Source organism: Haematobia irritans, chromosome 3 (genome assembly GCF_050003625.1).
Source record: "Haematobia irritans isolate KBUSLIRL chromosome 3, ASM5000362v1, whole genome shotgun sequence".
NCBI classification, from domain to species: Eukaryota; Metazoa; Arthropoda; class Insecta; order Diptera; family Muscidae; genus Haematobia; species Haematobia irritans.
Window position 1 is genome coordinate 46,049,929 of NC_134399.1, and position 144,179 is coordinate 46,194,107.

The following is a 144,179-nucleotide window of genomic DNA, read 5'->3' on the forward strand; positions in this document are numbered from 1 at the left end:
CAAAATTCAGCTCTGTTATTACGAATTAAAAGCGCAAAATCCTCACTGCAATCTGGGCGATATATGATTCACAATGATCTTCCTACCTTTATACAATCCACCACAATTATATGGATCCTCTTCACCGTATACTGGGATCTTATGGTTTTGTTGCTCCTCTTCTAAGCAGGATAGGATAGGATTTTCCAACCGCAGTACCAGGACGTTACCTTTTCGTATTAGTAACCAATGGTTTGAGGATTTCCTCACTCGCCGGAATCTGTGTTGTACCAGTTTTTGAACCAATAAAATTTAACGCCTCCTGATCACTCAGGAGGCTGTTTAATACCTATTAATTCACCTAATTAATCCATGCATTAACTGAAACATTTCTGGATTACTTACTTTGTTCTATATTTTGAATTTGAGTCAATCAAAATTGTTACAAAAAAACAGATTTAAATCAGTTTTCTTTTTCCTCCTTGGCTTCACAAAAAAAAATCTAATCGAAACAAAAAATATTTACTTTTATATAACAATTTTAAATCACTTCGATCCGATTAATATCTGCTTACTTTATTATAACTTCACTTCCTCTATCCGTCCGTTTAAAGTGTACCTTTTACTCTTTATCTCACAAATGGCAACTTTTGCGGGGTTTTAGTTCTATTTATGTCCTCCTATTGATCAAACATAAGCTAAAAATCCGCCATTAGAAAACTCTATTCATCCTTTTCTATTTAAATTAAGTCCAAAGTCCATTTTTTTTTAAATCGTTTTTACTAATTCCTTTGTCGACCGTTTCTTTTTTTTTCATCGTCTCCATTCCCCATGCTTCTCGGGACTTAATGAATGAACGAATCCCTATTTAAACAGCCCTGTATTAGAAATACTACGCCAGTGTAACAACGCCCGCCCAATACTCGTCAACATGACATCTACGAACCAGCTGACATACCGCCATCAACCACCAACCACGCCACAAGCCAGAAGAAAATAATTCAATAAAAATCAATTCGGAGCCATATTTAGGTGCAAATAATTTAGCCGAACTCGACTAAAACAATTGCCTAAACTATCCATTAAACAAAAATATAAAAAAAAAACTGGCCGCCACCTCATAGGCCTTGAATTCATGAATCTAAAAACTGGCCGCCACCTCATAGGCCTTGAATTCATGAATATAACAAAAGAGTAAATTCTACGCCACATAACCTGACTGCATACATAGCCAAGCCCATGCCGGCCACGATCTCAGGCCCAAAACTCGAATCATAATCATACTTGGATGCTTGAGTCTCCACTGCCCAAATAAAAACGCATCCACGCGCCTGACAACACATACCGTCTTGGGATATGTGCCTTTGGGCTTCCATGCCAGTGGTGGCCATACCCTGGAAGTACATCGGCACACACATGTTCATGCGAGGCTTTACGATACCACTTTGTGGACTTAAATAACAGCCACTCAATATAAATTGCAGCAAATATACATCGGTTCTCCTTCCTACTTTTACGACTGTATGTATGTCCGTAAAAAAAATTAAATAGGGTTGTCAATGTTGACAAAAAAAATTGCAAAATAGCACTTATTTCACGGGCTAACTTTGTGGAGGACGGACATAGATATCTAAAATTTTTGTGATTCAATCACGAAATTAATCGACCCAACTAACCTTTTAATTGAATGTCTTCAATCACGAAAACGATAGTATCAATCACAGTTTTAATTGGACATAGAAAAACTTCTTGATTAGAAAAAAATTAATTGATTTCATTAGCAAATTTCAATTAATTTTTTAATTGATTCAATTAAAACTTTAAATGATGTTGATTGAAAAACGCAATTAATTTTTTTAATAAAAAAAGGTAACTATTTTCAATTACTTTCTGAATTGGATTAGAGTTTTTATTTGGATTAACAATTGATTGTTTGAAATATATTTTTAATTCAAAATTTTAAACTTTTCAATCATTGACTCAACTTAATGTTAATATCTTGATTAAAAAGTTAATTGCATCAATTAATTTATTGATTGAAAGCATTTTTAACTTCAATTAACTTTTTAATTGGAAATATTTTAGTGATATTTTTTTATGTGTATATATTAGGGTGGCTCGAAACCAAAAATGAAATTCACTTTTCTCCTTTCTCTCATCCAACAGGACCTCCGCAACAATCTTTGAAAAAATACGGTCCAATGATTCCACCAGCGTACAAACCACACCAAACAGTGCATTTTTCGGGATGCATGGGCAGTTCTTGAACGGCTTCTGGTTGCTCTTCACTCCAAATGCGGCAATTTTGCTTATTTACGTAGCCATTCAACCAGAAATGAGCCTCATCGCTGAACAAAATTTGTCGATAAAAAAGCGGATTTTCTGCCAACTTTTCTAGGGCCCATTCACTGAAAATTCGACGTTGTGGCTCGTTAGTAAGTCTATTCATGAAATGTCAAAGCATACTGAGCATCTTTCTCTTTGACACCATGTCTGAAATCCCACGTGATCTGTCAAATACTAATGCATGAAAATCCTAACCTCAAAAGAATCACCCTTTATATATGTTTTCAGAACTTTATTTTCGTTTTTATTTAAATAAAATATAACAAGCTGGTTGCGCTTGGCGTTTCACAAAAATTAAAATGGCTCTTCTAACAGTAGTGATGGCAAAATACTTTCATGTACATTTTGTACTTTTTGATATGCTTCCCCCATCACAGTTCGCGATGGTTGTGGTGACATTTACGAGTCTGTGGTAGCGATGAGGATGAAATGGAACTTTGAAATGCTGGCAGGGTTCTTACCGCATAGATATTTCTACCACACAACTACGTGTGGATGTGTTATTGCATTAGTATTTGAGTACATATAAACGGAGTAGATGAAATTTTTCGTCTACTTGATTACTTTTTTCGTCAATTTGACGACTTTAATTGTTCTCATAGATCTTGGAAGCCAATTTAAAAACAACCATGTGAACAAATATTTACTCAAATTCTCGTTTGAGTTAAGTTAAATGTGGTGAGAGCATGAAATACCCAACAAAAATAACATTGCTCTCATAAGTAAGAGCGTACCGTTATTTGAAAACAAGAAACGTAGCAAGTGCATTTGTATGTGTGTCTTTGTTTTAGGTAGATAAATGAATACATGTCTACAGAACGAATGAATGCTACCATCGAATTGAACACTGTTTCGTCATATTGACGATCGATTCGACTTTTAGGTATTTCACTTTACTACTAATGAACAAATGTAACTTACAATCGTATATATTCTATATATACCGCATATCGTTATATGTTTTATTTAGTATTGAGATTTTTTCGACACATATTTCAGATAAAAATGTATTTCATGAATTTGCAGATTCTTTCATCGCATTTACGAAAACCATCCCGTGATACATCATAAAACACATAAAACTTTTTTCCACCTTTAAGGCCGGTACTCTGTTCGGTTTTCGCGTTGAAACTCCATACAAAACCAAAAAATGCGAACAATTTGCGAAATTTTTTCCATTTGTGATACTTTGTTTTTTCGTGTTGAAAAACTGACGTTTATAGCACGGCGCCATTTGCAATGTGAATTAAGAAATAATTTATTTATTAAAAACTATTTGTGCGGGTTTATAAATCAAACACGGACCATATTTTTGTTCCGAAACTATACAAAGGATCAAAGAAATAGCAGATCAATTGCCCAAGGAAAAATAAAATGTTATTTTGTAAAAACAAGCAACAACCACCAACTTAATCCAATATCGCTCCCTGTAAAATAGAGCTCCAAGCTGCCTAAAAAAACGCCGCTTCCTATGTGCGAAATAATGGTTTCCATAAAAATTTTTCGCAAGAATGAACATAGTACCGGCCTTTATATTAAAATGTGGAATTCATATAAAGGGACTTCATATAGACAAAATTAATTTAATTCCAACGTTAGTTTTGGGAAACTTTTCCTGAATCAAGAAGAAAATAAATTCGTCTCGTAGACGAAACGGGATCGTCAATGTGACGAAGCATAAAAAGAAGAAATATTGACTTTAATGATTGATTTCGTCACGTGGACTGCCACAGCGTTGCCAATTTAGCTTTTTTACACCGTGGTGCAATGGTTAGCATGCCCGCCTTGCATACACAAAATGTCGTGGGTTCGATTCCTCTCTTTGGTGTTCGGTCGTAACACCAAAGAGTTTTTCAGCGATGGATTATCCCACCTCAGTAATGCTGGTGACATTTCTGAGGGTTTCAAAGCTTCTCTAAGTGGTTTCACTGGAATGTGGAACGCCGTTCGGACTCGGCTATAAAAAGGAGGTCCCTTGTCACTGAGCTTAACATGGAATCGGGCAGCACTCAGTGATAAGAGAGAAGTTCACCACTGTGGTATCACAATGGACTGAATAGTCTAAGTGAGCCTGATACATCGGGCTGCCACATAACCTAACCTAACCTAACCTAGCTTTTTCCCGCTAGATTTGGCTTTTTTTGAAGACGTTTAGCGGAAAAAATGCATTTAGCTTTTAGCTTTTTTTTCTGGCTTTTTTTCATGACCCTTTTATCTATTTTTGGTTTTTTTTATTTTCGACATGTTCCTATTGAAATCTGGATAAAACTTTGTTTTTATCTAAGTCTTGCTGCCAGAACAAGGTTTTCCGCACATTTCTAAGCTCAATTGAAGCCTTAATTATTCCAGCCATTATGCGGGTATTTTTGCAGCAAATACACCTTGTTGTAAAGTTTTTCCTCGTATTCATAAAAGTTGTCGTAAACTTTAAATCTACTATTACCATACAAATTCCTTATACAAACTGTCAGTAAATTATTAGGAATAATAGCATTTGACTCGTTTATCCTTTTTATTTTATTATAATACGTATTCTAAAGTTATTATGATATTACTAAATTAAAATAGTAGATGTGAATTGCTTTGTACACTGAAAAAATATTGTCATGAGGCCAAAGATTTCATGTCTATAAAATACGAACGCGAATTTTGGTTATAATAGCATTTGTGAATTTCTCTTATATGTTATAAACTGTTTTCCTTGTCCAAAAGCCGATAAAATCGTTTTGTCCTTATAGTTAAGTGATTAAACTTAAAAATGGCTATCTTTTCATGAAAGAAGGCTAGGGTCAATTTTAAAAAATACTTAAAATTAATTAAATAGTCATTAAATTTGTGGAGTTTTTGTATCTTGGCCACAAACCAAACTAGCGTTCAGAAATAGAAGAGGTTTTTCAACATTTTATTTTAAAAACGTATACACAGAATAATTTCTACTTAAAGTCGAGTCTGAATTTGGAAATTTAAGTTGTCGTTAGCACGTTTTTAAAGCACTGTGATAGCTCATGAAGAAAAAGCTGAAAAAACGAATAAATTCAAATTTGACTCTGAATCAATACCAAAATCATTAGTGTACAAAATCTTTGGAACCGAACATAGAAATAATTAAGGGAATTAAGGAAATAATTAAGGAATAAGGTATAAGGTATTATTTTTTTAACATCAAAAAAATGGAATAAAAAAATCGTAGTGATAGGATCAAAACAAATCTGCTATTTATTGATGGAATGGATTTACATTTACGAAAATTGGGCAACAATAGGTTTGTATGGGAAATTTTCGAATAAAAGTTATTTATATATAGTTATAAACTTGTAAGATAGTTAGAATGGGTTTTATTCTCTTGGGTAATATTAGGAGAAGTGTACACGTTCACGAATTTATCATTAATTCAGTTAAAACGAAATATATTGATATTTTCTAATGCAGTTCTATGTGACATTGGACTTGTTGATGATTAACCAGCTGATAATTGCAAGTTTACCGGGAAAAAAGTTTTTACTGGGAAATATAAATGAAGGACTTCCAGTAAAAATTTGTGATAGTAATCAAAATGTATCGAGTACGCAAACAGAGCTAATATGATATAGATTTTCTTACAGTCTCACAGAAATGGAAATAAAATGAATACAATTGAAATAATATGCATTTTAAGTGAAATAAAGCCTTTAAGTTTGTTAAATTTCAATCAAAAATGTGACTTTAGATACAAAAAAATTTAGCGTTGTTTTTTAGCTATTTTTTAACATTTTTTAGCTTTTTTTGGCTAGTTTTTTGGACAAATCTAGCGGTTTTTGGTGAAACAATTCTGGCAACGCCGGACTACCGAAATGCTCACATGGACGAAACTTTTCATCGCACAGACGAAAACACATTGATGAAACTGCATCGTCAATGTGACGAACGCTTGAGAGATTTGCGGCAGTTTATGGCCGTTTTTGAGTTAAGGAACACAGAGTCCAAGGACCAACAACCATTTGCTCTCAGTTGATTCTCTCGCTGTGCTCCATATTTATTATGTTCTCCATACTCACTCTTTCCCTCTCAGTCTTTGAATAACATATCGCAAAATACATATGTTTACTCAAAATTTCTAAATTAATATATGTTTACATCCATGCATATTATATTTATAAAACATTGATGTCCCAAACATAATAGATTCTGACATATTAACATATGTGACGCAAGTATTATATTATTTATAAAATCGAACACGAAACACATATTTTTTACTTTTTTATCCCTGTATTTGCAAATATGTTTTTTTTTTATTTATTTTATTCTTCTGTAAATTATAATGCTTTTGTTATTTATTAAAATATTTTAAGTTTTGTTTTGAAAAACTATAACGGCTTAACTAGCTGTCAATTAACCCTTTCGACCCTAAAGTTGCCTGTGGGCAACTTTTTGTGTTTTGAAACTCACTGTCACCGTTGTTTTTGTTCATAAAACTGTGATGGTATCGAAAGCTACAAGTGTTTTCTTTAAGTAATAAAAAAATAGCTAATTTGGTTGTCAATTAGCAATTTTTTTTCATTAGTACGCACGTGTCTCAATAAAAAAAATATTTGCGAATTTAGAAAAAGGGTTTTTATACATGTGACTTTTTACAAATATTACAACAAAAATGTTGAAAGTTTTTATTAAATCGGTTGTAGTACATATCAAGTAAAATATTTGTGGAAGTCAAATCTTAGAATTGCAAAAAAATAAAAAAATAAAAAAACATGTGTAGAAGTTTCTACGCAATCCATAGTGGAGGGTACATAAGATTCGGCCTGGCCGAACTTACGGCCGTATATACTTGTTAATACTCATAATTGTTATAAAAATTTTAAAAATAACACAAATGAGTTTTTAATTTCACTATTTTCAATCTACAATAGATATGTATTCGGTATTTAAATAACAATATGTATATTCATTTATGGGTATGGTTCAGCACACAAACATGAGTAACTACAAGTACTATATAATTTCTTAAAAATCAATTAACATCACAGGCCTCAAAAGCTTAATCACAATCGGTTAGGACCCATCAGTATTGTTGCAAACGCCATTAACAGTATCCATATTGCTCCTACCCTCACAGAAGTGGCAGAATCTTTCAATGGAATCGTATTGCAGTTGTCGGTATGGCAGATCTCGCATTGGTCGCTATCTCCACATACCACTTGTGAGGAACATCCACGGGTGACAACACCATCCGCTCCGAAGGATGTTACACAGCTATCATTTGCATCATAAACTAGACATATAAGTGGATTATACGGACTTGTAGCACAGTACTCGTCGGCAACTGAATTGCAAATATGACAGGATAGGCGGTTGATGGGGAATACCTACAAAAAAAAAAAAAAAAAAAAAAACAAAATTGATGTGTAATTGAAAAATTATGGTATAGTTTCATTTTGTATACTTCTTTATTGCACTTGGATCCAGCACAGGCGGCACAAGTTCCAGCTCCAATACACGACTGTTCAGATTCATTCAGTTTGGAAAGACATCCCCTGATGGTATGTCCTTCCAAATTAATATAAGTTACACACTGGTCATTGGGTGAGTTGCATGTTTCTGCAGTAGTAACTCCTAATGGATTTTGACTACATTGTGGTGTTTTATTTGAATCACAGGCCAAACATTCAGTTGTTGGAGGTAGACGTGAGAGTTCATTGCAATCGTTACCTTTACATTTGTGCAGTTTGTTTTGCTCTGTCCACTCAACAATATCGCTAGCATTCTGTGAAGAAACACAGCCTAGCAGATCTGGGCGTCCATTTTCGTACTTAGCAAAGCAATAGTCGTTGTTATCGTAGATATAACAATATTGCCCAAAGCTGTTATTGCAAGATTCTCCGTCACAGACGTGACATTTGAGGCGGTCTTTGGGAAATACAAACGTATTACAATATTCTCCGGTACACATGGCACATTCGCTTCCGCCATTACAATCTTGCTGAACTCGCAATTCTTTGTCATCTAAACAGGAACGAATGACTTGCTGGTCTCTCATAGCAACCATACATTGCTTGTAACATTTCCGAGAACCAAAGCCGGAGTCAGTGGGTTCTATGGCACACGATATATTTTTAGAAGAGTCACAGAAAGCACAATCGACATATTCCGAAACACTCCAGGCGCTATTGCATTCATTTGACTTGCAGCGGAAACACAACTCTGGATTTTGGCGACAATACAGGTCTTTGTAATCTTCCACATCATCGGAACATCCACGACGGTCCACTTCTCCCAATGAGTTGAATACGGTCATACAATCCTGATTGATGTTGCGGCTAGAACATGTGATTGCTGGGCCCAACGAATACAAACACTGTTCACCAACACAGGTGTGACATTGAAGAGGGAGCACCTGCCACATTCCATGATATCCATCATCCCACTTATTATATAAATCAATAGAGTTACATTCGGTTCCGAAGCATGATCGACAAGTGGAAACATCGCTGGCGTCGCAGAAAATATCACTCTTACAACCTCGAATGGTGACATTTCCGCTTAAAGCTGTCATACAAGATTCAGTATCGCTGACAATAGGACATGCCATTTTTGAAGTAGGGAATGACTCACAATCAGGTTCCTCTTCCGACGTACATGTGAAACATTGTTGACGGTCAACAGGGAATATCTGGGAAAATATATATTAGCAGTTAATTGGAGAACGATATGTCATATGTACAGAAAGATCCTAGATGAAAGATGAGCCTTGGCGAGAGCTTTTTCTTCTTACTGAAAATTGTACGAATGAGTAGATGATGTAAGACCCCAAATAGTTTCTATAATAAATATATCAAAACTCTACTTTTTTTCAAATCTTCGGCAGAAAAGTGTGATTTTTTTTCGCAATACTTTGCATAAAATGTTACTACCAGTATTACATGACTCGTTTTTAGTACCATTAGATGGATTTAAACATAGTAGAGGAATTTAAAAAAAATAACTTATGGCAGTTTTGTTTAGTTTAGTACTTATACAGAAGTCTCCCTGTAGGAATGGTTTCTTTGTCCGACTTACATAGTTGTGGACTCTTACCAAGATTCTAACGAGGTCCGATTTTGACTTATGACCGTGATTTGTATAAACCATAATTTCGATGGACTAGTAGACTTTGTAAGCCCTTATAAATAGTTCTCCATTTTTTGCTGGGTTGTGTTTCACTGTTTATTAGAAGTTTATAAATATAATAACTAATTTTCATACTGCAATAAAAGTTAAGTGAGAAAGTTCAAAGACAAATATCAAACACATTATATCACTTATCGCTAAACGGTTTGAGAAACAAACAGAAACTCTATTAAGGGAAATTGATAAGACATCGGAAGTCTTTATGAGAGGTATCAAATTCGAAAAGATTTTAACTCTTTTAGGGAAATTGATAAGACATCGGAAGTCTTTATGAGAGGTATCAAATTCGAAAAGGTTTTAACTCTTTTAAAGAGTAGGGTCAGGGGAAGTCTGGCACAAAAACTGATGTACGTATTATTCACTCCTTGATTTCCACACATGTGTCCCGTATATTTCAAAACAATCGGACTACTTGCTTTTTCGTGTTTATACAGAAATAGGTTATGCATATGTAAAACGGCCAACCATTTTTTGTTTGTTTTTTAATTGCTCTGTATTCAAATCGTTCTCTGTATTCAATCTTTTACATTTCCTGTGAATTTCAAGCGTGGTTTGTCAAGGGGAATAAATCGGAAAAAGTAAAAGTACTTAAAAATTTACCATATGAACATTTGTTAAAGTTAAAGGAAAATGAAGCACCCTCTACGTTCCTTGTCAAATTAATGTAAATTTAAGTTTTTTACTTAAAAAGTCTGGCGAAGCCTGTGGAAAAATCATAAAATTATATACCGAGTTCCCATTTATCGACAATCCTCTAATTTCTATTTTCAAAAAACCGGGCAAAAGGGAACTCCCCTCCTTCGCTCCTCCCCACCCAGATATCGTAAATTCACGTACCCTATATTCATATCACAAACTACCCAACTTCAGTATACCCCTTCCCTAACCAGACATTGAAAAATCTTGCACCCTGTATAAATTTAATCATCTTCTCCCAATTTCACGTAAATCGGATTAATGGTTAGATTTTGCTCTATTATTTGTAAAGGGACGTCACTTTCTCTGCAAATTCCAAGAAAATCTGTAAACTTTCCTTCAAGTTTCATAGTGTGGGGGGAGGAGAAGGTTTCCGTCCAAATACCCAAAACTCAAGTACACCATATTGATTTCAAGAACATTTTCATTACTTTTTTGGCGACGCTTTTTTTGCTGGGGACTAACTTGCAAATTAGAAGACGGTGTTAATCTTCTGCATCACCCTTTAAGTCTGCAAAATTTCATCGAAATCGGTTCAGATTTAGATATAGCTCCCATATATATGTATCGCTCGATGTTGCCAAATTAGGTCATAAAACCCTTATTTATCACTCGATTTTATTTAAAGTTTGCTAAATGTAATCTCCTATAGCACTAACTATATGTGAAAAAAATCATCGACATCGGTTCAGATTTAGCTATAGCTCCCATATATATGTACCGCCCGATTTTTCTAAATTTGGCCATAAGACCCTTATTTATCAACCGATCTTACTCAAAGTTGGCTAAATGTAATCTTCTATAGCACTAACTATATGTGCAAAAAATCATCGAAATCGGTTCAGATGAGATATAGCTCCCATATATATATGTATAGCCATATTTCCCCAAATTTGGCCATAGAACCCTTATTTATTTTCCGATCTTACTCAAAGTTGGCAGATCCAGTCCTCTATAGTACTAACGGTATGTGCAAAATTTCATCGAAATCGGTTCAGTTGTAGATATAGCTCCTATATATGTATCGCCCGATTTTGAAAAATTTGCCCCTAATAACTTTATGTTTGACCATAGAGGCCTCATTTCTTAACTGATCTTACTCAAATTTTGCACAAGGTAAACTTTTCTGGTATTAATCAACCCCGCAAAATATTATGCAAAGTGGTTCAGATTTACATATAGTTTCCATATATATGCATCGCTTGATTTTCCCAAATTTGCCCATAATACTCTTATTTATTAACCAATGTTACTCAAATTTCAAATTTTGATATACTAACCAATCGTATTTATACGTACTTGTAGCTCTTACATAAGAATATTGCACGATTTTTACAAATTTGGATTTATTACCCACACTAATTGAGCGATTTTCTCTTTTTTTAATAATGGGTTCAATATTAGTGGAATACTAACCCCGTAGCTGCAATATCAACTACAGCCAGTGTTACTAGAAGTAGGAGAAATTTCCTACACGGATGAAAAAGACTGTTTTTCATATGTTTGGCTATAAACATTATATGTTTGGAACACACATTTTTAAACACAATATTTTTAAGTGCAAGCATATAATGTTCATAAACTAGCATAACATGTTTGGGACATATATGTTAATATGTTAGAACATATTATGTTTGGGACATAAAATGTTTGTAAATATAATATGCTTGGATGCAAACATATATTAATTTAGAAATACCCTATAAACATATATGTGTTTAGTAGCTTGGAACGCTATTTAACAGGGAGCTATATTGAATTAAGTTGGTGGTTGTTGCTTGTTATTACAAAATTAACATTTTATTTTCCCTTGGGCAATTGATCAGCTACTTCTTTGATCCTTACAAACTGTGTGGTCCGCTGTTCGAATCCCCGTCCGGCAAAAGGTAAAATTAAAATAAAATAAAAATCATAAAATTGAATAATTTCTTCTACAATGTTTGTATTACAGAAAAAGGTGCTAAGAACTAAAAAATCTCGTGGAAGTGAGAAAGATGTGGGGGAATATACAATTAGGCAGAAACAAAATTTTGAGCATTCAGGTCGAAAATCTATGTTGTTAGCACCTATATTACCTGTTTATTTTCATAATTCATTATGATTGTAAATATATAAATAAATAAATAAAATTTTGAGCACAATATTGTTAATTTTTTTAAGCATATAATATTTTTGTGTGCAAAATGCTTCCAAACATATTATATGTTCACATAATAACATATTGTTATTTAGAAGACAACATTATTGAATTTGGATGCAAAAATACAAAATGTTTGGAACTTAGACTACCCAAACATATATTGTTTAGACCAATATGCTTTCAAACATATTATATATTGGAAGAGATCAAACATATAAATGTTTGGGCAATAAAATGTATATGCTTGAAGCAAAATATGTTTGGGAGTATATGTTACAGAAGCGATTTTTTGTGAGGGTGTAAATATGAGCAATGTAAGGAAAGCATTATGGTAGCCATCGCCTCTGCAACTCAACAGGAGCCTAGCGTCGATCAGCCGCCCCCGCCTCAAGTAAATGTGTCTACTTTGAAATTGCCACCCTGTCACACACCACCCTTCGAGGGAGGATACTCTAAATGGCCGGCATTTAGAGACATTTTCTCCGCGGTTTTCGGGAATCATCCGCATTTATCCCCAGCTCAAAAGTTGTATCCCCTTCGCGGTAAAACTCGAGGGGAGGCAAACGATATAGTGAAAAAGTTCGAACTAACCGATGCTAACTTTAGTTTAGCATGGGAGGCATTGAGAAATCGCTACGAGAATAAGCGAATTTCGGTGAATCAGCAAATGAAGAAGCTTTTTTGGATTCAAACAGTTTCGAGCGAGTCGCCAAAATCAATTCGATTGATTCAAAGTGCCATAAACGACAGTCTGGCAATTTTTAAATCTTACGACATATCCGTCGAGAACTGGGATCCAGTCCTGATCCACATTGTCTCCTCAAAAATTCCCGACGATACTTTACGGGCCTGGGAAGATTCCTTGGCAATTCACAAGGAATTGCCTTCGTGGCAGCAAATGGATTCGTTCCTTTCAAATCGAATCGAAAAATTAGAGACAGTTTTAGACTTTCGAAAACCCAATACAAAAGATAATCATCACCCGAAGTCTCAATCATTCCATGTATCCGAGACACAACAAAACCGTGATCCTAATTGCAAAAAGTGCAAGCAGAATCACTGGTTAATGTCCTGCAAACATTTCAAAGCATTATCCCCGCAAGAACGTACCAAATATGCCTTGGAGAACAAATATTGTCTAAACTGTTTGTCCCCCAATCATTTTAAATCTAATTGCACTAGCAAGAAATTATTCGCAAAATGTAAAGGGAAACACCACACAATGTTGCACTCAGAAACGAAGTATACTTATACACAAAATTATCATCAAGGCTATGGTCCCCGCGATCCAACATTGGATGGGCCGTCAACTTCAAGCGGAAGTCAAGAAAACACGTTCCTAAATACCACAGAAAGGGTCGAAGAAATTAACACACTTTTTTCGCAAAATGAGAGTACTACGATTTTACCCACAGCACGAATTTTTTTGGAACATTGTGAGCTTTTCGCAATCAGGGCGCTTTTAGACGCAGGTTCAGAACGAAGTTTCGTGTCCAAACGCATTCAACAAAAGCTGTCCATCCCGATTGAAGCCCACAACGCTCAAATTTCGGGATTAGGGGGTACAGTCGTAAGCAGTTGCAAGGGGAAATGTGTCCTTACGTTAAAGGCCCCGAAATCCGATTTCACCATTGTAGTCAAGGCGTTGGTCGTATCAAGTTTAGCCCATTTCTTGCCTTCGCGGCCAATTAGGACGACACTTCTCAAGCAAGTGAAGAATTTGGACCTCGCGGACCCATTTTTCCATAAACCAGCTCCAATCGATATGATCATTGGTAGTGATTATCTTCCCTTTATCAATAGAACGGGAACAATACTTCAGATTGGTGGTGGTTTAGAGGCACGGGAGTCTCAGTTCGGTTGGTACCTGTCGGGTCCAGCAGATTCCGAAAATATCAACACATTTTCAACGATGGTGTCCGTATCCGACGCTTCAGCTCTACACGAGCAGCTAAAGAAATTCTGGGAGCTCGAGGAGGTAGAGAAACCTTGATTTTTACAAATCAACGACTTATCGACAAACTGACGGTCGATATGTAGTCCGACTGCCATTCAAACCGGAATACCCAAACGACATATCCCTAGGGTCCTCGCGGCACATGGCGTTCGCTCAATACGTGCGAATGGAAAAGAATTTAAGCAAGACACCAGACCTAAAACAAGAATACGATAAAGTTTTCCGCGAATACGACGAGTTAGGCCACATGGAACTCGTCCAGTCGAATGAAGAAAACTGCGATCACGAACCAAACTATTTTCTTCCACATCACGCCGTCGTTCGCCCAGAGAGTAAGTCCACGAAAGTACGCGTAGTATTCAACGCGTCGAAAAAGACGACTAGTGGACACTCTTTAAACGACGTGCTCCACTCCGGACCGATTTTGCAGCAAGACCTGGTTAAGGTTCTACGAAACTGGCGGTATTATCAATTTGTGTTCAATGGGGACATCCAGAAGATGTACCGCCAGATATGGGTCCATGAAGGCGACCAGAAATTTCAGCAAATTTTATTTCGTCCCGCACCGAACAAGCCAGTACAAACTTTTCGATTAAATGCAGTAACCTTTGGCGTCAACGTCGCCCCATTCCTCGCGATTAGAACTTTGATGGAACTAAGTAAAGATTGTCAAACATTGTACCCTAAAGCTTCGTGCATCTTACGACAGGAGGTGTATGTCGACGACGTCTTATCAGGCGCCCACTCTGTCGCGGAAGCACAAGACAAGCAGTACCAGCTTGTAAAAGCGCTTTCATCCGCAGGATTTCCCCTCAAAAAATTAAAGTCCAATAGTACAACTCTCCTACAATGCTGGCCCCGGGAAGATCTTCTTGACGAAGAATTTTTAAAAATCGAAGATCACAGCGCTATGAAAACACTCGGCATACGATGGAATGCCATGACAGATTCTTTTTATTATAACGACGATTCCATAGAAGTTACGCCACAAACAACGAAAAGGAAAATACTGTCTGTCATTGCAAGGCTTTTCGATCCGCTCGGTTGGCTGGGGCCCACCATAGTAATCGCGAAGATTTTGATGCAAGACTTATGGAGTGAAAAGTTAGGGTGGGATGATGATGTGCCTCCACCGATTCTAAAAAGATGGTGTTCGTTTGCCGAAAATCTACAAAAGGTATCAGAGGTCAAAATTCAACGATGGATTCGATATTCGCCTCGCGCGTCTGTGCAAATTCATGGCTTCAGCGATGCCTCAGAGAGGGCTTACTGCGCTGCAGTGTACCTACGGGTTCTTGACAATGATGAAAAAACTCATGTCAATCTGCTTGTTGCGAAAACAAAGGTAGCCCCTTAAAAAAGACTACGATTCCCAAATTAGAGATGTGTGGCGCCGAATTGCTCGCACGGCTTATTCAGCAAGTTGTAAAAGATGTCGACTTCCAATACGAGCTATTCCTTTGGACGGATTCGTCGATTGTCCTCGGATGGCTACAAAAATCGCCTCAGACGCTCAAGACCTTTGTGGCCAATCGCGTCAGCGACATCCTCAATATTGTTAATGTAAGTCAGTGGAGCTATGTGAAGACAGACGAAAATCCAGCCGATCTTGGCTCACGAGGATGCGCTCCTCAAGAGTTATCTTCTAGTCAACTCTGGTGGCATGGGCCTTCATGGCTATCCCAACCACGCGTAAACTGGCCAAAACCACGCAATTTTGAGCCAACAGATTTGGAAGTAAAACGAGTGGCCACTTATCACATCACAATCGACGGGGAAGAAATGATTTCAAGATTTTCGTCGCTCAATCGCTGCCTACGAGTAATAAGCTACATATTTAGATTTTACAACGCCTGCAAAAGAAAACTAATCTGCGACAACACAGTCTTACGTCATGAGGAAATAGAATTCGCGAAGCATCGTGTCATACTCCTATCGCAACAAACTGCATTTCCAAAGGAAATGGAGAATCTACGAGATAAGCGACCAGTACATGAAAAAAGCAGACTTCTGACCGTTAATCCGTTCATCGACGACAAAGGCTTATTATGAGTGGGAGGCAGAATTACAAACTCCGGGTTACGATACGAAGAAATACACCCAATCATACTGTCAGAGAAATCAAAATTTGCGGACCTTCTCATCGATTTCACGCACCAAATTTTATTACATTCGGAGCATCATATCATGGTTAGGTTAAAGTGGCAGCCCGATTAAGATTCAGGCTCACTTAGACTATTCAGTCCATTGTGATACCACATTAACTAAAAGTACCTATTACATATGGGCACTTCTAGTTTTAACCGCTGAACCTTCTTGATTATTTTTCTTTGTTGAACCAACCAGATTGTTCCAAAAACATTAGCAGACTGCTTAAGTTAACGTTTTCCAGATCCGCCAGTAATCTGAAGCTATATGCTCCTAAAAGTTGCTTGCGCTTTACACAAAATGCAGGACACTCACACAAGAGGTGTTTAATTGATTCTTTTTCCTCCGCATCATGACAGCTCATACAATAGTCATTATACTTCGCGCCAATAGTTTTTGCAAAATCGCCTATCAGGCAGCGACCCGTTATAGCAGATATCAGGAGTGATATCTGACGTCTCGAGAACATTAGCATATCTAGTGTGCGGTTTAAGTTGAAATGGGGCCATATTTGCTTGGTGTCGTTACAACCCTTGCAATTCTCCCATCGAACATTTGCCATCCTAACAGCCTTCTCACGCAGCATGAGCTTGAAGGTAGCTAGGGGCATACCAACAAATTCCAGTTCCCCTGGAATATGTAAGGTAGTCCCTAGCCTTGCCAACTCATCCGCTTCGCAGTTCCCCGGTATGTTCCTATGGCCAGGCACCCATATTAGGTGAATATTGTACTGCTCAGCCATCTCATTGAGAGATTTGCGGCAGTCGATGGCCGTTTTCGAGTTGAGGAACACAGAGTCCAAGGATTTTATTGCAGGTTGACTGTATGAGTATATATTAATGCCAATATTTGTTGGAACATTACTTCTCAGCCAATTCGCCACCTCTCTTATTGCTAATATTTCAGCCTGAAAAACACTACAGTGATTAGGTAATCTTTTCGCTATTCGAATTTCCAGATCTTTAGAATATATTCCGAACCCCACTTGTCCATTCAATTTGGAGCCATCAGTATAGAAATCTATATATCTTTTATTCCCCGGGGTCTGTGTACACACCCCTCACTGTTGGGAATTAGAGTTTCAAACTTTTTGTCGAAAAGTGGTTTTGCCAGGTTATAATCCACTACGTTAGGCACATCTGGCATTATTTTGAGGACCGAACTATGACCGTACATTTTTTCCGACCACAGCGATAGCTCGCGCAACCGCACAGCCGTTGTTGCAGCTGACTGTTTGGCCAAAATGTCTAAAGGCAATAGATGTAGCATGACATTAAGGGAGTCTGTTCCTGTCTTACTAAATGCGCCTGAGATACATAAGCTCGCCATACGCTGAACTTTATCTAAACAAGTCGGTTTCTGAAGTGCCGGCCACCAGACTACAACACCATATAGCATTATAGGTCTAACCACTGCCGTGTATAGCCAATGCACAATTTTTGGTTTTAGTCCCCACTTTTTCCCTATTGCCTTTTTGCACGAGTACAAAGCTACCGTGGCTTTTCTCGCCCTCTCTTCAATATTAAGCCTAAAATTCAGCTTCCTGTCCAAAATAACGCCAAGGTATTTTGCACACTCACCAAAGGGAATTTCAGTACCCCCTAAGGAAATGGGCCTAACCGTGGGAGTTTTACGATCTTTGCAGTACATGACTAGTTCTGTCTTTGCTGGATTTACACCAAGACCATTATCTTTCGCCCATTTCTCAGTCATCCGGAGAGCTCTCTGTATAATATCTCTGATTGTGGATGGGAATTTTCCCCTGACTGCTAGCGCCACATCATCTGCGTATGCCACCACTTTTATCCTTTCTTTTTCTAGGGAAACCAGAAGGTTGTTTATAGCAACATTCCAAAGAAGAGGTGATAGAACTCCTCCTTGTTGAGTGCCTCTGTTCACATACCTTTGTATGTTTGCTTGCCCTAGTGTGGCTGAAATACGTCTCTTTATTAGAAGTTCGTCTAACAGCCTAAGTATACATGGATCAACATTCAGAGTTGTCAGTCCATTTAATATCGAGCTCGGATGGACATTATTGAACGCCCCTTCGATGTCTAGAAACGCCACGATTGTGTATTCTTTGACAGATAGTGAGCTTTCAATAAAGCTGACTAGTTCATGTAGTGCGGTCTCAGTAGACCTGCCCTTCGAGTATGCATGCTGTCGTTTCGAGAACAAACTTGAATCGATGCTAGTTCTAAGATAAATATCTATCATCCTCTCCAGAGTCTTAAGTAGGAATGAGGATAAGCTGATTGGTCGGAAATCCTTCGCCCTCGAGTGAGAGGCTTTTCCCGCTTTAGGTATGAAAACGACTTTTGTTTCCCTCCACTTTCCTGGGATATATGATAAGTTGATACATCCTTTATATATCACCGACAACCAGGGGATAATTTTGACAGTTACAGCTTGTAACTCCGCCGGAGTAATTCCATCAGGTCCAGGGGATTTGAATGGTCCAAAGCTATTTAGCGCCCATCTTATTCTAGTTTCCGATACAATTTCTTCGACAGGAAACGACCGCTGAGCAACTGTGGCACCGCCAGTACATGGTTCAACCGTCTGATTTCCAGGAAAATGTGTGTCCAATAGTACCTCCAGCGTCTGCTCACTGGACATTGTCCAATTGCCCTCCGATGTTTTAATGAAACCTGGAGCGGAGTTGGTGGATGCTAGAACCTTCCGTAGTCTGGAAGCCTCGGACGTATTCTCAATACTGCTGCAGTAAGCATTCCAAGAGTTATGCTGAGCCTTTCTCAGTTCTCGCTTGTATCCTCTCAGATTCTTCTTGTAAGCGTCCCAGTCCTCAGGGGCTCTGGTGGACTTTGCCTTGTTAAAGAGCTTCCTGCAGGATTTCCTCATATTACTTAATTCCGTAGACCACCATGGTGGTCGATGTTTCCCCCTTGGCTTTCCTCTAGGGCATGCAGCTTTCAGTGAGATGTTGAAGGCCTTAGTAATCCGCTCCACTGCGTGTTCGATATCTTGCACATTTCTCATATTTGTCTCTGTTATTTCCGGTACCATCATATTGAACGATTCCCTATACCTATTCCAGTCAGCCCATTTTATTCTAGATTCCGACACAATTTCCTCGATAGGAAATGATCGCTGAGCCTCTGTTACACCGCCGGAACATGGTTCAACCGTCTGATTTCCAGGGAAGTGTGTGTCCAAAAGTACCTCCAACGTCTCCTCACTGGACGTTGTCCAATTTCCCTCCGATGTTTTAATGAAACCTGGAGCGGTGTTAGTGGATGCTAGTACCTTCCGTAGTCTGGAAGCCTCTGACGTATTCTCAATACTGCTACAGTAATCATCCCAAGAGTTTTTTTGAGACCTTCTCAGTTCTCGTTTATATTCTCTCAGATTCATCTTGTAAGTGTCCCAATCCTCCGGGGCTCTTGTGGACTTTGCTTTGTTAAAGAGCTTCCTGCAGGATTTCCTCATATTACTTAACTCCGTAGTCCACCATGGCGGTCGATTTTTTCCCCTTGGCTTTCCTCTAGGGCAAGCAGCTTTCAGTGAAATGTTGAAGGCCTTAGTAATCCGCTCCACTGCGTGTTCGATATCTTGCACAGTGCTCATATTTGTCTCCGGCATTTCCGGTATCATCGAATTGACCGATTCCCTATACCTATTCCAATCAGCTTTCCTAACATTTGGCGGAAATATGGTCTTTGAAGTACGAACAGCCAATCTGAAACTGATGTAGCGATGATCTGAGAAGCTATGTTCCCTCAAAACTTGCCACTCAGATATCTTATCATTCAGTTCCGGAGAGGTCAACGTTACGTCCAAAACCTCTTGTCTGTTCCTGGTGACGAAGGTTGGTGCATCTCCCTTATTGCAAACTACCAGGTTAGTACGCAAAATAAACTCTATTAGCGACTCTCCCCTTGCATTAGTATCACTACTTCCCCAAATACTATGATGTGCATTTGCATCGCATCCCATAATGAGTTTTGTCTTTGTTTTTAGTGACTCCTCAACTAAGGTCTTAACGGCACAGGGTGGCATCTCCCTATCATGTCCCATGTAGACCGAAGATACCCAATATTTGCATGTGGATATCTCTAGACTGGCTACGACAGTGTCTGCATTGCTCAATGAAGGAAGCAGAAACAAGTTTAGTTCGTTTTTAGCAATTATACATGCTCGATTTATATCGGTACCGGTATTATGCAAAAGTTTGAAACCCGGAGTGCTTAATTCACAGATCTTGTTCATATATATGTATGGTTCTTGAATAAGAACTATATCTATGTCTCCTTTCATCAGGAGAACTTTTAAGGCAGCACAAGCGGCCTTACAATGGTGAAGATTTATCTGGAGGAACCGTAGAACCATCCAAATTTTCAACCACCGTCACATCAGCCGCTTCAATTGAGTCATCAAGGGCTTCCTCTTCACAGATCTCGGTGACTCTCGCAACAATCCGCGGTTCAGTTTTGGTGAGGCTTGAGCCTGTAGAAACTTCCCGCATATGATTTTCGCCATAGTCTGCAGGTTTTATGTCTCCTTCGGCTTCGCTAGGAGATTTTTCCACTGCTGACTCTACCGGAGGCTTGTCCGTTTCGGAATCCTTTGGCTGATCGCTTTTGTATACCTTCATATGGATATCATGAAAGCCATAACTTACGCGTCCTTGGGTCTGGGCTAGATGTGGCAGCGACTCTATGTTTAATATAAATACCGCATGCCGTCTTGGTCCATCCACCTCATCCAAACGACCAACCTTCCAATCGGCGGTTGGAAGATCTGGGTTACATTCTTTTAGTCTCTCTAGTATTGACTCAGGATCAGGAGGGTTTGCCGGTATCCATGCATGTGCTCTAGGTTTAGCCGGTATGTCTTTTTTATCGACTAACTCCAAAGCGGCTCCTTCCCAAACTTCACCAATTAGCATCAATGCAGCTTTAAAGCAATCCATAGACCTCTGGTCTGCAAAAGCTATTAACTTATATCGTCCTTGATACCATCCAGCATCTTGCCGTCGAGGACTTGGTCCGGGAAACTTTTTTCGCACCTCTGAGTAGACACCAGACATCGCGTTCTCAATTTCCCCCCATTTTTGCCTTGGAATCATACCGTCCAATGCTCCTTTATTAATAATAGCCATCACAAGGCTGTCTTTTGCAACTGAGGCAAACGATCTTTGATCCCGTTTAGAGGATGGTAGCTCATCCGGTGATCGTTCCCTTTTTCCAGCTTCAAGAATTCCTTGAGCCCATTTTAATGAATCGCTTTGCTTAGCCGACAACGTGCTTGGGTCGACTGATCCTAATTTTTTTAGGATAAACAAAGCATTTCATGCTTCGCGCAATCCGACATACCCCGCGTAAAGAACTTGATTCGAAAATGTATTCGAAATTGCAAATCGTGCACAATCTTCAAGCACCAGTTCCAAAACCAACTGATGGCGTCTCTTCCAGCAGAGCGGGTCCAATTTTCCCTACCTTTCACTTACACAGGAGTGGACTTCGCTGGGCCATTCAATCTGCGGACCTCATCCATACGAAATTCGAAGACAATAAAAGGCTACGCCCCCGTCTTTGTATGCTTCTCCACGAAAGCCGTCCATTTGGAAGCTTGCTCGCAGCTGTCGACCGATTCATTTCTAGCAACATTTGAGCGATTTACCGGCAGGCGAGGTCTCCCGAAGACAATTTTTTCTGACAACGGTCGAAACTTTGTTGGCGCTAGTCATAAACTTCTGAAAGAACATCAAGATTTTATAAAAGCAGCTGGAAGGACTATCGTGGAGAAATACGCAGCTCATGGGTTCAACTGGTCGTTCATCCCACCTTATGCTCCCCACATGGGAGGATTGTGGGAAGCCGCGGTTAAATCTATGAAGACTATTCTTAACAAAGTAGCGGCCAATCACAACTTCACCTTCGAGGAATTTGCCACAATACTAGTTAAGATTGAAGCAATATTAAACTCCAGGCCTCTCTCGCCCATCTCCGAAAATCCCAACGAATTAAGTCCTCTAACTCCAGGCCACTTTCTACGCGGAGCCCCAATCATCGCCACACCTGAAACCAGGATATCCCTGTTGAATCGCTGGGAACGAGTAAAGGCTCTCCACCGAATCTTCGCGCAACGATGGAAATCGGAATACATCACTGAGCTTCAGCGCAGAGCCAAATGGAAATCCAGTAAAAATAATGTACAACCGAACGATTTTGTTATCATCAAGGACGATTTGTTACCACCCACCGAATGGCGACTCGGCAGAGTTGTCAAAGTTCACTATGGCAACGACCAAAATGTTCGGGTTGCAGAAATTCTAACAAAAGGCGGCACTATAACTCGACCAATCGTTAAATTGTGCATATTACCTTCGAAGTCCACGCAAAATACATACAGTCCACAAAACCTTACCGACAAACAGTAATTGCCTCTACCTCGCGTTAGAATAGCCCCACCTTGTACTATGATCACCCACCATCTACCTCTTAATCATTTGTACGCACTCCTTTCTATTTTGTACTTTCAGATCACCATGCCCAGATGTCACTTGTGTAACACCTCCCACCAGCTCAAATACTGCTCATTTTTTCTCTCACTGCACGTTGCACTACGCCATCGCACTCTGGTGAAAGCGAATATGTGCTTAAATTGCTTGGCACATACACACACAGTTGATGAGTGTGACAGCCCCATCCGGTGCCGTTATTGCGGCTCAAAACACTACTCTTTACTTCACGTCCACCCATCAGGCCAGGCAGAAGAACAGGCTCAAGCCCTTGAGGCCAAAAACGAACGATGCCCCAAAGCCAAGAACCAATATCGCTTGTTGACGCCACAACCAGCAATTAAGGTCACACCGCTCATCCGCACTGAAGTTACTTGGGGTGAATTCGAGGCAACTTTGACCATAATGATCAGACCGGAGTCTAAGCATTCAATGGTGTTACGCAGTGCCACTTCAAAATTCCCAGGATTTACGCCAACATATAGACCAGATGGAACCCCTTATGGCCGGTTCACCGCTCAAAGCATGCGTTCCCCATTTGAAATGATTCTACCACTGGTAGAAACCCCAGACTTCGAGTTGCCAGAGCCCATTGGCGACACACGGCTTCGCGCCCACTTCAATTTTTTGGTACCCCTTGCCCATGATAATTTTCATGACGAAAGCGACATCCACATCATCATTGGAGGGAAATCATGGGAGCACATCAAGAAGACGGCCGTAATAAAGCAAGATATATCTCTACCTGTCGCCCAAGCGACCGATTTCGGATGGGTGATACTAGGAACCTGGATAGGCTGTGCTTGCTCCCGTCATGAAGGACAAAACCCCATTCCTCTCCCACGCTGAGGCGGGAGTATGTTGAAGTCAGTTCAACAATTACTATAACAAGACCGAGTGATCTGAACTAGCTCCAAACAAAACTTATTTTCATTATTTACATATCTCTCAATTTCTCTTAATTCTAGAAAATGAAATGTTCTCTTTAGTTTGATTTATTCACTTCCTTTTTTGTTTTCTATTATCATTTTGTTTCTTTTTGTGCCTTATTCTTCGTTAAAGTTGAATGTACTGTTTGTTCTAACGGCCCAGGTGGCATACATATTTTAGATTTAAATTTAGTATCGTTTTGAAACTCATCAGAAAGGTCACGGAGACCAAATAAATGAATTATTAAAAACTGAACTCTAACTCTTTAATTACGAAAGGGGTGAGGCCGCGCGCACAAAAACGACGCACGCGAGAATAGAATCAAATCGACTTCTGGTTCATCCACGAGTGGACAGAAGTATTTGAAATACGATTAAAGGAATCCAAGCCCTTTCAATTCATAGCCCTTGGATTGAGAGGCATTTATACACACCGCTCAGAATCATCAACACGTTGTTGTTTTTGGTCAAATGTGAGCTCGCGCGGCACCCATTTTGCACAGAGCTTCCGCATATCCAAATATTGATGAATGATATGACCAACACGTTCCTTTGATGTCTTTAAGGCCTCTGCTATCTCGATCAACTTCATTTTACGGTCATTCAAAATCATTTTGTGGATTTTTTTGATGTTTTCGTCGGTAACCACCTCTTTCGGGCGTCCACTGCGTTCACCGTCCTCCGTGCTCATTTCACCACGCTTGAACTTTGCATACCAATCAATTATTGTTGATTTCCCTGGGACAGAGTCCGGAAACTCATTATCAAGCCAAGTTTTTGCTTCCACCGTATTTTTTCCCTTCAGAAAACAGTATTTTATCAAAACACGAAATTCCTTTCTTTCCATTTTTTTCACAATAACAAAAGTTGCTTCACAAAAGACGCTATCTCATAAACTAACTGACTTACAGACGTCAAATTTTGACACGAATCATTTGAAGGTTGGTACTATATAAAAATAATATGAATTTAATACTAGCGACGCCATCTATGTGTCAGACCGGGGACTTATCAGCCTACCTGTTAAGCCCAATTTTTAAACAGCAGAGCAAGGGGAATCCCCTCTTCCCTTCCGAATATAACAAAATCAGATATCCATTATAATAATGTAACCTACCCCACACACAGAAAACAGATTGGTTGGAAAACGTTTGCAGTAATAAATATTCGACACTCAGAACATATGTTGTCTCAAAAAGTTTTCCAGTATTGTTGAATATTATTTGTCCCCTACAACCATTTGGTGAAAATTGCAATAAGTTTTCTTGTGTGTTGAAAGATAAATAGTTGTGACAACCAAATGTCACTTCTATGAAAAATATTTCCTGACATCGGTACATAGGTTAGGTTAGGTTAGGTTAAAGTGGCAGCCCGATTAAGATTCAGGCTCACTTAGACTATTCAGTCCATTGTGATACCACATTAACTAAAAGTACCTATTACATATGGGCACTTCTAGTTTTAACCGCTGAACCTTCTTGATTATTTTTCTTTGTTGAACCAACCAGATTGTTCCAAAAATATTAGCAGACTGCTTAAGTTAACGTTTTCCAGATCCGCCAGTAATCTGAAGCTATATGCTCCTAAAAGTTGCTTGCGCTTTACACAAAATGCAGGACACTCACACAAGAGGTGTTTAATTGATTCTTTTTCCTCCGCATCATGACAGCTCATACAATAGTCATTATACTTCGCGCCAATAGTTTTTGCAAAATCTCCTATGAGGCAGCGACCCGTTATAGCAGATATCAGGAGTGATACCTGACGTCTCGAGAACATTAGCATATCTAGTGTGCGGTTTAAGTTGAAATGGGGCCATATTTGCTTGGTGTCGTTACAACCCTTGCAATTCTCCCATCGAACATTTGCCATCATAACAGCCTTCTCACGCAGCATGAGCTTGCAGGTAGCTAGGGGCATACCAACAAATTCTAGTTCCCCTGGAATATGTAAGGTAGTCCCTAGCCTTGCCAACTCATCCGCTTCGCAGTTCCCCGGAATGTTCCTATGGCCAGGCACCCATATTAGGTGAATATTGTACTGCTCAGCCATCTCATTGAGAGATTTGCGGCAATCGATGGCCGTTTTCGAGTTGAGGAACACGGAGTCCAAGGATTTTATTGCAGGTTGACTGTCTGAGTATATATTAATGCCCACATTTTATGCAACATTACTTCTCAGCCAATTCGCCACCTCTCTTATTGCTAATATTTCAGCCTGAAAAACACTACAGTGATTAGGTAATCTTTTCGCTATTTGAAGTTCCAGATCATTAGAATATACTCCGAAACCCACTTGTCCATCCAATTTGGAGCCATCAGTGTAGAAATCTATATATTCTTTATTCCCCGGGGTATGTGTGCACCACGCCTCACTGTTGGGGATTAGAGTCTCAAACTTTTTGTCGAAAAGTGGACTCGCCAAAGTGTAATCCACTACGTTAGGCACATCTGACATTATTTTGAAGACAGAACTGTGACCGTAACCATTTTCCGACCACAGCGATAGTTCGCGCAACCGCACAGCCGTTGTTGCAGCTGACTGTTTGGCCAAAATGTCTAAAGGCAATAGATGCATCATGACATTAAGGGAATTTGTTCCTGTCTTGCTGAATGCGCCTGCAATACACAAACACGCCATACGCTGAACTTTATCTAAACCAGTCGGTTTCTGAAGTGCCGGCCACCAGACTACAACACCATATAGCATTATAGGTCTAACCACTGCCGTGTATAGCCAATGCACAATTTTTGGTTTTAGTCCCCACTTTTTTCCTATTGCCTTTTTGCACGAGTACAAAGCTACAGTTGCCTTCCTCGCCCTTTCTTCAATATTAAGCTTAAAGTTCAGCTTCCTGTCCAAAATAACGCCAAGGTATTTTGCACAATCACCAAAGGGAATTTCAATACCCCCTAAGGAAATAGGCCTAACCGTGGGAGTTTTGCGATCTTTGCAGTACATGACTAATTCTGTCTTTGCAGGATTTACCCCAAGACCATTGTCTTTCGCCCATTGTTCAGTCATCCGGAGGGCCCTCTGAATAATATCTCTGATTGTGGATGGGAATTTTCCCCTGACTGCCAGAGCTACATCATCTGCGTATGCCACCACTTTTATCCTTTCTTTTTCTAGAGTAACCAGAAGGCTATTTATAGCAACATTCCAAAGAAGAGGTGATAGAACTCCTCCTTGGGGAGTGCCTCTGTTCACATACTTTTGTATGTTTGCTTGTCCTAGTGTGGCTGAAATACGTCTCTTCATTAGCAGTTCGTCTAACAGCCTGAGTATACATGGATCAACATTCAGAGTTGTCAGTCCATTTAATATCGAGCTCGGATGGACATTATTGAACGCCCCTTCGATGTCTAGAAACGCCACGATTGTGTATCCTTTACAGATAGTGAGCTTTCAATAAAGCTGACTAGTTCATGTAGTGCGGTCTCAGTAGACCTGCCCTTCGAGTATGCATGCTGTCGTTTCGAGAACAAACTTGAATCGATGCTAGTTCTAAGATAAATATCTATCATCCTCTCCAGAGTCTTAAGTAGGAATGAGGATAAGCTGATTGGTCGGAAATCCTTCGCCCTCGAGTGAGAGGCTTTTCCCGCTTTAGGTATGAAAACGACTTTTGTTTCCCTCCACTTTCCTGGGATATATGATAAGTTGATACATCCTTTATATATCACCGACAACCAGGGGATAATTTTGTCAGTTACAGCTTGTAACTCCGCCGGAGTAATTCCATCAGGTCCAGGGGATTTGAATGGTCCAAAGCTATTTAGCGCCCATCTTATTCTAGTTTCCGATACAATGTCCTCGACAGGAAACGACCGCTGAGCAACTGTGGCACCGCCAGTACATGGTTCAACCGTCTGATTTCCAGGAAAATGTGTGTCCAATAGTACCTCCAGCGTCTCCTCACTGGACGTTGTCCAATTGCCCTCCGATGTTTTAATGAAACCTGGAGCGTAGTTGGTGGATGCTAGAACCTTCCGTAGTCTGGAAGCCTCGGACGTATTCTCAATACTGCTGCAGTAAGCATTCCAAGAGTTATGATGAGCCTTTCTCAGTTCTCGCTTGTATCCTCTCAGATTCTTCTTGTAAGCGTCCCAGTCCTCAGGGGCTCTGGTGGACTTTGCCTTGTTAAAGAGCTTCCTGCAGGATTTCCTCATATTACTTATTTCCGTAGACCACCATGGTGGTCGATGTTTCCCCCTTGGCTTTCCTCTAGGGCATGCAGCTTTCAGTGAGATGTTGAAGGCCTTAGTAATCCGCTCCACTGCGTGTTCGATATCTTGCACATTTCTCATATTTGTCTCTGTTATTTCTGGTATCATCATATTGAACGATTCCCTATACCTATTCCAGTCAGCTTTCCTAACATTTGGCGGAAATATGATCTTGGTGATATGAACATCAAATTTAAAACTGATGTAGCGATGATCTGAGAAGCTGTGTTCACTTAAAACCTGCCACTCAGATATCATTTCATTCAGTTCTTGCGAGGCCAAGGTGATGTCCAAAACCTCTTGCCTGTTTTTAGTGACAAATGTTGGGACATCTCCCTTGTTGCAAACTACCAGATTAGTACGCAAAATAAACTCTATTAGCGACTCTCCCCTTGCATTAGTATCACTACTTCCCCATATACTATGATGTGCATTCGCATCGCATCCCATAATGAGTTTCGTCTTTGTTTTCAGTGACTCCTCCACTAAGGTCTTAACGGCATATGGAGGCATCTCCCTGTCATGTCCCATGTAGACCGAAGATACCCAATATTTGCATTTGGCTATTTCTAAACTTGCAACGACAGTGTCTGTATTGTACATTGAAGGAAGCAGAAACAAGTTGAGCTCGTTTGTAGCCATTATACAGGCTCGATTTACATCATTACCAGTATACTGCAATAGTTTGAACCCCGGAGTACTTAATTCACATATTTTGTTTTTATAAACATATGGTTCTTGAATAAGAACTATATCTATGTCCCCTTTCATCAGGAGAACTTTTAAGGCAGCACATGCAGACTTACAATGATGAAGATTTATCTGGAGGATCCGTAGGACCATCGAGATTTTCAACAACGTCACATCAGCCGCTTCAATCGAGTCATCAAGAATGTCCTCTTCAGATATATCGGTGACTCTCGCAATAACCATAGGTTCAACTTTGGTGAGTTCTGAGGCAGTAGAAGCCTCCTCACGCATACGGTATCTATCCATGTCTTCAAATGTCTTGGCATCCCCCTCGACTTCGCAAGAGGATCCGCTTATTTCTGATTCAGACAGAGGCTTGTCCATTTCTGAATCCTTTAGCTGATCGTTTTTATACACCTTCATTTGGATATAATGAAAGCCATAACATACACGGCCCTGGGACTTTGCTAGATGTGGCAAAGACTGAGTGTTCAATATAAACACTGCATGCCGTCTTGGCCCATCCACTTCATCCAAACGGCCAACCTTCCAATCAGCTGTTGGAAGATCTGGATTGCATTGTTTCAGTCTATTTAAAATAGATTCAGGGTCAGGAGGGTTTGCAGGTATCCACGCATGTGCTCTTGGTCTAGCCGGTATGTCTTTCTTCTCGACTAACTCTAGAGCAGCTCCTTCCCAAACTTCACCAATTAGTATCAGAGCAGCTTTAAAACATTCTATAGACCTCTGGTCCTCAAATGCGACTAGCTTAAATCGTCCTTGATACCAACCAGCCTCTTGGTGTCGAGGATCTGGGCCGGGAAACTTTTCCAGCACCTGTGAGTAGACGCCAGACAAAGCATTATCAATTTCCCCCCATTTTTGCTTTGGAACCATACCGTCCAATGCTCCTTTATTTATGATAGCCATCACAAGGCTGTCTTTAGCAACTGAGGCAAACGATCGTTGATCCCTTTTGGAGGATGGCAGCTCATCCGGTGATCGTTCCCTTTTTCCAGCCTCAAGAATTCCTTGAGCCCATTTTAAGGAATCGCTTTGTTTAGCCGACAACGTGCTTGGGTCGACTGATCCTAATTTCTTTAGGATAAACAAAGCATTTCTGCGTTCTTTGAATCTCTTTCGTGAGGGATTACCTCCTTTTGATGCCGTTACCTTGGAAAAGGTCCGACTTGTCAAATTGTCGCCACCTGTCGACCCGTCTACAGGTCGACTAATTGGGCCTAACTCTTGGTCATTGCCCAAATTTATAACTCCAGTCGATACCCGTCCACTGGGCCCTGAAGTTAGCAACCCAGTGGATGTCTTTGAATTTCTCTGCATGGTGGCCTAATATCCCACCACACTTGAAATTCGTAGTAGGTACTTATTATGATTTTATCCGCTATTAAAAAAACACGTCCGTTCCGTTCGACGGTTGAAATAATATCGGTACATACGACCTATTATCTTCAAAAGCTTGCAATGGACTGAAACCGAATAAAAAACAATGGTTTGTAGCTGAACTGTTTATGCTTAAGGACACAAAATAAAATTTCGAATTTCAGGGATCAATAAAATCATCAAATGCGGCCTGGGGAAATCAAGTTTAGTTTTTGGACCGTAAAGCATTCTACGGTGGGTTATGGGCGCTAACGTTGTCTGTTGATTCGAATTTTATTTTGAAGGCTTTTGAAGGAGGTGTTTGTGTCATGGGTAATGATGAAAAGTCAAAGATTTTCGTTCGCAAATGTCAATCTCTTGTGGCATATATACTTCCCTTGGGCCGGGTATGCAGTCTATAATCATTTTTTGTGCTTCTGTATTTTGCTCTAAATAATATTTAAATAACAATAAACCTATAATTTGTAATTTAATAAAATATATGTATCTACTTTTCAATTCGATTGGGGATATTAATATGGTTGGGTGGTACAATCGAATAACGAAGTCACCCATAACCTATTTCATCGGCTGACGCAACCAATACCAGAAGTGGTATTAGTTGCATCTCCCATCATTCGATTGTGTCGACCGAATTAGTTAGGTGACACAACTGCCGACAGTTGCAGCAACTCCCAAAATGAGGTTGGCAATAAATTCGATTATCACAACCAATCTGTATTCTCTGTGCACATCGTCTCTAAATTTCAAGTAAATTGGAAAAGTTTAGTTGTTTCACAGTATGTACTTGAGGAGAAATGAGGTCTCCCTGTGTCCTTTTATTTTTCCCCGACCAAATATTAAAAAATCATATACTCATATAAATTGGACAATCTCTCCAAGTTCTCCGTAAAATTTCAGTAAGTCGACAAATTTTAGTTTTTTCACTGTACTTTAAAAAAAGTCGGACAAGTCCTCGACCAAATAACCAAACTAAAGTGGAAAGTGGAAACTAAAAGCGTCAGGAAGAGAAACCCGACTTATTTTTATATATTAGATTAAGAGTGTAGTTGAACAGGAACGGGCGAAATTGGAAAATGAAAAAAAAATCTAAAATCTCAACAAATATCAAAGTACGAGGACTAGAAAGTATTATGTGATTTAAGAATTAATTGGGTGTGGGCTAATCCTTATGCTAACATTTGGCAATATTTGCAATTCTTTAAATATTCCCACATAATCAGTAAAGTCAATATTTTATATAATATAATAATAACTCTGATGAAATATCATATTAAATACTGTTACGAATTAGATATTTCTAGATTTAAGTTTATTCAAATTAGTTTCGGTTAATTTAAAATTTCAAATTGTAACGAACATATTACGTCATCACTTGTCAAAATCATCTCTTTATTTTCTAGTACTTTCCTAAACATCTTTTGTGTTCTTAGTTTCTCAACCATTGTAGTAACCCCTTTTGTTTTGTTATTTTCATTGACTATTGTTATTGTTGTAGTAATATGAGCACAACCATCTGCCAGCTAAATTACGAGATACTTGATGGTTGTAGGCAAGACTATGAGGATAACGAGTTCAATATGTGCGATATTTGCTGGTAGATTGTTCTAGATGGATGTAAGCCAGACTAGCGAGAATGTTTGAAATCGCTGTGCAGTACTATTTAAAGAGCTGTCAAGTCAGTCGTAAAGATAGGTATTAAGTTCGAGTAGCCGCTAAAATCGCTAAAGTGAAAACTAAATCAGTAAGAAAAAGGCATAAAATTATACATATTTGTAGCAAATGTTTTTATAACTTGATGGGGAAAAGCCCAAAGCAAATGTTTTTTTCAAAACGATGGAAATCTTACGCAGCGTCAAACACTACTCTGGAACATTACTCTCACGGTTGTGCTTGTAATAGATTATAGATTAAGATAGATGGATCATTCGTTTCAAACTATGTTTGACAGTTCCGAAGACAGTGTAGAAACTCCATCTGTGGCTTCGAGTGTTGTGGATTACACATCAATACTCAATGTTTTGTGCAAAATGATGGAAGAGAATTCTAGAAAACTGTAAGAAAACACTAAAAATGGAACCAAGATCTAGAAAATTGGAAGAAAACTTCGAAAAATTCTAGAATTGTCAATGAATAACTACAACAAATTTCTGAAGGCATGGAGAATCGTGTGGATCAAATATAAAGTCAAATTATAGAATTAGATAAGAAAGTTCTTTCCGTGGATGATAAAATCGTGGCTCATAATGAGAAAAAAATGTCAGAACTAGAAATTAAAGGGGGTTCAGTGCGCGTTATCGCGGACTCAAAAACCAAACCTCCTATTTTCGATGGTTCAATTTCATTTGATGTATTCAAATTCCAATTCGAAATGGTTGCTTGTGGAAATTTGTGGTATGACGATGACAAAGTAATTGAACTTCTATTGGCATTAAAGGGCAATACCCCTGATGTAATACAAAGCATTCCAGCTTCCTCTAGAAATAATTATAATGAAGTAATAGCGGCACTTCAACGTAAGTACGGTGGAGAACATCCACAAGACATCTTCAGAATGGAATTAAGAGAAAGAGTCCAGAAATCAAATGAGACACTACAAGACTTCGCAACAGAAGTTGAGCGGTTGGTGCTATTGACATACGCAGGAGAGAGTCATCCACTAGTGGACCGCATCAAGATTGAGACCTTTGTGAATGGCATTCGAGACCCAGATATTAAATGTGCAACATATGCGTCGCAAAAGGTACATTCGCAAAAACAGTAACATTTGCACTTGCACAAGAAACTGCGAAATTGCTGGCATGACCTAAAATTCACAAGGTACGCAAAGTGGAGACCGAGTTTGACGAATCAAAAACCGTTATAGAGTCAGCGAAAGACGCTGTTAAGCAGGCTATGCAGGAAATAAAACAGGATGTAATAAATCGAGGATGAAATTCTATAACTGTGATAAGCCTGGACATCGTGCTCGGGAATGTATGTTAAAGCACGACCCATTTTAAACGAAATTATATCGGCAAAAGAAGAGAATAAGAAGCCTAGCAATAAAGACATCGCAGCCGAAAGTCCACTTATGAAATCATATTGGGCTCAATGGGACAGCCTACTTCTGGTCAATGGAACCTTGCAATGTAAATGGGAAAGTGAAGATGGCAAGAATAGCCGAATCTTGGTAATCGTACCAGATTCCAAGGTAAAGCATATTTTGACGGAATTCCACAATGGACCTAGTGGATGTCACTTGGGAATAACCAAAACAACCGAGAAAGTTTGCTTCACTTTCTCGGCTTCTTCTGGGTTGGATGTCAAAAATCTATTGCTGAATGGGTAGCCAATTGCGAGAAGTGCATGAAGGCGAAAGGTCCAAGACGAAAAAGTAGAGGAGTCATATGCAAGAGTATAGACCAGGCGCTCCATTTAAGAGAATAGCAATGGACGTTGCAGGTCCTTTCCCAGTAAGTGATTCTGGAAACTGTTCAACCCGCAACGGAAGAAAGGATTGTGCCCTAGACTTTAAACACAATGGGAAGGCCCATATAATGTCATCAAGAAGATTAATGATGTGGTGTATCGCATTCAGAAGGATGACATCCCAAGATCAAAGATGAAAGTTTGGCTCCTTACGAAACTGGTTCTGTGCCTATTCGGGACGAACAGACTTAAGCGGGAGGCAGTGTTACGAATTTGATAATTCTAGATTTCAGTGTATTTAAAATGGTTTCCGTTAATTTAAAATTTCAAATTGTAACGATGAAGTTGCGTCATCACATGTTAGACTCATCTATTTATTTCTGGTACTTTCATAAACTTATTTTGTGTTCTTAGTTTCTCAATCGCTCATAGTAAAGTAACCCCTTTGGTTTTGTTATTATCATTGCCTATTGCAGAGCTTCCCAAAGGGGCGCCATTTTTGGTTGAGCAGGTTTTGTGTCATTAAATTTGTTAAAACAACACTAATTGTTAAGTTCAACAAAACATCAATAATATACAACAAAAAAGTATACCATTTGTACATTTCGAAATGTTCATTTATAACCACAGTGGGAAAAGAATAGAAGTTACATGCAATTCTATAATTTGTTGTAGGTTTTCCATTATTAGTCGTTCACTTTATTTGCAACGGCTAAATTTCTTGCTAAAATATCAGAACCAGTACCCACTTTTGTATTCACCCATTTTAAAAAAATTGAAATCATTTTCGTCACTTTTAGACATAAAGTCAATATATCTGTCTTGCCTTCATGTTGAAACTGATTTAATACGTACTTTATCAGTAATAGTACCATTTATAACCACAGTGGGAAAAGAATAGAAGTTACATGCAATTCTATAATTTGTTGTAGGTTTTCCATTATTAGTCGTTCACTTTATTTGCAACGGCTAAATTTCTTGCTAAAATATCAGAACCAGTACCCACTTTTGTATTCACCCATTTTAAAAAAATTGAAATCATTTTCGTCACTTTTAGACATAAAGTCAATATATCTGTCTTGCCTTCATGTTGAAACTGATTTAATACGTACTTTATCAGTAATAGTACCAAATATTAAAAATCTAGCTAATGAAAGGAACAATTGCCAAATTTCCCACTAATTGATAAACTCTTTTATATTAATATTCATTAACATATTTATTTTTAATTATTTAATTAATTATTGTTAATCATATTTTCAGCTTTTGTTAATATTTATTTCTGTTTGTTTGGGTAAACAAAATTTGTTTTAGGTTGGGGGGCGCAACGAAATTTATACATTTTTGAGGAGGGCGCGAAGCAAATTGGGTTGGGAAGCTCTGGCCTATTGTTATTGTTGTATATATATGTGCTAGTGTATGTGTGCGCCATCCCACCCGACCAAAGTGCCGAGAAATGGCGAACGTTCGCTAAAGCGAACATTTTTCGAAATAAATTAACGCGCACATTATTCGAGAAAAGTTCGATAATAGAAAAATTTCGAACTTTCGTTGTTTCGAAGTAATAACGAATATTTTTCGGCTTATTTGTTGGTATTCCGCCATGTTTGTTTTTGACAAAGACAGAGATTAAAAAGTAATTTCAGTTTAAGAAATTGTTAAGTGGGGGTGAAGTGTCTTAGCGCATCTAAAAGAGCTAAGTAATTTATTTATATATCTTTTAAAAAACTACCAATTTTCTTTCTTGTTTAATTTGCAGATGTATCCAGGAAAATGTTACTCATTGATTATAGTCCTTTTCAATGGCATAGCCACGACCGGGTTAATAAGAAATTCCGCACAAAGAAGTCAATGCAGTGCCTTAAATCACTTCAAATATATATTCCTAAATGTAAATATTTTAAGTATTTTGATCGCAACACTAATATCTATATTATTTTGTATTATAATTATCTATATTGTGTTGTAATAAAATAAAAACAAACATGAAAATTTTCTTTTACTACACAACTTATAATGGGAACAAAATGGGAATAAAACAGTATAGAAAACCTTCGAAAGCGGAATGATATCGAATGCGAAAACGAATTCGAAATAGATTCGTTAACGATCAATTATAGATATCGCGATACCTTCTTTAACGAATCGCCTTCGAAAACGAAGAGTTTGCTGGCAGTAACAGCACGACAGATGAACGTTTTTCGAAATTTTTTCGAACCATTCTCGATATCGTTTTCGATAGTTTTCTTCGAGAAAAAACCGAGAATATTTCTATATCGAATACGATAACGAACGTTGTGGTCAGGTGGGATCTAACAGATGAATTACAACACGCTTGTAGATTATTCTTAATGGTTGTACACAAAACTATACAAGACATACAAGATGGCTGTAGTCTATTCTACAACCATCTTGCCAGAATATTCCAAATCGTTATGTCTTGGCTATATAAATAGCTGGCAGAGGGAGCTAGTAAGTCAATAGTAAAACTAATTGCAAACAGTACACATCGAAGAGCAAATATGTGAAACCTATCAGTTAAGCAAATAAATTGTAGTTTGTCGTTATTTGAAAAGAAAAATGTTTTAATTATCGGGTTATTAAACACGCTTCAATATAAAAAAGTAACAATATAAATCTGTAAACTGGAAGTAAGAATTCAGCTAAATATTCTATGCAGGTAATGTTTAATGAAATTAACTTTTAATTGAACAAAAATAAGTTCTAATTATTCTGTTTACTTTCAGAACAAATAATTTAGCCTACAGACTACTGGTTTATTGGAAATCCAGGCGCATCTACATATTAGAAGGGACATGGTTATTATGATAGGAAAGATATTGATTTACATACTTTATTTTTTCACCCTTTAGTTGTTATTGATCGTAATTAGAACAAACACACAAATAACAAGAACTAAATTCTTTTGTTATAGCATAATTCATAATTCATACTTAAATAAAATATTGAATATTATATAAGAAACGCAAATTTTCTTTTATTTAAAACAAAATTAAATCAGATTTTGTGTGCGCAATAAATTAATTTTTTGATTGCAATTTATTGTCAATATCAATTAATTACTTAATTGAATCAATCAAACAGTTGAATGATTTTTGTCGCGAATTTAATTAAATTTTTAATTGATTCATTTAAAACATTGATTGAGTTTTATGTCAAAACCAATCATTTTTTAATTGATTCAATCACACAATTAATTGATTCCGTGACAAAAGTCTATTAAATTTTAAATTGAAAATCGTGTTGGTTGTCAATCGAAATGGGTAATTGATACTATCATTTTCGTGATTGAAGGCATTTTAATTAAAAATATGATAGAATCCGCGATTTTCGTGATTGAAATAAAAAAATTGTTTGTGTGTGGACACATGTCATTCCTGTTGGCTGAAATAAATTTAAAAATATAAGTATAAAAATAAAATTTTAAATCTGGTCGAATTCAGAAATTAACAGAGATCTGTATTTAATGCAATTTTGTAAATGTTTGTATAGCCGCATGTGGTCGGTGCTGTTTAATAATTCTCTAATTTAATATATCTTCCACTTCACCAATGTTACAAATTGTACATAGATTAGTATTTACAGATCGAAAAGCACGAGAGTTTAGGTTCAACAAACCACCTCTGACCTTCATAATCGAACCTACGAGATGTGCTGAATTACTATCTATAAAGTAAGGAGTTATGTCATACCCTAATGTCGAATATAAATCGTGATTCATTGAGTTCCTGGCATCACTAACAAAGTTATCATACTCCAAAGCCCCTATAGATTCAAGCATAAACGTATGTAAAACTGGTAGCTCTGTCCTCCACTGTCCAAAATCTAAACTAAAATCTACTTGGTTACATAAAGACACCCATTTCGCGTACTAAAACGTACCCTGACGAACTGTCTCCTCCGCCAATAATCTTGGCAATCTTTCCATACCTAGTTTAAAAACTCTATTAATGTACATTAAATGTAGTCGAAGCGTACTGGTATATAGCGCGGGCAAGCCAGTTTACAAATGGAGCATATAATTAGGCGTGTTAGCAGGAAAAAATAACATCTTCTTGAGAAAAAATCGTTGCAACCTTTCAACCTGTTCAAAACATTGGAACCCCCAATCTTGGACACCATAAAACATGATCGATTTAGCAGCGGAGTCAAAAATCTTCAACTTTTTTGAAAGGTTTATCTTGGGATTGTAGATGTAGCTCAACTAATTAGCGTTAAATGCAAGTATTATTTTATCTTTTCCCTCCTGACGTTTTGTTCAGTTATTTCCAACTTCCTAATACGATATTGTTTATTTTATATGAAAAAAAAAATCATTTAAAGATAAGTACTATGTTCGCTTTTCGAGTTGAAATTTTCGCGGTTACTTTATTAAAACAGTTCAATATAAAGCAGATAAATTAACTCAATTGATGCGCAGTTTCTTGTTCCTCTAGATATCTGCTTGAGTTTACGGGAATCTGTTTGTTTTCATTTATAATTTTGACTATTTTAAGGAAAAGTAATCGCGAAAATAAAGTGATTTTCATCTCGAAAACCGAACCTTTAGTTGTTGCAAACACACATAACAAGTTGCATATACAATATTTAATGACGAAAAGAGAAAGAGTTTTGTTTTGTTTTGGTTGGATTCTTCTTCAGTCTTTATTATTGTTTTGATTTCAGCTTTAAACACGCGTTGAATAATTTACAAGAATAGCTCCGAATGTTCAAGCATAATTCACTTTGGGTTTAGTGAGTTATCCAAATTTATTCTCATAATTGCTTGATAGTTTCAATGCAAGTAGATGATGTTGATGAGGAATATGGGAGTTCCGGTACGGCCGTCCATCCAATCATCTTGCAGTCTGAAGGGCTTTGCCCAAATAAATTTGACAAACATACTTTTCATCTGTTGGTTAAGCTCTTATGTTTAGTCAATGCATGTTTTTAAGTTGACAAAAGTCAATGCATGTAATAATGACAAAAGGATATTGTTACGATGTGACAATTGGGGAGTCTTTATTTGCTCTACGAAATAAAGCCCCAAAGAGAAAATTAAAGAACGCACAAAAAATGGGCCTTTTTCATAATGAAATAAATCCTCATTTATGAAATAAAGCTCCAAAATATGAAATAGCGCCCCAATTGTATATGAATTAACACCTCATTATTTTGAAAAGAAGGTAAAACATTCAGGACTAAGCGACTTCGTTTGTGCTTTAACGAGAGGACGTTTTTTTGATTCGCTCCGGTTGTTCATCGTTTATTGTAGTAAAAGTAATAGCCTCAGCTTTAATTTCTTAACACCGTCATAAAGTCGGCGTATAGCGACATTTTTATATTGTTGTCACTTGCAGTATCCAACGCAAAAGCAAAATATTTCAAACATAAATTTGTATTCTTGCTTTGGGTGAGAATATTTGATGCACAATCATACATTAGTATGTAAATATAACCATAGCGATAGGCGGTAGGCGAACACTTATTTACGTGTATTTCTTATGGGAAGCCCAAAATCCGCGACGGAACACCGTGACGGCTAGCGGCGTGTCGCTAAATTAAAACTTACAGCCTATTTCTGCTATCCGAATTCTAGTCTTCGTTCGCATACAAAACGAAAAACAGCTGATTTTGGTTTCTCTAAGGGGTATCTAAACGAAAATCGAAACGAAAGTCAATTCGAACGAAGACATAACGTAAGCTCTAAAATTGGGTTTCTCTAACTCGATTCGTTCGCATTTTGACGAACTGAAATGTCAAAACCACTCACTTGGTAAAGACCTTTCGTTTTGTGGAAAAAGGCATTTATAAATAGGAAAACTTAATAATTGATAAATTGATTAAAGCTTTTATTATAAATATGTGATAAAAGTTAACTATATCGATCTATTTTTTCTTTATAACCGCCATAGAGACCGTTTAAGGGAAAGTCTAACACGAGCAAACACATACATTTCGAATGAAACACTCATTAAAAGGACAACTGAACTGTAATTATTGTAGAAATATGGAAATACAAATTCTTATCTCTCTACGCGGGCTAATTTGTTAAAAAAAAAATATTGAGCTAAACCAAATATCAAAAGCGAGAAATGTTTGCCAAATGAACGGCGATGCCAGATTGAATTTTATGGAAAATCATTTTTAAAATGTATGGGCCTTTTTCAGGAAATTGAAATAATGCAGATCTGGTAATGCTAGCATTTGACAGTAACGTAAGCCATGCGAACGAACGAAAGGAAGTTAGAGAAACCCAAATCAAGACGAAAGTGAGTGACTGCCGTTCGTTCGCAATTGTTTTCGTTCGGATATCAGAAATAGGCTGTTATTCTAACTCCTTGGCGAAAACTGGTATAGTGTTGCCATCGCTTATCAATTTTTTAACTCACCACTAGGAATTACTGTTGCCTGGACACGTGTAGATTATTTTTTCTTGAAATAACTCAACAAATAACAAGCCATTGTATGTTTTTATTCAATGTCATTGTTTATATTGCCAAAGCATGCTGTATTGACAACAAAAACGCTAGGAAACCTGAAAAAGGGAATTATTCGCCGTCAAGCTTATTGTATTTGCCGTTGCGGCAAAAATGTTTCGCCTATCGCTATGGTTATATTTACACACTTATACTGTAAAAGTAGTTACCAACACATCAACAATCTGACTCTCTGATTAAAAGCAAGAAAAAATATGTTGTCGAATGAGGAGAACCACAAACACATGTTAGCTGAAATCAATCGCCAGGGCTGCCAATAAAATTTCAAGAAAAATCGTCACTTTTTTCGGAAGAAATCGTCATAATCGTCACTTCCATTTTAAAAATCGTCAATGCAATGTAAATAATATTAAAACCAAACTAATTTTTTGGTTAAAAATAATAGTATTTATTTCATTAATGAACAGAAAATTTACACCCATAATTATGCATTTCAAAGAATAATGAATTCAGATTAAAGGTCTGCACAAGTATGCTTGAAAGCGATTTCAAATGGCTTGAATTTTTATAGAACATTCAAAACATCAGCGCTTCGCAAAACAAACCGAACAAATACATCGTTCGACGGCAGCATGGCTTGAAAACACAAGCACAACAAAAGGCAATCGAAACCAAAGCAAGCATAACAAATATCAAATACATGTTGCATAGAACATGTTGCTACTTGGGTTATAAATGTTTTGCGTGGGTTATGCATATTCTACAGAACCTCAAGCAGCACAGCACATTGGTGTGATGTTTTGTTTATTTCTAGAGTCGAACTTTTAGGATTAAAAATGAAAATAAATTACATTGACCTTCAATTTTAATTTATTTAATTTATTTTATATATAAACAGGCGGTACTATGCTTCTGTTTCACAAAACCACAAATAAAACTGCAAAAATAATATAAACTTACGAACTTATTTGGAAAATCTAATATAGCTTGAAAGAAAATGGCATCACAAAATAAATGGTAAACTTAGTACCGCCTTTAATGAAAAAAAACTTACGTTCGGGGAATCCATGGCTTGCAAAATTTTCCTTGCACACACACACACACACAGTTCAATGACTACGCACCAACTGTCCCAGCATTTTATTTTTTGCTTTCAGCTCTTTTAGAAGATGTTTCAAGCATAACAAAATGTTGCAAACACTTCAGAACATGCATACAGGTTCTATAATGCTTGCAACTTTGATGCTTGGTTTCGAATAGAACCTTCAAAACATCGTTCGTTTACAACCAAATATGGGTAGGTTATGTTCTGATATTTGTTTTATTTGATGTTTGAACGTTTTGCTTATAGCTATGTTTTGAAAGTTCTATTCATGTTGCAGAACATTTTGAAATTTGAAAATTCAAATATGCTTGTGCAGACCTTTAATTCAGATTTATATAAAAGTAACATAAACAAAACATATTTTTATGAAATGCTATGCTATGTAATTCAAAAAATAATAAAGATTTATTTTTTAATATGTAGTTACTAATTCAGTAAGGTTTTTATTTAATAATAAAAATAAAGATCTTTAATAAAGGGTGATTCTTTTGAGGTTAGGATTTTCATGCATTAGTATTTGACAGATCACGTGGGATTTCAGACATGGTGTCAAAGAGAAAGATGCTCAGTATGCTTTGACATTTCATCATGAATAGACTTACTAACGAGCCACAACGTCGAATTTTCAGTGAATGGGCCCTAGAAAAGTTGGCAGAAAATCCGCTTTTTTATCGACAAATTTTGTTCAGCGATGAGGCTCATTTCTGGTTGAATGGCTACGTAAATAAGCAAAAGTGCCGCATTTGGAGTGAAGAGCAACCAGAAGCCGTTCAAGAACTGCCCATGCATCCCGAAAAATGCACTGTTTGGTGTGGTTTGTACGCTGGTGGAATCATTGGACCGTATTTTTTCAAAGATGCTGTTGGACGCAACGTTACGGTGAATGGCGATCGCTATCGTTCGATGCTAACAAACTTTTTGTTGCCAAAAATGGAAGAACTGAACTTGGTTGACATGTGGTTTCAACAAGATGGCGCTACATGCCACACAGCTCGCGATTCTATGGCCATTTTGAGGGAAAACTTCGGAGAACAATTCATCTCAAGAAATGGACCGGTATGTTGGCCACCAAGATCATGCGATTTGACGCCTTTAGACTATTTTTTGTGGGGCTACGTCAAGTCTAAAGTCTACAGAAATAAGCCAGCAACTATTCCAGCTTTGGAAGACAACATTTCCGAAGAAATTCGGGCTATTCCGGCCGAAATGCTCGAAAAAGTTGCCCAAAATTGGACTTTCCGAATGGACCACCTAAGACGCAGCCGCGGTCAACATTTAAATGAAATTATCTTCAAAAAGTAAATGTCATGGACCAATCTAACGTTTCAAATAAAGAACCGATGAGATTTTGCAAATTTTATGCGTTTTTTTTTTTTTTTTTAAGTTATCAAGCTCTTAACAAATCACCCTTTATTTACGTATGTGTTGCTCGATTTTCAATAATAAAATAAAATTTTGACGAAATTTTGCAAAAAATTTACCTAGAAATAAAATTTTGCAAAAATTTTCTTAGAAATAAAGTTTTGCAAGAATTTGCTATGGGACACAATTGCCAAAAATGTTCTATAAAAACAAATTGTTACAAGAATGTTCTATAGAATTAAAAATGTGCAAACATTTTCTTTAGAAATAAAATTTTGACAAAATGTTCTATAGAAATAAAATTTTGAAAAATTTGCTATAGAAATAAAATTTTGACAAAATTTGCTATAGAAATTAAAATTTTGTCAAAATTTTTTAAAGAAATAAAATTTTGACAAAATTTTCTGTAGAAATAAAATTTTGACAAAATTTTTTATAGAAATAAAATTTCGACAAAATTTTCTATAGAAATAAAATTTTGACAAAAATTTTTATAGAAATAAAATTTTTACAAAATTTTCTATAGAAATAAAATTTTTATAAAATTCTCTATAGAAATAAAATTTTGAATTTTGAAAAAGATGAACTAGTAAAATGTGTGGGTATGGTCGTGTTGACTGTGTGAAGACCAATCCATTCAAATGTTTCCGTTAATCTAGTATCACATAAAATATTGCATAGTTAACAGTGATTTCGGTGAGTGTTGCTACAAGTGCTTCAGGCGAGATGTTTTTATTGGGTCGGTATATACAACCGACTAAAATTTTGTGGGAATTTATTGCAATTTCGATAAAAAGAGATTCCACTTCATCATTCTGACTCGATTTATATACCACATTAAGCTGAGTACTATGTTCAGTTTTCAAGCTGAAACGGTTACTTTTTTTAATTAATTAATTTTGAAATATTAAATGGCTCACAATCAATACATTGGATCTTTTCCATCCATAATTTGAAGAGACTTGATAAAAATGTTATCGTCTTCATATATATTTTTGCACTTTTAATTTAGTGTTTTGGTGAAAAACTCGAACATAGTACTCACCTTTAAATGAAAAAGACTTCTTTACATATATTGCAACTCCTCCGCCAACCGTAGATCTGTCATTTCGAATGACGTTGTAATCATGCATAGTGATAATATTATTAGTCTAGGAGGGGTTGTACCATGTTTCGGATACACATATAATATCGACATTAGACTGTTCAAATATATACCTGAATTCGTCAATTTTATTGGTCAAACTCTGGGCATTGATGCTTAGAGCATTTTTTTGCTTGCAGAGCACTCGTAGTAAGGTTTGAACTTCGTCTATGGAACCAATTGTACTATTTAAGACGGACATTAACGATAATTGACAACGCAGAAATATTCAAGGGTAAAATGAGTAGATATAATATTATATTATTTTCACTATGGTATATATTAAAATTATTTTCTAAAAAAAAGTTTTCCTTAATTTTCATTATCAGATCGAAAAAAACTGATTTAATTCAGCTATGCTATTTATTAATATGGTTTCATTGTTTGCATCTGATCTTACATATATAAGACCTCGACGAGAAAAAGCCGAAGTCAATAACTTTTGTTTTTTCATCACAATGGCTGCTTTCAAAATCTTAAAGATGTCCTTAGCGAGATTTTCATTAATATATATGGGCTTGTCAGAATCAAAGCCTTTGTGACATATGTCTTGTTTGATTTGGTAATTTGGAGTGATGAATTGTATAATAATTGTGCCATCGGGACTGAAGGTGTTCTTGGATTTAACGCGGTATATTGTTTTGTATAGTGGGGTGGATATATGTAAAGCATTACAAATACCATCAACAATTTTATCCAACCTTTAATTTTTATTGTAGGGTATGCCATTTATCCTTAGATCACAGGAAACTACTAAATTATCTTGCCACTTAGTCTGCTGTTTAATATTTTCAAGGTCTTGTAAGATTTTATTTATATCATCATAACCAGTTTCCTCAGTTTTAGATACTCGGTTATGGATACTGTCTATGCTTTCTTCAATTTTGTTTACCTTCTCGCATATGATATTGACATCACTTTCTACTTGCTGTATACGAGAGTTTAATGAGTTTAATAGTTTACTTTCAATATCTTCAAGTCTCTTAAATATATGAGAGAATTTATCTTCTATTTGTGCAAAGGCCTTCTCCATCTGCATCGACTGCTGCTTCAGGCTCTGCTCGATGTGTTACAGCACAGTAGAAGTGCTCCCCTCTTTAGTCAAGCGCTGGCTGTTCCTGATCCTGTTAACTTCTCAATTATTTCTTCGTTTAAAGCATTACTTGAGCGATTGACAGGGCTGCCAATTTTGCCGATTTATCGGCATTTTGACGATTTTTTACTCAAAAAATAGAATTAGAATTTTCTATAGAAATAAAATTTTTATAAAATTCTCTATAGAAATGAAATTTTGACAACTTTTTCTGTAGAAATAAAATTTTAACAAAAATTTCTATAAATTTAATATAAAACAGTTCTTTCGAATAAAACAATATTTTTTTATATACTAACCATAAAAATTTGATCAACAACTTCAAAATATATATATTTTTTTTAATTTGGTAGGTTTCTTGAAAAATTTTCTATAAATTTTGAGGGATTATTTTTGGCACGAGTGACAACCGTGATACTAATACGGTAGATATAAAATGAGGTATAGCTTCTACATGTATGAAATCTCTAGCAAAAACTTGCTGTTTCTCTATTAGATAACTATCTAATGCATTCTCTCTTTTGCTGGATCTTAACGTGGAACGGAGCTAATATCGTAATTTTTGGGGCAAAAATCGGAAAATCGGCATTTGCTATTTTTTGAGTAAAAAGTCGTCAAAATGGCAGCTCTGTCAATCGCTCAAGTAATGTTTTATACGAAGAAATAATTGAGAAGTTAACGGGATCAGATAAGTGTGAGAGAGATGAGCAATCGCTGAATGAGAATTTTAAAAAAACCCCGCGCTTGACTAAAGAGGGGAGCACTTCTACTGAAGCAGCAGTCGATGCAGATGGAGAAGGCCATTGCACAAATAGAAGAGAAATTCTCTCATATATTTAAGAGACTTGAAGATATTGAAAGTAAACTCTTAAACTCTCGTATACAGCAAGTAGAAAGTGATGTCAATATCATATGCGAGAAGGTAAACAAAATTGAAGAAAGCATAGACAGTATCCATAACCGAGTATCTAAAACTGAGGAAACTGGTTATGGTGATATACATAAAATCTTACAAGACCTTGAAAATCTTAAACAGCAGACTAAGCGGCAAGATAATTTAGCAGTTTCCTGTGATCTAAGGATAAATGGCATACCCTACAATAGTTTAGTTTAGTTTTAAAATTTCATGTATAAACTCAGATGACGTCTACAAGAGCTGTTCAATGGTCAAATCTAGATGGACAATGTCCATCCAAAATTTTTAAAAATTGTCCTACCCATAATTGTTAGAAATATAACACAACTATTTAATACAATCATAACGACTGGTAATTATCCAATGGGATGGAAACATGCGAAGGCGATACCAATCCCAAAATCGAATGCCAATAATGAATACAGACCAATTTCAATTTTACCATATTTATCCAAAGTATTTGAACGCATAATCCATTTCCAAATAACAGAATACTTGCGACGGAACTCGTTATTGTCTGTGCATCAATCCGGTTTCAGATCTAAACATAGTTGCATAACCGCATTGTTGGACGTAACGGAAAATATACGTGTCAGCACTGATAAAGGACTCCTGTCATGTTAGTCTTATTAGACCACTCGAAAGCTTTTGACTGCGTCAACCACGATATTCTTTGCTTTAAACTTGAACGCTATTTCAACTTTTCAAATTCAGCAGTAAAACTAATTTCGAATTACTTAAGATATCGTATCCAGTCTGTTATAAAAAACAAATCTTCTACGCCTCTAAATCTAATTGCTGGCGTTCCGCAAGGTTCGATAATAGGTCCATTATTATTCTGCATGTACATCAATGACCTCCCCAATATTCTTGATCACTGAAAAATACATATCTACGCCGACGACGTCCAAATTTACTTGAGTTGTCAGAAATCTCAACTAGATGATGGCGTAAATAAATTAAATTATGACCTTGGCAAAATATATTTGTGGGCTCAGAATAATTGTCTTCAAATAAATCAAAAAAAAAATCTAAATTTCTCTTAATAAATGGTCGTGCACAAAATACTTCTTGTGAGTATGCTGTCCAAATTGGAAGTGAACAAATCGAGCAGACACACAAAACAAAAATTTGGGAAGAATTTTCAATAATTCTCTAACATGGAACGATCATATAATTGCTGCCACAGGAAAAATGTTTGGCATGTTACGAACTTTATATCAAACGCAGTATCTTACCCCCCTTAATATTCGTATCCTATTGGCCAAGTCGTACCTAATACCAGTGTTGTTGTATGGCAGTGAACTCTTTACTAAAACTGATGTTAACAGTAAAAATAGTCTCGGATCAGCATATAAAGCCATATTAAGATATATTTACGGTCTTAAACGATTCGAAAGTTGTTCAGCTTACCGCAAAAGCTTATACGGAGTCGATATTGGAGATTATTTAAATATTAAAGCACTCATCATGATTCATAAACTGATATACACAAAAACTCCAGGCTATCTTCATATGAAATTACAATTCGGAAGATCAAGTAGACGTATACTTATTGTTGCAAATCGTAATCAACTATTGCTTTCTGAATGGCAATTTTTTACTAACACAACTCGTCTTTGGAACTCTCTCCCTCCTGTTATTCAACGCATAAGCAACGCAGATAACTTCAAAAAAGCACTATTTAATCATTTTGGTACTTAATTTTCTTTTTGTTACCATATTTTATAAGTTATTATATGTATTAATTTTAAATTTTAATCGAATTGTTAAATATTGTTGTATTTTTTATTTCCTTTAAAATTGTTACTTAGTCATAACTAGTATTAACCCTATTTAATGTAGTTATGTTTTTTTCCTAAACAATCTATGTAACATCTGAAATATTTTATGTCACATACTATAATTATAAATCTTGTTGTATGTGAGGCAATAAATAAAATAAACTAAACCCAAATTAGCAACAAATTTAATAAATTTGAAAGCTACGAGGATTCGAGGCTACGCATATTTTTTTATTGGCCTGACAGTAATGGAACCTGTAGTAACATAGAATATATTTCTTGGTTTTAATGCGCTTTACAGACTATCAGTTACTCCGGACGACAGTGCTCGTGTCGAACATATCCCATATATTGTCCACTTTATAAGTTAAGTCCGAAGGCATAATCGATACTGCTGTATGTTTATGTGATCGATAACACATTTACCGATTATTTAGTCATCGCTGACAAGTCGTATCGATCCGACACACTGTAAGATTCTTTGCAAACAACGCCCGAAATAACTGATAGTCTGTAAAGCGCATAACTGAAGTGAAGAACTGTTTTTCATAACATATGCTTAATGAGTATCGATAATATTCCAAAGAAGACGATACGAAAATGACGGTATATTATCGATACTTATCCATAACACATCATTTCAAAATATATAATTAACATTCCGTTGTAATGTTATCGATTCTCATATCATATCATAAAATATCAATCGAAAATATATAACTAAATGCTATGGTCAATATTCCAAAAGATACTATACGAAACAGTGCGTAATTTTGTAGTTGCAATTGCACACAGTTTCGTATATTCTCCTATGGGGTATTATCGATAGTTTCGTATCGTATCCGATTTTATTCCAATATGAGACGATACGAAACTATCGACAATACCCAAAAGGAAAAGATACGAAACTGTGTGCTATTTGGTAGTTGCAAGGAAAAAAGATCGCGCGATTTTCGTATCTTCTTTTTTGGGGTATTATCGATACTCATAAAACATCATTCCAAAATATATAAAATGAGAGTATCGATAATACTCCAATCGCGGGAATTTTCTTTTTTAGCTTACGTATTCCTCAAATCGCAAGTTTTAGACATCATTCACAATATCTTATTTCCCAATATTTTATGTACGTACATTTATTCAGGAACATAAAGAAGTTCGTTTGCTCAATTCATGGCCGAGTACAGTTTGCCGAGTACAATTGCAAATTGTCAAGCTTATTCATTATATACCCATCACTGTGTAGGCTGTTCCGTATTTCAAACTGCAAAAATCTTGAAATTTTCGGTCAATTGCAAATTTACGTAAAATTAAATAATACCCCTAAATATATTTTGTTACTTCATTTTCTCTTTGGAGCATTATTTCGTAGAGCCGTTACGAACCTTTTCATTTACCTTTGAGAAAGTTGGAAACAAACAAACGAAACGAAACGACAGAAGCGATAAAACTAAGTAATACATTAAATGTTAAAAAAATAGATCAAAAAGCCTAAAGGAACCTATTATATATTCCAAACCATTATTTAAATTACCTCTCGGTTACAACCATCTCCAGTACAAGTTCCACAATTTTTATTATTTCCTAAAACGCAGTCCACAAATTCGTTTTCTAGCAGGTCGGTTAAGCATCCTCTTTCAGTGTGACCATCTAAAACAAACCGAAGAGTTAATTATCTTGGGTTAAAATATATGGCATTGTTATATACTTTCGGTCAATTTGGTATAACAGCCTGTATAGGGGAATATGTTACACGAGTTGAAAGAACCTATTTCAACTGGGCTAACCGCACAGGACGCCTCATTTACAGAATCACACACAGCACATCGCTGCGCTGCCGGAATTGAGTCCAAGGTATTGCAATTATCTCCTGAGCACACGGACACTCTTTTGGTCTTTATAATGGACTCCAATTGTTGATTACGGAATGAGCTTACACAACCCATTTCTGACACACTATTCGTATCGTCGAATCGAATGAAACATTGATCGGCTTCCTTGAAAAGGGGGCAAGACTTAATTTCGGGATCTTCGCAATTGAACCCTTCACACATGTAACAGGAGAGCCTGTTCTCTGGAATATTATTCACGTTGCATTTATCTGCAGTACAAGCTTCACATTTGGCATCCTTGCCACTGGAGCAAGCGCTCTGGTCAGTTACTTCCTTGTCATTTAGACAAGTGCGGATCAAATCATACGCTGGATTAGAAGAGCTGTCTGAAGGATAAAGAGCGGTCATGCAACCACCTTGACATTGCCGTAACTTGTAGTCAGAACTTAATGGATTCCACAGGCAATTCAAGTCTTTAGTAGAATCGCAGTAAATACATTCGGTAAACTCGGACTTTGATACAGCAGAATTGCATTCATTCGATTTGCAATTGAAGCAATTTCCTTCGTTTTCATCGCAATACTTTCCAAACTCTTTCTCAACTTCATCGGCGCACCCACGGCGAATAACACTTCCATTCTCATTGAAAATGGTTACGCAATCCTGTTCATTGTTTAAATCGCAAGTAACCAATTCCGGAGATTCACAGTTGGAATTTTCACAACTTAAACAGGTCAAGGGTAAATCTTGCCATTTGCCATAATTATCATCTTGTTTCTTTGCCAAATTAACAGTGTTACACCCTTCGCCAGCGCATTTAACACATTTTCTTGGATTTGTAGCATCACAGACTAAACTAGAACTGCACCCGCGGTATGTAATGTCATTTCTGATCTTTGTAACACACATGTCCTCGACATCGTATAACGGACAAATTTCCAAGCTGTTTGGAGAATTCTCGCAATATCCGTCAACCGAAGAATCGCATATGTGACACTTAAGACGATTAACGGGGAAGATGTCTTTATTACAGTTATTATCTTTACATGACTTGCAAGTTGTAGATGAGCCATCTAAACATGTCAAGAATTCGTTATCATACAAATTGGATAAACATCCTCGTTCGGTCGCACCATCGGGCAATACACGTGAATAACATTCGGTGAAAGGCAGTGTAGCACATGTTGTCTGACCGAAAACTTGCTCAGGATTTACTGCACAATCTTTATCTGTACGAGAGTTACAAAGTGTACATACTTGAGAGGAGGGCAAATTGTCGAAATGATTGCAATTGTCATCTTCACACAAATGTATTAGTTTTTGTTTTAGTAAATAATCGGCTTCTTGGTTGCTAAATTCACTGCGACAACCCAGAGCAATAATGGAGAGCTTCTCATCGAAACGTATGTAGCACTTATCGTCAGGACGATAGTTTGGACATTCCTGAATTGTGGGATTTTGGCATTCGTCGCCTTCACAAATGTAACAACTATGTCTCTCAGCGGGCACAATGTCTGTGTTACATTTATCGGAATTACATGTTTGACAATGATCTTTTGTGCCAGCCGCACAACTTTCACGATCGTCCAAGTCCATATCATCGTAGCAAGATCTCACTAGACCATACGAAGGATTTTCTTCTCTAAATATAGGATAAAGGGCCGTCATGCAGTATTTGTAACATTTCCGAGTTTTGTCAATGCTTGCGATATTGCTAACACAATTACCACTTGAATCGGATTCACAAGATAAGCAATCGACGTATTCCTCCAATCTGGTGGCAATGTTACATCCATTTGAGTTACAAGCCATACAATTGCCAGGATTTTCTTCGCAGTATGCTTCATTTTGGGCTTCGAGGGAATCACTACACCCTCTTTGGATAACTTTGCCCTCGTCGTTGAATATGCTCATACAATTCTGGTAAGGATTATTCACACACACGCGAAAATCACCTTTGCTTTGGCAATCCTCTTCACCCTGACAGGTGTAACAAGTGATTGGAACATCCTGCCACAGACCAGGTTTACCGTTCTCATTTACCTTTTCAAAGTTGACGGTATTGCAGCCATTTGTATTGCAGATCCTACATGTTCGCAAGTCGTTTACATTATCGCATGTCATACTTGAACCGCATCCGCGAGTAGTAACACCGTTACGGTAATTGCTTATGCATGAATCGTTTTCAGCGTAAAGTGCACAAACTTTGTTGCTATTGGGACTTGTTCCACATAGAGGATCGGAAGTAGAGCTACACTGGTGGCATGTTCTACGATCAGCGGGATATACATCAATTTCGTTGCACTTATCACCCATACATGTTTCACAAAGTCCATCTGATCCGATGAGACAGCCATAGAAGATGTCTGGATCTGTCAAGCCGGATAAACATCCTCTTTCAGTATGTCCATCTAAAATGTATTCATAATTCTCAATAATCGGTTAAAACACTAACACTGAAGAATGAAATACTTACAGATATTGATACGGGTAAAACATTCAGTGTATGGTAGTGATGAACAACGTTGCACATTGGCCACGAGGTTGGGGTTAATCGCACACAATGCATTGTCCTCCGAATTACATACTGAACAAGATTTCATAGTTGGAATGGCGTCTGGTGAGTTACATCCTTTTTCATTACATAGTAACATTTGCTTTTGTTTCACAAGTTCCAGGACTGTATCCATTTCATATTCACTACGACAACCCATAGCAATTACGTTACTCTCGTTTGAAAAGAGCGTGTAACATTGGTCATTTGGATGATATGCACGACACTCCCGCAGTTCCATATCTTCACAGTCATTGTCAGCACACGTGAAACATTCAAAACGAGTTTCCGGTACATTCATGGTGTTGCAACGGGCTCCAGTGCAGGACTGACAGAAATCGTTTTCACCGTTTGAACATAACTCACGATCATCCATGTCCATGTCATCTAAGCAAGTACGGGTAAGTTCATAGGCAGGATCGTTACCACTATTGCGTGGATACAATGCAACCATGCAATCACCATGACATTTACGAGTTCTACCTATCGACGTATCAAAATTTACGGAACAGGAAGCACTATTAGCCGAATCACAGTAATAACAATCATTGTATTCATCTAAACTATTCGCCGTATTACAACCATTGGATTTGCAGTGTATACATCTTTCTGGATATTGATCGCAGTAGTCGTTATGAGAAGAGGTGATTGCATCACTGCATCCACGTTTCTCAACGGCTCCAGTGAGCCCGAACACTACGGTGCATGTCTGCAAGTTATTGCCATTACATACATTGACGACCCCATTGCTATTTATACATTCATCGCCTTCACAAGTATAACAGTTGAGGGGAAGACCTTGCCATTTACCCGGTACTCCTATATAAGCATTCAGTAGATTGACAGTATTACAGTTATCCGTGCTGTTACAAATTCTGCATGTATCTCGATCGGAAGTATCACAGGTAAATTCTGAAGTGCATCCACGAGTTATGCGATCGCCTTCCAGTTTAGTAACACAACTGTCATTGTCCTTGAATAAAGGACATGTTTCGGCGAATTGGATGGAATTATCTTCACAAGCCGAAAAAAGCGCTGAATCACACCGTATGCAACTGCGGCGCCCTTCAGGGAAAATTTGGTTATTGCAGTCGTTAGTAGAGCAAATTTCGCAGCCATTGATGCCACTCATGCATTCATCATATAACTCGTCATTAACATCAGATAAGCAGCCACGATGAGTAACGCCATCTGAAAATTAGTAAATTAAATGAAGAGTGTTCCTACATACAATTAATTTGGCAGTTATGTGGCTACTTAAGAAAGAATAAAGCCGAACCGTTTTTGTCGTCGGCGGCTGTTAGTACGCTTTTACCCTAAGATAAGTTCAAACATGATCATTTCTAATAATTATGTTGGATGACATACACCCAAGCTAATATTCGGCTTATTACGAAGAACTGAATGTCTCTAAGGAATTCCATGATTTGTTACAAGTCTCCGTTTCTAAGCGGGGCCACATCCCACTACTACCCTGCTTCCCAAAGCACTTCCTACATACACTGGCACAGATGTGCCCTCAACTCTAGGTGCCCGGTAATACCCACTGTCCTTCTGACCTTCGTCCTATTCTACTTAAGTAGTTTTCCCGCCTTTTTTGCTTGGGTAATGTCTTGCCTTGTCTATGAGCTAAACATGTAATACTCGTATTACTATTACCATAACGGTCTGCGACTACCCCTATCCTAACTTGGGGTAACGTATTCCTTGCGCTATCTCCATAACTGTTCACGGTTAGTGGCCTCGTGTTATTTCTAAGACTTTCAACACATTCCGTTTTTGCCAGTACTTCTGTCTTCACTACTGTGGTTTATTCGGCAATCGGAATAGGATATTGGTGTCGGACTTCACCACCGAGTTCCCGTCCTCTCACCCGTAATCGATCAATCGGTGTAACCGTTATTTCGCTCTGATAACTCTTCCGCGGTACCATTTGCCCAGGAGTCCAACATTCTGGCTTCATCCTAACATCTTCAATACCATTGTGGTCATGGCAGCCTTGCTTTTCGAGTATAGATTCTTATACTTTGACGGTCTTATTTGCACAATTATGCAAAAACATTAGAATTAATTATTTAAAAATAAACACGAAAATTTCAGTGCGAAAACAGCACTGGTCTATGGATTCAACTGGTTCGCTTCCATCGGATTGTTGATGTGAGCGAAGTCTTGAATGAATGAACGTATGTTACACTCTAAAGTTGAAGTTCTTACCTTTGTCTATCCTGGTAAAACATTCGGTGTTAGGGAATAGATGACAAACGGTGGCGATTACAGATATTGGATTGGACGAACATTCTGGATCCACCGACGAATTACACCATCTACAAGCTATTTGTTTAGGGAAATTATCGAAGTTGTTGCAATTATCTCCATCGCAGACAAGAAGATTTCGACGATTTCCAACCAGGAATGCATTGTCCAAATCACTCACACATCCCATTCGTTGAACATTGTTCTCATCGGCAAATAAAGTAAAACACTGCTCATTTTCGCGGAATGCAGTACACTCCATGCTTTTAGGTTCCTCGCAATCCATTCCAATGCAAAAATTGCACTTTTGACGGTTCTCAGGAATTTTTACTACATTGCACATAGGGTCTTGACAAGCATGGCAATTTTGCATGGAACCTTCCAAACATTCTTCCCGATCGTCTAAATCAAGATCATCCAAGCAGCCTCTGGAAAGCTCGAAAGCTGGATTGTCTTCATCGGAACGTGGATATAAAGCCGTCATACATCCCTTATGACATGAGCGTGTACGTTGAATGTTTTCAGGATGGAATATACAATCAGTGTTTTCTAATCCGTCGCAGTACAAACAGTCTTGGTAGTCCGCTACGTTAAAGGCGTTATTGCATCCACTAGATTTACAAAATTTGCAGAAAGATGGATTTTCATCGCAGTAATCGAGATACTCGCTATTATATATGCTGTCAGAGCATCCTCGGAAGACAACACTTCCGTTAGAGGCGAATACAGTGCCGCAGTTTTGTTGGTTGTTATTTTCACACTTTCCAATGGATCCGACGCTACTACCCTGACAATCACTATCTTGACAGTTGTAGCAGTTAATAGGAACATCCTGCCATTTTCCAGGAAATCCAATGTTGCTGCTAACTAAATCCACGTTGTTACAATCGTTTGAGTGGTAGCAGTGACGACAGTATTGTTTGTCGGTATCGTCACATTGGAATTCATTACTACATCCGCGGTAAGTGTGCCCATTAACTAATTTTGTTGCACAGAATTGGGTATTGTCGAATACAGGACAAACCGAAGAGGCATTTGGCGAAGCTTCACATCCAGGATCGTCTTTTGTGTTACATCGTTGACAGCGCCGACGGTCCGAAGGGAATATCTAAGAGTTGATAAAACAAATGTATAATTAATTACATGCATTTGCATTGTTTATATTAATCGTAATTTGAATTTCGGACCTTCCATAAACTAGGGACAGATTTAAATGGTCGAATTTTCTTTTAAATATATTACTCATATTTACATTGAAATGAAATTTTGTTCAGATATCATTAACCTTACTTTTTACCCACAGCAGCAGAAAATTAAAAGTGTAGATTGGTTTTTATTAAATTGTAAAAGACCGTTGACGTCTTTATCAAAAAATCTTAAAACTTTCAAACATATTTGCTTGACATTGTGAGAATTCTGCTATAAGAAATTAATGTCCATCTCTATGGAAAATTTTGTTTAACACCTTTAGATTTGCGTTAATAGGTTGTAAGATGATATAAAATTGATTCTTAAAAGTATTCTTTGAGATTACCTGTATATTACATCTGTCTCCTTCACAACTGCTACAATCGCTACTTGTGCCGGAAATGCACGACAACATTTGCGCCTGGTTTAAGCTGCTAACACATCCACGTTGCGTTGAACCATCGGTATTGACTTTAGTGTAACATTGAGTATTTGGAAGAACGGTACATTGTGTAAGGGAAGGGATATTTTGGGGTAAGGATGCGCAATCGGGATCGTCGTTGGAATTACACACAGCACACATGGTCGCCTTGGGAATGTTCTCAAAGCTATTACAGTTATTCTCTGAACTGCACATATACAAACGATGAATGTTGTTCGACACGAATGAATCCTCAAGATCGCTGACACAACCCATTTTGATAAGATCACTTCTGTCATCGAAAAGCATGAAACATTGATCGTCAGACTTATACCTCAAGCAAACCGATGGTTCCGGATCTACACACGATTCTCCGGTACAAGAGTAGCATGAAAGCCGATTTTCGGGAAGTATTTCAATATTACAAGAAGGGCCAGAACAGGCTTTGCATTCGTTGGAAGAACCGGACGAACATATGTTCTGGTCTGGTTCATCTTTGTCATCCAAACAGGAACGTACAACCTCATAAATTGAGTTATTTGCCGCAGAATACAGCGCTGTCATGCAATTGCCGTTACACTTACGACGTGTTTTCACGACTTCAGGGTTAAGTGCGCAATTCGAATTGGTTTCGGAGTCACAATAAACGCAATCGTTGTAGTCATTTAAAGCAGAAGCAGAATTGCATAGGTTGGAATTGCAGTTGAAGCAATTTCCAGAATTCATGTCGCAGAATGATCCTTGATCTTGCTCTACGTCACTACTGCATCCTCGCGTGACGACTTCCCCATCAGAATTAAATACAGTCATGCAATAATCGTTACCATTGCAGGTTAGAGGAGTATTTCTTGATTTGCAATCATCTACACTGGTACAAGTGAAACAAGTCAATGGTAAGGACTGCCATTGTCCAGGCTTTCCGTCGGATTTACGTTTCAGATTGATAGTGTTGCAATCGTTGCCTTCACAAACATGACAAGAGGAGGGATCCGAAGAGTCACATGTAAGTTGTGAGTGACATCCTCTAATGGTGAACCCATCTTTATTTATTGTTGTTACACATTTTTCATTTGTATCGTACTTCAGACAAATTTCCGGTGAGTTCGGGCTAAATTCACATGCATCGTAATCCTCTGAGGAACAAATGTGGCATGTGGCACGATCGGAAGGATAAATCTAGAAAATGCCAATGGTTTATTAAAATTTATGAAAATATAAAATTAAATATCTCTCTCTTTCTCTCTTACTTGATTGTTACAATCCATTCCCTCACAGGATAAACACTCAGTTGAATTCGTATTATAAAGACAGTTATAGAACTGCTCATCCTCCAAATTCGACAAACAACCGCGCTCAGTATGACCACCTGAAATATACGTGCATATAGCTTCAAAACTTAGGTTATTTGGCAGACGGAATTACTTACTGTTAAGAACGCGTGAATAACATTTCGTGTATGGGAGAGAGTTGCAAGTCGTGTACGTTTCAACTTCCTTGGGATTAGTGGCGCAATCGCCGTCTGATAATGAACTACACAATATACATGTTTGTGATTGTGGAACATTATCAATTGAATTACAATTATCATCATCACACAACCATAAGTATTGAGCCTTTACTAATGTTTCAACCTCAAGAGGGTTGTATTTGCTTTTGCATCCCAGTTCTGTAATAGATCCACTCTCGTCGAATTGTACGAAACATTGATCATTGTCCATTACTGCCCGGCACGTAATAGGTTGGGCGGTTTGACATTCGTCTCCTTTACATTGGTAGCAAGATCTCCGAATACCAATGGCATCCTTATTGCATCTATCTCCCGTGCACGATTTACATTTGGGATCATTAGATGATTCACAAATATCCCTGTCGTCCAACTCCTTGTCGTCCAGACAAGTTCGCATTAGCTCATAGACAGGATTTTCATCCCTGGTGCGTGGATATAAAGTTGTCATACAACTTTTATAACACTTACGTGTACGTGTTATGGCACTGACATCTGATATACAATCATCGTTGTTTTGAGAGTCACAATATATACAGTCGGTGTAATCCGCCTCTGAAACGGCTGAATTGCAGCCTGGCGATTTGCAGTCGTAACAAATGTTACCAGCAGCCTCGCATGTTCTATCAACCACATCGCTACATCCGCGTTCAATGACATTACCTTCGGCATTGAATGCAACTGTACATGTCTGCTGATCGTTTCCTACACACACGCGGAACGAACCTTTCGACTCCTGACAATCTTCGGTTCCGTTGCAGTGATAACAAGATAATGGTAAATCTGTGAAAACGCCCACTGGACCAATATCCTGTTCAGCTAAATTTATATGATTGCACGCATTATCCGAACACTGCAGACAGCGTTTACGACCCAAACCTTCACAAGTAAATTCAGATGAGCAACCCCGACGTGTGATTCCGTCAATCCACTGTGTGACGCATTCATCATCTTCGTAAAATACTGGGCAGGCCTGTATCAATTGTGCGTCTCCTTCACACTTATCATCATTCGTCGAATCACATCTATAACACTGTTGTCTACTGGAGGGATATATGCTCTGGTTGCATTCGCTATCGGCACATATTCTACACTTGGAATCGGATTCACCGTTGTTGCAAGAGAGGAAGTCGTCAAGTTCCAATGAATACAAGCAGCCACGCTCCGTATGACCATCTATTAAACATATGAGGAAAAATTAATCAAATTATATTCCAGTGAATTCTAGAGACAAACTTACCATTTCGAACTCGTGTGTAACATTCTGTGTAGGGATATATTTGACATCTACTTAAATTAGTAACAAGTGAGGGCTGTATTGCACAGTTTATGTCACTTGCAGAATCACAAGTGTAACAGAATTTTGCCTCGGGAAGATTTTCATACGTGTTGCAATTATCGCCATCACAAACAAAGAATTGTTTGGCTTCCGCTAATATTTCACTCAGGGTGAATTCACTACGACAACCCATGCGCACCACGCTATATGTGGTGTTATCGAAATACATGTAGCATTGATCATTGGTTGCATATCCTTGGCACTGATGAGGTTGCGGTGTATCGCAGTTTTCGGTTTCGCAATGGTAACACGAAAGTCGACCCTCCTCGGGCAGGATTACAGTATTGCATTTATTGTTTGAACATTTTGCACAGTTGTCTGCATTATCACATTTGTCTCGATCGTCAAACTCAATGTCTTCAAAACAGGTGCGAACGAAGTCATAAACTGTTGGATCTGTTTTACGCGGGTAGAGGGAAGATACGCAACCAAGGGCACATTGTCTAGTTGTTGTTATGGCAGAGGGATTAAATAGACAGTCCGGATTTGTTGAAGCGTCACAGTATAAACACTCCTGCGATTGTTGATGATCTGTTATGTCATTACATCCGTTTGATTTGCATTTGAAACACAGCTCGGGAATCTCATTACAATGTGTTTCGTGTTCTTCTAAAATAACATTTTCACATCCTCGACGAATAACTAGGCCGTTAGTATCGAACACTGTCATACAATCTTGATAAATGTCACCTTCACACTTTCTGGGATTACGTGCTCCCGTTTGGCATTCATCGCCTGAGCAGGTGTTACAATTTAGTGGGAGGTCTTGGAATATACCATAGATCTCATCCACACGCTTTTTTATATTGGCCGTATTGCAGTTGTCGCTTGAACAGAGCTGGCAATTCATAGAGTTTGCATCGCATTGAAACTCAGACTGACAACCACGCTTGGTTCTACCATTTTCATATACAGCCACGCATCCATCGTTCTCCTTGTATGAGGGACATACAGAAGAGGCAGCGGGCGAATTATGACATGAGGAATCTGAATCAGAGTCACAACGATGACATGTTAAACGATCATTAGGAATAATCTGGAAAATTGGAAAATCATTAGTAAGTATATGAAGGTTGTAACAACTATCATACCTCTTCGTTGCAGATATTTCCTGCACATATCTTGCATTTTTCATCGGCACCAGTCAAACAATTATAGAAATCATCGCTGTTCAATTCAGAGAGACAACCTCGTTCGGTGGCATCTCCACGTATTCGTTGGTAACATTGAGTGTACGGCATGGTAGCGCATTTTGTTACAGTTGTTATTGTTGTAGGGTCTGTGGCACATGATACTTCATCAATTGAGGAGCAGCGACTGCAGTCAAATTGTTTTGGTAGATTTTCAAATCCATTGCAATTGACCCCATTACATGTTAATAAGGATTTTTTTTTTACCAGTTCGATAATTGCTTCTTCGCTATCGAAGTCAGATAAACAACCCAACTCAACAACATCATTGTTACCCGATTCAAAACGAGTGAAGCACTGGTCGTTCTCATTAAAGGCAATACATTCCTCTGGTTCAGGATCCTCACAGGCAGCACCCAAACAACGATAACATGAATGCCTCACTTCGGGCAAGGAAGCTGTATTGCAATTGGCTTCGTTGGTACAGCCAACGCAGTTTTTGTTTATGCCATTTAGGCAATTGGCTTGATCATCCATATCTTTATCATTTAAGCATGACCGGACTAAATTGTAGTTTGGACTACTGGCATTGCTCGTGGGGTATAGAGCCGTCATGCAACCTCCATTGCATATAACTTTTGTGGTGATATCCATGGGGTTTAATACACAATTCTTATCTAAGCTGGAATCACAAATAAAACACTCTGTGTACTGATCTAAGTGAGTGGCATCGTTGCATCCACTGGACGAACATGTTGGACATTTTTCGCCATTTTCATTGCAGTATGCACTGTACTGCGAAGCGGGGATTTTATCGCTACATCCTCTCTGAATCACGCCTCCATCTTCATTAAAAACCGTAACGCACACTTGTTCATCGTTATTTTCACATTTCTGAATGGCGCCAATGCCGTTGGAGCATTCTTCTTCCCCTAAACAGGTATAACAATTGATGGGTCCCTCATGCCAGATATTCGAACGATAATTTCCAGCCGCAACTGATAGGGAATATTGAAAGAATTTTTTATAATAAATTATTCACAACCGATAATTCAATACTACATTAGGGCCGAAATTCTTCGTTTGCATAAAGCCTCGACAGGATAATTACAAAGAATTTCAGTGGTGAAAGTATATGAATGAATTGAGCAAAATATCACTTTTCTGGAAGATTTATTATATTCCATTGTGGAGTTTAATCATACATCACTTTTGTGAAACAAACGTGTATGAATTTAAAAAATTAAAATAAACATACACACTTAAGCAAACATCTAGTGTTTTTTTACACATATAAGTACATACAAGTTAATACATATAAGTGAATAAGTTAAATAAATATGCATTTTGAGTCATATCTTTTTGTGCATATAAATTAAATAAAGTTCCAAATTGAAGAAATACTGCACACATTTTGACGAAACTTTATGTGTATGTTTTGCACCAAAAGAATTTTCTTCTTAAAAATTTCGTTTAAAGAACAAAGTTGCCTTTGCTTATAATCAAAGTAACATTTCATTGAAAGAGTGAAATATTACGTTTTTTAACGAACGTTTTCTTAAGTTTCAAAAAAGTTTCTATTTTTTTTTTAACGTTTTATACTTTTTACGAAACATCCAGCAAAAACTAGGTAACCACATCTCATTACAATTTGTATTACCAGTAGTAAAAGTGTAATTACACGTTGCATTACACTGCGGTGAGTTATAATGACTAACATATAATGACAATAATAAATACTTCCCCGTAATATTTGATAATTATCAAAACGTAATGCAGTTGGCTGTTAATAACTTAATAAAATATAAAAATTATATGAAAAAGAATATGTAATGTAACGGCAATTCTGACGATTTTTCATTTAGGTGTATTCTTCATAAATATTTCATAATAATTGTGTTTTTAAACCTTACCATATTATATATTAAATAAATACTTTATTTGGTATATTATCAGGTATTTCACGAATCCAACTCCCTTAAACAACCAATTTTTATTTCCATTTTAAGTGTGAATTTAGTTCGCGTTTAATTTTACTTAGATGAATATATTACCCCATGTTCTAATATTCGCAAGTCGAAAGAAATAACAAAATACTACACCCAGAAAAAAGTGTATTCGAAACTAAAGGAAAAAATGTTCATCAATTTAGTTAAGCCATTTTATTTCCATTCAGTTAAATTTTTGTGTGAAATAATAAAAATTACTTGTTTCAGTAAAGAAATCCTAAACTGAAAGAAGTTAGGAATAGTTCATTAACTAGAATAAGGCATGGCATTTACTAATACTGTTTTCTCCGCTGGGTATAAGAATTTACTACTGAAAAAGAAAATTTTATTCACTGATAACAAAGCATTCGTAAAAATAAACAAAAACCGAACTAAAACCAAGTTTCCTCAAATTTAGTAAGATTTCTTATAAAATGATAATTCTGACTTCCTTTATTATAGAAAGCTTATCATACATACGAATAACACTTGGCATAGAAATTTTTTTTAGTTTATTCGTACTAAGAAGTATTAAATCCTTTCAAAACTTAAGGCAACACACTTGTTAGAATATAGGAAAATTTCCTACATTTCTTTTATCTACCTGTAATCGATGTGTTTGCGCGTGGGTTGTTTTTTTTAGTTGGAATCGCGTTGTTATGGTATACTGAGAGATTGTAAAAACAGAATATAGTAAAATAATAAAATAAAAAACAAATAAAATATATAAAATATTTGTTATTTTAAATTAGTGAGAAAAATGTTCGTTTTTTGAAAATTGGTTTATAAAAAAAGAAAACACCAGCAGTATAACAACCCCTTCATTCGACTTCATTTTGGAATCTTCAATTATCAGGTAATATTCAGTGACGCTAACCTTTTGTGAAAAAATTGGTTTAGGATTATTTTGTTTATATTTGTAGGTATTGAAATTGTAAAAGGTGGACAAAATTGCTAGGCAGCAGCTTTTTCAAAGTGAAAGGTACTAGAAGAAGAAACAAATGTGTTTTAATATTTCAAGGCCAGTCGATGCTGTTGATTCTAAATAAATATATTTAATATATTAATAAAACATGTCTTTTATTGAAGAAAAAATCATTCCATATATGAATTCAATTCAGTTAATTTTTTTTATTCTTTAGTATAGTTGTACATAAATATAGGAAAATGTTAACTAATATATGGAATGCATTCTACCTAATTTCTAAGAAAATCACATCGTTCAAACAAATAAAAATGTCTTTGGCGCTATACGAAGTTTAACTTTCTTCACAATGAGTTCATTTTAACTTAAAGAAGGGGTCACTTTTTTCTGGGTGTAGAGGTGTGCACGTAATAGTTTACACACGCTCACGCACATTCACGAAAAGAAAATTTGTACTCACGCACACTCACGCACGAAAACGTCGTGACTCACGAAAAAATACCGTGACTCACGAGAAATACCGTGACTCACGAATAATTTTATGATTAATTTACCTTACCGAAGTGTCTGAAAACATGAGCATTATTAAAATCGAGAGTGTTATTAAACTCTTAACATATCTTTTTACTCTTTTGACACTACTTTATGGAAGATTCACGGGGTTTTTTCCTTCATTAATATTCCCCGTTTCATTTGTTATTTAGATACCATAAATTATTCAAAGTTTAAAAATTATGTTTAAGTTGAAAAGTTGTGTTATGTAACTGAACTCTTAAAATATAATTATTAAATTATTGTGTAAAATGAATTCATTCAAACAATAAAAATAGTAAAAAAAAAAAAAAAAAAACTCTTAACATCTCAGGTGTCACTGAAATTGTAATTGAATTTAACTCTTAAGCGTTTTATGTTGGTGAGCAGGAATATTTTCATGAGTGTAATTCGTTACTCACGCACGACATTTTGGTTTGTTAATCACGCTCACGCACACTCACGCTGTTGTCATGAGCGTGACTCACGCACGAATCACGAAAATTTTCGTGAGTCACGACAATTTCGTATCACGTGCACACTTCTACAAGATACGCTCGGTCTTTAATCCAATTTCATTTTAAACATCTCATTAAAGACAACTATATAATTTTTTTGATTTTCTATTTCAACAATATTCGTTCCTACACTGAAAAAACAGTGAACCCACCAGGAAGAAATCTTTCGGTTAATTTTGGAAAACTTTAACTAAACAGTATTACAAACGTTGGCATCACGCCGATGTAATAAAGATAAGTAAATATTTTTCGATAAATTCAAGAAAATTTATTAGACATGACTAAGTTTTTTCATTTGTTAAAGAAAATTTTGTAGTTTCAAGGAAAAACTTGGAGTTAAAAATTGCAAGAATGTCTTTAGTGACATACGAAGTTAGGCTTGCCAGATGGCCTGGATTCGCCTGGATTGTCCCGGAATTTCGTCTCTAGGAAGTGTCCCGGATCTTTCACAAAATTTACCAAATATCCCGGAATTTCAATTACTCAAGGCATATGTTTTATTTTTTTACATTTCTTAAAAATGAAAACGATTTAAAATTAAATCGCTTTCAAAAATATTTTTGGTTTTGGATTTTCATACATTTTAAATGTACATTTGTTTGTCCGATTTTGTACCATTTCATTTAATCTCACCACTTTGAGAAAAAAATCAAATCACTGTCTTGCGAATCATCAGCTGTCACTTGAGTAGTAAATGTAAAAAAAATATACGAAAATATCCAATTCACGTTTTTCTGCAAAATGCATTTTAACAAATTATAAATCAAGTTTGTGCTTCCTGCCATCATTTCAAAGTTCGATTTTATCCTATGATTACCATAGACCCTTTAGTGACACTATAACAATCCCCAATTCGGATACGAAATATACCTAAAACCATGTCCATGCCGATATCCAAATTCCCAGTCCAGTCGAAAGCCACTACAAAAGAAGCAGCGATTGTCACCTCAGAGCTTAAGTTTGTTTGTCAAACCCGAAAGTAATATGCCAGTAAATATGAGTTTAGGTTTCCGTTTAAAAAAATATTCCCAAAATTATTTACGTTTTATATAAAATCGTCGCAGCCATCTTGGGAGAAAGTTTCAGAGGCTCCAATATATTTAGGAATTTCAAAGCTTGCTGATAATTACGACTACGCCATGGCGTTTATGCAAATTTACCAAGTTATAAAATATGGGGAACTAATATCGAAAAATATGACTGTTTTTGCTTGTCCCGACAAATCCCGGAATGTACGGCGCAATGTCCCGGATTTCGGCAACCATCATCTGGCAACCCTATACGAAGTTCATGATGGACGCATTTTTGGTAAAATTTACAAATTTAAAGAAATTCTGAACTATTTTGTGGAAGACACGAATTTAGTTAATCTTTATGCTTCATTTGAGTATATTTTTTTCCTCGGGAGCCACCGTGGTGCAATGGTTAGCATGCCCGCCTTGCATACACAAGGTCGTGGGTTCGATTCCTGCTTCGACCGAACACCAAAAAGTTTTTCAACGGTGGATTATCCCACCTCAGTAATGCTGGTGACATTTCTGAGGGTTTCAAAGCTTCTCTAAGTGGTTTCACAGCAATGTGGAACGCCGTTCGGACTCGGCTATAAAAAGGAGGTCCCTTGTCATTGAGCTTAACATGGAATCGGGCAGCACTCAGTGATAAGAGAGAAGTTCACCAATGTGGTATCACAATGGACTGAATAGTCTAAGTGTGCCTGATACATCGGGCTGCCACCTAACCTTACCTTACCTCGGGTTTAGTTAATTTAACTAACGTACACAAAAAATTATTAGAGTAAAGGATACTTTCTCCAAACATAAGAATTCCATGAAATAAAATAAAGTTAAATTGGCTTTAGTGAAATAGAGAGTTCACTTTTTTTTTGAGTGTACACAAGTATTGTTTACCTTACAGCAGTACTCGGCGTATTTTTATCCAATGTAATCGGCGAGTGAAATCCTTATTTTCGAGATTTGGTTACCAGAGTCAATAAGTGGTTATTTTACAAACTTTTGTATATCTACAATTAAGTGATTACATATTAGGTGAACATATGCTCTAAATGCATTACTTATTTCATGGCCGAAGGTGTGCTTGGGGTGAAGTACTTTCCTCGTACGACATGCGTATGCAAATGTAATCCGAAGCGATTTTGATTGGGATTACCTACAAGATTACCGGGTAATGAGAATTTTGCTGGGCAATTTCTTATTTTTTATGAAAAATGTTTGTACGTACAAAATGTACGTATGTTGTTTTTTTTTATTTTAATGGCCAAAGTGCAATTGTATATAAAGGGTGATTTGTTAAGAGCTTGATAACTTTTTAAAAAAAAAAAACGCATAAAATTTGCAAAATCTCATCGGTTCTTTATTTGAAACGTTAGATTGGTCCATGACATTTACTTTTTGAAGATAATTTCATTTAAATGTTGACCGCGGCTGCGTCTTAGGTGGTCCATTCGGAAAGTCCAATTTTGGGCAACTTTTTCGAGCATTTCGGCCGGAATAGCCCGAATTTCTTCGGAAATGTTGTCTTCCAAAGCTGGAATAGTTGCTGGCTTATTTCTGTAGACTTTAGACTTGACGTAGCCCCACAAAAAATAGTCTAAAGGCGTCAAATCGCATGATCTTGGTGGGCAACTTACCGGTCCATTTCTTGAGATGAATTGTTCTCCGAAGTTTTCCCTCAAAATGGCCATAGAATCGCGAGCTGTGTGGCATGTAGCGCCATCTTGTTGAAACCACATGTCAACCAAGTTCAGTTCTTCCATTTTTGGCAACAAAAAGTTTGTTAGCATCGAACGATAGCGATCGCCATTCACCGTAACGTTGCGTCCAACAGCATCTTTGAAAAAATACGGTCCAATGATTCCACCAGCGTACAAACCACACCAAACAGTGCATTTTTCGGGATGCATGGGCAGTTCTTGAACGGCTTCTGGTTGCTCTTCACTCCAAATGCGGCAATTTTGCTTATTTACGTAGCCATTCAACCAGAAATGAGCCTCATCGCTGAACAAAATTTGTCGATAAAAAAGCGGATTTTCTGCCAACTTTTCTAGGGCCCATTCACTGAAAATTCGACGTTGTGGCAGATCGTTCGGCTTCAGTTCTTGCACGAGCTGTATTTTATACGGTTTTACACCAAGATCTTTGCGTCAAATCTTCCATGTGGTCGAATAACACAAACCCAATTGCTGCGAACGGCGACGAATCGACATTTCACGGTCTTCAGCAACACTCTCAGAAACAGACGCAATATTCTCTTCTGTACGCACTGCACGCATTCGTGTGGTTGGTTTAATGTCCAATAAAGTAAACTGAGTGCGAAACTTGGTCACAATCGCATTAATTGTTTGCTCACTTGGTCGATTATGTAGACCATAAATCGGACGTAAAGCGCGAAACACATTTCGAACCGAACACTGATTTTGGTAATAAAATTCAATGATTTGCAAGCGTTGCTCGTTAGTAAGTCTATTCATGATGAAATGTCAAAGCATACTGAGCATCTTTCTCTTTGACACCATGTCTGAAATCCCACGTGATCTGTCAAATACTAATGCATGAAAATCCTAACCTCAAAAGAATCACCCTTTAGTAATGACAACGACAAAGAAAAGATAAAGTAGTATATTTTGTAAACATTGAACATATTCGTAAAAAGTTCTTCGTAAAATTGATGAAAGTCAATGAAAATTGCGTTACTTCATGAAGAATTTAGTTTAGTTATTGAAGAATGTTTCGCAAAATTAACGAAGAGAATTCTGTCGGTGTATGGGCCGTGAGGAGTGTTTCTGTGTAGTTTGACAGATGGCGCAATATTTTTTGTTTTTGAACCATAACGCAATTTGTATTTTTTTGTGTTTTGCTCGATAAAGATTAGCGCGATAACCCTACGCCCTGTTTCACTAATATCCTTGAAAGTGTTTTCAAATGACTTAAGTTTTTATCAAAAACAATTGAATAGGAAGATAGGAAAATAACAGCAGAGAGTATCAAACTATTGACGACGTTCCATGCAAACGTGTCGTTTATGATTTTTGTTCCACAAATTAAACTACGAATAAAAAGAAATGAATATCAGGAAATGACATAGAAAAATCGGTCAAATGTTTCACTTACAATACACTTAGGAAAATGGGAGATTGGCCGCTGAGCACTTCAAACCATTTACGGCCCATACTTTTCGTTTATCGAACCAAACGCGTATACGGCAAGTATTGACATAGCATTAAGATGCAAATAAAAAGAAATTAAGGCAGGAAATAAATATCCATAAAGAAAAAACAAATAAAAAATTACAAACATGTATGGACCTACTACGGTAAATGCAACATTTGGTGTAACGCATGCCAATTTCCCATCTTCCTAAGTATATTTTCTTGCCCCAAAGCTATAGAAAAATTGTTTACATTTTTCCAACAGCCCCGCCATTTAATTTTTTGCTTTCAGTTCTGCTTTAGTGTGTAAATATAACCATAGCGATAGGCGGTAGGCGAAAATTTTTTGCCGCAACGGCAAATACAATAAGCTTGACGGCGAATAATTCCCTTTTTCACGTTTCCTACCGTTTTTTTTTGTCAATACAGCATGCTTTGACAATATTAAACAATGAAGTTGAATAAAAACATACAATGGCTTGTTATTTGTTGAGTTATTTCAAGAAAAAATAATCTACACCAGTCCAGGTAACAGCAATTCCTAGTGATGAGTTAAAAAAATTGATAAGCGATGGCAACACTACACCAGTTTTCGCCAAGGAGTTAGAATAAGTTTTAGTTTAGCGACACGCCGCTAGCCGTCACGGTATTCCGTCGCGGATTTTGGGCTTCCCATAAGAAATACACGTAAATAAGTGTTCGCCTATCGCTATGGTTATATTTACACACTTAAACAACACAACCAAAACATAAAAAACATAAAACATAAGTTGCAAGCAAAAACAATAGAAAAGGAAGATTGGAAAATGGGCGACGTCATACCAAAAGTTGCATTTACGGTGTTCGATACATACACGTTCGTTCATTTTTAATTTGCAATATTTTTTGTTAAAAACTCACAAATGATGTTAAATTTTGTGTAAATAATAATGAGAAACTTTTGACCGATTGTTCTACGTCATTCCCTGATATAAATTTCTTTTTATTCTTAGTTTAATTTGTGGAACAAAAAATCATAAACGACACGTTTGCATCGAACGCCGTCAATGGTTTGATACCCTCTGCTGCCATTTTCCCATCTTCATCTTCCATTGTTTTTGGTTGCAAGCATAGCTTAAATGTTCAGTGATGGTTGCAGAACATGTGTACAGGTTCTGCAATGCTTGCAACCTTAATGCTTGGTTTCGAATAGAACATTCAAAACATAGTAGGTTATGTTCTGATATTTGTTTTATTTGATGTTTGAAGGTTTTGTTTGTAGGTATGTTTTGAATGTTATATTCATGTTTTGAACATTTTGAATTATTAATACCAAAGACAATACGCTTAAGAAGATGGAAAATTGGCTGCTGGGCAAAGACAATACACAAAGAAGATAGGAAATTGGCTACTGACGAGATCAAACCATACTTTTCGTTTATCGAACCAAACGCGTATACGACCAAAGATTATAGAAGAGGAAGATGGGAGATTGGCTTCTGAGCACATCAAACCATTTACCACATTAGTTTAATACTCGAACCAAACGCGTATACGACAAGTATTGACATAGCATTAAAATGCAAATAAAAAGAAATTAAGAGCACGTTAGGTACATCTGGCATTATTTGAAGGACCGTACTGTGACCGTACATTTTTTCCGACCACAGCGATAGCTCACGCAACCGCACAGACGTTGTTGCAGCTGACTGTTTGGCAAAATGTCTAAAGGGAATAGATGCAGCATGTCATTAAGGGAATCTGCTCCTGTCTTACTGAATGCGCCTGAGATACAAAAGCACGACATACGCTGAACTTTATTTAAACCTGTCGGCTGCTGAAGTGCCGGCCACCAGACACCATATAGCATTATAGGTCTAACCGCTGCGTGTATAGCCAATACACAATTTTCGGTTTTAGTCTCCACTTTTTTCCTATTGCCTTTTTGCACGAGTACAAAGCTATTGTGGCTTTTCTCGCTCTTTCTTCAATATTAAGCGTAAAGTTCAGCTTCCTGTCCAGAATAACGCCAAGGTATTTTGCACACTCACCAAAGGGAACTTCAATACCCCCTAAGGATCTGGGCTTAACCGTGGGAGTTTTGCGATCTTTGCAGTACATGACTAAAGGTTGAATTACACACCATGCGTCAATCAGTGCGTTGATGGAAGGGTTGATTTTTTTCTGTTTGCCGCAGACTATTCGAGCTTTTGATTTCAAAGAGAAATTTCAACTCTTCAATCATCGGACGCATTGTACGCATTGAACGCATGGTATGTAATTGTACCTTAATTCTCTCTTTGCAGGATTTACACCAAGACCATTCTTTTTCGCCCATTTCTCAGTCATCCGGAGGGCTCTCTGTATAACATCTCTGATTGTGGAAGGGAATTTTCCTCTGACTGGTAGAGCCACATCGTCTGCGTATGCCACCACGCAGACTATTCGAGCTTTTGATTTCAAAGAGAATTTCAACTCTTCAATCATCGGACGCATTGTACGCATTGAACGCATGGTATGTAATTGTACCTTAATTCTGTCTTTGCAGGATTTACACCAAGACCATTCTTCTTCGCCCATTTCTCAGTCATCCGGAGGGCTCTCTGTATAACATCTCTGATTGTGGAAGGGAATTTTCCTCTGACTGGTAGAGCCACATCGTCTGCGTATGCCACCACTTTTATCCTTTCTTTTTCTAGGGAAACCAGAAGGTTTTTATAGCAACATTCCAAAGAAGAGGTGATAGAACTCCTCCTTGAGGAGTGCCTCTGTTCACATACCTTTGTATGTTTGCTTGTCCTAGTGTGGCCGAAATACGTCTCCTCATTAGCAGTTCGTCTAGCAGCCTAAGTATAAGTAAAAAGAAATTAAGTGCACGAAATAAATTTCCATAAAGGGGAAAATGTAATTTTTTTGTTGTTGCCTAAAATAACATTAACATGGTTTCACTAAGAAAATTATGTTTTTCATTTAAAAATAAAAACGAAAAACAAATAAAAAAATTACAAACATGTATGGAACTAACATGGTAAACAACATGGCAACATTTGGTATGACACAAGCCAATTCCCTATCTTCCTAAAGTTTATTGTTTTTGCTGCTGAGGACATCAAACCATTTACGGCGCTAGGTCACTACTTGTTGTTTACGCGTTTTGTTCGACACATTAAAATGCAATTAATTAAAATGTAATTAAGAGTAGGACATATCTTGGAACAAACAGGAAAATTTAATTTTTAATTTATTGATCATTATTTAACATTGCTCAATTTAAAAAATTAAGTTTTTCATTTAAAAAAATGCAAATAAAAGAAATTACAAACATGTATTGAACTAGCATGGTAAACATTTGGTATGACGCAAGCCAATTTCCCATCTTCCTAAGTATATTGTCTTTGCTTAATACTTAAATATGCTTGTGCAGATACGGTTGCCAGATTTTTCGAGAGAGATCCCCAATATTTCGAAAGTATATCCCCAAAAAAATCCCCAACCGAATTATTCTTCCCCATGAAAAATCCCAAAAAAATGCATAAACATCACTAGTGTGCACTGAAAATGTATATTTCAGACTCAGACTTTTCTTATGTATTTTGATCTGCTGAATTCGAAAAAAAAATATTAAAAAAAAATTATGGAACAGTTTTTGAGATATTCCGTTATTTTTAGTTTTTCGCTCTTTTTTTACTAAACAAATTATATCTCGAGTGAGAAATGTCCGATTATATCGTTTTTGGAACATAAATAAAATGTATTGAGATGACGGATAATCGTGTATAATTGGATCTGTAATAAGTTAAGTGGTAAAAAAAATCGATGCAAAAAAGGGCAAATTTTCAAAAAACAAAAAAAAAATTTTTGTTTTACAGGGACCCTTTTCTGCCGGAAAAATACAAACCATTGAAAAAAATTTGCTTCCCTTCATGGTCGTATAGATGATACTCTAACGTAAGTAACAAGACCAACTAGAAGAAAAACGACCGAAAAATGAGAAAGTTATAAGCAATTAAGTGAACAAATCCAATGTCAAATCATGCAAATATGAACAATTCACCCACACAAAAAAGCATGACTGTGTGGCCAAGTGGCCACGAGAAAAAATCGCCAGCAATGAGCCAACGGTTTTGCCTCAAAATAGGCCTCAGTTTCGGCGATCACCTCTTCATTGCAGCCAAATTTTTTCCCTGCGAGCATCCTTTTGAGGTCTGAGAACAAGAAAAAGTCGCTGGGGCCAGATCTGGAGAATACGGTGGGTGGGGAAGCAATTCGAAGCCCAATTCATGAATTTTTGCCATCGTTCTCAATGACTTTTGGCACGGTGCGTTGTCTTGGTGGAACAACACTTTTTTCTTCTTCATATGGGGCCGTTGTGCCGCGATTTCGACCTTCAAACGCTCCAATAACGCCATAAAATAGTCACTGTTGAAGGTTTTCCCTTCTCAAGATAATCGATAAAAATTATTCCATGCGCATCCCAAAAAACAGAGGCCATTACTTTGCCAGCGGACTTTTGAGTCTTTCCACGTTTCGGAGACGGTTCACCGGTCGCTGTCCACTCAGCCGACTATCGATTGGACTCAGGAGTGTAGTGATGGAGCCATGTTTCATCCATTGTCCCATATCGACGGAAAAACTCGGGTGTATTACGAGTTAACAGCTGCAAACACCGCTCAGAATCATCAACACGTTGTTGTTTTTGGTCAAATGTGAGCTCGCGCGGCACCCATTTTGCACAGAGCTTCCGCATATCCAAATATTGATGAATGATATGACCAACACGTTCCTTTGATATCCTTAAGGCCTCTGCTATCTCGATCAACTTCATTTTACGGTCATTCAAAATCATTTTGTGGACTTTTTTGATGTTTTCGTCGGTAACCACCTCTTTCGGGCATTCACTGCGTTCACCGTCCTCCGTGCTCATTTCACCACGCATGAATTTTGCATACCAATCAATTATTGTTGATTTCCCTGGGGCAGAGTCCGGAAACTCATTATCAAGCCAAGTTTTTGCTTCCACCGTATTTTTTCCCTTCAGAAAACAGTATTTTATCAAAACACGAAATTACTTTTTTTTTCCATTTTTTCACAATAACAAAAGTTGCTTCACAAAAGACACTCTATCTCACAAACTAATTGACGTACTGACGTCAAATTTTGACACGAATCATTTGAAGGTTGGTACTATATAAAAATAATATGCAATTAATTATCCCAATACTGTATCATACGTAACATTTTTTCGTGGAAACAAGATATAAAAAATTAAATTAAAAATGTAAATAAATGTCTTCAACATCTGTTTGTCTTCAAACTATGCTATGTTGCGCTGACTCATACCTCTTTTCGTGAAAACAAAATTCAAAACTAAAATAAATAAGTATCACTATTGTTATACCCACCACCATAGAATGGTGACGGGGGTATAATAAGTTTGTCATTCCATTTGTAACACATCGAAATATCGATTTCCGACTAAATAAAGTATATATATTTTTCATCAAGGAGCAATTCTAAGACGATATAGCTATGTGCGTCTGTTTGTCTGTTGTAATCACGCTACAGTCTTCAATAATGAAGTAATCGTGCTGAAATTTTGCACAAACTCGTCTTTTGTCTGCAGGCAGGTCAAGTTCGAAGATGGGTTATATCAGTCCAGGTTTTGATATAGTCCCCCCATAAACCGACCTCCTGATTTGAGGTCTTGGGCTTATAGAAACAGTAGTTTTTATCCAATTTGCCTGAAATTGGAAATCTAGAGGTATTTTAGGACCATAAAGATATGTGCCAAAAATGGTGAGTATCGGTCCTTGTATTGGTATAGCCCCCATATAAACCGACCTCCCGATTTGGGGTTTTGATCTTTTGGACACCGTAGTTTTTATCCAATTCGGAAAATGGAGAGTATCGGTCCATGTTTTGGTATAGTCCCCATATAGACCGATCTCCAGATTTTACTTCTCGTGCTTATAGAAACCGTAGTTTTTATCCAATATGCCTGAAATTGGAAATCTAGAGGTATTTTAGGACCATAACGAGGTGTGCCAAAAATGGTGAGTATCGGTCCATGTTTTGGTATAGACTCACAAAAACGTCCATTTGATAAGGCCTCGATATAGACCGATTTCACTTCTTGAGGGTATAGAAGCAATTTTCGTGATCAGTGCGAAATTTAGTTAAACTGCTCTGCTTGCGAGAATATCTGTCGTCAAATCCCCCTAAAATTCTATATTTTATCAACCCGCTTTGACGAAGAGTTTTCCATGGAAACTATTATATTTGATTCATGGTGGTGGGTATTCAAGATTCGGCCCGGCCGAACTTACTGTTGTATATACTTGTTTAAAACTCAAATTGCGCGATATGCTATGCTTCGCTGAAGGCGAAACACCGAGTCATCCATAAACTTTTTTCACGTAAAGTGGGTGGGAAAAATTACTGAAATTAAGTTTAATTTATTTAAGTACAATATATGAAATTCATTGTATTATTGAAAGCCCATGAAGAAAGTGAAAAAGGAACATGTTAGGCAAAAAGAGCAGCGTGAATGACAAAGTGAAGCAGCCAGAACTAAGTCAACCACCAGAACCATTACTTTCATTGGTGTCTGGAACAACATTACAAAGAAAAAAATTCTAAAGCATATAGGTTTGAAAAATTGCTTTCAAATGACGTCACAATATAGTTACTGGGAGTTTCATGCCAATATTTAAAGTCGATGGGCAAATATATCACAAAGCGGGATGCTTTTTGCCTATTCCTGATGAAGAGTACAAATTCGGAAACAGAAGTCACCACTGCATTTGTTACAGGACTATCCCGAAACATTTACGAATAACTGGAAAATGTATTCCACCAATACTATTTAAAGTTACAATAGACCGAATGTCATGTGGTAAAACATCAGTGGTGAGCATCCACGACGATTCAATGTGCTATGTTAGTATTGCTAGTATTGGGGATTTCCCCGAAACCGGGACTCCATAAATTTGGGGATTTTTCGAACTCCGTCCAGTATAATAAGTCAGGATTGCAATGAAATTCTGTTTATTTCTACATTATTTTGATACCACTTTGTACCAAATCACTTGCATCCGGTATTATTATGGTATTAACTATTATATCGCCGTGAAATATGATATGTAGTCGTTAGGTTAAAGTGGCAGCCCGATTTATTGTCAGGCTCACTTACGAGTAGACTATTCAGTCCATTGTGATACCACATTAACTAGCTAGCATCATGCCGATATCACAAAAATATGTAAATATTTTTCGACAAATTCAAGAAAATTTATTTTAATTTTATTCACTTGTTAAAGAAAATTTTGTAGTTTTAAGAAAAAATGGAGAATCGCAAGAATATCTTTAGTGAAGTGACATATGAAGTTCATAATGGACGCATTTGTAGTAAAATGTACAAATTTAAAGAAATAATGAACTATTTTGATGAGAAAACGAATTTCGGAAATCCTTATACTTACTTTGTGTATACTTTTTTTCCCGTTATTTAGTTCATTTACCTAACATACGCAAAAAATTATTTGAGTAAAGGAAACTTTCTCCAAACATAATTCTATGAACTAATATAAAGTTAAATTGGTTTTAGTGAAATAGAGAGTTCACTTTTTTTGAGTATACGCCTTTCACAAAATGCAAGACATTCACACAAGAGGTGTTTAATCGATTACTTTTCTTCCGCATCATGACAACTCATGCAGTTGTACTTCGCGCCAATAGTTTTGCACCCAGAAAAAAGTGACCACTTCTTTAAGTTAAAATGAACTCATTGTGAGGAATGTTGAACTTCGTATAGCGCTAAAGACATTTTTATTAGGTAGGAAATTAGGTAGAATGCATTCTATATATTAGTTAACATTTTCCTATATTTATGTACCACTATATTACAGAATAAAAAAATTTAATTGAATTGAATTCATATATGGAATGATTTTATTGAATTTTTTCATTCAGTTGGAAAAATCCTACATATTTGTGGTAAACCTTTTACTTCAAAATTAGAACTGCTTACCTTCGTTATTAAATACAATTTTATGTATTTATATAAGCAATTTTTTCTTCAATAAAAGACATTTTTTATTAATATATTAAATATATTTATTAAGAATTAACAGCATCGACTGGCCTTGAAATATTAGTTTATTATTCCACTATTTCCAATTTCCATGTAAAGTTACCAACTGTAAAACGTAATGCTTTTCTTCTTCTTGTTCCATTCACTTTTAATAAGATGCTGCGTAACGATTTTGTCCTCCTTTTACAATTTCAATACCTACAAATATACAAAATCATAAACCAATTTTTGCACAAAAGGTTAGCGTCACTGTATGAATGTTACCTGATAATTGAAGATTCCAAAATGAAGACGAATGAAGGGGTTGTTATTCTGTTGCCTTTTTCTTTCTTTATACACCATCACGAAATTGATAGATTTATTGTTTGTTATTTATGTTCAATAATTTTGAAAAAAAGAAAAATGTTCTCACTAATTTAAAAAACAAATATTTTATTTGTTATTTATTATTTTATTTTACTATATTACTTTTTTAACAATCTCTCCGTATAACATAACAACGCGATTCCAACTAAAAAACAACCCACGCGCAAACATATCGATTACATCGATGACAGTTATCGATTACAGGTAGATAAAAGAAATATAGGAAAATTTCCTATATTCTAACAAGTGTGTTCCCTTAAGTTTTGAAAGGATTGAATACTTTTTAGTACGAATGAACTAAAATATTTTTCTATGCCAAGTGTTATTCGTATTTATAATAAAGGAAGTCAGTGTTATCGTTTTATAAGAAATTTTACTAAATTTGAGGAAACTTGGTTTTAGTTCGGTTTTTGTTTATTTTTACGAAATCTTTGTTATCAGTGAATACAATTTTCTTGTTGAGTAGTAAATTCTTATACCCTGCGAAGAAAACAGTATTAGTAATTATTCTTGTTAATGAACTATTCCTAACTGCTTTAAGTTTAGGATTTTTTTTACTGCAACAAGTAAATTTTATTATTTCACACAAACATTTAACTTAATGAAAATAAAATGGCTAAACTAAATTGATAAACATTTTTTCCTTTAGTTTCGAAGGCACTTTTTTCTGAGTGTGCAAACTCGCCTAGCAAGCCATCGAGTCGTTATAGCAGATATCAGGAGTGATATCTGACGTCTTGAATCACTAACATATCTAGTGTGCGGTTTAAGTTTAGAAGGGTCCATATTTGTTTAGTGTTGTTTCGCCATCATAGCAGCCTTCTCACGCAGTATGAGCTTGCATGGAATATGTAAGGTAGTTCCTAGCCTTGCCAACTCATCCCCTACGTATGTTCCTATGACCAGGCACCCATATTAGGTGAATATTGTACTGCTCAGCCATCCCATTGAGAGATTTGCAGCAGTCGATTGCCGTTTTCGAGTTAAGGAACACATAGTCCAAGAATTTTATTGTACTGCAGGTTGACTGTCTGAGTATATATCTGTGGATATATGACAAAACCTAAAAACTCAATTTTACAGGAGAGCGAAAATACACCTTTAAAGGGTCACAAAAACTTCTGTAGAAAAGGTCTGGAAAATGTTTAATATTTATGTGATAGACCTTTACGAAAGCTTATTTTTATACTTTGCCAAAACCACCTAGCAATCTCCGAAGTTAGATATGCGTTTATTTTAATTTGTTTTTTCGACAAAACACCATAACTCGAAATATGTTCTTTTGTTAAAAAATACAAATATTTCGATTTTATTTTGCAACATATGATGCGATATGTTGTTTTGTCAAAAATAAACTTAAAAAATTCGCGAGTTATGTTGTTTTCACCATTCAATATCTCCCGATCTAGGGCAGATATCGAAAATCTGTAAACACAGAAAAATACCGTCTTCAAAAACTATACACAACATACAATTTTTGAGAAATTATCCTATCTCGACTTATGGGGGTTTGTCATAAGTCCACAGATATTAATGCCAGCATTATTTCTCAGCCAATTCGAAACTTGCTTATATTTCAGCCTGAAAACAGTATAGTGATTAGTTAATCTTTTCGCTATTCGAAGTTCCAGGTCATTGGAATATAACATAGTCCATCCAATTTGGAGCCATCAGTACAGAAATCTATGTATCGTTTATTCCCAGGGGTGCACCACGCCTCACTGTTGGGAATTAGAGTTTCAAACTTTTTGTTAGGCACATCTGGCATTATTTTGAGGACCGAACTGTGACCGACCGACCACAGCGATAGTTCACGCAACCGTTCGAGGGCAGTTCGGAAACTTCTTAGCCTAGCACAAAAAGCGCGGTATAAACAGAAAAAAGTTAAGTATTTTGGAAACTTTCATCTCTGTTATGAGCGCTGGTTAAATTTTGTTTCGATCTGGCAACTCCTTCATATAGAAACAGGTGTTCAAAAAAGACGCATCCGCAATTTGTTACAATGGAAAAATTAGAAATGCGTGCTGTCATTAAATATTTACATAAAAAAGGTTTATCGGGACAAGAAATTCATATTGATATGGTGAATGTGTTAGGTGAAAGTGCTGCTTCATATGCAACAGTAAAATATTGGGTTGCTGAATATAAACGTGGTCGTACAAGCATTGAAGATGAACCACATAGAGGACGTCCAAAAACAGCAACAACAACAGAAATTGTAGCCAAAGTGCATGATACGGTATTAAATGATCGACGAATATACATTTCGAGGACTCGTGTATATCAAACCAACTGACAGCAATGAACCTATATGCATATTTCATTCCAAATTCTTGGTCGATTTTAATTCTTCCGTTAATTTGTCTGATTTGGGGGAAAAATATCTAAGTATTACTCTTCTCAGTTGTTTCTATTATTTTTTGCCAATAACTTTATATTTTTCGTTATAATTTATTTTTGTTATAATTTAATTGCTCATATAAGTTTATATTGTGATTCAATATTATTATCGGTAAACAATGATTTTGAAAAGGTGATTGATAAATTTAAGGAGATATTCCGTGTTCAGATATTATAGGGAAAGCCGTGGAGGGGGGGTCGCAATATTTGTGAGGAATACCTTGAAGACAAAGTTTCGTACGAAATCTACCCGCAATGAGAGAATAGACTATGTGTTTATTGAACTTGTGTCTACTTCTAGGAAAATTTTAGTTGGATGTTGTTATCGACCCACAACAATTAAATTAGGATCCATTACATTGGGGTATGAAGTCGTAATTATTGCCGGTGATTTTAATTCGAATATTCTCGTCAAATCCACATTAACAGATAATATGTTGGCTTTTGGGTTATATACAACTAATAATACGAATCCAACACACTTTTCATCCTCTTCGAACACTCTTTTTGGATTTGTTCTTTGTCAATGATTTGTCTGACGTCCTTCTATACGACCAGATTTCGGCTCCTTGTTTCTCGAAACATGACCTTATATTCCTGTCTTATAAACTTGAACTTCAAAAGGATCAGATCGAATACACGTACCGTGATTTTCGTGATTTGAATTATATTGAGCTGCAGGATATGTTTGGACAAATAAATTGGCATGACATGACATAGCGGAATGCTATATGTGAACTTTATAACTCGACTGTGCCTATTAAGAGGATCAAAGTGAAATCAAGTACTAGACCATGATTTAACGACAAAATTAAGACTGCATACTCTCGATGGAAACTCCTTAGATTACCACTATTCTCCTCGCCATAACGGCGAGGAAAATAGCGAACAGATATATCAATGCGGCGAAAACCGAATATTACGCTATGCGTTTCAATTCTGCTGTAGATCCCAGGGACAAGTGGAAGATTATACATGATATCGGGGTTTGGGAAGTCTAGGCCATCGAGCAGTTATGAAGGTGATCCAAAAGACTTGAACGAGATGTTTTCTAATATCCCTGCCCCTCCGACGGACATATCCTTCTATAACACGGATGACGGTATAGGAGGAACGATTTCAAGTTCAGGTGCATTACCGAAGATGAGGTCATAGAGAGTTTTTTCATGGTTAAGTCAATGCTATTGGCCTGGATGGGATGGACCCCAGATTTATACGAATACTGCTCCCTCAACTTATACCTCTTTTCAACTATTTTTTAAACCAAATCCGGCTTCCAGCACTTATCCCACCATATGGATTTTTCAATTTCTCACCTACTGCTACCTCTCTTATTACCTCCTATCTTAACAATCGGTTACAGACGGTTTACACCGGAGATACTTTTTCATTGCCATTACCAGTTACGAAAGGGGTTCCACAGGGTTCTATAATTGGACCTCTATTGTTTTGCATGTACCCCAATGACCTCTCTTGAAATAGTCCATAGTCAGATGCTTATGTATGCAGATGACATACAAATCTTTTTAAGTAGTCCGGTAGGTGATGCTAGTGAGTGTTTGGCAGCGTTGCCAATTTAGCTTTTTTCCCGCTAGATTTGGCTTTTTTTGAAGACGTCTAGCGGGAAAAAATGCATTTAGCTTTTAGCTTTTTTCTGGCTTTTTTTCATGACCCTTTTAGCTATTTTTGGCTTTTTTTTATTTTCGACATGTTCCTATTGAAATATGGATAAAACTTCGTTTTTATCTAAGCCTTGCTGCCAGAATAAGGTTTTTCACATGTTTCAAATCTCAATTGAAACATTAATAATTATTCCAGCCATTATGCGGGCATTTTTGCAGCAAATACACCTTGTTGTAAAGTTCTTGCCTCGTATTCATAAAAGTTATCGTAAACTTCAAATCTACTATTACCATACAAATTCCTTATATAAACTGTCAGTAAATTATTAGGAATATTAGCATTAGGAATATTAGCATTTAAATTAAAATAGTAGATGTGAATTGCTTTGTACACTGAAAAAATATTGTCGTGAGGCCAAAGATTTCATGTCCTTAAAATACGAACGCGAATTTTGGTTATAATAGCATTTGTGAATTTCTCTTATATAAACTGTTTTCCTTGTCCAAAAGCCGATAAAGTCGTTTTGTCCTTATAGTTAAGTGATTAAACTTAAAAATGGGTATCTTTACATGAAAGAAGGCTAGGGTCAATTCTAAAAAATTCTTTAAATTAATAGTCTTTAAATTTGTGGAGTTTTTGTATCTTGACCACAAACCAAAATAACGTTCAAAAATAGAAGAGGCTTTTAAACATTTCATTTTAAAAACGTATACATAAAAAAATTTCTACTTAAAGTCGAGTCTGAATTTGAAAATTTAAGTTTTCGTTAGCACGTTTTTAAAGCACTGTGATAGCTCATGAAGAAAAAGCTGAGAAAACGAATAAATTCCAATTTGACTCGGAATCAATACAAAAATCATTAGTGTACAAAATCGTTGGAAACGAACATAGAAATAATTAAGGAAATAAAGTTTTATTTTTTTTAACACCCAAAAATGCAATAAAAAATTCGTAGTGATAGGATCAAAACAAATCTGCTATTTATTAATGGGATGGATTTACATTTACGAAAATTGGACAACAATAGGTTTGGGAAATTTTCGAATAAAAGTTATTCATTATAAACTTGCAAGACAGTTAGAATGGGTTTTATTCTCTTGGGTAAAATTAGGAGAAGTGTACACGTTCACGAATTTATCATTAATTCTGTTAAAACGAAATATATAGATATTTTCTAATGCAGTTCTATGTGGCATGATTAACCAGCTGACAATTGCAAGTTCACTGGGAAAAATGTTTTTACAAGGAAATATAAACGAAGGACTTCCAGTAAAAATTTGTGATATTAATCAAAATGTATCGAGTACGCCAACAGAGCTAATATGACTTAGATTTTCTTACAGTCTCACAGAAATGGAATTAAATTGAATACAATTAAAATAATATGCATTTTAAGTGAAATAAAGCCTTTTAGTTTGTTAAATTTCAATCAAAAATGTGACTTTTGATACAAAAAAAATTAGCTTTTTTTCTAGCTATTTTTTTTAAATTTTTTAGCTTTTTTTGGCTAGTTTTTTGGACAAATCTAGCGGTTTTTGGTGAAACAATTCTGGCAACGCTGGTGTTTGGGGAAACTTAACCACGACCATGATCGTGTGTTTCGATAGGCAAGGGCCAATGGTCTGCTACTAAATCCACTAAAGTCTAAATGTTTGATTGTACACATGAATAGAAGATTCTCTTTGTCGAATGCTGATATTATGATAAATGGTCAGAAAATCGATGTAGTCACTAGTGCTAAGAATTTAGGAGTGGTATTCAATAGCACTTTGAGTTGGTCGAGTCATGTAACACGGTCGTTGGACACACATATGCTAAATTACGTTCTTTATGGGTTACTCATTCCTACACACCAGTCAATATTCGACTTCTCCTGGCGAAAAGTCTTTTGATACCGGGTTTAATTTACGGATCTGAACTCTTCGCGAACTGTGACTCCGTGAGCAAAAATAGACTTAACGTGGCATTCAATAGTATAGTTCGTTATGTGTATGGGTTACGCAGGACCGATCATGTTTCGCATATTACAGGCGCCATCTTTGGCTTTAGTTTTGATACCCTACTTAAAGTCAAATCGTTAGTATTTCTACATAAATTGATTTACAGACGAAAACCAAGCTATCCCTATGATAGAATTCGGTTTACCAGATCTGATAGGAATAGGAATATAATACCCAAGACAAGTCTTGTATCCGAATGGCAGTTCTTTATTGGCACGATACGTCTCTGGAACACTCTACCACCCGATATACAATGCATCAGAAACGCATCATCTTTTAAGAAGAGTATTCAAAATTTATTTCACAATTAGAATATTTAATGTTAAAATTTTGCTTGTAGATATAATATTGACTCCCAATTTCAATCATCAAGAATGCAATGGATTTGAATATTAAAAGTAATTTTCTTCATTTTTTCTTTAATATTAATATTAATTTTTATTTGATTTATTTAAATTTTTCTTTTTTTTTCTTTTATCTTTAAAATTTAATTATTGTATATACCTATTATAAGTCGGAGATGTTTTAACATTTATAATCCTGCACTGTAATTATAACATTTTAATCTTGTTGTGTAGGTACTCAACAAAATGAATAAAAGTGAAATTGCTAATATCATGGGCATCTCAAATGATCGAGTCCATTTAATTTTGCATGCACGCAGTAAGAGCTTGAATGTAGCCAGAGACATACCAACAGATTCTAGTTTTCTTGGAATATGTAAGGTAGTTCCTAGCCTTGCTAACTCATCTGCTTCGCAGTTCCCCTGTATGTTCCTATGGTCAGGCACCCGTATTAGGTGAATATTGTACTGCTCGAGTTAAGGAACACAGAGTCCAAGGATTTTATTGCAGGTTGACTGTCTGAGTATATATTAATGCCAACATTTTTTTGGAACATTACTTATCAGCCAATTCGCCACCTCTCTTATTTTTAATATTTCAGCCTGAAAAACACTACAGTGATTAGGTAATCTTTTCGCTATTCGAAGTTCCAGATCTTTAGAATATACTCACCCCACTTGTCCATTCAATTTGGAGCCATCAGTATAAAAATCTACATATCTTTTATTCCCCAGGGTCTGTGTACACCACGCCTCACTGTTGGGAATTAGAGTTTCAAACTTTTTGTCTAAAAGTGGTTTCGCCAGAGTGTAATCCACTACGTTAGGCACATCTGGCATTATTTTGAGGACCGAACTTTTTTCCGACGACAGCGATAGCTGGCGCAACCTTACAGCCGTTGTTGCAGCTGACTGTTTGGCCAAAATGTCGAAAGGCAATAAATGCATTAAGGTAATCTGTTCCTGTCTTACTTACATCCGAGTACAGCGATAGCTGGCGCAACCTCACAGCCGTTGTTGCAGCTGACTGTTTCGCCAAAATGTCTAAAGGCAATAAATGCATTAAGGTAATCTGTTCCTGTCTTACTTACATTAAGGGTATCTGTTCCTGTCTTGCTGAATGCGCCTGAGATACACAAGCACGCCATACGCTGAACTTTATCTAAACCTGTCGGTTGCTTAAGTGCCGGCCACCAGACTACAACACCATATAGCATTATAGGTCTAACCACTGCCGTATATACACCCTCAAAAAAATCGCTTCTGTAACATATACTCCCAAACACATTTTGCTTCAAGCATATAAATTTTTGGGTATTGTCCAAACATTTATATATTTGATTTCTTCCAATATATAATATGTTTGAAAGCATATTGGTCTAAACAATATAATATGTTTGGGTAGTCTAAGTTCCAAACATTATGTATTTTTCCATCCAAATTCAATAATGTTGTCTTCCAAAAAACTATATGTTATTGTGTGAACATATAATATGTTAGGAAACATTTTGAACCCAAAAATATTATATGCTTAGAAGAATTTTCTCCCAAAGAAGATTGTGCTCAAATTTTTTTTCTGCCTAATTGTATATTCCCTCACATTTTTCTCACTTCCATGAGTTTTTTAGTTCTTAGCACCTTTTTTTGTAATACAAACATTGTAGAAGAAATTATTAAATTTTATAATTTTTTTAAATTTTACATTTTGCCGGACGGGGATTCGAACAGCGAACCACACAGTTTGTAAGCCAGTCCACTAACCACTGGGCTACGTAGCTGTTATGGTCATCAAGAGATAATTATCGTTATAAGTCATATTTATATAGCATAGCTTGCGGCGCCCACGAGCCGATGCAAACATAACATTGTTTAACAACATAACATTGTTAAACATACATTTGTTGGCGACGTGGAGCAGTGATTGGTACGTCCGCCTTGCATGCCAAGGGTCCTGGGTTCGATCCCTGCTTCGACCGACACCATTTTTTTTATTTTTTTTTACATATATTTTTTTACGTATATTCCAAATACGTTCGGAATATCCCGAAAAGGTGTTCACCATTACATACTATTATATAAACTTTTTACTAAACTGTAAAGTGTGTCTTATAAAAGACTTAAATTCAGAAAAGAACAGTGCTTGATATAAACGAAATGGACTGATTTCAAATCATATATTATTTTTTATTGTAAAAATAAAAAAATTGTAACAAAAAAGGGTTTTGTACACAAGTTTGAAATTTTCGAAGAAATTCAAAAAACTCTTATAAAGGAAGAATGTGAATTTGAGTAATATATAAATATTTTTCCATCGAATCCTAAAGTTAACGATAACCATTCAAAAGCACATTATATTTAAATTCGAAACAATAATTTTACAACCAACACATAAATTTATGTAGGTGTGAACAATTTTTTGCTTTCTTTAATAATGTATTCTAAAGAAAATAAACTTATTCAATTGTTGCTTTGGATCATTCTCCACCAAGTTATAATACAATTTGCCTAATAAAGTTATTATGTTATTCTGGTTTTACCGATACGAGTTTTGCCGTTAAAATGAGAAATAATTTTAGTGGCAAAACTCAAACTCAATGTCCGCTTTTATTTTCGAAAGTATCAACTCCTCTTGGACTACTTATTAATAAAGAGGAACTAAACTTTGTTTTTATAGATCTTAGTGTTTAATTTTTCACTGTTTCCCAATGTTTTCATTTTACTGTCACAACTCTAAAAAGAGTACACTGAAAAAAATATTGTCGTGTGGCCAAAGATTTCATGTCCTTAAAAAAAGAATACAAATTTTTCTTATCTTAGACGACGCATTTCTCTAATATAAAGTTTTTTCCATGTTCAAAAGTCGATAAACTTTTCAATGAAGTCGTGTTGTCCTTATAATTAAGTGATTTGACTTGAAAATGGGTATCATAACTTGAAAGAAAAAATTTTGAACTAAGGTCAACTTGACTTTAATAATTCAGAAAAAAACTTTAAAACTAATGAAATTGTCTTTAAATTTGTTGCATTTTTGCATCTTGACTACAAAGCAAAAATAGTTAAAAAATAGGGCATGTTTTTCAACACTTTATTTTAAAGACGTTTTTACTTGAAACATAGCACAATTTCTACTGTCTTGTTTTAAAGGGCTTTTTATAGCATATGAAAAAAGCTGAAAAAGCTAAAAAATAAAATTTGCTTCATAGAGTCAAATACACAAAACCCACATTTAAAAGAGAATTGTGTCTTAAAAGTATCCTTACTTGAATTCTCGGCTTCATTGGCTCGGAATCAATACCAAAATTTTTAAAGTAGAGACATAATCTTTGGAACCGGGCATGATATTTTTCAGTGTATAGTGCCCTTTCGTTAGTTTTTATGAAGATCCCTTTAATTACCTTTGTTTGAATATTTGGAGTTACTCGTCCTAACTCAAAAAAAAGTGAACTCTCTATTGCACTAAAGCCCATTTAACTTTATTTTAGTTCATAGAAATATTATGTTTGGAGAAAGTTTTCTTTACTCTAATACTTTTTTGTGTACGTTAGTTAAATTAACTAAACCCGAGGAAAAAAATATTCTCAAATGAAGCATAAAGATTAACTAAATTCGTGTCTTCCACAAAATAGTTCAGAATTTCTTTAAATTTGTAAATTTTACCAAAAATGCGTCCATCGTGAAAATGATAAACAAAACTCATGCTTTTTTTTAAATGTCTTTTCTCTTGGTTCCGAATGAATTTTCTCTCCGAATACTCATTTTAATCTTTTTACTTAAGCATATACAATTTTTGGCGGTCTTATATCACAACATATATACACCCAGAGAAATGGTTGGTTGCAATTCGATAATTACAATGAGGAAATGATATCAGTAACTTATTTTTTGTTACAAGAACAATGTTTTGATTATTTTCCCCATTATACATTCAACACGACCATAAAAAAGTTCACAGGATCAAAACGAAATTCCCATAACCATTCAATTGGTTACAATAACCAATGCCGATAAATTTGGTTATATGCTTCATAAAATTGTTGAGCTAACCACCAGCATAGTGAGACCTACATCATGGGAATCAACAAATGGTTGGTACAACCAAAATTTGAGTATACTAATAGAATCTTAGTTCAATTATAGGACGGGCGTAAGGTAGTTGTTGCAACAAATAAATATTTATATCAACATCGACACGGTAAATGGTATGACGCTACAAAATTTGCAAAACGGGGAACAGCATTTACTTGATAATAGTCCGCAATACATTGAATAAAGTTTATCCCATAGAAAAGAAGTTGCCTTCAGGTAAGTATCGCACCGTTATATAAAAAAGGAATATTACAAATGTTTCCATAAAAATTGCAGGCTTCATACACCAACAAACACAAATACTTTTTACGGCAAGCGAGCTTTTTTATTGTATTAAGAATACAGGAAGAGTCTAAGTCGATCTGTATTTATATCTAGAGGCTTAAGGAAGAAATTTCTGGCAAGTATATATTGAATTAGGTTCTGTAGTTTGACCACATAATTGCAACCTAATAACCATCTGTCATTGGTATACAAATATTACCTATAAAAAATTGTAATGTAAATTGATCTCACATATATGTAGATCAAAAGCCTTTGTTGTTAGCACCTTTTGTATTTGTTTTCGTAGTTTATTATGATTGTAAATCTTGTAATAAATTTATAAAATCTCAATATAATCTGCCCTTTCATTTGATATTGGAATTTGGTTAGGGTAATAGTGAAGACAATCGAGGGCGGTTGCACCAACAAACAAAACAATAAATATGAAATTGCGACAACCAATGCAACGTTGATCCAACATACTACCATGTAGTTACAATTGCCAAATGTTAGTTGTGCTGACAGATATCATTGATAGTTGATGGAACCACCTGCTTTCGGTTGGCAAATAATTCGGTTGAGGCAACGAATTTGTTTTCTGGGTGTATATGTTTACTCCAAATTTGTAAATTTATACTTGTTTATATTCACACATAGTATTTTTCCAATCTTTAATGGATTTTTTTTGTGTATATATATTTTTAAGGCGCCAATTGGTTACTTTCGTTATTTTACTTCCAACATACACTTTATGTCTCTCTTTCTAAACACATATATGTTTATAGTCTATTTCTAAATTAATATATGTTTGCATCCAAGCATATTATATTTACAAACATTTTATGTCCCAAACATAATATGTTCTAACATATTAACATATATGTCCCAAACATATTATGCTAGTTTATGAACATTATATGCTTGCACTTAAAAATATTGTGTTTAAAAATGTTGAGTTCCAAGCATATAATTTTTACACCCGACCTTGTCCAATTGCCCTCCGATGTTTTAATGAAGTGGATGCTAGTAGTCTGGAAGCCTCGGACGTCTTCTCAATACTGCTGCTATGTTCCCTCAAAACTTGCCACTCAGATATCTTATCATTCAGTTCCGGAGAGGCCAATGTGAAGTCCATCACCTCTTGACTGTCTTTGTTTTCAGTGACTCCTCAACTAAGGTCTTAACGGCACATGGAGGCATCTCCCTATCATGTCCCATGTAGACCAAGATACCCAGTATTTGCATTTGGATATCTCTAGACTGGCTACGACAGTGTCTGCATTGCTCAATGAAGGAAGCAGAAACAAGTTTAGTTCGTTTTTAGCAATTATACAATCTCAATTTATATATTTACCGGTATTATGCAAAAGTTTGAAACCTGGAGTGCTTAATTCACAGATTTTGTTTTTATATATGTATGGTTCTTGAATAAGAACTATATATATGTCTCCTTTCATCAGGAGAATTTTTAAGGCAGCACAGGCGGCTTTACAGTGGTGAAGATTTATCTGGAGGAACCGTAGAACCTTCAATTGGGTCATCAAGGTGACGATGTTCGTCAATGTCTGCAGTTTTTAAGTCTCCTTCGGCTTCGAAAGATTTTTCTTCTTCTGACTCTACCGGAGGTTTGTCCGTTTGGAATCCATTGGCTGATCGTTTTTTTTTTCATATGGATATCATGAAAGCCATAACTTACACGTCCTTGGGTCTGGGCTAGATGTGGCAGCGACTCAATGTTCAATATAAACGCCGCATGTCGTCTTGGTCCATCCCCCTCATCCATACGACCAACCTTCCTATCGGCGGTTGGAAGATCTGGGTTAGATTCCTTTAGTCTGTTTAGTATTGACTCAGGATCAGGAGGGTTTGCAGGTTTCCATGCATGTGCTCTAGGTTTAGCCGGTATGTCTTTTTTATCGACTAACTCAAAAGCGGCTCCTTCCCAAACTTCACCAAGTAGCATCAAAGCAGCTTTAAAGCAATCCATAGACCTCTGGCCAGTCAATGCTTTTGACTTATATCGTCCTTGATACCATCCAGCATCTTGCCGTCGAGGACTTGGTCCGGGAAACTTTTTTCGCACCTCTGAGTAGATACCAGACATCGCGTTCTCAATTACCCCCCATTTTTGCTTTGGAACCATACCGTCCAATGCTCCTTTATTAATGGTAGCCATCACAAGCCTGTCTTTTTCAACTGAGGCAAACGATCTTTGATCCCGTTTAGAGGATGGTAGCTCATCCGGTGATCGTTCCCTTTTTCCAGCTTCAAGAATTCCTTGAGCCCATTTTAAGGAATCGCTTTGCTTAGCCGACAACGTGCTTGGGTCAACAGATCCTAATTTATTTAGTATAAACAAAGCATTTCTGCGTTCTTTGAATCTCTTTCGTGAGGGATTTCCTCCTTTTGATGTCGTTACCTTAGAAAAGGTTCGACTTGCCAAAGTATCGCCACCTGTCGACCCGTCTACACTAACTGACCCAATTTAGAACTTCAGTCGATACTTTCGACTGTCGATTAATTTTCTACCACACGTGAAATTCGTAATAAATACTTATTACGATGAAATAATCCGCTACTAAAAAACACGTCCGTTCTGTTCGACGGTTGAATAATGAATGGTCTGGGGTTAGTATTTTCCATATTTTGTTAAATTGAATTATGGAAGGTTATTACTACAGGTTTTTCTTAAATCTTAAAAACCATTTGTATATTTAAATTCCTAAAATTTTGATGGGGGTTTTGAAAAAAGTCGAGAGCAATTTAGATTTTTTTTCTTAAAATTTGGGGTGGAGAGGTTCAAAAATCACCAACGCCAAATTATAAATCGTCAGTTCCGGGCACTTGAAAGATTCAAAACTACTGAAAGTATAATTATTTTATAATCTGATATGATTTACTTGGGTGTTGATGGCCGTTGCTATTAAATATTATAACCTATGTGATATTAAATATTACATGCAGAATCGCTGCGATGCCCCAATTTTCGTGTGTTATCAAGGAGTTGTTGAGTTGCGGTATTGCCAATACACCCATTAATCAATAACTACACTAGCATGTTTACACGATTATACCATTCCTTATCTCAAATTTGGAAACAATATAATAGTTGGCTTAGGTAGACGAATTCGAAGAAATGCGACGGACCAAAAACTTGCCACTTTTTTATAAGCACCGCCATAGGTACAAAGGAAAAAGTGTCTTGCTAATTTAATGACCATTTTAACTTCCACATATTTCACAAAATTTATAATAATATAGTTAAGTTAGCTAATGGAAAACTTGTAAAATGCCGGTAAATGTTTTTTAGTTCACTAACTACGAATGGGGAGGATTTTCCTTAAAAAAAAAAAATTCCAACACAGTAGTTAATGCATCGTTGATTGTATTATAAAAATATCGACCACGCCGAATCTTGTGTAACATACCTTCTACTAAAGGCTGTCAACAACAATTACTTGAGTTGTGGTAATACCGATGGCAAGGTATCTTAAAACTTCTTAACATCGTATTCTAAATTGTAAGTTAGTCCATACGTGGACAAAAAACAGATTAAATACGTATATAATTTAGTTCTTGACCGGTATATATAGGGAAGTCTACAAATAATTACAAACCGATATGAACTTTTGCGCAGTAATTAGAGAGCTTTATATGGGGGCTATATACACTAATGAACCGGTATGGACCAATTTTTGTGTGATTGGGGATCGGTTTAGCTGGGGGCTATATATAACTATAGACCGATTAGTTGTTAGCGGCTATATACTAGCACAAAGTAGCAAATTTCAACCAAATCGGACGAATTTTGCTCTTCCAAGAAGCTCCGACCAATTTTTCATGGACCGATATTGATATATATTGATATATATATATATATATATATATATATATATATATATATATATATATATATATATATATATATATATATATATATATATATATATATATATATATATATATATATATATATATATATATATATATATATATATATATATATATATATATATATATATATATATATATATATATATATATATATATATATATATATATATATATATCGGTCCATAATATATATAACCCCCATATAAACCGATCCCCAGATTTGACCTCCGTATAAAGCGACCCCCATATTTCAATTCTGGCTCTCTAATTACCGCGCAAAAGTTCATATCAGATTGTAATTATTAGTAGACTTCCCTACATATACCGGTTAAGAATTGAATTATATACGCATTTAATCTGCTTTTTGTTTGTCTAATATATACCACGTATGGAGTAACTTACAATTTAAAAGGCAATGTTAAAATGTTTTAAGATACCGTGCTATCGGCAAGTATTCGATTGTGGATGACAGTCTTTAGTAGAAGTTTCTACGCAATCCATGCATGTGCTATTCATGGTGGAGGGTACATATGATTCGGCCTGGCCGAACTTACGGCCGTATATACTTGTTCCATCTTCAGGAATTCCTTCCCCCCATTTTAAGGAATTGCTTTGCTTATTTCTTGAGAGATTCCGTTCTTTTGATGTCGTTACCTTGAGGAAGGTTCGATTTGCCAAAGAATCGCAACCTCTCGATTGTCTACAGGTCGACTAATTGGGCCTAACTCTTGATCATCGCCCAAATTTATAACTTCAGTCGAAACCCTCCACTTAGCCCTGAAGTTAGGAGCCACCGTGGTGCAATGGTTTGCATGCCCGCCTTGCATACACAAGGTCGTGGGTTCGATTCCTGTTTCGACCGAACACCAAAAAGTTTTCAGCGGTGGATTATCCCACCTCAGTAATGCTGGTGACATTTCTGAGGGGTTCAAAGCTTCTCTAAGTGGTTTCACTGGAATGTGGAACGCCGTTCGGACTCGGCTATAAAAAGGAGGTCCCTTGTCATTGAGCTTAACATGGAATCGGGCAGCACTCAGTGATAAGAGAGAAGTTCGCCAATGTGGTACCACAATGGACTGAATAGTCTAAGTGAGCCTGATACATCGGGCTGCCACCTAACCTAACCTAACCTAGCAGCCCAATGGATGAGTTTGAAATTCGTAGTAATTACTCATTACAAGAAAATTTAATCAATCCGATATTAAAAAAACGTTCGTTCTGTTCCATGGTAGAATGTTGTAATTATTATTGATGGTATGAACTTATTCCAAAGTACAAGTCCTGGAACAGTTTATTGGGACCAATCCTTACACAGGTCGCCATGAATCTGTTTTGAACAATCTCTTAATAAACCATTTTCAAAAATATTTAATTCATACGATACGAAAAAATTTAGACACAATTTTTTAATAAAACCCCAAATGTGATCGTAATAAATTAAGTGTTTGCTGCCATGAGTTGTCAACATCTCTCCAAAATATGCTTTTGACAACCCTGTTATGAACAAAAATTTTCATTAGAGGTGCGTACCAGCTTACAAAATTGAACGTTACCGAAAATTTCGTTAGCATAAATGGCAATGCATTTCTTATGGGACGGAAAATGTTCGGTGCATACCGGCCTATACATCGAAAAGTACATGGTAAACGATTGTTGTTTGTCGGAGACATCCATAGCAACCCCAACTAACATCAGGTCTGAATAAGGGAAAACGTAAAGTGGCAAGCCCTAATGAGCCCAAGCTAATAAAGAGTAGAAAAACTGGCTGTAGATCCATGGAAATCATAATCGGTCACCTTTGAGGTAATGCGAAAAGGCGTTAGGACTCGGCTTTAGAAAGGATGTCAATTGTCATTGCGCTAAACATAAAATCGCGTATATACTATACCTAACATAACCTAAAGTTGAGGGCACACTTATGTCGAGTAGGAGTCACAAAAGATGAAGTATGTATAGCGTGTTCTGAAAATAATGTAAAGTAAATAGTACTTCGTTGCCCTGTATTGAGGAGATATAGATCTCACTCTGATCATGTGCGAATTAGGGATAGGAGTTCCTTAAAAGGCCGATGGAAAGACCGAGATAGAGCGCACAAAGACCCGAATACTAGCTTAATTGTATTTCAGCCGAAGTGAGAAAGATCCATCCTCTTTCCAAATAACCTTGCAACATCATTGTCTGAAATTCTCTATACAACTCACCACGTTTATAACGAACATGATTGCAAACAAATTCACAGTGGGCAATGTTGGTGATCCCTTTAAATATTTTCGTTAAAAAAAAACACCATAAAACGAACAAAAACAAATTAGTTGTTTTTCAGATAAGCAGAAAAATAAAATTAATTGTCCTTCAATTTCAACTAAAAGCCGAAATCTTACAATCTTATCTTTGCGAAATCTTACATAACTTTAGAGAGTCAATTTAATATGTTTTGTTTCCTTTTTTAAAATAACAAAGAGTAAAATAGTAAAGAATTTTTATTCACTTTCTTAATTACGGTTATAGCGAGTGCCTGCGATTTCGTTATTACCATGGTGGACAGTACCAGACTATACTTAGGTAAATTGCGGAAATGAAACATTTACATTGTCTACAAATGGGTATTTCACTCTGTGAGTGCTTCAACGTAATATGTATATACACGAAAAAAAGGAATTTATTTAAAATACTTGGACAATTGTTTCACTCAGAAAAGTCCATTAGAAACTTATATGGTTATAAAATTCCACATTCAATTGGGTCATAGCATCATTCACAGGATTCCAATGGTCCAAATCATAAAAGGGGTTTATTCACTTTGCAGCAATGGAATGAAGCAGATACAACATTCTCGTTAGGAAATAATTCACTAGTATTTTTATTCAATATCATTTTGGATTATGTTGAGATGTATTGATTTCGTTAAAACCAAAGATAATAAAAGAGGAAGATGGGAGATTGGCTTGCGTCATACCAAATGTTGCATTTACCAGATTAGTTTAATACATGTTTGTAACCTTTTAGTTGTTTTTAGTTTTTATTTTTTAAATGAAAAATTTAATTTTCTTAATGAAACAATGATAAATTTTAGCCAACAACAAAAAAAAAATTACATTTTCCCCTTTATGGAAATTTATTTCGTGCTCTTAGTTTCTTTTTATGTGCATTTCAATGCTATGTCAATACCTGTCGTATACGCGTTTGGTTCGAGTATTAAACTAATGTGGTAAATGGTTTGATGTGCTCAGTAGCCAATCTCCCATCTTCCTCTTTTATTATCTTTGGTTAAAACCACTCGAAATGTATCCGTGTTTGTTGATGTTTTTATTGCTACTTGCATATCCTTTCACATTACACATTATATGGGTTTTGTTTTTGAAACCTACCGATTGCACTGGTCGAAAAGAGCACAAATGTTGCTAACACGATTGATAATTGATATTTTCGGGACAACATACTGCCCAAAAACATCGCTCCGATTAAACGCTTTCAGGCCTCGGGTTTTAACTGATTTGTGCGAAACTAGTTGTGGGCTTTTTATAGATTCGGTACTAAGCGAATATCTCTCCATTATATATTGCACACAAATTATTATTTTACAATAGAAAATCAATAGGAAAAATGTGTAGTGCTGTTTTTAATCATGTGTGATAACATGCGTCCATGCAATTGGTATGGGCTAAAATTTTATTTATGACAATCTAAATACTGCCTGTTATTCTCGATCGGCAAGATTATTGTTATCTTAGATTCGTTACTCGTTTTATGATTTTCTTTCAGCGTATCAAGGGCTACATTTTGCATTCGTTATCAGAATTATCGATGTTACGATTAGATTGAAATTCCCTAACTATTGGGTTATTCTAAAGTAATGGAAGCAAATCAGCTTTTGCCACTTGTTCACATAGTTTCGTCATGAATTGGACTATTCGGTTCTTTAATTTTAATGTATAGACCATTAGAATGTATATAATAGAGTTTATGTTTTTGCACTTATATCAGTTGGGTACTTCGACATATTTACTGAAGCGTATATATCTTTCAAAATATACTTTCACCAGAATAAACTTGAACTGGACATTTTTAAGTACAGAATAGAGTGTAGGCTTTTAGTAGCCATGTACTGTAATCTTAATAAAGCACTTCATTACTCTACACTGTAAGAATAGTTTTTTTTTTCTCGGAAATGTAAATTTAGATAGAAATAATCTTCGTTTGTTTTGAAAAAAAACGTGACTCCTTATTTAAGTTAAAATGAACTAAGTTTGAAGTTGAAGTTGAATTTCGTGAACTGATTTTATGAAACCTCTTTCATTCATTTGGACAAATCTTTCATATTTGTGGTAAACATTTTACTTCAAAATTAAAACTGCTTACTTACGTTTTTAAGTACAATTTATTTATTTATATAGGTGCACTTTTGATATATTAAATATATTTATTAAGAATCAACAGAATCGACTGGCCTTGAAATATTACTTTATTATTCCACTATTTCCAAATTTCCATGTAATGTTACACTGAAAAAACAGTGAACCTACCAGGAAGAAAACTTTTGGTTAATTTTAGAAAATTTTGAATATTTTTAGAAAATTTTTACTAAACAGTATTACAAACGCTGACATCACGCCGATATCACAAAAATAAGTAAATATTTTTCGACAAATTCAAGAAAATTTATTAGACATAATTAATTTTTTCACTTGTTAAAGAAAATTTTGTAGTTTGAAGGAAAAAATTGGAGTTCAAAAATGCAAGAATGTCTTTAGTGACATACGAAGTTCATGATGGACGCATTTTTGGTAAAATTTACAAATTTAAAGAAATAATGAACTATTTTGTGAGAAATACGAATTTAGTAAATATTTGTGCTTACTTTGTGTATAATTTTTTCCCGTTTTTTAGTTAATTTAACTAACGTACGCAAAAAATTATTAGAGTAAAGGAAACTTTCTCCAAACGTAATACTTCCATGAACTAAAATAAAGTTAAATTGGCTTTAGTGAAATAGAGAGTTCACTTTTTTTTAGTGTATCAACTGCAAAACGTAATGTTTTGCAATTTCTACCTTCCCTTTTTAACAAGTTGCTGCCTAACTATTTTGTCCTCCTTTTACAATTTCAATACCTACAAATATAAAAAAAATCATAAACCAATTTTTTCACAAAAGGTCACTGAATGTTACCTGATAATTGAAGAATAATTTTCTCCCAAAGAAGATTATGTTCAAAAAAGTATTTCTGTCTAATTGCACAATCCCTCACATCTTTCTCACTTCCACAAAATTTTTTAGTTCTTAGCACCTTTTTCTGTAATACAAACAAGGTTGAAGAAATTATTCAATTTTATAAATTTGTTAAATTTTGCCTTTCGCCTGGACGAAGAATCGAACCGAGGACCATAAGCCAACACACTATCTACTGGGCTAGGTGGCTGTTATTGTCATCAACAAACAATTATCGTTATAAATTATATTTATATAACGTAGTATGCGGCGCACACGAGCCGATGCAAACAAAACATTATTTAACAGAAACATACATTTGTTGGCCACGTGGAGCAATGGTTAGCACGTTCGCCTTGCATGCAAAGGGTCGTGGGTTCAATCCCTGCTCCGACCGAACACCAATGTTTTTACATATATTCCAAAAATTCCTAAAATATGTTCGACATTACATATTACTATATTAATTTTTTAGAATGAAACTTCGAAATGTGGGTTATTAAAGCTTTACAGTCAGAAAAGAACCGTGCTTGATATTTTTTTATTGAAAAAAATATCAAGTTTGTAACAAAAAATGTTTTTTTGTTTTGTTATTGTTGGTTTTGTTCTTTAAGCATTGTTGTTGTTTTTTATTGCAGCTTAAAACCATACATTGACTAAACTACGTGTGGCTTAACCAACAGAGGAAAAGAATGTTTGTCAAATTTATTTGGGCAAAGCCCTATAGACTGCAAGATGGTTGGATGGACGCTCGTGTCCATCCACATTCCTCATCAGCATCCTCTACTTGCAGCAAAACTATCAACCAATTATCAGAATAAATTCAGGCAGTTCATCAAACCCAACAATAAACCACACTTGAACCCTCCGAAAAAAGGCTTTACATTGATAGCCGGCTAATGCCGAAATAAATTCAAAACAAACATATCTCTTTTCCTATGCCACTGTCAAATCATCGATTTGAATTCAGTTGGCTGGGTTTATTTTGAGTATGCTTCCTCTTCTTTTTCCATTCTTTTTGTTTTGTTATTGTTGGTTTTGTTATGGTACTCAAAAGTCTAGTCATCATTGCATTAAAAATAGTGAAATATTTTTCACAAAATATGAATGGTCCCCGATGTCATCCACAATATACAAAATATTAGTATATTTATCTCAAAGAAACAAGGTTCCAGTAGTAACTGTAGATTTCCATGCAGATAATTAATCTGAGGCTCGAAACAAGTGTTGAAAAAAATCGAGCAGGTACCGCTCGTTAGGATTCAAGAGTGCACAATATACTTCAAATGCATCTCTGAGCTATGCATATCTCTGGCTCATATATTTCTTGTTTACAAGAACCTACACATACAATAATTTAAAAAAAAAACATAAATTTACTCGGAAAGTCACTAAACGTTGTAAAAGGCTTGGAATAAAAAAGAAACAACTAAAATTGAAAAAAAAAAATATTTAAGGAGTAATCGTATGAGCTTTATGTGATCTAGAAAGTTGTTCATAAATATATAGACTACATTTCTTACCTTGATTGTTAGTTAAAATGTTCAATAGTTCATGAGCTATAGTAGGAAAACCGAAAAAAACGGTGAAAATTTTTAATTTTTTCGATATTTTTCTGCGTTTTGAGCATGAAGACGAAATTTTTCCGACTTAATATATTCAGCATTTTTGTTTGCCTAGTCAAGAGCTACAACTGAATGATACAAAAATAAATAACACCATTTTTCGAGGTATTTATAGCAATTACTCTAAAAAGGGGGCATTGCCCGTCCATTTTTTTCTAAAATATATTTTTTTATAACTACAAATCTGCTCACCAAATTTTGTGAAGCTAACTTGGTGGGAAGTATTTTTTACCGCTAAAATCATGATTTCGCCCATAGTGCAATGTAGAAGAAATTATTCGATTTTATAAATTTTTAAATTTTACCTTTCGTCTGGACAGATAATCGCGGACCATGCAATTTGTAAGCCAACACACTACCCACTGAGCTATGTATGTTAGCTGTCATCAATAGACAATTATCCATATAAGTTATATTTATATAGCATAGCTTGCGGCGCCCACACGGATGAAAAAGACTGTTTTTCATATGATTGGCTATAAACATTATATGTTTGGAACACAAATTTTTAAACACAATATTTTTGAGTGCAAGCATATAATGTTCATAAACTAGCATAACATATTTGGGACATATATGTTAATATGTTAGAACATATTATGTTTGGGACATAAAATGTTTGTAAATATAATATGCTTGGATGCAAACATATATTAATTTAGAAATAGCCTATAAACATATATGTGTTTAGTAGCTTGGAGCGCTATTTAACAGGGAGCGATATTGAATTAAGTTAGTGGTTGTTGCTTGTTATTACAAAATTAACATTTTATTTTTCCTTGGGCAATTGATCAGCTACTTCTTTGATCCTTACAAACTGTGTGGTTCGCTGTTCTAATCCCCGTCCGGCAAAAGGTAAAATTAAAATAAAAAAAATCATAAAATTGAATAATTTCTTCTACAATGTTTGTATTACAGAAAAAGGTGCTAAGAACTAAAAAATCTCGTGGAAGTGAGAAAGATGTCGGGGAATATACAATTGGGCAGAAACAAAATTTTGAGCATTCAGGTCGAAAATCTATGTTGTTAGCACCTATATTACCTGTTTATTTTCATAATTTTTAATTATGATTGTAAATATATAAATAAATAAATAAAATTTTGAGCACAATATTGTTTGGGAGATTTTTTTAAGCATATAATATTTTTGGGTGCAAAATGCTTCCAAACATATTATATGGTCACATAATAACATATTGTTTTTTGGAAGACAACATTATTGAATTTGGATGCAAAAATACAAAATGTTTGGAACTTAGACTACCCAAACATATATTGTTTAGACCAATATGCTTTCAAACATATTATATATTGGTAGAGATCAAACATATAAATGTTTGGGCAATACCCAAAAATGTATATACTTGAAGCAAAATATGTTTGGGAGTATATGTTACAGAAGCGATTTTTTGTGAGGGTGCACGAGCCGATTAAACAAACTTTATTTTACAGAAACATACATTTAGTTGGGCACCGTGGAGCAGTTGTTGCTGCGTCCGCCTTGCATACCAAGGGTCCTAGGTTCGAAACCTGCTTCGACCGAACACCAAATAGTTTTGTTTTTTTGTTACATATATTCCAGATATGTTCGGAATATTCCTAAAAGGTGTTCAACATTACATACTACTATATTAAATTTTTATGAATCGGTAGAATGTTTCTTATTAAAGAGAATGAAGCAAGTCAGAAAAGAACCGTGCTTGATATAAACGAAATGGACTGTGTTCTTGGTTCAACAATATTTTTTTATTAAATAAATAGAAATTTTGTAACAAACAAATTTTTTTGGTGATAAAAGAAATTAAAAACTCTTACAAAAGAAAGACGTTTTCGGTACACGTTTTCCAAACGTTTTTTTGTGTACGAATAACTTAACCAAGCTGAATAGATTGTGGCTGTCAGAGAATGAAGCAATCAAAGATCAATGTGATTTTTGCAACTCTTTATTTGTGCCAGTTGAAAAACATCACATTTACATGTGCTCGAAGGGTTTTTTGTGTGGTTATTAATCATTTCATTTTGTGTGAAGGTATATTTTCAATTTATTAATCGGATATAAATAACTGACAAGTACTAAATAAGCAAAAAATGTATGCAATTGCGATATATATGTTGCATTTATTGTTTTTACAAAAAAAATCTACATTATGGTGTACCCATTACCTACACATTTTATGAATTCGTGCTTAATGAGTTTTTTAATAAATTCGCAAATATATCTGAAATTATGGGTTTCTTATTTTTCGCTCATAGTTGCATGGATGGCTAATACTAGTCGGACAAAAACAAAAAAATTGGCTATCGAAAAACAAATGGTTATATCACACTTACCCTATCAGTTAACACCATTTTGATTGCATTTAAAATTTATCGTATTTAGAAATACAAATAAATATGATTTTTTTTAACGAATAATTGTGTACTTAATTTCATTTTTACCTTTAAGGCCGGTATTATGTTGGCATTATCGCTCTAAAATGACCATGTTTTCACGATTCTTTAATAATTAATTTTAAAGAAAATAAAGATTTTCAATTGTTGCTTTGGATCATTCCCCACCAAGTTATAATACAATTTGCCAAAAAAGATAGAATGTTATTCTGCTTTTAGAGGTTCGAGTTATGCCGCTAAAATGAAAAAATAATTTTAGCGGCAATACTCGAACTCTGTAACGGTCCGAAATATATTTCGCCCGTACATACTATTTCTATCTACCACATGATACTCAGATGTACGTATTTTACTTATTGAGTAGTGTAACTAATAATCGTTTTACACCCCTACGTATACTTACTGTGATTCACTGTGCCTACCACTATAGCCCTTTTTCACTCAACGCCGACTATGTTTTGACTGCTGGATGGTGCTAGTTACATGGCAAAGTGATTTCTGACTACAATATTTTTTGGTCGCTATGGACATAATTCCCATTCACTTCATTGTTACCCCCTCTTATAAGGTCAGCCTTTTTCGTAATAGACGGACAAGTCCTTTGGCATCGTTCCTTCTAATCAAAAGGAGTTCACCCCCATACGCATTCGCTTGCTTCCGAACTAATTGCGTCGGCTTTTAGCTTGCTTCCGCACTAATTGTTTCGGCAATTAGATTGCTTGCGCACGAATTGCTTCGGCTTTTATCTTGCATCCGCACTAATTGTTTCAACAATTAGTTTGCTTCCGGATTCGCTTGCTTCCGTACTAATTGCTTGGGCTTTTAGCTTGCTTCCGTACTAATTGTTTCGGCAATTAGCTTGCTTCCGCATTCGCTTGCTTCTGCACTAATCGCTTCGGCCATTAGCTTGCTTCCGCACTAGGTGTGCTGTCACTTAGTTTGCTTCCGCAGTAACTGTGTCGACAATTAGCTTGCTCCTACATTCGTGTATCTTCCTTTAGTATTAGTTTACTAACCGAACAACGAAGCTTCAACGAATCACTGAGCAGTCAACGAGCACCGAACCAACGGACTACAATCAACGAGAACCGAATCGACCAATCAACGAATCACCCATATATCATCATCGAGCAAGCAACGATCACGAAATCAACGTATCAACGCAAAAATCAACGACCACCTTATCAAGACATCGTCAGCGACAACCCTGAATTACCGAAACCGAATCAACAGTCAAGCACGAATTTTCAACGACAATCCTGAAATATCGAAACTAATCGTTAACGACAAGCCTGCATCACCAAAACCGATTTATCAACCGAACAGTCAACGACAACGAATCGTCAACGACCATCACGAACCACCAAACCCGAATCAACAACCGAACAGTCAACGACGCCGAATCGTCGACGACCATCCCAACTTATCAAGACCGAAGCATCGTCCACGAACGCTGATTCAATAGATCGTTAACGGCAACCGAACAGATCTTTAACAACAAAACTGAATCACCGAACGGTAGCCGACGACGTCTAACCGCCTAAACGGATCGACAACGATAACTCAGCAACGAATATCCATGACACCCCTGAATTCTAAGCTTATAAAACGAATAATATTGTACGTATATACGATAAAACAACCATCAATAAAACCTGTACTGTTCAAGCATAAATCGTGTGTTTTAATTTTAAGGTTTGTGGGTCCTTAAAGATAATCCTGGACAACTACTGGTCTATCTCAGCCTGCGACAAAACGACGTTATAACTTAGGTAAGGTTAGGTTGTAGAGGATGAACTCAATTTTTGTGTTGAAATTGATGTCCACTTAGACCAGTATAGGTCCATTGTGATTCCTCGATGTGATCTTTCTATCTTCTTCCTTCCGATGCGGTCCGCTTTGTCCCAGAGCTTCCTCCTGCTTGTTCTCTATGAAAGAAATCTCAGAACAACCAACCAGAGGCCCTGATGAATGCAAGTATGTTCCTTAAGCTGCACTCCAGCAGATCAGTGAGAGCCTGAAAGAAAAAGGAGCCCAATATCTTGTTTCTTCTAAAGAATAAAGCTGGCCACTGGCACAGGAAGTGGTACGTGTCCTCCGTAACTTCCGGGTCCAGGCACCATCTACAGATATCATCGTCTTTAAGTCCTATTCTTACCATGTGTCTCCCAAGTGTGTTATGTCCTGTTATGATACCAATCAGTGGCCGCAATTCTTCTCTGTTCATCTTCATCAAAATTTCGCAGTTCCTACGTTTCTTTTCGTCCCATATAAACTTGGTTTGCTCGCAACCATCCGAAGAAACCCAGCGTCTTCGCCATAGTTCGTCATATTTGACCTCTATCCTGTAATGATAAGAAGATAGTGGAGGAAAAACGTCCTCTAGGACATTATTCGTTCCACGAGCGCCCTACTTAGCCAGCACATCCGCTTCCTCCCATAGTGCCCAGGTACCCAGCACAGAGTTATATTATGCTGTTCAATGAGAACCTTGAGTTCTCTACGACAGCGGCTGACTACCTTAGACCTTATGTCAGCACTGCACAATGCCTTTATAGCTGCCTGACTGCCGACGAAGAAGCTGATATCGCTTCTGAATAACGGTCTCATCAACAGCGACTCAGCAGCCTTTGTGATCGCAGAAATCTCAGCCTGAAAAATACTGCAATCACTATCCAGCGTGGTGTAAGACTCCCTTATTTCTAGTTCACTACAATAGATTCCGCTACCCGTTCCTTCCTCCATCTTTGACCCGTCCGTATACATGTTCAGGGTTCCGAAGAGTATCCTCCTGTCTTCCCACTCTTCTATACTTGGTATAATGTATGTCGGTTTGTTATGATAAACATGCTCAGTGGCCATATGGTCCGTTTCTCTATACTGCCCGGCCAGAATCTCGGTATGCCTGCATGCTGTCCTCTCCAGAAGTGTCAGTCTCAGAAGTGTCTTACGTCTCAGAAGTGTTAGTTCCGCCGTTATAACTTAATGTCCGCCTTTATTTTGGAAAGTGTCCGTCAACTCCTCTTGGATTAATAAAGACGAAATAAACTTTGTTTTTATACATTTTACTGTTTCCCCCTTTTTTCATTTTACTGTCTTCTCAAATTCTGTACATTCTAATATTTTATTAGTCTCGAAAAACTTGTAAAATATCAGCCAAATCATTTGAGATTTAGATATAGCTCCCATATATATCTTTCACCCGATTTAGACTCATATGACCACAGAGGCTAAAGTTTAACACCGATTAACGTAAAATTTTGCACAGAGAGTAGATTTGACATCTATCAATGCTGGCTAAATTTGGTTGAAATCGGTTCAGATTTAGATATAGCTCCAATATATATCTTTCGCTCAATTTAGACTCATATGACCGATTCGCGTAAAATTTTGCATAGAGAGTCGAATTGATATTCTACAAATCCTTGCCAAATTTGGTTGAAATCGGTTCAGATTTAGATATAGCTCCCATATATATCTTCAATTAGAGGCCAAAGTTTTACTCCGATTTATGTGAGACTATGCACAGGGAGTGGAATTAATATTATAGCTATCCATGCCAAATTTGGTTAAAATCTGTTCAGATTTATATATAGCACCAATACATATCTTTCGCCCGATATGGATTTAATTGGCACTAGAGATCAGAATTTTGCCTTTATTTCCTTCAAATTTTGCACAAAGATAACAATGGATGGTCAGGTATGCTAAATTTCGTTTAAATCAGTTCAGATTTAGATATAGCTCCCACACCCTCAAAAAAAAAATCGATTCTCTAACTTATGTTCCAAACATATATTGCAGGAAGCACATATATTATTGGATACTGCCGAAACATTTATATGTTTGTTTTATGCTTGGAAGAATTTTACCCAAAGAAGATTGTGCTCATTCCCTCACATAAGTTTCACTTCCACGATTTTTTTTAGTTCTTGCCACCTTTTTCTGTAATACAAATAATGTTGAAGAAATTATTCAATTTTATAAATTTTACCTTTCGCCTAGACGGAGAATCGAACCGAGGACCATACAGTTTGTAAGCCAACACACTATCCACTGGGCTACGTAGCTGTTATAGTCACCAGTAGACAATTATCGTTATAAGTTACATTTATATAGAATAGTCACGAGCCCATGCAAACATAACATTATTTAACAGAAACATACATTTGTTGGCGACGTGGAACAGAGGTTAGCATGTCTGCCTTGCATGCAAAGGGTTGTGGGTTCAATCCCTGCTCCGACCGAACACCATTTTTTTTTTAATTTACACATTTATATTTATAGTATATTAAATTTTTATAATGAAACTTCGAAATGTGGGTTATTAAAGATTTACAGTCAGAAACAGTGCTTGATATAAACGAAATGGACTGAGCTTTCTGATAAAATATTATTATTTGTATTGCAAAATAACAATTTTGTAACAGTTTGAAATTTTGGAAGGAATTCAAGAACTCTAACAAAAGAAGAACGTGGAGTCGAGTATAAACATACATAAATAATTTTATAATATACACATAAATTTATTTAGGCGTGAACAGGTTTTTACTAGCATTTAACACCATTTTAAATGCATTAAATGCAATCACTATCCAGCGTGGTGTAAGACTCCCTTATTTCTAGTTCACTACAATAGATTCCGCTACCCGTTCCTTCCTCCATCTTTGACCCGTCCGTATACATGTTCAGGGTTCCGAAGAGTATCCTCCTGTCTTCCCACTCTTCTATACTTGGTATAATGTATGTCGGTTTGTTATGATAAACATGCTCAGTGGCCATATGGTCCGTTTCTCTATACTGCCCGGCCAGAATCTCGGTATGCCTGCATGCTGTCCTCTCCAGAAGTGTCAGTCTCAGAAGTGTCTTACGTCTCAGAAGTGTTAGTTCCGCCGTTATAACTTAATGTCCGCTTTTATTTTGGAAAGTGTCCGTCAACTCCTCTTGGATTAATAAAGACGAAATAAACTTTGTTTTTATACATTTTACTGTTTCCCCCATTTTTCATTTTACTGTCTTCTCAAATTCTGTACATTCTAATATTTTATTAGTCTCGAAAAACTTGTAAAATATCAGCCAAATCATTTGAGATTTAGATATAGCTCCCATATATATCTTTCACCCGATTTAGACTCTATGACCACAGAGGCTAAAGTTTAACACCGATTAACGTAAAATTTTGCACAGAGAGTAGATTTGACATCTATCAATGCTGGCTAAATTTGGTTGAAATCGGTTCAGATTTAGATATAGCTCCAATATATATCTTTCGCTCAATTTAGACTCATATGACCGATTCGCGTAAAATTTTGCATAGAGAGTCGAATTGATATTCTACAAATCCTTGCCAAATTTGGTTGAAATCGGTTCAGATTTAGATATAGCTCCCATATATATCTTCAATTAGAGGCCAAAGTTTTACTCCGATTTATGTGAGACTATGCACAGGGAGTGGAATTAATATTATAGCTATCCATGCCAAATTTGGTTAAAATCTGTTCAGATTTATATATAGCACCAATACATATCTTTCGCCCGATATGGATTTAATTGGCACTAGAGATCAGAATTTTGCCTTTATTTCCTTCAAATTTTGCACAAAGATAACAATGGATGGTCAGGTATGCTAAATTTCGTTTAAATCAGTTCAGATTTAGATATAGCTCCCACACCCTCAAAAAAAAAATCGATTCTCTAACTTATGTTCCAAACATATATTGCAGGAAGCACATATATTATTGGATACTGCCGAAACATTTATATGTTTGTTTTATGCTTGGAAGAATTTTACCCAAAGAAGATTGTGCTCATTCCCTCACATAATTTTCACTTCCACGATTTTTTTTAGTTCTTGCCACCTTTTTCTGTAATACAAATAATGTTGAAGAAATTATTCAATTTTATAAATTTTACCTTTCGCCTAGACGGAGAATCGAACCGAGGACCATACAGTTTGTAAGCCAACACACTATCCACTGGGCTACGTAGCTGTTATAGTCACCAGTAGACAATTATCGTTATAAGTTACATTTATATAGAATAGTCACGAGCCCATGCAAACATAACATTATTTAACAGAAACATACATTTGTTGGCGACGTGGAACAGAGGTTAGCATGTCTGCCTTGCATGCAAAGGGTTGTGGGTTCAATCCCTGCTCCGACCGAACACCATTTTTTTTTTAATTTACACATTTATATTTATAGTATATTAAATTTTTATAATGAAACTTCGAAATGTGGGTTATTAAAGATTTACAGTCAGAAACAGTGCTTGATATAAACGAAATGGACTGAGCTTTCTGATAAAATATTATTATTTGTATTGCAAAATAACAATTTTGTAACAGTTTGAAATTTTGGAAGGAATTCAAGAACTCTAACAAAAGAAGAACGTGGAGTCGAGTATAAACATACATAAATAATTTTATAATATACACATAAATTTATTTAGGCGTGAACAGGTTTTTACTAGCATTTAACACCATTTTAAATGCATTTAAAACTTATCGGGTTTTGTAGTTAATTTCATTTTTACCTTTACCGGTATTAAATTGGCATTGTCGCTCTAAAATTACCCTGTTTTGCCTTTTACTTTTCTTTAATAATTCATTTTAAAGAAAATAAACTTTTTCAATTGTTTTAGCTGCAAAACTTAATGCCCGCTGTTATATTTGAAGGTGTCCCTCAACTCCTCTTGGACTACTTATTAATAAAGAGGAACTAAACTTTGCTTTTATACATTTTATTATTTAATTTTTTATCTGTTTCCTTCTTTTTTCATTTTACTGTCCCAACTCCAAAAAGAGTATAGTGCCCTTTCGTCATTTTTATGAAGATCCCTTTGTAATTTTTGTATATTTTCCACCGTTTTTTTTTTTTAATTTCCTTTGTCTGAATATTTTGACTTACTCCTCGTACGTTCCGATTTCTTTTAACGAAACAAGAAAAAAATTGTGCCATAATGCCAAAATGATAAACAAAACACATGTCCACACATACATAAAATGCTTGTTTCTTGCGGTTAACTTTGTTTAACTTTGGCTGCTTTTATGTTTTGATCAATGGTCTAGTTTGTTTTATGGGATAACTCTTTCACATACGCCTCTCTCCGAAAAACTTTGAAGGAACAATTTTTTTCTTTTTTTTTAATTTTTTTATTTATTTATTTAAATATTTAATTGAATAAACATGTAATATATGTGCTAACAACATAGGTTTTCGACTTTCTTCTTTATTTCTTTGGTTATTGTAAAAAAAGGAATCCAACAACAAAATTGTTCATTTATTCCCTCTCCATGCCTCAAACACAAGTTTAGCTTGCAATGCTTAATCGTGGCAACAGCTGATTATTTCATTCATATTTTTGTTTTGTCATCAGCGTTGCCAGAATTGTTTAACCAAAAACCGCTAGATTTGCCCAAAAAAATAGCTAAAAAAAGCTAACAAATGCTAAAAAATAGCTAGAAAAAAAGCTAAATTTTTTGTATTGAAATTTAACAAACTTAAAGGCTTTATTTTACTTACAATGCATATTATTTTCATTTTAATTCCACTTCTGTGAGACTGTAATAATATCTAAGGCATATTAGATCTGTTTGCGTATTCGATACATTTTGATTACTATCACAAATTTTTTACTGGAAGTCCTTCGTTTTGTTGGAGCTACCTTCCCAACACCTCTATTTTATTTACTTGTTATTTTAAAATATTAAATGATCTAAGCATGCTTTGGATTTGGTAAAAAAATGTTTTGTCATTTTTTTAAATAAAATTTTAGTTTGGATTTGAAATTGTGAAAAATTCGAAATACATTACTTTTATTTAAATTGTAGAAAATACCTATAGTTTACATTTCCCAGTAAAAACATTTTCCTTTTCTTCATGAGCTATCAAAGTGCTTTAAAAACGTGCTAACGCCAACTTAAATTTCCAAATTCAGACTCGACTTCAAGTAGAAATTATTGTATATATACGTTTTTAAAATAAAGTGTTGAAAAACATCGTCTATTTTTGAACGCTATTTTGGTTTGTGGTTAAGATGCAAAAACTCCTCACATTTAAAGACTATTTCATTAATTCTTCCTTCTTTCATGACAACATACCCATTTTTAAGTTGAATCACTTAATTATAAGGACAAAACGACTTTATCGTCTTTTGGACAAGGAAAACAGTTTATATAAAATAAATTCACAAATGCTATTATAACCAAAATTCGCGTTCGTATTTTAAGGAGACGACAATATTTTTTCAGTGCACAAAGCTATTCACATCTACTATTTTAATTTAGTAATATCGTAATAACTTTAGAATATTATAATAACATAAAAAGGATAAACGAGTCAAATGATAATATTCCCAATAATTTACTGACAGTTTATCTAACAAATTTGTATGGTCATAGTAGATTTAAAGTTTACGATAACTTTTATGTATATAATGAGAAAACTTTACAACAAGGTGTACTTGCTACAAAAATGCCCGCATAATGACTGGACTCATTATTAATGTTTCAACTGAGCTTTGAAATATGTAGAAACCCTTATACTTGCAGCAAGGCTTAGATAAAAACGCCGATTTTTCCATATTTCAATAGAAACATGTCGAAAATAAAAAAGCCAAAAATAGCTAAAAGGGTCATGAAAAAAAGCCAGAAAAAAAGCTAAAAGCTAAATGCATTTTTTTCCCGCTAAACGTCTTCAAAAAAAGCCAAATCTAGCGGGAAAAAAGCTAAATTGGCAACGCTGTTTGTCATACGCCTCGAAGCTCAGATGTGAGTCGTTCTCATAAAGGTGTTTGTCATGGATAATAGCATTCATATCATAACCGGGTCGTAACCATTAGCGTAGCTAGACAATTTTCCTTGGGGGGGCTATAGCCCCCCTAGCTAAAAATTTATAGACTGAACTTATAGGTTCAATTAATGTTTTATTTCATAAAATTGATTAAAAATTAGACATTAAAATAACTCGACAATTAATTTATAATAAAGCAACTAAAAGTAGTTCCCAACAAAAAAATTGTGAGTTGTTCTTAAGGCACAACTTTAAAAGTACTTCCAAAAATGTCCTCAATTATTTTAACTACACAGGAAGTTTTTTTACTTCATTTTTTTTCATATTTTAATGTGTAATTTTTTGTTTTCTTTTTTTCAAGTAGTTTAAAAAGAGTAAGAATAAATAAATTGGTACAAATTATTCAAATTTTGCCACAAAACTGCTAAATCCATTATAGAAAAATCGATAAATTTGGAAATTATTCGAGGAAAAACGTTTCAAACAAGCGTCAGAATGCATTAAAAGTCATAAAAACAATATAAAAATTATTTATTTGCGAAAATATCACAAAATTTTTTAATTCACATTGAAAACACTGAATTCGGATCTTACCTTAAGTGATGCAAATTCATTGCAACGGCTGTTGAAACGGTGGACATTTATCCTATGACAAGCTCATATTACATTCATTGCTTCTCCGCCAATTTTGCACCACTTCTAGACCCAAAAAGAACATTTTCACTACTTTTTTGGCAACGCTTTTTCGCAGCATTATTAAGATATTAATTTATGAAAGAATAGTTTTAATATCAATTACTATTTTTTTAATTAAATTGACTAAACTAAATCAATCATAAGTTCAACCACAGCTTTATTTCATAAATATCTGACTTCAAACATTGCCATCGGCAACTGCTACCACAACCCAAGTAATTCGATTGTTCATGAAAGTCTGTAGAGGAACTTTGTGCGATTGGATATACTTGTTTAATTTTTGTAAAAATTAAAAACTATTGACATTTGTTGAAAAATGGAAAATCATAAATAGAGTTTCAAATTCCGGGGGGGGCTAAAATTTTTCTGGGGGGGTCTAAGCCCCCTCCCCAGAGGCCTTCCTACGCTTATGGTCGTAACACATTTAATCTTAATCTTAGAATTATCGTAATTTCATTCATGAAATATTCTTGGCAATAATGCAAATTGTATAGCAAATTTTTCATTCATAAAACTTTTATTGCACTGATAGAAAAAACTTCGTTATATTAACGAAATGTGTCATTGAAATTGAGCCAATGAAACAAATTCGTTGATATAACCACATTTTTCGTTATTATAATGAATTTTCTGTTAATCAATGAAACGTTTCGTACTATTAACAAATATTTTCATTGTCGCAATGGAAACGTTTCATTATATCAATGAAATAGTTTCGTTGGCTCAATTTTAATGAAATTTTCTTTGTGTGTGGCCAGAAATATTTGAGTCCAATTTGACTAAATTGGCAATGCGGAAAAGCTCTCGCAAATATTCTGCTTTTATATAGGTTTGACATTTTCCTTTGCTCTGATTGAGATAACTCAGGCTTTTCATCAGCGAGCAAGTTCATCCACTGTAAGAATTAAAGAAAATATATCCATGTTTATATTTTGAATCCATACAAAAATTTATTTTGTGAGAACATACTTTTACCTCTTTTGATCGATTCTGTGGCTAATTATAAAAATTTCGAAGGTAAATTCATTTTATCAGAATTTTTTGGTGAACAAATATTTGATTGGCTGAAAATAATTTCCAGATTCTACACCACGTTGTTTTACATATTCCAACTTTTGCCCCTGGATGACAGTCATCAAACATTTTTCAACTTTCCAAACTGCGCCATACGAAATTGCGATCACTCTACCCACAGGGTAGTGGTAGATCGAAAATTTTTTTATACATCTCTAAGCCTGGACTGAATAGTCTAATGGACTGGATACAATGGACTGAATAGTCTAAGTGAGCCTGAATCATAATCGGGCTGCAACCTAAGCCTGGAGCAGCAGTCCATCCCGAAATACCAGAAAATTTGGTGACTTCAACCATTATCTTTGATTTGCGATCATATACTCAACTAGAAAATAATTGCTTTTATTTGGACCAATTCCAGTACACCCTCGTGAACTAATTTCATCTCATTACAGAAAATTGGTTGATACACTTTGTTTCTATTGTTCAAATGTACATTCATGCTATAAATATTTATAATCTGTAGTTTCGTGGCAAGAAAAATTCTCAAAATTCGTAAATTTAGTTAAAAAGTAATAATTCAAAACATACCAGTTTAATTTGCATCAAGAAAAAAGAAAATAATATTTGTCGCATGCTACAAAACAAAGGTATCAATGAATGCAGAAAATAATTTCATTTAATTTTTTACGTTACGTTTGTAAACAAATTTGGTTCATAACAAATAAACAATAACATCAACCAGCATCCAGAGTGAAGGCCTTCAACGGATCGGGTAGTGGTGGTAAGTTTTTTACAACTTTCTTTCAGTATTGTTTTCTTGCACTCTTCATATCGTACAGTGGTAGAAAAATGTTTCGTATTATTAACGAACGGGCTTCGTTGATTATTTTTCGTTAATATTACGAAATTTTTCGTTATAAGAACGAAAGTGATCGTTAATACAGCGAAATCAATCGTTAAAAGACAATTTTGTGTTTTGAGTTTTCGTTATATTAATGAAACACGTTTCGTTAATATTACGAATATTAACTTTGTATTTTTTTTTTCAAGAATTAGAATAAACAATTTTTCCAAAATGAAATTATTATAATCATTTGCACAAATTTGAATATTTTTATATAAATAAATATATATCTTTAGCTGCATAGAAACATCTTATCGAAGATGTTGAAGGAAAGCTGAAGGTTTTATTTTGAAGACGCTTACCTATAAAACTTGCACAAATCCTAGAATACTAGTTGAAAAGCCCGTCAAACGATGGTCGAAAAAACAAATTGTTTTTGTTCTCGCACCACAAATTTCATTTTTGGAAAATGTATTTCTGCTTTTTATGTGTGTTTGTTGTTCTTTTTGTGAACATGACTCGCTTTGTTTGGCCATAGCAACAACAAGGAAACAGCCAAACACACATGTGTAAATGAAATGGCGCAAAACCTGCGAAAAGAACCTGCCTAATTCAGCGATGGAAGCACTTGGAGAGTGCAATAAAGAGATATTTCCAAACGTGCATATTTTTTTAAAAATTTTGGTCACTTTGCCAGTAACTCAGGGATGGAAAATACAATTTTTAAGAAAGTACAAAAAAGGTATTTTTTGAGCGGAAAGGTACTTTTTACTAAATTTCAACAAAAATTTCACTTTAAGATTATTGTCAAGAGACTGAATTTTAAAGAAAATAAAATTTTGACAAAATATTCTATATAAATAAAATTTTGCTAAAATTTTCTATAGCCGGCTATCATACAAAAACCTTTTTTTCGGAAGGTTCAAGTGTGGTTCATTGTTGGGTTTAATGAACTGCCTGAATTTATTCTTATAATTGGTTGATAGTTTTGCTGCAAGTAGGGGATGCTGAGGAGGAATGTGGTAATTCCGAAACGTGCGTCCATCCAACCATCTTGCAGTCTATAGGGCTTTGCCCAAATAAATTTGACAAACATTCTTTTCCTCTGTTGGTTAAGCTACACTTGTAGTTTAGTCAATGTATGGTTTTAAGCTGCAATAAAAAAACAACAACAAAGCTTAAAGAACAAAACAAACAATAACAAACCAAAACGAAGGGAAATACAATTTTGCAAAAAAATTCTATAGAAAAAAAATGTTGCAAATTTTTTTCTATAGAAATAAAATTTTGCAAAAATTTCCTATAGAAATAACATTTTTACAAAATTTTCAATTGAAATAAAATTTTGACAAAATTATCTATAAAAATAAAATTTTGCAAAAATTCTATATAGAAATAAAATTTAGACAACATTTTCTACCGAAATAAAAAAATTGATAATATAGAATCGCATTCTTTTTTCGACTAAAACATTCTCGAAGTTCAATAAAATCCTGTTTTTGACTATATCTTTTACAAAATCGAGATTTTCTTCCCACATGAACATGTCTGTTTTGCCATATTTGTAAAAGACTATTAGCAAATAAGGTTGATAAAGACTTTCTCAAAATATTAAAATGTTTTGTCAAAGCTATTGTACCATAAATCTGATATCGACTCAAAAATGTCTACACAAAAGGCACTAAATCATTCGCGGGGGTACTACGGTACTGACCGGGGTGAAAAAGTATTGAAAAAAGTACTTTAGTACTGCATTTTGCATCCCTGCAGTTACTACGTGCTCATCCGAACGTTCATTTTCAAAAATGAAGAGATTAAAGACGTATCTTAGAAATTCGACTGGCGAGAGTAGACTCAATGGATTGGCATTAACGTCGGTTCATCACCGAATAAATGTGCCGACTGAAGAAGTCATTGATTTATTTGCTGCCCAAAAAGCCCGTCGGCTCAATTTAATATTTATAAAAATATTGTATACATACCTATGCATAAATAAAATTTTCTACACATAAGATTATATGAATATTTTTTTTAAAGTTGAGAACAATTCATCTCAAGAAATGGACCGGTAAGTTGGCCACCAAGATCATGCGATTTGACGCCTTTAGACTATTTTTTGTGGGGCTACGTCAAGTCTAAAGTCTACAGAAATAAGCCAGCAACTATTCCAGCTTTGGAAGACAACATTTCCGAAGAAATTCGGGCTATTCCGGCCGAAATGCTCGAAAAAGTTGCCCAAAATTGGACTTTCCGAATGGACCACCTAAGACGCAGCCGCGGTCAACATTTAAATGAAATTATCTTCAAAAAGTAAATGTCATGGACCAATCTAACGTTTCAAATAAAGAACCGACGAGATTTTGCAAATTTTATGCGTTTTTTTTTTTAAAAATTTATCAAGCTCTTAACAAATCACCCTTTACGTCTGTAGCGTCTATGTAATTTGTACATACACATCTAAGCCTGGCAATATGCACATGTTTGCGTGTGCGTCTTGAAAAACAAATGGTAAAAAATTCAACAGTATACTTGTCTGATGGGCAAACATTAAAAACATTTACGTTCTTTTCGCTGAAGAGTGCACAGGCTCATTACAGTTTCGTTGTGAATAATAAACATAGATGGGTGAGGTGAGTTAAATTGGTATTTTTTGTATATTCGCAAGAAATTTAGTGTACATTTTTAATCTTTAGTGAAAATGCCCCGGGGAAGTGAACTTTCAGATGAAGAAGGCGGAACAATTACCGTAATGAACCTTGGTTCCAGAAAAATTGGATAAATGGACACGGCGATACGATTATCATTTTTTGATCTTAAGTGAAAGTCACAATATATGATTATTAAATTACTTAATTTATCAGTAAATATTATTTCCTACTGTATATAAATCATATTTCAATGATCTTAATAAAAAAAATCACTACCAATGACTACACTCAAATGCACTAATTGGTTGGGTTTCATTAATATAACGATTGTGTTCATTTATGCAACGTTCGCCTTTCATTAATACAATGAAAAAACTGGGTTCATACAATGAATGATTTTCATTCATACAACGTATAAGTTGCATCCATACAATGAATAAATTTCATTCATACAACGAATAATATTCGTTAATACAACGAAAAGGCTACGTAACAGCCACGTAATTATTCGTTAATACTGCGAAAGGTATTCCATAAAGGGTTTCGTAAATATAACGTAAAATTACGTTGTTATAACGAAATGCTACGTTGGCTGACTTTTAATGAAGAATTTCGTTAATACAACGGAGAAATTCATCGTATTAACGAAACTTTTTCTACCAGTGTACTCACATGCTTTAGAGAGCCAGAGAGGATAGCACAATAAAATATCACAATGCTGTTTTGTTGCTACGATTTTCTATAATGGCTTTCTTTAGTATTTTTTTGTTTGTTATTCCCATCATTTTTATGTGATCTCTTGCTCTCTCTCTATATCCCTCAAGTCTCTGAATCGATATCATAAATTATTTGTTTTGATTTGGTTTTTTTCTTTCCTCATTATTATTTCGTATAAAAATTTGCATTGATTAACCCCTTAAGGTTTGTCAAAACTTATGTTTGGAATTAGGTTTTTTTTTCAATTTTTTTGTTTATCATAATTTTCTAATTGATGTTTTCACAAAATTTCATATGGTTATATAAAAAAAATAATGTTAAGTAATTATATTTATATTAATGAATTATTAATAAACTTTTGGAATGAATACATACATTAAATATAACTTGGGTTCTATTAAATTATGAATTGGTAAATAGGGGCGTTTTCCTAATAATAGGGACGATTATATAGTATATAATTTAATTTAGATTTTCTTTGGGGTCTTAATAAAAAAACCAATTAAGGTAAAGGCTGGTGTGGGTTTTGAGGCACTTTATCAGAACATCCGAGAAAGATTTTTAACACTGAATCTAAATAGCACATTAGCATTTATGATCCATTCCATTCCACATGTAGTTTCTGGTTCAATTTTTATTAGACTGTTTGGGGTTAAAAAATAGGGAGTCTATAATAATATCTGTGATGGTAACTTGGCTTGGCTTGAGAAGGACGGAACCCTCCCCAACGATTGAAACTAGCGGTATCAAAGGCTCCCGCAGTCCTACCTCACACCAGGTTTCAGGATGCTTCCTAAGTATTAAAAATTTGCATCAACAGCGAATATCATTCGTGTACATTACAGACATTATTTGAAGATTTTTATTTCGGAGCATAAACCGGACGTTATGTTATTGGCTGAGCATAGAATGGACTTGAATTGAAAGGCTACCCTATTTTTAGGAAGGATAGGTCTGATGGGCGACATGGCGACGGTACGGCGGTGCTGGTTAAGGATCACCTTAAATGCTGGTTAAGGATCACCTTAAATGCGGTTTCATTGGAAACTGGCGATATTGAGAACTGCGCAGCGAGAATCTGGAGGAGTGACGGAACATCTCTTTTCTTTGTATCTGCCTATGCACGACCAGGGGTCACGATTTCAATGTCGGATCTTGATCCGATTGTCCGTCTCTGTTCCCGTGGTGAGGTAGTGGTCGGAGGAGATTTTAATGCCAGGCATGCCTTGTAGGGCGATAGCAGTAATAATAGTCGGGGATACACACTTGCTAATTTCATGCTTAGCTGTGCAGACTTGGGATTGTGCTATGCGGATAGACCGACGAGGGCGCTTCGTACGGAGGGCACGTTTTTGGATATTTTGCTGTTGTCGCCTGGTATTAATTTACCACACGGATCTAGATGTAAGGACGTTGATTACGAATCGGACCACAGGGCGATTATAATCTCGAGACGTGATTTTTCGCTACCGCCTATTGGTACTGTCGCCAGATCAGACATAGCTGAATGTGTTGATGTCCTGAGCGCCGTTTTTAGGAATGCTATGGAGATAACTATACCGGTTTTTCGGGAAGACAACAGAAAAGATTGTCCCCACATATTCTCAGATTCATTGAGGAGCGGAAAAGAAATTGTCGACGGCTTCGGAAATGCTGTGACCCGTCTCGTATCCCTATGATATGGCCAAATATACGTAACATTGACCTCCTCATCATCAGTGGATCTATAGGAACCTACGAGAAGAAACGTTTGAAAAATCATTTAAGGGGAATCTGAGATAACTGCAAGACCTATGCCAGGGTGAAGAGAACTGCTGGCCTTGGTCAGAAGAGGCACCACTTCAAGTAAAATTTTTAGCTAATCTTAAGTAGTCGCATGAACTGCAAAAGAGTTCAAAATAATAACTACTACGAGATTTTCATAAAATTCTTGAAATTTGAACTACCTGAAGTGCGATTAACTAAATTGAAGTTCAAAACTTGTCATAAATTACGAGGTGTGTTGGACGGAAGTACTTCGTTTTTGGGTCCTTTGCATTGCTTTAGATGTTGCGCCTTGGAAGTTCATTTGAATAAATAAATTAAAAACATAAAAACAAAAACAAAAACAAAAAAAAACATAAATAACAATATTTTGCTTTTAGCACCAAATTTAGTGATTTTTGATTTCTTTTCAAAAAAGAACCTACTTGGTGCTTTCTGGCATTTTCATTTAGTGCTTTTTTTCAATTTGAACAATAGTAGGTTATGTTAGGTTAAAGTGGCAGCACGAGTAAGTTTCAGGCTCACTTAGACTATTCAGTCCATTGTGATACCACATTTAACTAAAAGTACCTATTAGATATGGGCACTTCTATTTTTAACCAGATTGTTCCAAAAATTTAAACAGACTGCTTAAGTTAACGTTTTCCAGGTCCGCCAGTAATCTAAACCTAAAATTCGCTTACGCCTTACACAAAATGCAGGACACTCACACAAGAGGCGTTTAATTGATTCCTTTTCCTCCGCATCATGACAGCTCATACAGTAGTCATTATACTTCGCACCAATAGTTTTTGCAAATTCGACTATCAGGCAGCGATCTGTTATAGCAGATATCAGAAGTGATATTTGACGCCTTGAGAACACTTAGCATATCTAGTGTGCGGGTCAAGTATAAATCGTGCCATATTTGTTTGGTATCGTTACAACCCTTGCAATTCTCCCTTCGAACATTTGCCATCGTGACGGCCTTCTCACGCAGTAAGAGCTTGCAGGTAGCCAGAGACATACCAACAGATTCTAGTTCCCCTGGAATATGTAAGGTAGTTCCTAGCCTTGCTAACTCATCTGCTTGACAGTTCCCCGGTATCTTTTATTCCCCGGGGTCTGTGTGCACCACGCCTCACTGTTGGGGATTAGAGTCTCAAACTTTTTGTCCAAAAGTGGACTCGCCAAAGTGTAATCCACTACGTTAGGCACATCTGGCATTATTTTGAGGACCGAACTGTGACCGTAACTTTTTTCCGACCACTGCGATAGCTCGCGCAACCGTACAGCCGTTGTTGCAGCTGACTGTTTGGCCGAAATGTCTAAAGGCAATAGATGCAGTATGACATTAAGGGACTTTGTTCCTGTCTTACTGAATGCGCCTGAGATACACAAGCACGCCATACGCTGAACTTTATCTAAACCTGTCGGTTGCTGAAGTGCTGGCCACCAGACTACAACACCATATAGCATTATAGGTCTAACCACTGCTGTGTATAGCCAATGCACAATTTTCGGTTTTAGTCCCCACTTTTTTCCTATTGCCTTTTTGCACGAGTACAAATCTACCGTGGCTTTCCTTGCCCTTTCTTCAATATTAAGCCTACAGTTCAGCTTCCTGTCCAGAATAACGCCAAGGTATTTTGCACACTCACCAAAGGGAATTTCAATACCCCCTAAAGATATTGGCTTAACAATGCGATCTTTGCAGTACATGACTAATTCTATCTTGGCAGGATTTACTCCAAGACCATTCTCTTTCGCCCATTTCTCAGTCATCCGGAAGGCTCTTTGTATAACATCTCTGATTGTGGATGGGAATTTTCCCCTGACTGCTAGGGTCACATCGTCTACGTATGCCACCACTTTTATTCTTTCTTTTTCTAGGGAAACCAGAAGGTTGTTTATAGCAACATTGAAAAGAAGAAGTGATAGAACTCCTCCTTGGGGAGTGCCTCTGTTCACATACCTTTGCATGTTGGCGTGTCCTAGTGTGGTTGAAATACGTCTCTTCATTAGCAGTTCGTATAGCAGCCTAAGTATACCTGGATCAACATTCAGAGTTGCCTCGGTTGGACGTTATTGAATGCCCCATCGATGTCTAGAAACGCCACGATTGTGTATTCATTGTCTAAAAGTGAGCTTTCGATAAAGCTGACTAGTTCATGCAAATCAGTCTCAGTAGACCTGCCCTTCGAGTATGCATGCTGTCGTTTCGAGAGCAAACTTGAATCGACGCTAGTTCTAAGATAAATGTCTATCATCCTCTCCAGAGTCTTAAGTAGGAATGAGGATAATCTGATTGGTTGGAAATTTTTCGCACTCGAGTGAGAGGCTTTTCCTGCTTTAGGTATGAAAACGACTTTTGTTTCTCTCCACTTTTCTGGAATATATGCTAAGTTTATACATTCTTTATATATCACCGTCAACCAGGGGATAATTCTTTCAGTCACTGCTTGTAACTCCACCGGAGTAATTCCATCAGGTGTGGGGGATTTGAATGGTCCAAAGCTATTTAACGCCCATTTTATTCTAGATTCCGATACAATTTCCTCGATAGGAAATGACCGCTGAGCCTCTGTGGCACCGCAGAACATGGTTCAACCGTCTGATTTCCAGGAAAATGTGCGTCCAATAGTACCTCCAGCGTCTCCCCACTGGACGTTGTCCAATTGCCCTCCGATGTTTTAATGAAACCTGGAGCGGAGTTAGTGGATGCTAGTACCTTCCGTAGTCTGGAAGCCTCGGACGTATTCTCAATACTGCTGCAGTAATCAATCCAAGAGTTATGCTGAGCCTTTCTCAGTTCTCGCTTGTATCCTCTCAGATTCTTTTTGTAAGCGTCCCAATCCTCAGGAGCTCTGGTGGACTTTGCTTTGTTAAAGAGCTGCCTGCAGGATTTCCTCATATTACTTAACTCCGTAGACCACCATGGTGGTCGATTTTTCCCCCTTGGCTTGCCTCTAGGGCATGTAGCTTTCAGTGAGATGTTGAAGGCCTTAGTAATCCTCTCCACTGTGTGTTTGATATCTTGCACAGTGCTCATATTTGTATCTGGTATTTCCGGTATCTTTATATCGAAGGAATCCCTATATCTCTTCCAATCAGCTTTCCTAACATTTGGCGGAAATATGGTCTTGAAGTACGAACAGCCAATCTGAAACTGATGTAGCGATGATCTGAAAAACTATGTTCCCTCAAAACTTGCCACTCAAATATCTTATCATTCAGTTCCGGAGATGCCAATGTGACGTCCAACACCTCCTGCCTGTTTTTGGTGACGACGGTTGGTACATCTCCCTTACTGCAAACTACCAGGTTAGTACGCAAAATAAACTCTATTAGCGACTCTCCCCTTGAGTTTTGTCTCTGTTTTCAGTGACACCACAACTAAGGTCTGCATTGCTCAATGAAGGAAGCAGAAACAAGTTTAGTTCGTTTTTAGCAATTATACATGGTTAGGTTAGGTTAGGTGACAGCCCGATGTATCAGGCTCACGTAGACTATTCAGTCCATTGTGATACCACATTGGTGAAATTCTCTCTTATCACTGAGTGCTGCCCGATTCCATGTTAAGCTCAATATCAAGGGACCTTATTTTTATAGCCGAGTCCGAACGGCGTTCCACATTGCAATGAAACCACCTAGAGAAGTTTTGAGACCCTCAGAAATGTCACCAGCATTACTGAGGTGGGATAATCCACCGCTGAAAAAATTTTTGGTGTTCGGTCGAAACAGGAATCGAACCCACGACCTTGTGTATGCAAGGCGGGCATCCAACCAATGCACCACGGTGGCTCCCTAGCAATTATACATGATCGATTTATATATTTACCGGTATTATGCAAAAGTTTGAAACCCAGAGTGCTTAATTCAAAGATCTTGTTTTTATATATGTATAGTTCTTGAATAAGAACTATAAATATATGTCTCCTTTCATCAGGAGAACCTTTAAGGCAGCACAAGCGGCCTTACAATGGTGAAGATTTATCTGGAGGAACCGTAGAACCATCCAAATTTTCAACCACCGTCACATCAGCCGCTTCAATTGAGTCATGAAGGGCTTCCTCTTCACAGATCTCGGTGACACTCTCAACAATCCGCGGTTCAGCCTTGGTGATGTTTGAGCCTGTAGGAACTTCCCACATACGATGTTCGTCAATGTCTGCAGTTTTTATGTCTCTTTCGGCTTCGCAAGATTTTTTCACTTCTGACTCTACCGGAGGCTTGTCCGTTTCGGAATCCTTTGGCTGATCGCTTTTGCATACCTTCATATGGATGTCATGAAAGCCATAACTTACACGTCTGTTTATTCTCCATGATTTATTTATTTTGTTTGGCAAAATAAAATAAATCTCAAATAGTATAAAAATTAAATTTAAAATCTTCTGCCCATTTCATTCCCATTCTTTCTATATTGCAGCCAATCCAAAGGTGGTAATTCATACGTCAGGTATTGAATGGCACACGCAAGAAAATTTACCTTACGTATGCTATTCAAGCTACCAGCCAAACAATATGAAATTCAACACCGGTCATTGGCTTCATATGGAAAAGAGTTCAACTGCATAAGCAGTTCCGGCCAAAAACATAATTCGACTATTTTCTTTTTATTTTGTTTATTTTATTTTTTGTTGTTATTATTACTTTTTTGGATTTACTATTAGTATATAAAGGTGGGTATTAAGTTCGAGTTTAGCCGCTAAAATCGCCATTTTTTCACTATTACTTTTCTTTAATAATCCACTTTAAGGAATACAAGCTTGGTGAAAATATACTTTGGGCTATTCCCCATCAAGTTATAATACAATTTGCAACAAATATGTATAATTTTATTCATTTTTTTGCTGATTTAGTTTTCACTTAAGCGTTTGTAGTGGCTAAACTCGAACTTAATACTGACCTTAAGGCAGAATAAACTTGATAAAGACGATCACTACGCTTAAAAAACTTTGGTGTTTTAACTAATGTGATTATTTTCTTTCTTGGTGTACCACCTAGTAAAGAATCTTAAGTTCTGGTGTACCACCAGAATATACGCTGAGCAAACGAGCTCAAGCATTAACATTTTGGCAACCGTGACAGGACACCTGTTCCTACAATTGCTCATCAGGACCTTTGTGCCTACAACTACTCATCAGGACCTCTGTTCCCACAATTACTCATCAGAACCTTTGCGCCTAAAATTACTCAGGACCCTCGTTCATACAATTATTCATCAGGGCCCTCGTTCCTACAATTACTCAACAGGACCTTCGTTCCTATAACACAATTAATCAACAGGACCTTTGCTCCTATATCCTGTAACAATCAACTTTCGTTCCTGTTACCAATCAACGATGGAAACTCAGGGTGGGCTCCTCCGACAGCTGAAGGATATCGGCGAAGGCATCGCCAACCTCATCAGAAATTTCGGGAAGGATTCGAAAAGCCGAAAAACTGCTGCATATTACCGAAAACGACTAGCCAGGCTCAATGCAGCCTGAAAAGAATTCGAAGAAGTGGACAGCCAGCTGCGATGTGCAGAGGGTGTCGATCCGTCCAGCGAATACTTCGTTTCCGGTTATTACGACAAGATCAAAACAATGTCCTTGGAATATATTAAAATTAATGGAACATGAGCTTGTCGGGAAAGTCCAAACATCAGACGCAAAGAACGCTTAGGACTTACAAACCTTGCATACGGAAAACGAACGGGTTGGTGCCACTGGCGGTCATGACGGTCTTATTAGCCGTTCATTGAGTAAAATGGCAGCGCTGTGTTGACAATTAGAAGGTTTACAATTTAGTGGTCAGGAAAGAACCTACTATGAGGTGAAAGTGGCCACAATAAACCATCTATGGCAGCAGACAGAGAACCTCAACGATGAGGTACTAGACAAATACCCTGATCCAGAGGCACTCGGCTACAATTCAGCAAAATACATTTGGCTCGAGAAGAGGCCCAGGCAGCAGTTATCCAACTTTGTAGTGACAGCAGGGATTCAACCTTCTCCAACCCGGAAGTTGTGGCGAGACCAACTTCTTTACCACTGTCTGCAGTCACTGTCTTCAAATTCGATGGTGGCTATATGAAATGGATATCGTTTTCGGATCTGTTCACAAAAACTATCCATGAGCAGAAAATCCCGAATGCTCACAAGATGTGGTACTTGAAAAAACACGTAATAGGCGAGCAGCAAGCCTTATTGCTCACCTTGCCATAACAGAAGAAAATTATCACTTGTTGGAACATCGTTATAAAAACAAGAGGGTTATGGTAGCTACAACAATCCAGAAGCTACTCGATCAACCCTCAGGTGCTGGATCTTTAAGCGCCCTCAAACGATTGCATGACACAACAAAACAATGTTTGCCAGCTCATTCCAACATGGGACTCCAGACGTCGTCATGGGATCCACTTTTAATCCACCTCCTCGTTAAAAAGTTGGACAAAGATGTTCATAACCAATATGAACAAATGATCAAAAATCCGAAGGAACTGCAAACCGTAAGCGACTTCCTATCGTTCTTGGAGAACTATTTTCATACTTTGGAAGCAATGGGTGTAAAGGAAAAGACCTCTATCAAAACTTGCGCCCTGACTTCCCAGCCGAGTCCTGAAAGCCGACATTGCATCATTTGTAAGAAGGACTTTCACCAATTATACCGATGCCAGGAATTCGCTCTACTCAGTACAAAACACCGCCTCAATCTTATACAGAGGAGGAATTTATGTGTAAATTGCTTTAGCAGCAGGCATTACACTAAACAATGCACGGCTTTAGGCCGCTGCCAAAAATGTAGTAGAAAACACCATACGCTCGTTCACCTTGAACAACCTCCCACACAACCCGCTAATTCTTCAATTAAACCAATCAAAGAAGGTCACATGGAATACACCATAACACCAGAATCAGCAACCACTTCCAACCAATCCAGGGCGGCTTCGCTTATCACTACTCCATCCGTTATACCTGAAAGTTCGGCCTTAAACTCTGAATCTCGAAGGCCCTATATTTTACTAGGAACTGCATTGCTCAAGATTAAGGCCAACGGTCTGGAAACTGAATGCAATGCAATACTCGACACGGGATCACAAGTCAACATAATTACGGAAAGATTAGTAGCACGGACTATCAAGTAGTTCTACGACTATGCCAATCAGTGGTATAGGAAGAAATCAGACCAAGGTTCAACACAGAGTGCACATTTCGCTCCAGTCGAGATCCAACAATTTCTCAACGCGCTTGGAGGCATTTGTACTACCACAAATAATTACTCCCCAACCTGCTCAATTTTTTCACGTTGATAAATGGCTAATTTCCAAGAATGTAACGCTGGCAGACCCTACCTTCAACCGTCTGGGCAAAATCGACATCCTATGAGGCGCAGAATATTATCATCAGTTACTCGCTATCGGACAAATCCAACTAGTAGACAACCTTCCAATCTTGCAAAACACAATACTTGGGTGGATAGCATCAGGGAAGGTATCTGATCAACATTTGCAAACATCAATATGTGCGGTTCTAACTGATGAAGACAGCATGAACCAGACAATCGAACGATTCTGGAAACTGGAAGAAGTCGATAATACACAGAAGCAATTATCGATATATGATGCACAGTGCGAAGCTCACTTTAATCAGCATACTGGACAAGGAAGGAAGATTCATCGTAGGTCGGCCGCCATGGTGGACTACGGAGTTAAGTAATATGAGGAAATCCTGCAGGAAGCTCTTTAACAAAGTCCACAAGAGCTCCGGAGGATTGGGACACTTACAAGATGAATCTGAGAGCATATAAACGAGAACTGAGAAGGTCTCAACAAAACTCTTGGGATGATTACTGTAGCAGTATTGAGAATACGTCAGAGGCTTTCAGACTACGGAAGGCACTTGCATCCACTAACACCGCTCCAGGTTTCATTAAAACATCGGAGGGAAATGGGTCAACGTCCAGTGAGGAGACGTTGGAGGTACTTTTGGACACACACTTCCCTGGAAATCAGACGGTTAAATCATGCTCTGGCGGTGTAACAGAGGCGCAGCGGCCATTTCCTATCGAGGAAATTGTGTCGGAATCTAGAATAAAATGGGCTTTAAATAGCTTTGGACCGTTCAAATCCCCCGGACCTAATGCAATTACTCCGGCGGAATTACAAGCAGTGGCTGAAAGAACTATCCCCTGGTTGACGGTGATATATAAACGATGTGTAAAACCTCTCACTCGAGTGCGAAGGATTTCCGACCAATCAGCTTATCATCATGCCTACTTAAGACCCTGGAGAGGATGATAGACATGTATCTTAGAACTAGCGTGGATTCAAGTTTGCTCTCGAAATGACAGCATGCATACTCGAAGGGCAGGTCTACTGAGACCGCATTGCATGAACTAGTCAGCTTTATTGAAAACTCACTATCTGTCAAAGAATACACAATCGTGGCGTTCAATAATGTCCATCCGAGCTCGATATTAAATGGACTGACAACTCTGAATGTTGATACAGGTATACTTCTAACGAAGAGACGTATTTCAGCCACACTAGGAGAAGCAAACATACAAAAGTATGTGAACAGAGGCACTCCCCAAGGAGGAGTTCTATCACCTCTTCTTTGGAATGTTGCTATAAACAACCTTCTGGTTTCCCTTGAAAAAGAAAGGATAAAAGTGGTGGCATAAGCAGATGATGTAGCGCTAGCAGTCAGGGGAAAATTCCCATCCACAATCAGAGATATTATACAGAGAGCTCTCCGGATGACTGAGAAATGGGCGAAAGATAATGGTCTTGGTGTAAATCCTTCAAAGACAGAACTAGTCATGTACTGCAAAGATCACAAAACTCCCACGGTTAGGCCCATTTCCTCAGGGGGTATTGAAATTCCCTTTTGTGAGTGTGCAAAATACCTTGGCGTTTTTTTGAACAGGAAGCTGAATTTTAGGTTTAATATTAAAGAAAGGGCGGGAAAAGCCACGGTAGCTTTGTACTCGTGCAAATAGGCAATAGGGAAAATGTGGGGACTAAAACCAAAAATTGTGCATTGGCTATACACGGTAGTAGTTAGACCTATAATGCTATATGGTGTTGTAGTCTGGTGGCCGGCACTTCAGAAACCGACATGTTTAGATAAAGTTCAGCGTATGGCGAGCTTATGTATCTCAGGCGCATTTAGTAAGACAGGTACTGCAAAGATCACAAAACTCCCACGGTTAGGCCCATTTCCTCAGGGGGTATTGAAATTCCCTTTGGTGAGTGTGCAAAATACCTTGGCGTTATTCTGGACAGGAAGCTGAACTGTAGGCTTAATATTGAAGAAAGGGCAAGGAAAGCCACGGTAGATTTGTACTCGTGCAAAAAGGCAATAGGGAAAAACTGGGGACTAAAACCAAAAATTGTGCATTGGCTATACACGGCAGTGGTTAGACCTATCATGCTATATGGTGTTGTAGTCTGGTGGCCGGAACTTCACCAGCCAAAAAAAAATTTCAGCGTATGGCGTGCTTGTGTATCTCAGGTACATTCAGCAAGACAGCAACAAATTCCCTTAATGTCATACTGCATCTATTGCCTTTATTCATTTTGGCCAAACAGTCAGCTGCAACAACGGCTGTGCGGTTGCGCGAGATATCGCTGTGGTCGGAAAAAATGTACGGTCACAATTCGGCCCTCAAAGTAATGCCAGATGTGCCTAACGTAGTTGATTACACCCTGGAAAACCACTTTTCGACAAAAAGTATGAAACTCTAATTCCCAACAGTGAGGCGTGGTGTACACAGACCCCGGGGAATAAAAGATATATAGATTTTTATACTGATGGCTCCAAATTGAATGGACAAGTGGGGTTCGGAGTATATTCTAAAGATCTGGAAATTCGAATAGTGAAAAGATTACCTAATCACTGTAGTGTTTTACAAGCTGAAATATTGGCAATAAGAGAGGTGGTGAATTGGCTGAGAAGTAATGTTCCGACAAATTTTGGCATTAATATGTACTCAGACAGTCAACCTGCAATAAAATCCTGGGAGTCTGTGTTCCTTAACTCGAAAACGGCCATAGACTGCCGCAAATCTCTCAACGAGATGGCTGAGCAGTACAATATTCACCTAATATGGGTGCTTGGCCATAGGAACATACCGGGGAACTGCGAAGCAGATGTGTTAGTAAGGCTAGGAACTAATAGAGTTTATTTTGCGTACTAATCTGGTAGTTTGCAACAAGGGAGATGTCCCAACCTTTGTCACTAAAAACAGGCAAGAGGTTTTGGACATCACCTTGGCCTCGCAAGAACTGAATGAAATGATATCTGAGTGGCAGGTTTTAAGTGAACACAGCTTCTCAGATCATCGCTACATAAGTTTCAAATTTGATGTTCATATCACCAAGATCATATTTCCGCCAAATGTTAGGAAAGCTGACTGGAATAGGTATAGGGAATCGTTCAATATGATGATACCGGAAATAACAGAGACAAATATGAGAAATGTGCAAGATATCGAACACGCAGTGGAGCGGATTACTAAGGCCTTCAACATCTCACTGAAAGCTGCATGCCCTAGAGGAAAGCCAAGGGGGAAACACCGACCACCATGGTGGTCTACGGAAATAAGTAATATGAGGAAATCCTGCAGGAAGCTCTTTAACAAGGCAAAGTCCACCAGAGCCCCTGAGGACTGGGACGCTTACAAGAAGAATCTGAGAGGATACAAGCGAGAACTGAGAAAGGCTCAGCATAACTCTTGGAATGCTTACTGCAGCAGTATTGAGAATACGTCCGAGGCTTCCAGACTACGGAAGGTTCTAGCATCCACCAACTCCGCTCCAGGTTTCATTAAAACATCGGAGGGCAATTGGACAACGTCCAGTGAGGAGACGCTGGAGGTACTATTGGACACACATTTTCCTGGAAATCAGACGGTTGAACCATGTACTGGCGGTGCCACAGTTGCTCAGCGGTCGTTTCCTGTCGAGGACATTGTATCGGAAACTAGAATAAGATGGGCGCTAAATAGCTTTGGACCATTCAAATCCCCTGGACCTGATGGAATTACTCCGGCGGAGTTACAAGCTGTAACTGACAAAATTATCCCCTGGTTGTCGGTGATATATAAAGGATGTATCAACTTATCATATATCCCAGGAAAGTGGAGGGAAACAAAAGTCGTTTTCATACCTAAAGCGGGAAAAGCCTCTCGCTCGAGGGCGAAGGATTTCCGACCAATCAGCTTATCCTCATTCCTACTTAAGACTCTGGAGAGGATGATAGATATTTATCTTAGAACTAGCATCGATTCAAGTTTGTTCTCGAAACGACAGCATGCATACTCGAAGGGCAGGTCTACTGAGACCGCACTACATGAACTAGTCAGCTTTATTGAAAGCTCACTATCTGTCAAAGAATATACAATCGTGGCGTTTCTAGACATCGAAGGGGCGTTCAATAATGTCCATCCGAGCTCGATATTAAATGGACTGACAACTCTGAATGTTGATCCATGTATACTCAGGCTGTTAGACGAACAGCTAATGAATAGACGTATTTCAGCCACACTAGGACAAGCAAACATACAAAAGTATGTGAACAGAGGCACTCCCCAAGGAGGAGTTCTATCACCTCTTCTTTGGAATGTTGCTATAAATAGCCTTCTGGTTACTCTAGAAAAAGAAAGGATAAAAGTGGTGGCATACGCAGATGATGTAGCTCTGGCTGTCAGGGGAAAATTCCCATCCACAATCAGAGATATTATTCAGAGGGCCCTCCGGATGACTGAACAATGGGCGAAAGACAATGGTCTTGGGGTAAATCCTGCAAAGACAGAATTAGTCATGTACTGCAAAGATCGCCAAACTCCCACGGTTAGGCCTATTTCCTTAGGGGGTATTGAAATACCCTTTGGTGATTGTGCAAAATACCTTGGCGTTATTTTGGACAGGAAGCTGAACTTTAAGCTTAATATTGAAGAAAGGGCGAGGAAGGCAACTGTAGCGTTGTACTCGTGCAAAAAGGCAATAGGAAAAAAGTGGGGACTAAAACCAAAAATTGTGCATTGGCTATACACGGCAGTGGTTAGACCTATAATGCTATATGGTGTTGTAGTCTGGTGGCCGGCACTTCAGAAACCGACTGGTTTAGATAAAGTTCAGCGTATGGCGTGTTTGTGTATTTCAGGCGCATTCAGCAAGACAGGAACAAATTCCCTTAATGTCATGATGCATCTATTGCCTTTAGACATTTTGGCCAAACAGTCAGCTGCAACAACGGCTGTGCGGTTGCGCGAACTATCGCTGTGGTCGGAAAATGGTTACGGTCACAGTTCTGTCCTCAAAATAATGTCAGATGTGCCTAACGTAGTGGATTACACTTTGGCGAGTCCACTTTTGGACAAAAAGTTTGAGACTTTAATCCCCAACAGTGAGGCGTGGTGCACACATACCCCGGGGAATAAAGAATATATAGATTTCTACACTGATGGCTCCAAATTGGATGGACAAGTGGGTTTCGGAGTATATTGTAATGATCTGGAACTTCAAACAGCGAAAAGATTACCTAATCACTGTAGTGTTTTTCAGGCTGAAATATTAGCAATAAGAGAGGTGGCGAATTGGCTGAGAAGTAATGTTCCAAAAAATTTGGGCATTAATATATACTCAGACAGTCAACCTGCAATAAAATCCTTGGACTCTGTGTTCCTCAACTCGAAAACGGCCATCGATTGCCGCAAATCTCTCAATGAGATGGCTGAGCAGTACAATATTCACCTAATATGGGTGCCTGGCCATAGGAACATTCCGGGGAACTGCGAAGCGGATGAGTTGGCAAGGCTAGGGACTACCTTACATATTCCAGGGGAACTAGAATTTGTTGGTATGCCCCTAGCTACCTGCAAGCTCATGCTGCGTGAGAAGGCTGTTATGATGGCAAATGTTCGATGGGAGAATTGCAAGGGTTGTAACGACACCAAGCAAATATGGCCCCATTTCAACTTAAACCGCACACTAGATATGCTAATGTTCTCGAGACGTCAGGTATCACTCCTGATATCTGCTATAACGGGTCGCTGCCTGATAGGAGATTTTGCAAAAACTATTGGCGCGAAGTATAATGACTATTGTATGAGCTGTCATGATGCGGAGGAAAAAGAATCAATTAAACACCTCTTGTGTGAGTGTCCTGCATTTTGTGTAAAGCGCAAGCAACTTTTAGGAGCATATAGCTTCAGATTACTGGCGGATCTGGAAAACGTTAACTTAAGCAGTCTGCTAATATTTTTGGAACAATCTGGTTGGTTCAACAAAGAAAAATAATCAAGAAGGTTCAGCGGTTAAAACTAGAAGTGCCCATATGTAATGGGTACTTTTAGTTAATGTGGTATCACAATGGACTGAATAGTCTAAGTGAGCCTGAATCTTAATCGGGCTGCCACTTTAACCTAACCTAACCTAAGGCTAGGAACTACCTTACATATTCCAGGGGAACTAGAATCTGTTGGTATGCCTCTGGCCACCTGCAAGCCCTTACTGCATGAGAAGGCTGTTATGATGACCAATATTCGATGGGAGAATTGCAAGGGTTGTAACGACACCAAACAAATATGGTCCCATTTAAACTTAAACCGCACACTAGATATGCTAGTATTCTCAAGGCGTCAGATAGCACTCCTCATATCTGCTATAACGGGTCGCTGCCTGATAGGCGAATTTGCAAAAACTATAGGTGCGAAGTATAATGACTATTGTATAAGCTGTCATGATGTGGAGGAAAAGGAATCAATTAAACACCAAAGACATTACCTTAAAACAACAATATACACAGTTTATGGTAGAATACGAAGCACTAGGTCATATGACTAAAGTCAACATAGACAATGTGACAGGAGCAAAATATTTTATTTCCCACCACTGTGTTCTGCGACCTGAAAGCAGCACCACTAAACTTCGAGTTGTATTCGATGCTTCAACAAAAATATCATCTGGAAAGTCACTGAAGGATGTTTTGCATACTGGCCCAACACTACAGAATGATCCGTTTGCTATTCTGCTACGCTTCAGATTGCCACGTTTCGTGTTTACCACAGACATAGAAAAAATGTTTCGTCAAATACTGATACATCCTAAAGACAGACTATACCAGATCATCCTGAGGCGAAACAATACAACCGAACCTATCAACTACTTCACATTAAATACCGTTACATACGGAACCCGACCAGCCCCCTATCTGGCAATTAGATGCTTGAAAGAAATAAGCCGGGAAAACAAGAGGCATTTTCTTTTAGCAGTTTTTTGGAAAATAACTTCTATGTGGATGATGGTCTGGGCGGAGCAGACAGCTTGAATACAGCCTTGGAAATCCAGCGCCAATTGCAACAAGTCATGGCGCGATACGGATTTAATTTACGAAAGTGGCTGTTTCATAACATTCCGGAGTGTGACCAAGAAGTTAGCCTTGACTTCACCACAGAGGACACCAATTATACCAAAACTTTGGGATTGGCCTGGCTACCTAAAGCTAACTAACTTAAAGTAAAGGTCAACCTAGCCCCAATCAGGTCAGTGACCAAAAGGACGGTCACTTCAGATCTTGTACGTATTTTCGACCCCCTCGGTTTGCTATCTCCTGTAGTCGTCAGGGCGAAAATAGTTGTCCAAGAACTGTGGAATCTAAATTTCTCATGGGATAAAGCTGTACCTTCAGAATTCGACTATCGAACTTTAGAGATAACCTCAAGTCACTTGAGGTTATAACCTCTGGAAAAGATGGTCCCAGGAATATCTCAATGAACTCCAGCAGCGTAATAAATGGCAAACTAAGTCTCAAAATCTGCAATTGGCCACTATAGTCGTAATTAGAGATAACTTGCCTATCGTGAACTGGCGACTTGGTAAAGTCATTGAAACTTTTCCAGGGTCAGATAGTTTCGTCAGGACAGCTGCGGTAAAAACCTCAACCGGTATCATTAAGCGAGCCATCCACCTACTCGCTCCTCTCCCTCTAGAACAAGCTAATGACGAAAGAGGAGATAATTCGTTTCCGCTCAACCAAAGCGCCGCATGCTAGTGATCCTAGCATTATTCCTCCCACTAGTGATGTGCCAACAAGTTACCTATACTCCGAGTAAAAGCAACCCTGGTATACATTTTGAGTGTATTGGTAATATTAAGCCAATTCTATCAGAATGGAAACTGCTGATATAGTTCGAGCTAGCACCTCTTCATAAGGAACTGCAGCTCCTCATCAACGGAACCAATACCTTAGCGAAAACATGCAATCACTCACACTTCCGCGATCAATGTAGTGACCTAATAATCCATTTCTACAATATCCAGAAAGATTTGCCAACCAGTCCCGAAAATCTCGGTCTACGGAAGAAACGAGGGGCAATAGATATAGTCGGCAACGTAGCAAATTCATTATTTGGTGTTCTGGACTCAAATTATGCTGAGAAAATGTCAGGAACAATCAATATTATTAAAACCGATGAAGCTCGACTGCAAGGCCTACTCCTGAAACAAACCTCATTTCTGGACTCTACCCTTAACCTCATGAAGCAATCTGAAGCTTGGACACAGGAGAATTTTGAAAAAATAAATTTTAAAATAAGCAGACTCGTGAATCTCACAAACAACGAAAATATCTACCGCTCTCAAGTCATCTTATGCCTCATTATCCAGTTAGTCCTAATTGCAAATAACTTGCAAAAAGTGCATGCTTCCATGACGGATTTGTTGGCTGACACTCATCATGGTCGGATCAGCCCTCTTCTACTAACTCCACAACAATTTGCTGCTGAGGTGGATAATATAAAGGCTAACCTACCGAAAGATTTAACACTACCAATAGTAGATACACTTATATGGCATCGCAACAGCTCATGCCTCAATATCGAACGACCATATCATCCGCACCTTGTTCATTCCATTGTCAAATCAGGATGAATATGACCTATTTTACCTTACACCAGTTCCACAAGCAATAAATAATACTCTACTAGCTGTCATGCCGACATCAAAAATGATAGCCTTTAATGCTCATCGTGATCAATATTTTTCAACGGATGACAACAAACTACTTGACTGCAGCTCACTGGATCACAACACCTTTTATGTCCAAATATCCAAGCAGTTTACCATAAAGGTGCACCAATTTGTAGCTGCGAAGTACATCTATTCAATAACGAATCTGGCCCTAGCTGCAATATCGAAGTATTAACAGGTTGGCTGATAAGTCCCCGGCCTGACACATAGATGGCGTCGCTAGTATTAAATGCATATTATTTTTATATAGTATCAACCTTCAAATGATTCGTGTCAAAATTTGACGTCTGTAAGTCAATTAGTTTGTGAGATAGAGCGTCTTTTGTGAAGCAACTTTTGTTATTGTGAAAAAAATGGGAGAAAAGGAATTTCGTGTTTTGATAAAATACTGTTTTCTGAAGGGAAAAAAATACGGTGGGAGCAAAAACTTGGATTGATAATGAGTTTCCGGACTCTGTCTCAGGGAAATCAACAATAATTGATTGTTATGCAAAATTCAAGCGTGGTGAAATGAGCACGGAGGACGGTGAACGCAGTGGACACCCGAAAGAGGTGGTTACCGACGAAAACATCAAAAAAAAATCCACAAAATGATTTTGAATGGCCGTAAAATGAAGTTGATCGAGATAGCAAAGGCCTTAAAGATATCAAAGGAACGTGTTGGTCATATCATTCATCAATATTTGCATATGCGGAAGCTCTGTGCAAAATGGGTGCCGCGCGAGCTCACATTTGACCAAACACAACATCGTGTTGATGATTCTGAGCGGTGTTTGCAGCTGTTAACTCGTAATACACCCGAGTTTTCCCGTCGATATGTGACAATGGATGAAACATGGCTCCATCACTACACTTCTGTGTCCAATCCAAGCTCGCAGGCGAAAAATTTGGCTGCAATGAAGAGGTGATCGCCGAAACTGAGGCCTATTTTGAGGCAAAACCGAAGGAGTACTACCAAAATGGTATCAAAAAATTGGAATGTCGTTATAATCGTTGTATCGCTCTTGAAGGGAACTATGTTGAATAATAAAAACGAATTTTGACAAAAAAATGTGTTTTTCTTTGTTAGACCGGGGACTTATCAGCCAACATGTTATCTAACCACAATGTGTGGTATCAACTGTTCAAGAAAAATCAATGGCTTTTTGCAACTGATTCACAACTAAAATTACACCCGCAGAAAAAACATGTTTGGACATGGTTGCCGCATCTATTTAATGCTTATATAGAGCATGTAATTGTGGCGATAACCATATATTTTGTCTTTGTAAAAATAATTTCCGAGCGGAGAAAAATATATGTTGGCAATAAGCATTTAAATGCTTCTCAAATGCCGCAAACATGTTTTATTATTTAAATGATAGAATTTGAGACCATTATATGGTCGGGAAAATCATGTACCTGACCATTCATTTTTTTCCTTTTTTGCAGAGAGAAAAGTATTTTTATAGGTTACGTATAGACATGTCTAGAACCATTACATGGCCATAAAGACCATGTACATTGTTTTCGTGACAATTTATTTTTTGCAGCAAAAAGAATTTTATAAAAACATTGAGCAGGTACACACGATTTTCAATTTGCGCGTTAGTCGTGTGTTGATTGTTTCTTGGAATGGGCGGAGAATAAGGAATTACTGTGTTTTGTGTTAATTTATTTATTCAGAAGTGTCACGTGGTTTTATGTGAACTCAAAAAAGGAAATTGTAATTAAAAAAAATTAACTGTTTTTTGTTCTGCATTTTGATATATGGTATAATTTATTTTTATTTGCAGTTACATGATGTCCTGCAACCATGTTGGCTCAGTGAACATGGTTCTAAGAAAAATAAAATTGTCCTCGTCTAAAATGTTATTATATTGATAAAAAGAAGTTTGTTTCAATTAAAAGACAATGGTAACGATCTAAAATGTTATGGTATTCGTCAAAAATGATTTTCTTCCAGTTAAAAGAACATGGTCACAACCTAAAATGTTTTGATCTTTATGAAAAAACCTTTTTCGTCGACGAAAAAAGGACGCCACATGAGAAAATAAGACACAAAATTAACTTTATTTATTTATAAACTAATTCATTGTTTATTTGTATTTAAGCAAGCAAACTTCACATATTTTACACACTCCATTTTGGTTCAATTTCAACAATAAGTAATCATTCCATATTTACTTAGTGCCCATCAAATGTACCAACGCAGACATCATGTAACAGCAAATAGAAACAAATGATACCATATATCAAAATGCAGAACAAAAACCAGGTACATTTTTTCAATTACACTTTCATTTTTTGTGTTCACATAAAACCACGTGCCACTTCTGAATAAATAAATTAACACAAACACAATAATTCTGTATTCTCCGTCCATTCCAAGAAACAATCAACACACGACTGACGCTCAAAATGAAAATCGTGTGTACCTGCTCAATGTTTATATAAAATTATTTTCGCAGCAAACAAGTTAAAAAATTAAATGGTCACGAAAACAATGTACATGGTCTTTATGGCCATGTAGTGGTTCTAGACATGTCTATATGTAACCTATAAAAATACTTTTTTCTCTGCAAAAAAGTAAAAAATTGAATGGTCAGGTACATGATTTTCCCGACCATATAACGGTCTCAAGTTCTATCATTTAAATAATAGAACATGTTTGCGGCATTTGAGAACCATTTAAATGCTTATTGCCAACATATATTTTTCACCGCTCGAAAATTATTTTTACAAAGACCAAATACATGGTTTTCGCGACAATTACATACTCTGTATAAGCATTAAATGTGTGTGTACCAGGACTACCAATAAACAATTTATTCTGGTGTACCACCAGAATATACGCTATTAAAAAACACGTTCGTTCAGTACGACGGTTGAGAAATATATGAACAATAGTAACAGTATTAAATTGACGATATCTTCTCATACACTGTATTGCCAAATATAGAATTTGATTGTTATGAAGGTGGTATTGATTCTGTTTTTTAATTAATATTGGTATTTAGGGTTTCTTTATAAATGCTTAGCGACGAGTGACGAATTTCTGAACTTGATAAAGATGTCATTAAAAACATTTGTATTAAATTCACAAAATCACTCATAACTGAAATTAGAAATAGACTCCATCAAAATATTAATATTTCGAAATTTAATGTCGAAAAAATGTTTTTCTCCTTTGAAAAAAAAAAAAATAGTGTGAAATTTTAAAGACATTATTGATCCAAATGAATTAATAATTTCATAATCAAATCATGCTTCAAAACAAAAATTCTATAATCCACATCTTCGGATGTTTTTTTAGCAATGAATTTTAGATGGCTTTAGTAGTTTGTGGTGGGAGGAGGTATGTTAGAATTTAAAATATATTTTTGGTGCATTTTGTCCTTCGGGAGTTGGCATCACTGGGTAAAGGACTGAAAAAATATATGACAGAATGCATTTGTAATTACTTGCGTTTGTGTTTTGCGGTATATTAAAAATGGAACACAATATACATTTATTGAAGGTAAGCAATTGTGAAATGTGAATACAGTTTTCCATTGAAGCCTGTTTATATTAAACGGACTAAAATAATATATTTTTTATGAAAATATAAAGTTAATTTCTTTTAGTGTGCATTTTTATTTCCTCAAATTGGTCATTCAATTAACTCCACCATTTTAATCAAAACTCATACAGAATATTTTTGCAATCAAAAGGTGGGTATCGTGTCGATGTTTTAAAATTGTAACATTTTTTCACACCTAATTTTATTAAAAGCAAGGGCGGTATGGATGCGTTGAAAGATTTAGCTCCAAATTGCGAAGTAGCGTTGGCAAACGAAGTTCTATTTTTGTTTTTCAGTTTTGACCTAAAATATGAAAAATATCCGCAATAAATTTGTATAACTAAAAAATGCATTTTCCCTTTATATTTTTTTTCCAGAATTTGCAATATATCAATATAATTCCAACTATTATATGTATTGCTTTGCCATTATTGTTGTCTCTGATTGGTTCAAATTTTAATAGTTGATATGTGTGGAAATATGCCCCCAATATGTATTTTTATGCTAAAAGACTACACGGCAAAAGAAGATTATAACTCTGCAACCTGGAACTAAGAATTCAACCTGCATAAAAAGGTAATGTTTAACAAAATTAACTTTTTATTGAAAAAAGTTCTAATTATTGTATTTACTTTCAGATAAACTAATTTAGCTTACAGACTGCTGATTTATTGGAAATCTAGGCGGATCTACAAAATAGAAGGACATGCTGACATAGTTATTATGATAAGGAAGATAATGACTTATATAGTTTATGCTTTCACTATTTAAGGTGGGTACTATGTTCGGTTTTCCAGTTAAAAGCCACTTTATTTTCGCGATTACATTTCCTTAAATAATCAAAATTGTAAATGAAAAAAACACATTCTTGTAAAGCCATGCCGGAATCTAGAGGAACAAGAAACTGAGTTAATTTCTCTGTTTCACACAAAAAATTATCACCAATATTTTTTCAATTAAACACTTAATTGAATTTGGAAACGGTTTCAATTAATATGCTAATTGATTCAATTAATTATTTAATAAAATCCGAATAAACCCCAATTAAAAAAATGATTGATATTTGTTACGTTTCCAATTAAAATATTAATTGATTCAATCAATTTGTTAATCAATTCGGAAATAATTTTCAATTACAAACGTGATTGAAATTTTTTCCGTTTTCAATTACACATGTGATTGATCCAATCACTTTTGTGATTGAAATTGAATAATTTTGAGCAATGGAAAGAGCGAAAAGAGAACAAGAGAATGGGTATTTATTCAACAATGTATGATGGAGAGATCAGTCTGTAGAAGTAACTTGTAACGAACGGTTGGGTCTGCTGCATTGAAAATGTGTACATAAATATTTTGAACGCAACAACAAATCATAGCAAAGGGTTGAAATAAATAAAGTGTGCAACAACAAATGGCCACGTGGTAAAGGTTTGAAAAAATATATGAGAGAACGCATTTGAAATTACCTGTGTTTGTGTTTTGTGGTATTGTAAAAATGGAAAACAATCTACGTTTATTGAAGGTAAGAAATTGTGAAATGTGAATACCGTTTTCCATTGAAGCCTGTTTACATTAAACGGACTAAAATAATATATTTTTTTATTCATTTCTTTTAGTAACCAATTTTATTTCGTGAAATTGACCAATCAATCCCATCAACTCCATCATTTTATCAAATATGTAAGAATCTGTTTGCAACAAAAAAGTGGGTACCGTATTGATCTTTTAAAATTATAATTTGTTTACTCCTAGTTTTCTTAAAACCAAGAGCGGTATGGGTTTGTTGGAAGATTCACCTTGAAGTTGCGAAGTGGCGTTGGCATTAAATTGTATTTTTGTTTTACCTGCCTTTTTCAGTTTGAACCCAAATATCCGAAAATAATAAAAATATGTATTTCCCATTTATATATTTTTTCTATTTTTAGAATTTGCAAAGTATCAATATAATACCAAATATTACATTGCTTTCCCATTATTTTTGTCTTTGATTGGTTCAAATTTTAACTCTTTCCGGTCCGGTGGTATGAATACTATACCACTCATCTAATTAATTTTCCTACATTCTGTGTGCAATTGTTTATTCTAAATATCACTTTTATATGTAGATTTAAGCTTATATTTCAAGAAAAAAAATATACCAAATGTTCGAAAGATCTAGATATATATATTTTGAACTAAACTTGAGTACCATCTGTCAAGTGTTGACAGTGTTTTCCATTATTTAGCAAATTTCTGCTAAACACGTGCGTTAGACTTTATACTTGTATATTTTTGATCAATAAGATACTAAATAACGTGCTTGAAAATAGTAACATCAAAAATAAATAAAAAATTTTGAAGTAGTGTGGGTTAAAAAATAATACCACTGCGCATTATATCCATGGCTAAAAACAATAAACTCAAAGACAGTGATATTTCCTATATATTGGAAACAATCGAGGATGAAGTTGTTGTGGAAGAGATTCTATCAGACGCAGAGTCAATTGTCGATGATGTTGAGGACCTCGATGATCAGAACCAAATCCAGGAACTTTTTGATAACATCCTTGCAGTCGACAATGAAGATAAACACTTTGGTGAAGGTGAAAACTAGGGATGTAGTGGAGTTTTAAATTCGGGTGAACAATTTGATACCGACGACGATATGCCCATATCTAATTTATTTAGCAGCCTCGTAGAAGTCACCCCACCAAATTGGAGTAAGCAAAATTCAATAGAGATACCAATTGCATTTACTGGCATGAAACGAGGACCTACAGAAGTTGTGGAAAACGAGGCATCCTATGATAATTTTAATATTTTTAGTAAAAGTATAACAAAAGAAATTATGGAACATACGAGTATTGTATTTCAAATGAACCTGTATGCTCAACAATCTGGCAAACGCTACACTGCAACAAATGCCTTACAAATACAAGCTTTTATAGGAATTAAGTTTCTAATGGGAATAAAACCCCAGGCCAGTTACAAAGACTATAGGTCACCTCGTCCGGAATTAAATGACGGCTATATATCGAAAATAATGCCTATAAGAAGATTTGATTTGATTATCTAATATACATTTGAATGGTTCTACCTTAATGCCTAAAAAAGGATCACCTAAGTTCAACAAGCTGTATAAAGTTCAACCGTTTCTGGATATGTTGCTAGAGAGAATTAAATTGTGTTTTAACCTGGGTGAATATCTAGCGGTAGATGAATCCATGATTAGATTCAAAGGTACATTCCTATTAATGGATTTATTTTGTTTGGAGTTTACTCCACTTTGTTAAAGTAAAACGAAATCGTGTTTTAATGAATTTCATAAATAAAGCTATCACATAAGCGCGGTGGTATAAAAAGCATACCACATCCTTGCGCGAAATCCTGAAAGGAAATATTTTTTTTTGTAATTTTTTTTTCAATAAATTACTTCTGTAAATAAAAGCAAATAAAATTTTTCTTTAATTTTTGCCGATTTTATATAGTGCGCCGGAAAGAGTTAATAGACGATTTCAATGTGCGGAAATTTTGGAAAGGAATTGTTACTAAAATTAAATTACCGAGCTCCTTAATACACCTTTTTATGCTATAAGACTACAACTGCAAAGAAGATTATAAATCTGCAACCTGGAACTAAGAATTGAACTTGATATTCTATGCAGGTAATGTTTAACAAAATTAACTTTTAATTTAACAAAATTAAATTCGAATTATTCTGTTTACTTTCAGAAAAACTAATTTAGCTTACAGGCTGCTGATTTATTGGAAATCTAGGCGCATCCACATATTAGAAGGACCATGCTAAAATGGTTATTATGATAAGGAAGATAATGATTCATATAGTTTATTTTTTCACCCTATAGTTGTTATTGATAGTAATTGTATGTGTAAGTTATGTTAGAACAAAACACAAATGACAAGAACCAAATTTATTTGTCTATTGCATAATTCAAAAAATAATAAAATATTAAATATGTTTTATAAGAAACACATATTTTCTTTTATTTCAAATAAAATTAAATACGATTTTGGGGTCGCAATATATACATTTTTTGATTGAAATTTGTAGCCAATTTCAATTAATTATTTAATTGAATGAATCAAATAGTTGATAGATTTTTGTCGCGAAATTAATTAAAATTTTAATTGATTCAATTAAAACTGTGATTGAATTTTATGTTAAAAATCAATCACGTTTTTAATTGATTCAATCACACAATTAATTGATTCCGTTACAAAAGTCAATTAAATTTTTAATTGAAATCGTGTTGGTTTTCAATCAAAATGGGTGATTGATACTATCATTTTCGTGATTGAAGACATTTCAATTAAAAAAATGATTGAATCCGCGATTTTCGTGATTGAAATAAAAAAAAAAATTGTGTGTTTATATTCAACTTTTATAATAAAGTAACTGCGAAAATTTCAACTCAAAAACCGAGCATAGTACCGACCTTAAGTTGTTATTGATCGTAACTGTTGGTGTAAGTTATGTTAAATCAAAACATACAAATAACAAGAACTAAATTCTTTTGATTATAGCATAAATCACAAAAAAATATTGAATATTTTTTTATAAGAAACGCATATTTTTTTTATTTCAAACACAATTAAATAAGAATTTGGGAGCGCAATGTATTATTTTTTAATTGAAATTTATTGCCAATATCAATTAATTATTTAATTCAATCAATCAAATAGTTGAATGATTTTTGTCCCGACATTGATTCAAATTTCAATTGATTGAATTTGATGTAAAAAATCAATCATTTTTTTAATTGATTTAATTACACAATTAATTTATTTCGTGACAAAAGTCAATTACATTTTTAATTGAAAATCGTGTTGGTCTTCAATCGAAATGAGTGATTGATACTATCATTTTCGTGGTGGAAGACATTTCAATTAAAAAATGATTGAATCCGCAATTTTCGTGATTGAAATCGAATTTTTTTTTGTGTGTAGACTAAGAAATTTTGTATAAAAATTATCAGAAAAAAGCAATCAGTGATCAACATCAAACCAACGGGTCAACTTCATTTTGCATTGGCGCTTTTGAGTGCCGCGAATTGGCAAGGCGCTCCTATACACACAAAAATGTTTTTTTGATTTCAATCACGAAAATCGCGGATTCAATCATTTTTTAATTGAAATGTCTTCAATCACGAAAATGATAGTATCAATCACCCATTTTGATTGAAAACCAACACGATTTTCAATTAAAAATTTAATTGACTTTTGTCACGGAACCAATTAATTGTGTGATTGAATCAATTAGAAACGTGATTGATTTTTAACATAAAACTCAATCACAGTTTTAATTGAATCAATTAAAACTTTAATTAATTTCGCGACAAGAATCAATCAACTATTTGATTCATTCAATTAAATAATTAATTGAAATTGGCTATAAATTTCAATCAAAAAATGTATATATTGCGACCCCAAAATCGTATTTAGTTTTATTTGATATAAAAGAAAATATGTGTTTCTTATAAAACATATTTATTTTATTTGCAAAATATTTTATAAATAAATTTACAAAATATACTTTAAAGGTGCCTAATAACTAGATCAGATGCACCTGTCGGTGTTTAAGCATATACTGTTTGTTACAAAAGAAAACGAACTATTCAGTTGTCGTAAATAAGAAGAAAGCGAAAAAAGAAGAGGTAATAAAACATATTTAATATATTATTATGTTTTGAATTATGCAATAGACAAATAAATTTGGTTCTTGTCATTTCCCTGTAGAAAATTGAGGGGACTTTAAGTTAATAAATTGTTAGTCATAACTGAGTCATAGGTGACTCAAATCCTAACTCATTTCCCATGTAAAATCCTATTCAGTTTTAACACGTGTTGTCATTGGAACGAGTCAGTCCTCACTCAAACCTACATAAGCTTCAGCTAACCAAAAGTTAGCTCAAAGTGAGTTAGCATTAGGCTGATAATATATGAGCATACTATGAGTTAGCTCTTATATGATTAGTTTATGGTGAGCTATTTGTGGATAATAAAATATTTTGTGTTTGTTTTATTATTTTTGATTCATTTTATTTTGAATTAATTAAAAAATAATAATAATTCAGATTTTTTAAAATTATTTTACAATAAATAAAATATAACGTAAGTAAAAATTCGGATATTATTAGTTGAGTTCATCTTGTCTTGAGTTTGAGTGTTGTGTTAATTTTCTCGTTTAACTCAGAGGGAGTTGTACCTACTTTTGTAATGACGCACACTGAATGGAAGTAGCATCCGTCAGGGAAGTCCAAAAGGCTTAAGTGTATTTCCCAATATCTTCGTCCTCTAACAGTCATTTAACACTTTTATTCGAAGTTTCCATTTATTCCTTCACTGATAATGATGGGTTCTAGTGGAAATAAGGAAAGTTTAATTATTAAATTGCGTTTGAATTATGCATTTCTATGCTACCTACCGCTAACAGTGACAAAAATTTACAAAAGTTCTCTGAAAATAAAAGCTAAATTAAAACAAATATAAAAAGCCAAATCCAAATTGACAGTTATAGAAGTCAATACATATTTTTTGTTTGTTTATTTGAATTGTTTTCATGACTTTACTTCACTTAAATATGCATCAGCTTAGAGTGAGTAAAAAGGTAACTCATTGCTGATCGAGAAAATGTGAGTTTGGGCTAAATTCAACTGACTCAAGACTGCATAAATAATGAGTTAGCTTAAAGTCGCCTCAAATTAGTTAGTAAAAAGTTAGTTTGATTTTGAGTGAGTTCGAGACATTCCTACAGGGTTCTGTTCTAACATAACTTACACATACAATTACTATCAATAACAACTATAGGGTGAAAAAATAAACTATATAAATCATTATCTTCCTTATAATAATAACCATGTCAGCATGTTCCTTCTAATATGTACATGCGCCTAGATTTCCAATAAATCAGCAGCATGTAAGCTAAATTAGTTTTTCTGAAAGTAAACAGAATAATTCGAATTTAATTTTGTTCAATTAAAACTTGATTTTGTTAAACATTACCTGCATAGAATATCAAGTTCAATTCTTAGTTCCAGATTGCAGATTTATAATCTTCTTTTGCAGTTGTAGCCTTTTAGCATAAAAAGGTGTATTAAGGAGCTCGGTAATTTAATTTTAGTAACAATTCCTTTCCAAAATTTCCACACATTGAAGTCGTCTATTAAAATTTGTACCAATCAAAGACAAAAATAATGGGAAAGCAATGTAATATTTGGTATTATATTGATGATATTTTGGAAATTCTGCAAAAATATTAATGGAAAATACATATTTTTATTATTTTCTGATATTTTTCATATTTTAAAATCCAAAAGAAAGAACTTTTTTACCATTACATAATTCAGCTCATTAGTTTATATATCAGATATACTGCTCTCTACTTGGGTTCAAACTGAAAAAGGCAGGTAAAACAAAAATGCAATTTAATGCCAACGCTACTTCGCAACTTCAAGGTGAATCTTCCAACAAACTCATACCGCTCTTGGTTTTAAGAAAACTAGGAGTGAAAAAAAATATAATTTTAAAAGATCAATATTGCACCCACTTTTTGATTGCAAACATATTCTTATATATTTGATAAAAGGATGGAGTTGATGGGATTGATTGGTCAATTTCACGAAATAAAATTGGTCACTAAAAGAAATGAATAAAGAATATATTATTTTAGTCCGTTTAATGTAAACAGGCTTCAATGGATAACGGTATTCACATTTCACAATTTCTTACCTTTAATAAACGTAGATTGTTTTCCATTTTTACAATACCACAAACACAGGTAATTTCATATGCGTTCTCTCATATATTTTTTTCAAACCTTTACCACGTGGCCATTTGTTGTTGCACACTTTATTTATTTCAACCCTTTGCTATGATTTGTTGTTGCGTTCAAAATAGTTATACACACATTTTGAATGCAGCAGACAGAATGTCGCCAGTCATGTTTTTCAATTTACGCGAAAAACAAAAACCCAACCGTTCGTTACGAGTTACTTCCACAGACTGATCTCTCCATCATTGAATTGTTGAATAAATACCCATTCTCTTGTTCTCTTTTCGCTCTTTCCATTGCTCAAAATTATTCAATTTCAATCACAAAGGTGATTGGATCAATCACATATGTAATTGGAAACGGAAAAAT

General features: G+C 36.1%; 1 protein-coding gene and 1 long non-coding RNA gene across 2 annotated transcripts; one reads left to right on the forward strand and one right to left on the reverse strand.

The window, feature by feature from the left end:
* Window positions 1-6,928: 6,928 nt before the first annotated feature.
* On the reverse strand, window positions 6,929-94,299 carry LOC142228233 (uncharacterized). The gene is made up of 12 exons (XM_075298618.1): window positions 94,164-94,299; window positions 59,583-60,619; window positions 58,393-59,527; window positions 57,075-58,328; window positions 56,896-57,014; window positions 55,574-56,824; window positions 54,001-55,147; window positions 51,709-52,977; window positions 49,109-51,643; window positions 48,935-49,050; window positions 7,748-8,974; window positions 6,929-7,670 (listed from the first exon to the last, which is right to left on the reverse strand). Exons 1-12 carry the CDS (start codon window positions 94,246-94,248, stop codon window positions 7,347-7,349), a joined length of 11,499 nt encoding a protein of 3,832 aa, XP_075154733.1. The 5' UTR covers window positions 94,249-94,299; the 3' UTR covers window positions 6,929-7,346.
* LOC142230588 (uncharacterized) lies at window positions 86,371-87,257 on the forward strand. Its single transcript, XR_012720741.1, has 2 exons — window positions 86,371-86,853; window positions 86,914-87,257. It is a non-coding gene; the product is annotated as an uncharacterized LOC142230588 (long non-coding RNA).
* Window positions 94,300-144,179: the final 49,880 nt, after the last annotated feature.

Coding starts and splice junctions, on each gene's coding strand:
- LOC142228233 (XM_075298618.1), bottom strand. CDS start 94,248: ATGTTTTTGGGCAGTATGTTGTCCCGAAAATATCAATTATCAATCGTG. Junction 52,978..54,000: donor TTTTACCAGGATAGACAAAG/GTAAGAACTTCA, acceptor ACTAATTTTCAG/ATGGCGTTACTCATCGTGGC. Junction 49,051..49,108: donor TTATACCAAATTGACCGAAA/GTATATAACAAT, acceptor GGTTTGTTTTAG/ATGGTCACACTGAAAGAGGA.